At 49.5% G+C, this 105,739-nt stretch overlaps 24 protein-coding genes across 24 annotated transcripts; 13 read left to right on the top strand and 11 right to left on the bottom strand.

Annotated features, from left to right (window-relative positions):
• Window positions 1–1,942: 1,942 nt before the first annotated feature.
• CLAFUR5_07258 (uncharacterized protein) lies at window positions 1,943–3,493 on the top strand (the record flags this gene model as incomplete). The annotated part of the gene is made up of 2 exons (XM_047906406.1): window positions 1,943–1,990; window positions 2,045–3,493. The coding sequence occupies 2 exons, from the start codon at window positions 1,943–1,945 to the stop codon at window positions 3,491–3,493; spliced, it is 1,497 nt and encodes a 498-aa protein (XP_047762986.1).
• Window positions 3,494–4,136: 643 nt separating this feature from the next.
• On the bottom strand, window positions 4,137–4,833 carry CLAFUR5_07257 (uncharacterized protein; the record flags this gene model as incomplete). Its single annotated transcript, XM_047906405.1, has 3 exons — window positions 4,137–4,258; window positions 4,312–4,711; window positions 4,774–4,833. 3 exons carry the CDS (start codon window positions 4,831–4,833, stop codon window positions 4,137–4,139), a joined length of 582 nt encoding a protein of 193 aa, XP_047762979.1.
• Window positions 4,834–5,291: 458 nt separating this feature from the next.
• On the top strand, window positions 5,292–5,627 carry CLAFUR5_20059 (uncharacterized protein; the record flags this gene model as incomplete). Its single annotated transcript, XM_059462909.1, has 2 exons — window positions 5,292–5,322; window positions 5,392–5,627. The coding sequence occupies 2 exons, from the start codon at window positions 5,292–5,294 to the stop codon at window positions 5,625–5,627; spliced, it is 267 nt and encodes an 88-aa protein (XP_059319041.1).
• A 365-nt stretch (window positions 5,628–5,992) lies between these two features.
• Window positions 5,993–7,645, bottom strand: CLAFUR5_07256 (Carboxypeptidase 2; the record flags this gene model as incomplete). The annotated part of the gene is made up of 1 exon (XM_047906404.1): window positions 5,993–7,645. The coding sequence occupies one exon, from the start codon at window positions 7,643–7,645 to the stop codon at window positions 5,993–5,995; it is 1,653 nt and encodes a 550-aa protein (XP_047762978.1).
• Window positions 7,646–8,330: 685 nt separating this feature from the next.
• On the top strand, window positions 8,331–9,501 carry CLAFUR5_07255 (uncharacterized protein; the record flags this gene model as incomplete). The annotated part of the gene is made up of 2 exons (XM_047906403.1): window positions 8,331–8,904; window positions 8,957–9,501. The coding sequence occupies 2 exons, from the start codon at window positions 8,331–8,333 to the stop codon at window positions 9,499–9,501; spliced, it is 1,119 nt and encodes a 372-aa protein (XP_047762981.1).
• Window positions 9,502–10,749: 1,248 nt separating this feature from the next.
• CLAFUR5_07254 (Putative ankyrin repeat protein) lies at window positions 10,750–11,229 on the top strand (the record flags this gene model as incomplete). Its single annotated transcript, XM_047906402.1, has 1 exon — window positions 10,750–11,229. One exon carries the CDS (start codon window positions 10,750–10,752, stop codon window positions 11,227–11,229), a length of 480 nt encoding a protein of 159 aa, XP_047762980.1.
• An 889-nt stretch (window positions 11,230–12,118) lies between these two features.
• CLAFUR5_07253 (uncharacterized protein) lies at window positions 12,119–13,594 on the bottom strand (the record flags this gene model as incomplete). Its single annotated transcript, XM_047906401.1, has 1 exon — window positions 12,119–13,594. One exon carries the CDS (start codon window positions 13,592–13,594, stop codon window positions 12,119–12,121), a length of 1,476 nt encoding a protein of 491 aa, XP_047762983.1.
• Window positions 13,595–13,932: 338 nt separating this feature from the next.
• On the bottom strand, window positions 13,933–15,699 carry CLAFUR5_07252 (Pre-mRNA-processing protein 45; the record flags this gene model as incomplete). Its single annotated transcript, XM_047906400.1, has 1 exon — window positions 13,933–15,699. The coding sequence occupies one exon, from the start codon at window positions 15,697–15,699 to the stop codon at window positions 13,933–13,935; it is 1,767 nt and encodes a 588-aa protein (XP_047762982.1).
• Window positions 15,700–15,991: 292 nt separating this feature from the next.
• On the top strand, window positions 15,992–16,864 carry CLAFUR5_07251 (uncharacterized protein; the record flags this gene model as incomplete). The annotated part of the gene is made up of 1 exon (XM_047906399.1): window positions 15,992–16,864. One exon carries the CDS (start codon window positions 15,992–15,994, stop codon window positions 16,862–16,864), a length of 873 nt encoding a protein of 290 aa, XP_047762985.1.
• Window positions 16,865–19,260: 2,396 nt separating this feature from the next.
• CLAFUR5_07250 (uncharacterized protein) lies at window positions 19,261–20,457 on the bottom strand (the record flags this gene model as incomplete). The annotated part of the gene is made up of 1 exon (XM_047906398.1): window positions 19,261–20,457. The coding sequence occupies one exon, from the start codon at window positions 20,455–20,457 to the stop codon at window positions 19,261–19,263; it is 1,197 nt and encodes a 398-aa protein (XP_047762984.1).
• Window positions 20,458–26,009: 5,552 nt separating this feature from the next.
• On the bottom strand, window positions 26,010–30,363 carry CLAFUR5_07249 (5'-3' exoribonuclease 1; the record flags this gene model as incomplete). Its single annotated transcript, XM_047906397.1, has 2 exons — window positions 26,010–30,304; window positions 30,360–30,363. 2 exons carry the CDS (start codon window positions 30,361–30,363, stop codon window positions 26,010–26,012), a joined length of 4,299 nt encoding a protein of 1,432 aa, XP_047763483.1.
• A 548-nt stretch (window positions 30,364–30,911) lies between these two features.
• On the top strand, window positions 30,912–32,491 carry CLAFUR5_07248 (Histone acetyltransferase type B subunit 2; the record flags this gene model as incomplete). Its single annotated transcript, XM_047906396.1, has 2 exons — window positions 30,912–30,924; window positions 31,200–32,491. 2 exons carry the CDS (start codon window positions 30,912–30,914, stop codon window positions 32,489–32,491), a joined length of 1,305 nt encoding a protein of 434 aa, XP_047763484.1.
• Window positions 32,492–33,158: 667 nt separating this feature from the next.
• CLAFUR5_07247 (NADH kinase POS5, mitochondrial) lies at window positions 33,159–37,286 on the bottom strand (the record flags this gene model as incomplete). The annotated part of the gene is made up of 3 exons (XM_047906395.1): window positions 33,159–34,742; window positions 35,581–36,698; window positions 37,250–37,286. The coding sequence occupies 3 exons, from the start codon at window positions 37,284–37,286 to the stop codon at window positions 33,159–33,161; spliced, it is 2,739 nt and encodes a 912-aa protein (XP_047763477.1).
• A 54-nt stretch (window positions 37,287–37,340) lies between these two features.
• Window positions 37,341–38,636, top strand: CLAFUR5_07246 (uncharacterized protein; the record flags this gene model as incomplete). The annotated part of the gene is made up of 1 exon (XM_047906394.1): window positions 37,341–38,636. The coding sequence occupies one exon, from the start codon at window positions 37,341–37,343 to the stop codon at window positions 38,634–38,636; it is 1,296 nt and encodes a 431-aa protein (XP_047763478.1).
• A 432-nt stretch (window positions 38,637–39,068) lies between these two features.
• Window positions 39,069–39,291, top strand: CLAFUR5_07245 (uncharacterized protein; the record flags this gene model as incomplete). Its single annotated transcript, XM_047906393.1, has 2 exons — window positions 39,069–39,187; window positions 39,243–39,291. The coding sequence occupies 2 exons, from the start codon at window positions 39,069–39,071 to the stop codon at window positions 39,289–39,291; spliced, it is 168 nt and encodes a 55-aa protein (XP_047763475.1).
• Window positions 39,292–41,039: 1,748 nt separating this feature from the next.
• Window positions 41,040–41,809, top strand: CLAFUR5_07244 (Apolipoprotein D; the record flags this gene model as incomplete). The annotated part of the gene is made up of 3 exons (XM_047906392.1): window positions 41,040–41,297; window positions 41,353–41,673; window positions 41,726–41,809. The coding sequence occupies 3 exons, from the start codon at window positions 41,040–41,042 to the stop codon at window positions 41,807–41,809; spliced, it is 663 nt and encodes a 220-aa protein (XP_047763476.1).
• Window positions 41,810–43,011: 1,202 nt separating this feature from the next.
• CLAFUR5_07243 (uncharacterized protein) lies at window positions 43,012–43,493 on the bottom strand (the record flags this gene model as incomplete). The annotated part of the gene is made up of 2 exons (XM_047906391.1): window positions 43,012–43,312; window positions 43,357–43,493. The coding sequence occupies 2 exons, from the start codon at window positions 43,491–43,493 to the stop codon at window positions 43,012–43,014; spliced, it is 438 nt and encodes a 145-aa protein (XP_047763481.1).
• A 6,160-nt stretch (window positions 43,494–49,653) lies between these two features.
• Window positions 49,654–52,179, bottom strand: CLAFUR5_07242 (Exocyst complex component sec15; the record flags this gene model as incomplete). Its single annotated transcript, XM_047906390.1, has 3 exons — window positions 49,654–50,787; window positions 50,838–52,064; window positions 52,123–52,179. The coding sequence occupies 3 exons, from the start codon at window positions 52,177–52,179 to the stop codon at window positions 49,654–49,656; spliced, it is 2,418 nt and encodes an 805-aa protein (XP_047763482.1).
• A 1,610-nt stretch (window positions 52,180–53,789) lies between these two features.
• On the top strand, window positions 53,790–56,382 carry CLAFUR5_07241 (Meiosis protein mei2; the record flags this gene model as incomplete). The annotated part of the gene is made up of 4 exons (XM_047906389.1): window positions 53,790–53,932; window positions 53,988–54,426; window positions 54,478–54,927; window positions 54,979–56,382. 4 exons carry the CDS (start codon window positions 53,790–53,792, stop codon window positions 56,380–56,382), a joined length of 2,436 nt encoding a protein of 811 aa, XP_047763479.1.
• Window positions 56,383–56,946: 564 nt separating this feature from the next.
• CLAFUR5_07240 (GPI ethanolamine phosphate transferase 2) lies at window positions 56,947–59,912 on the top strand (the record flags this gene model as incomplete). The annotated part of the gene is made up of 3 exons (XM_047906388.1): window positions 56,947–57,194; window positions 57,262–57,577; window positions 57,621–59,912. The coding sequence occupies 3 exons, from the start codon at window positions 56,947–56,949 to the stop codon at window positions 59,910–59,912; spliced, it is 2,856 nt and encodes a 951-aa protein (XP_047763480.1).
• Window positions 59,913–60,071: 159 nt separating this feature from the next.
• On the bottom strand, window positions 60,072–60,647 carry CLAFUR5_07239 (uncharacterized protein; the record flags this gene model as incomplete). Its single annotated transcript, XM_047906387.1, has 3 exons — window positions 60,072–60,164; window positions 60,218–60,397; window positions 60,447–60,647. The coding sequence occupies 3 exons, from the start codon at window positions 60,645–60,647 to the stop codon at window positions 60,072–60,074; spliced, it is 474 nt and encodes a 157-aa protein (XP_047763109.1).
• Window positions 60,648–61,084: 437 nt separating this feature from the next.
• On the top strand, window positions 61,085–63,201 carry CLAFUR5_07238 (Alkaline phosphatase D; the record flags this gene model as incomplete). The annotated part of the gene is made up of 3 exons (XM_047906386.1): window positions 61,085–61,177; window positions 61,234–61,245; window positions 61,300–63,201. The coding sequence occupies 3 exons, from the start codon at window positions 61,085–61,087 to the stop codon at window positions 63,199–63,201; spliced, it is 2,007 nt and encodes a 668-aa protein (XP_047763108.1).
• Window positions 63,202–63,308: 107 nt separating this feature from the next.
• Window positions 63,309–64,915, bottom strand: CLAFUR5_07237 (MFS transporter cpaT; the record flags this gene model as incomplete). The annotated part of the gene is made up of 3 exons (XM_047906385.1): window positions 63,309–64,130; window positions 64,178–64,278; window positions 64,339–64,915. The coding sequence occupies 3 exons, from the start codon at window positions 64,913–64,915 to the stop codon at window positions 63,309–63,311; spliced, it is 1,500 nt and encodes a 499-aa protein (XP_047763710.1).
• Window positions 64,916–65,343: 428 nt separating this feature from the next.
• Window positions 65,344–66,480, top strand: CLAFUR5_07236 (uncharacterized protein; the record flags this gene model as incomplete). Its single annotated transcript, XM_047906384.1, has 1 exon — window positions 65,344–66,480. One exon carries the CDS (start codon window positions 65,344–65,346, stop codon window positions 66,478–66,480), a length of 1,137 nt encoding a protein of 378 aa, XP_047763709.1.
• Between the last annotated feature and the right edge of the window lie 39,259 nt (window positions 66,481–105,739).

Here is a 105,739-nt window from a genome sequence, read left to right as displayed (position 1 = left end):
AAGCGTAATAATCTAAATCCGGTCCGAATATATCGGGCTTAGGGCTTACTTATATAGGAGGAACGTCCTAGACATAGATAACCTAGCGTACGAGTATAGCTACCCGACGTAGAACCCGGAATATATAGTCGTACGGTGCCTATAGTAGGTAGAAGGGCGGAGTATATAGAGAGCGAGAGTAGCTAGACGCGACTACTACTCGATCGTTACGAACAAGAGCGACGTATAGAGAATAGTACGTTAGGTCCTAAGATAAGGATACCTTACCTAGTTTAAACTAGCTAACGAGACGGAGGAGTAGATAGAGAAGAGGAGGGAGACTAAGGGGATGTAGACAAGGTAGTTATTAAGGCAGGCCTATAACACTAGTATACCCTCTATAAGGAAAGCGGGAAGGCAAACAACGGACAATAGTAGTATAGGAGAGGAGAGGGGTTTTTACCGCGAGCGGTTTCCCCTTCGTAAGACAGAAGTACGTAGAATAGCTATATAGGCTAGGAGGCACTATAACAGCTTAATAAACAATATATATATAGAGTAATATATTAGGAACTAATATGTTGATTATTTTATTCGTCTCTATCTAAGCTAAAGGGGAGAGAAGGTATCTCCCTATAAGCTAAGTTGTCGTAGATGTCTTAGGCTACTAGATCACTTCCTAATTATTAACTCCTTTTAAGATACTATATCTTAATATAACTCTTTATATTAGTACGAGACCGTAGAGCAATATATAGAGGTAGAGCCCGCTAAGATTAAAGAAACTAAAGAGGTAGAATAACGTGTTCTTAACGATAAGGTACTACTAACTTATAAGTTTAGATATAAGAGTAAGGCAATATGCGGACACAAGTATTATAGGGGCGGTAACCCTAAGAAGAAAGGTAGTAACTTAACTTAAGAGTAGTACCTTAAATTTATCTTTAAGCCTTATATTAAGCTAGTCTAGCTTAATTATAAGATAAATAGTAAGCTATTTATTCTCTTAGAGGATAACGATAGCTTATATAGTACGAGAACACTATTTAATAAAGTAAGACTATATAAAGACAGCCTTAAAGACTTCCGCTAGTATACTAATCTACTCTAATCTCCGGACCGTAATATAATTAAGAACGTTTAGCGTATTCTTAAATAGAGGGTGAAGAAATATAAGTATTAGACTGTCAAACACCTTAAGGTAACAATACTGCTTGAATAGGATTAGATCATACTAGATAAGATAAATAAGCTAGTAGATATAATACTAGCTAGGATTAGGTAATATTAGAACAAAGAGGGCCTATATACGGAGTGGTGAGCTAAAAAAAACACCTAGGATTGTGCTATACTATCAAATCTATAGCCTCATTTTGTAGCAGCTGTATACGGCGTCTGCAGCGTGCTGTATTGCTGTATAAAGTGTCTCCAATCCTCATATTAATTTGGCTGGCAACCGGAGATCGGCGATGCCGGAAGCCGGCCATCTTTCTTTCGATCGGCCCTCGGGCCATGGATCGGGATAGACCGTGGTCGAGTACACTGCAATGATAACCCGTCACCAAAATGTGGCGAATCAACATGGCAGATCTTGCATGCTTATTATGCGCACCAGATCTACTTTGCATACATGCACAATGCTCTTGCCGGACGCGATTCGCTGTAGAACGAGAAGCAGTCCTGAACACACCAGCACCGGACTTACTACCGCTACCCCGATCACATACTTGCCGCATTTGGGGTGTGCACTTCTGCGCCTCTTGAAGCCAGCACATCTAGTCCAAAGCTTCGAGCCAATGATCTCATCTATCTCAACGGGAAGTAACCCTTCTTGGGCCATTCCTATTTTTCAGATATCATCACTGCTTTCTTGTCTGCAACACCATATGACTTCGCGAGGATTCAGGCACTTCTTACTGGCACCTTCCTCGGGGTGAACATTTTTGGCGGTCGAACGAACACCATGGCTACAGACTCCGATCCAGCAACGAAGTTCGATGAGAAGCACAATGTGAGGCTCATGGATAGGCATTTGGTATCGGGCAGTGCTAACATCTGGTATTAGAACGATTTCGAGCACAGCTCGCGCATGACACCGGAAGAGCACCATCTTGAAGCAACGCCTTCGCTCCTCGAAGATGAAAAGGAGACGAAACGCATCATTCGGCGAGCCGACCTCCGCCTGTTGCCCATTCTCGCCGCTCTGTACTCTTTCGCTTTGATCGACCGCACGAATCTTGCAAACGCCAGAGTAGCGGGAGCTGATGAAGATCTTGGGTTGTCGGTAGGCGAAAGATACTCGCTGGTCACGATGATGTTCTTCATCCCGTACGTGCTCCTCGAGCTCCCTTCCAATATCGTACTGAGGAAAGTCGGGCCCGGAATCTGGCTACCCTTGCTGGTGGGTGCCTTCGGAGTTGTCAGCATGTGCTGTGGCTTTACGCACACCTGGACTGAACTACTCGGATGTCGTGTCGTCCTAGGTGCCCTGGAGGCTGGATTCTACCCTGGTTGTGTTTACCTCTTATCTTGCTGGTACGTTCGATTCGAGATTCAGAAGCGATTCTCTATATTCTTTCTGCTCGCGACCCTGGCTTCTGGTCTTGCCAATGTTCTCGGCTATGGGCTGTCGCAGATGGACGGCATTGGCGGACTACGAGGTTGGAGATGGATCTTCATTATCGAAGGCCTCGCGACTGTCTTCTTTGCTGCTTTGGGGTTCCTCATCATAGTGCCTTTCCCAGACCAAGCTACAAAGCCGAGTCTCATCACCCGCAAGCCCTTTTTGACGAAGGAAGAGGCAGCCATTGTTGTTGCACGTATTGAGAGAGACAGGGGCGATGTTGCTGAAGACAAGATGAGCCTCAAGACAGTGCTGCGATGCTGTGCTGATTGGAAGGTCCTGGAGTGGGCCTGGCTATACCTCATCGCAGCAACCGTCTCTTACTCCTTCAGCCTGTTCTTGCCAATCATCCTGGAAGACGACCTTGGATATTCTACAGCTTTGGCTCAGATTTTGAGCTTCCCGCCATACGCTGTGGCAGCTCCATGGATGTTCATCACTGCGTGGATTGGCGATCGCTACCGCAAGCGTGGAGCGCTCATCATCTTCAACTGTACTGCGGCTCTCGTTGGACTCTGCTTGATTGGCTTCGCCACAACCAGCCCGAAGGCTCGCTATGCCGGGTGCTTCTTAGGTGTCGCCGGAGGCAATAGCAATGTCCCAACCATTCTCACCTACATGCATAACAATATTGTCGGACAATCTAAACGATCTGTGGCAAGCGCTGTTCTGGTTGGAGCCAGTGGAATATCGGGAATCATCGCAGCCAACATATTTCGACAACAAGACGCGCCTGGATACAAGCCTGCGATCATCACCGTAATCGTGCTTAATGGCTTGAGCGTCCTGCACGTCGTCAAGAACTTCTACGTGTATTCACGTATGAACCGGAAAGCCGATCGCGGAGAGCTCCTTATTGAAGGGCAGCCAGGCTTCCGACTGACGTTGTAGGGGCCATACGGGCTACTTTATGACACTCGACCTGGCCTTGAGATTCGCCTTCGCATCCTTGAAGCTCAGAAGGATCGTCGTCTGCTTTGACAGAAGTCTTGGCACACTTTACCTCATCGACCGGATCGGAATCCTTCTGCCGCGGAAGAAGTGCCTAGCGGATGCGCTGCCATGCTGCACGGCGTACTGTTATATAACTGCAGGGCCAGTCCTCAGCGCTCTCCGCAACCTAGCCTAGGTGGTCTGCCGTGCTGCGCTTTGCTACGGTGACTGCTAGCATAGCCGCAGCGATCATGTTCGACATCACAACATACTTGCAGGTTGGTAGTCCAGTGGTTCGACAGAATCATGGCTAAGGTGCCCTGGTGGGCAGGGATCGTTGGTTGTGTCCTCAATCTGACTGGCACGGCTCTGTTTTACTAGGCAAGGCGTCGACAGGAACGTGGCAGATGAGAGGCTATGTATTGTGATGATACTCTCCATGAGACATAAAGACAATCCATCCACCGGTTTACGGTAACTGGCTCTTTATTATCATCACATTCTGTCATGTAGCATGATATTCGTGCTCATCAGACTGTCCCAATAAGGCATTTCAGTATCCCAAAGTCTATGTCTATACACCATCCTTCTTCTGTCATATTTACACGTATTGCCAAGCAGATACAGTGGTGTTGTCGGCCGCAATGGCACGGAACGCAAAGCCCTCACCGGTCAAGTTGGTACGGCTGGCAGCGTAGATCTGGTAAGCAGTGCCCTTGTTGTCTATCATTTGGTCAGCGCATATCCTCTTCTGCAAGCGGCCCAGCAAGACTTACCTGGAATGTTCGAAGTCTCATTGGTCGCGACAGCGAGGAAGCCAGTGTTCTCGAACAGAAGGTGTCCCTGAGCAATCCCGAAACCCTGTGTGACAGATCCGTTGCCAGTGTAGCCGCTGTGTGCGATGGTGAACTTAAGCTTTCCGTCAGCAGCAACGTAAGCTTGCTGACCGCCTGGCACGGTTGTGTAGAGCGACAGAGTATCGCCTGGGAGGTAGAAGCTGAAGACTGTGCTGGTGGTCCTGTTGTTGTTGATCGGGATTTGCGGGATGTCTGGGGTGTAGGTCGCGGTGTCCTTGTTGAGCCAGAAGGACGAGCCGTTGGCGGCGATAGGGGCGTACTGAATGTCGCCACCGGAGCGGATGGCAACACCGCTGAAGTGGATGGTCTCCTCGCCGCCCTAGCGGGTCTATCGAAATGTTAAACTGTGGTTGAACAGAGACTTGTACTTGGCTTTGTAACCTTGAGAGATGGCAGAGCTGCTGCCGATGCGGCGAGGGCGAGTGCGATGAAGGACTTCATTTTGGATGTGTGGGGGATTATTTGGAGGACTGCGATGAAGTTCGATGCAAAGTGTGCTTGGTCTGAACGAAAATGGAGACCTGCGGTACTGCGTGAGTGCTCATAAACAGTCAGTGATCACCAAAGTCACATTGATGCCATGTCCTGATCTCATGTCGTTAGCCATGTCGTCAAGTTTTGCGGGCCTATACGAGGCCCCAACAATCCAGAACGGGAAGTAAAGCCTGAGGAGAAACACCGATATGCAGAGCTAGTGATGTGGTTTGTGACACCAAATCTGTGCGAGATAGTTCCGAGGAACAAATAGGTGACACCCGCCGGCCGCGTCGATCTGCTGCATAAATTGATTCTCATCGGGTCAAAGAATTCGTATCTTGAGACATGTCCGTTGTTTTCGATTAGCTAGATACTGTTCTATCGGTGTGGAAGAGCGTGGAAGAGTGATCATTGAGAGCGTTATGAGCTCCAAGTCGAGAGTCGTGAATAGCCCTTCTCGTGGTATCAGCTTCTTCCTGGGTAGGTCGCAAAATGCTTCAAGCATCGCGCCAGCAGACCAACCTGTCACGTCAAAACTCATCCCCGCTTCGCAGCTCGCTGTGTTATTGCTGCAATGGGGCACCGGCTGGTGCAAAGGGCAGTGGCCGGAGGTTGTTCCTGAACCAACGCACAGTATCCAGAAGGTACTGGGCCATGCAGGCACCTACTACAATGCCCAAAGTTGGAGCCCAAAGGCACGCATACAAAACTTTTGCGTCTCTGTTGGTGTTCGACAAAAGAAATCGTCCGGGCCTTGAGTACCATCTGAAATTATGCGTCCTATTGCTACCAAGGTGCGCAGTGGGAGCCATGCGATCATTTGACCTCTTAAACGGCTCGACAGTAGAGAGAGCATGAGGCCACCAATGAATGCAATGGGTACGCCGATGAGCATCTGGTTTCCCAACGCCAATTGCATGATGTGTTGCGTCTTGGTTCGATGCTTGCAATTTGCGTTCAATGCAGAGCTCATATTGTACCTTCATGAGAGCGTGCTTGACAAACAGGGCTAATTGCTTGCTCGAGAGAACGTACGACGCGTGGTTGCCGACAACGGAAGCCGCAAGAAGACGAAAGGTGGTTGAGAAAGGCCCACAGGGCTAAGCCGTGAGATGCATCCCTCTCACGGCATGACTCTGTAGATTGGGTACTCATCTCCAACCTCCATTGGAATGATGTTGAAGCTGACATAAGAGTCGATGTTCTCCGGTTCCAGCGCCACAAATGCAAGTGCTGCGTTTTTCTGCCGGGTTGTCACCCAAAAGCTCCCAGCTGGCAGCTCAACGTAGATGCTATCAGACCTTGTCGTAACGCTAGAGAGTACTGTACCCTCGTAGTACTGGCTGGAAAGAGTTGCGTTCGTGATCGTCAGTGCTTCGACGACATCTCTGTAAGAGTACGGCAACTTTTGAACTTCCAGGCCTGAAGATTTGAGCCGATCGACAAGGTCTGTCCAGGCTCTAGGAATGAGATATGCTTCAGGTCGTTGTCTGGTGAGGTTGGCAGTGGTCGGGGTGGATGAGTAAAACTCAACCGGGGCTTGGACGAGGTTTCCGCTCTCATACTCCACGAATGTCCACTGCCTCGTAGTTCTGCTCGTACCATCAGTGACGATGATGCTGTCTGTGCTGTTGACAAAGGTCTCTATCCCACTTTCCACAACGCGAATAACGTCATAAGCATGATCGGAAGCGGTTTGCACAATCCCTTCGATCATGGCCAAGCCAGTGGTGACCCTCCTGGGAAACTCCTGGTCTGCGAGGCCGATACCACGAGTCTCGCACAAGAACACGATAGCCTGGCTGAGACCCATGGCATTGCGACCAATTTTGGCGTCACTTCCAGCCTCGTAGTATGTGATCGTTGAATTGGTCACATTGCTGCTCGCGCCAGTAACGTATGGCTCCCACCTGAGACCGTACGACTCCACGCTGGCGCCAATAGCAGGAGCAAAGAGCTCTTCGGACATTCGGCGTATGCCCTCATCGATGTTGAGGTTCTTCGCCGCACTAAATAGAGCGTCAGCACCTGGAAGATAGCTGCCTCCATAGAGAGCCGAAGCCGTGTATTCATGCATATCAGCGGCAACGTGAGGCGCGAATCGGGAGAACGTCTTTTTGATATCGCGAGTCTGTTGGCGAGCCAGCTTGGTGTGATCACGATTCGGGTCGTAATTGGTGGCCAATGTCCGTTGAAAGTAGGAGACACCATCGGGATTGTATCGAGTGAGAATCATAATATCGACATTATGCAACAAAGACGCCGCCCACGTCTGGTTGGCATCGAGCTTTCCCAGGAATGCCATGATTGCTTGGTCGCCAGCAGGCTCCTTTCCGTGTACGCCTCCTTGTAGCCACACGCGGACTTTGCTACGTGTGTCATTACTTCGCTGGCTCCAGGGCTGCGAGGTGTACCAAGGCTCGGATGAAGTCCAAGGCTGAGATGATGTCGAGAGGTAGACATAAGGGAAACTTCGACCCTCTTGTGATAGATACTCTGCTGAAAAATAATTCATCCAGTAATTCCGGAGGTCGAGCGTTCTCAGATAGTAATCCATAGATGCATGGCTGGTGGGCGAGTCAGTGCCATTGTGGAAGCCTCGTAAGATAGGCCAGCTCTGATTGTCCAGTACCCATGGCGACAGTAGCTGCACACCTGGATCTGCGAAGTTGGACTCGACCTGGGGTGAATCACGACGGACCGTGACATGGTTGTCGCCGTATTGCACAGCGTGTGCTGCCGGTACCAACGCCGAAAGCAAGGCTCCCGTACGCATCTTGAGCGGCTGAAGGACTCGTCGAGCTGCTGTGCTCTTTCATGGTGGCTTGCGGTGCTGTCTTAAGCAGCCGGCATGCGGCCACCTGCCATCCCATCGCAAGGCGGTCACGCTGGAGCCCCATACCTGCTGGCCTACACTTGCCATACAAAGGTAAAGTGCGGCGCAGCAAATGATAGCAAGTGCTGTTTCCGCGGCGGAAGGTGGATATGATGTCGACGGCGCTGTCGCCAAGAGCGGAGATTGGGCTCGGCATCGTGCTGCACCCATGCCATCAATCAAACTTCAGTGGAGCTCCCTCCAGACTTTCAAAAACATCTTTCGATTGCCAATGTGGCTGCCAAAGCATACAAGAAGTGCTCAACCCATCTTCCTCTTCGCATTGTCAGGCAGACTCCCCCGAGCTTTCGAGCAGCGCAGACCACCGCGAGCAACTCGAGGCTGGGCAGCTTGAGGCTCTTCATTGATCGTTCATCTTGGCTTTGCTTGACGGCTGCCAGCTTCAGGCAAGCTCCTCAGTGCTATCACTTGGCAGCCATGTGTTCACCACGCGAGATTCTCATCCATGCATAACATATGTGGAGATGGGTTGGCCGATGCTGATCGCTGCCGCAAGGGCGGTATTAGAAACGTTCAAGACTGAGCTGAACCCTTCCTTTCCAACCAGATAGGCATCCAAAACAGCATGAAGCCCCTTGTCCAATCCACCATTGCGCTGGCAGCGTGCACGGCATTCAGTTCGGCAGAGACGGTGTACACAGGAGATACGCTCTCTGGATATCCGGTGATCTCGGCGCTCGACATCACCGATGTACCTTCAAACACGATATCACGGTTCTGGCTGTCACCAGGAGCTGGACAAGGCGGACTGGCATACTTCCTACCGATTTTCGTGGCGAGGGGCAACGAGGAGTCGCTTGAGATCGGCCGCAAGCTCTCCTTGTCGGCGTCCATCCATGGAGATGAACTGAATCCTGTCGCTGTGGTACAGAAGGTCTTTGCACAGCTTAACGAAAGTGTGACATCTGGCGACTTCAATGGAACGATCATCGGACTACCCACGCAGAATCCACAAGGCAACTTTCTGAACCAGCGAAACTTCTTCACAAGTTCCTCCAACGGGTTCTTTACAGATCTGAATCGTAATTTTCCAGGCAGGAATATCTCCAGCGGGGGCAGTCTTGTGCAATCGTACACTGATGCTATCTGGAACAACGTTTGGGGCAACTCTTCCAACGTTGATGTGGCCGTTGACTTTCGTAAGTACCTCGCTTGACAGGCTTACTCGATCGATGCTGACCTTGAGACTAGATCCTCTGTCCACAGGCTCGAACGGACCACTCTGGGCATATGCAGACTACGGCTTTGAAGGCGTGCAGCGTATTGCAGAGCTAGCACAGCCAGACATGATTAAGATCGATCCCGGTGAGCCAGGAAGCATCGAGACAACGTGGGTACAGAATGGCATTCCTGCCATTACGCTGGAGATTGGACCAGCCAACATCTGGAATCAAACACTGATCCAGCGTGCTGTGGACTTTACCTTCCGTCTACTGAATGATTTGCAAATTACGAGTGGCGAGGAGTATCAGCCAGACCTGTCTAACATATATGTTGCAACGAACTTCTCGAATCCTCGTGTATTGTACAGTGGCTGGGTTGAGCTCGATATTGATGTACTGGAGGATGTCGAGGAAGGTCAAGTCATTGGTCGGGTGTACAACTCCTGGGGAGATAAGGTGGAAGACCTGATGTCGCAGGTGACGGGGAGAGTGTTGACGGTGCTGGTCGACCCAGCTGTCGAGATAGGTGCCAGCGTTGCGAGCATCGGCTACAATGCCACGAGTGGTGCATGAAGTAAAAGCCATAGACTCAATTCACAACGCATCCACGATATGCGTCGCCATTTGCCTCAACGACGGACGAATTGTAGCCATAACAAAAGAGTCGATGCTCCCACAGCCCCGCCGATTGCTCGTTTCAGTGTCAAAGACTAGAGAGTCATTCCTAGAGTGCTACCCAAACCTGTCGCCATGACAACTAGAGGGTAGCTGTAGAAAGCTCATAATCTATGCCTCTAGCTCGTGGGCTGAAGCCACATCGAGCGCGGTGCCTTCCCGAGAGCAGGCTGGGCGCTTACAGTCCAGGGCATAGTTTTTACAACCCCTGTTCTTCCACCTTTCCTCATTAGGAAGGATGTATCCACTGCTTGGCGTAGCTCATCACCTGGTGTGTCCTCCATTGTTGGCTATTACTGCCTCGCAGCGTTCTCGCATACTCTTGCATATACGTTGTATGTCCTCAGGTGTGAGCTTGGCCCATTCTTGATAGTGAGATTGAAGGTAGCAACACCTTCTGAGATGGACATGGATAGCCGGAAGGGGTTAGCGTAAATACAGGGGTTGTAAAAACTATGCCCAGGACTGTAGTAATAAAAAGAGTTGTCTTTTGGCACGCCCTGGGACAGAAGAGCAAAAAGAGTATTGACCTACGCAGGGATCGAACTGATAAGTTATTAGCGGAGAAACCTCATGGATAACGACTGTATGCTTACCCTGCAATCTCTTGATACCGACTGGATCGTAGTCAAGCGCCTTGCCATTGGGCCAGCAGGCCACAGCAGTACACTGCTTAAGGCGCACTCTTTTTTAATTATTTATATAGCATTAAAAACGCCGGCTGCGAAGATGCCAGCTTTGAAGAAGTCCGGAGCAGTGGGCTGTCAGGAATGCTTACGCACGGAGCTTGTCTATTTTGGCTTAGCTTGAGCTAGTGCATCACATGATCCAAGCAGATGAATACCCCAACTCGTTGGCCAGACGTGCCTGCCTACCAAGGCAGTTGCGAATCTCAACACAGTACATCAGGGTCTGCCTATTGCATTGTGCACGTTGGGACTAAGCCGCTGAAGCTGCAGAGCTCCTGCGACCACATCTCGAGATGGTCGCAAGACCCTTCGATGACTTCATCATCAGACTCGCTGGAGTCCATGTCCATGTACTCATCCATCGGTGGTTGAATCTCATACTTTCACAGAAGCTGCGTAGATCTGACATCTAGAGATAACTTACTACCAAGCAACAGTTAAGCTCGCCCTCGCCAACATGGGCCTCCCACAACAACCCACCGAGCATGCCCAGTCTCATCCAGACTCGACCACTTCACCACAACCACAACCCGGCAAACCTCAACTCCCACCGGAAGCCCTCGACCTCGCCAGCAAGATCTTCGACTTCGCCCGCGAAGGCAAGGTCGCCGAGCTCCGGCAGTATCTCACTGCTGGAATACCCCCGAACCTCACCAACCACAAAGGCGACACCTTGATAATGCTCGCCGCATACCACGGACATCTCGAAGCGGTGGAGATGTTGCTCGAAAAAGGTGCAGACATGGACGTACTGAACGGTCGAGGGCAGAGTCCGATAGCTGGCGCGGTATTCAAAGGTTACGATGAAATTGTGAAAGCGATGGCGGAAAGAGGTGCAGATCTGGCTGCAGGACAGCCAAATGCGATTGAGGCGGCGAGGATGTTTCATAGGACGGAGATGTTGAGGTTGTTCAGGGTGGATGAAGAGGCGAGTTGAAGGTTAGACTGCACAAGGAAGCATGTATAGATGAAGCAAAGGGAGCATATGTCGGAAATAAGCGAGCCGACAAACGGCGGTATTTTGTCACATCGCACCTGCCTCACTTCACCTCAGCCTACATAGATACCTGCGCGTTTTATCGCACACTTTCTTTCTTGTTAAAGCACGCCACGGTCACACATCCGATCGCGGCACATCACCAGACCAGTACGCAGGTGAGTGTATAGCATACATGTACCATCAAAGACAAGCCTCGCTAACAACCTGCCTACAGAGACCGCCAACAAGCACAATATCACTCTCAAAAATGCCGCCAGAGATGCTGGCTCACATCGGCAGCTTCGTGACCGACGAGACGCTTGTCACACTGCGGCTTGTCAACAAGGCGATCGAGAGCGCCGTCTTCGATCGCTTTTGCCAGGTGTACTACTCCGAGCTGTCTTGCTGCATCCTCGATCCCAGCCGCTTGCAGAGGCTGAAGCGCATCACCTCAACACCACATTTGCTGGCCAAGATACGCAGCATTCAGCTCACCTTGGATGCATTAGAAGGCCACGTGTATAGAGATACTTTATCGGTGGCGCTACAACTCGAGTCAGTGCAACAAGGATACGGCTTCTGTGACGAGCAGACTCGCTGGCGGTGGGCTCTAGTCTCGGGGCTGAAGCACAAAATACCCGACCACAACAGCATAGCCTCAATCATGGCCGACCTCGAGGGAAGTTCACGGCTTTCCATCGACATGGCACTAAGGCCGTTTGATGAACTACACAGTGACGTGGTGCAGCGCACACTGGAGGTTATCATGCGCACCACGTGTCCCATCAACAGGCTCGTCCTCGATGAACTATGCAACATCTCGCTACCGAGACTGCATCTCATTACATCAATACCGCTTCTTCAAGCCGTCTCCCCGCCTCTCCCTCTCACAATCCCTCACCGGAAGCACCAGATCCTCCTCAGGATCCTCCTTCATCTGATCATGCATCATCTTCACCGCCTTGTCCGCCAGATACTCAATCCCATCCCCGACCCTCTTCAGTACTCGATGTGGCGACGCAGAACGACTCGAGCTCCCTGATCCCGGCGGCGAGTCGTCTGACGAAGCGTACGGACTCGAGCGATACGGTGAAAGGTAGGTGCTATTGTAATCATGCTTGGTGACCGTCAGGCCATTCTCGATGTCCGGAATATGGTTGGGCACAATTATTGGCGTGTGCCTACAGTGGCTCCGCGGTGGAAGTGGCGCGGTTCGTGATGAAGAAGCGCTCCTTGGTGGACCTGGTAGTGAGTTATTGGTCATGTTGATGAATGACCTCTGCCGTCTTGGTGCCAGGTCCGCCAGCTCAATGCCGAGTCCAATGGCTTCGATGTCGGTGTGCTGTTGAGACTTCTGCCGTCTGGTGCGCAGACATGGCGTCTCAAGGCTGGGTGTGTCGGATGATGTAGTGAAAGCAGCGCTGCCGATTTCTTGGTTCACGTGCCCAGTTTCGCTCGTGTCTTCTGGAACCTTGGCGTATTGCTTCTTGCCATGCTTAAGAGTAGCTTTCTGCCGCAGCAAGAACTTCGGTGGGAAGTTGACAGCATAGAGTAGAGCTGCCACGGACCACAGCACCAAGAGAAGGACTAGAAGCCCGTACGCCGATAGAACGTAGGAAGTCGGCAAGTGAGTCTCGATGCGTCGTTCCCCTTGGCTCACAGACGAAGTAGCTGCAAGGGCTGGAGGTCCTCTGATGGTCGTTTGGTGGTTCTCGACTGTTGTAGCGGGCGCATACGTGAATCGCGCGTGAGAAGCCTGTGCAGTAGTGGCGACTGTGCTGAAGCCAACCGCGGTGGGCACCTCCGTACTCGAGAACATCGAGACTATGCCCCTCTCTACTGTTGTCCCATCGAGTGTCTCCACAGGTGCGAGTCCGATGAGTCTGTATGTCCCAATCGTGCTGATGGATGGTGGCTCCTCGCGCCTCAGCTTCTGCGCTTGGTACTTCGCTTCGCGCTCCAGAGTCCAGTGTCGTATCGCAAGATTCGAGTTGGTGGCCGTGCTCCCTTCATCGCTGGCGCTTTTGGTGAGTGCCTCGATATTGTCGATCTTCGAGTTGCGCTCCATTCCCCAATTCCTGGCATGGTGTCGCGGGATCACGGTCTTTCCGTTCTGATCGGTGCTGGCAACGTCGTTCGCTTGAATCTTACTATCCCCTCTAGGGCGTCCAGAGACGGCTGATGTAGCGCTAGTGGCGGTCTCTTCAACATCCTGTCCACCTCTTCCTCGACCATCATCGTCAACCTCCTGTCCGCCCTCGAAATCTCCGGACTCGGCATCGGCTCGCTCAAGGTAAATGGTCCTTTGCGCTGTTGGCGGCATTCCTCTACTTTCCGATGGGCGCAAGCTCTCGCACTTTTCTCTAGCAACTGTGGTAAGAAGAATTGTGTGGCGAAGAGAAAAAGAGCGACAAGGAGAATCGGAAGTTGTGTTTTCCAAGTTGACTGCGGCTCCCTTTCTTGTAAGTCGTGCGAGACTTGCATTGGTGTATGAGTCTTGGAAATATGCGGGTGGCAATGCGGGATGTATGCAGTGTCTGAGGTGGGTGTTATGGTAAAAATTGAAAGCGTTTGCTAGCGCCATTCTTCCCAACTTCACCACAACACCGCGCACTTCAATTCTGTCCACTTACACTATTCACCACGATACCTGCTGAGTACCTATTCATCGTCGACTCGCGCTCTCTTGCCCTTACCGCCACCCGAATCGTCCTCTGCTGCTCGCTTGCTCGCGCCTTTGCTGGCAGCATCAATCATGGCTTCCACGCCGAACGGATCATCCTTCCTCTCCCTCTCGAACATGACTGGGCCACTTCTTGCTTCAGCGGTCTCCGTGCCCTTGAAGCCTTCCTTCGGCGCCCTTCCTAGCGTATCGAACCTCTTCGCGCCTTGAATCTTCTCGAGTGTCTCACCGCCATCCTCATCCTCATCTTCTCCCACGGAAGGTCTGTAAATACTGTTCAGCGCATCACGTTCGGCGAAAAGCGGCTTGTCGTAAGGCTGATCCTCGTTGAAGCCAGCTGCCATACCAGACGACTGGTTGAACAACCGCGAGTCGTACATAGCCTCCTTGTTCTGTGTAGGCTTGGCGAGACCCAGCGCGACCTTCTCACTGACATCACGATTCTGCTCTCGTGCCATCATCTGCATCCGACGTTCGTGACCCATGTTCTTCTGGCGAAGTGCACGTCGCTCTTCGTTGCGCTGGTCTGCACGTTTCTGCTCACGTTCGCGACGGTCCTTTTCGCCACCATCAGCACTTCGGCTACGTGACCGAGACCGAGACGAGTAGGATGACCTCGAGTCGTAAGAAGAGCGACTGTCCACAGATCTGCTTCGCGATCTTCCTCGATCGGAGTCCCTCCGAGGTGCCATGGCAGCCTCTCTGTCCGCGCGTGCCTTTTGCGCCAGCTGTCGCAGGTGGTCCTCCTTGGCTTCCTTCTCTTTCTCCGCCAGACGCTGTTGCATCTTCTGTCTTTGTTGCACCTCCTCTCTTGCATGTCTATCCGCAGTGTGTAGTGCTTCCGCGAATTGTGCAAACTTGTCGTTGATTGTGACATCCTGCAAGCCTCGTCCATCCGCTGCCAATCGCTTGTCTAGAGGTACAGTATAACCCTTGGGGTTCTTCCAGTTCGATACGGGCGGAGGAATCTTCCATGCTTCCTGATCCTCTGCAGTCAACTTGCGAGGCGGGGAGTGCATGACTGGCGGTGGAGGAGATGGCGGACCACGGGGAACCTTCTTGATCTTGTGCTTCGGTGGCTCCATAGGGTCTTGTTGTCTTTGCACAATCTTCATGATACGGTCCTGCTTCTTGCCATTGTCGCCCATCTGATTCGCCGGTGTGTACCGCACGAATGTAGGCTCTGGTCTCGAGGTGCCTTTGACGTTCTTTGGCTTCTGTGCTGCCAACGTACCATCCACCAAACTCTGCAGCGCCTTCTGCGTGCGCTCTTTACTGGCCTGCACCTCTTCCTCGCTCGGCCTCTCCAAGCTGATGTCGCCCACATCTGCACGTTGTCGCAGCGGGATGAGGTCCTTGAAGCTGGCGTGCACGATGCGCTTCTCGTTGTGCCCTCTCCTCGCAATCGCATCATACTTGACTTTGCCTTCGTTGTCCACCTGAATCGCTAGAGCATTCGAAGAGGAAGGCTGACCTTTCCTGCCCATGTCTAGCGGATACTGTGCCATGGGCACTTCCGGGAAAGCGCCTCCATCGCCATAGTCCTCCGCATTTCGCGGTCGCCATCCTGATCGCTGTCCGTATGCTGGTGGTCCTGACCGTTTCACGACTAATTGCTGTGCCTCGATATCGGCGGCGTTGACAACTCGTGGTCCTTTTTGTTGCGTGTGTGTCGGCAACTCCTCGTCTTGGCCGGTGTACTTTGGCTTCGGCAGAGCGTTCGAAAGTGCTAATCGAGTCGCCATGTTGTGGTATGAATGTAGGAACAAGATGTCGTCTCTGTTGCTCGCTCACTTCCCATGTTCAATCATGAAATCTGCGGCAAAGCTTGCGGGCAGAGTTTCTTAGTCATGAAATCTTGGCGAGAAAGGCATTCACTTGGGCCTTCACCTTCATGACTACAACATCGTGTAGCGATATCACGAAGTCACGGCGGCTCATGTCCATTGCTATTGCTTGTAACGATGATTTCAAGCACATGAATCTAGCTTCCGCAACATACAGCACATCACGTTTGAGGCACTTCTTTTCACAGCAATGTCAGAAGACCTTCGAGATGAGGTAACATCCATCAATTCCATATACGGCGATCATACACTCTCTTTGATCGAGTCGGACATATACGCATTGTCATTACCTTCTCAGCCCGAGGTCTCTCTACGCCTCGAATTCCCTTCAGACTACCCTGATACACCTCCATCCGTCCTTGGCACTCAACACATTGGAGATGCAATTGCCAAGGGCGAGGGCACTGCCATCTTGGAGCTCGTCCGCGATGTACTCGCTGAGATCTACGCACCTGGTACTCCAAGCATATTCGAGCTCATCGAAACCGCTGGCGAGAGACTTCAGCAGCTCGGCCTGGACCGAAGCTCAAAGGACGAGGAAGAACAAAATGCTCAAACGAACGGTCAGGATCTCCATTCAGACTTTGACGACTTGAACATCTCTGATGCAAAGCAGCCTTTGGACGAGCTTGGCTATCCGCCACCATGGACTACTTCGGAGCCAGTCTCAGAGAAGAAGTCTGTCTTCATTGCGCGAGCTGCGCCAGTATTGTCTGTCGATGAGGCGAAGTCTTATCTGGCTCACCTTCTTGCTACGGACAAGAAAGTCGCCAAAGCAACTCATAATATCACGGCCTGGCGGATTCGTGGAGAGAATGGTGTTCAATTTCAGGATTGCGATGACGACGGCGAAGACGCTGCCGGCGGCCGTGTGTTGCATGTTTTAGAGCTCATGGGTGTCTGGGATGTCATGGTCGTGGTGTCAAGATGGTATGGCGGCGTGAAGCTCGGTCCAGACCGCTTCAGACTTATCAACCAGTGCGCGAGGGATGCTGTCGTGAAAGGTGGCTTCGCGGCTGTCGAAGAGGAGAAGGCCACTGGCAAAAAGAAGGGGAAGAAGTGATGAGGCGAATGGACACGATCGGGACTCGGCGGTCCAGGTCACCTCCAAGAGCATTGAGCCCAGCCGAAAGACCGCAGGTCACGATTAGAACGAACCAACGCACACCTGGCTAAGGTCAGCGCAGAGACATCTCTGATTTGACGAGAGAACGATGGCCTGATCATGCAAGTCATGCGCCATCAACATCGCGCCAACACCACATTCCAGATTGGCGCCAGTTAGCTGATAACTGGCAAGACCATCTGAGATCCCCAACCTGAGACCCGGAAACTGAATACATCAAGCACATGATCACGATACTCAACACCGGCACTCGCCTCATCACCGCCATCCCGAAAATCAGCCACAATAACAACAACCACAATCCCCGCGCGGCACTCGAGCCCGCTTCCGTGCCCACCACGTTGAGGAAACCATGATTCCAATCTTGATGAACAGCGAAGCACCCGAACTATGTTACGACCGAAACAACCAAAACTTGGAAGTTCACAAATCTTGTATACTTCACACATAACTACGTGTCAGCACAATCCATAAAGCCATCAGACAAGAACCCATCAGAAACCCAGCCAGTGACGTCGCTACGATATGGCAGGGCTGGGATCCCTAGAGTTTGCTGTATAGACCCACTACGGTATCGCAAGCGGCGGTGCATTGCGCCAGTGGCAGCGCTGGCGTAAGTATCGTGGCTGTATACCGGCAGTGGTGTGTGCGCGGCCACTCAATCTGTGGAGATTAGCCGTGTCGGTCCCCATGCACCCGCGAAGCGGGTGTTGGACAACCCAGTGATATTGGACACCTCAATAAAACCACGCTTTCCAACACGCGTTATCTCATCAATATGGTTGCTTCCATCTATCGTGAAGAAGAGAGCTCATCAGTGAGGGCGTGCAGTGGTACTGCGACGCGTCAAATCCAGGTCCTGTCAAGCAGGTAGCCGCCAACTGGGGTGTCGATTACCAACGCTTCAGAAGACGACTTCTCGGTCACAACTCACGCAGCACACGGCCGCGTACGCACACGGTGTTGACAGACGATCAAGAAGCTGTTCTTGCAACCTACTTGAGGAGGTGTGACAAGATAGGCGTATCCGCGCGACTCCGGATGGTCCAGATCAGCGCAAATTCGATCCTCAAGCGATACCATACTGGACCTAGTTCTTGCATGACTTCGAGGCCTTCAGAAGGCAAGCAATGAAGCCAACAACCATCATAAGCGGCTTCGAGAAGTGTGGTATCTACCCCTTCAATCCGGAGCCAATATTGGCTCGTGCAAGGCAAGACCTAGCTGCTCTTCGATCGAATAAACGAGTCTCAACACCGGAGCCGATTGTCAACGATAAGCAGCTTCCAACAACAGTGAGGACCTTCGGTCGATACACTGCTGCGCTTATAGCTGATCCATTGATAGATGAGTCTATTAAGCAGCGACTGGAGCCACTCTTCCGTGGAGCCCAGATTGCTATTGTTGAGGGCGCCGAAGCAGTAGCTGAATTGAACAACACCACGGTCCGCCAGAACGCTCGCAATGCTCGCAACACTCAGAAGAGACAACACCTTCAGCGTGGATGTGTCATGAAGGCTATCAACGCAAGAGCTGCTATACAAGAACGTGAAGAGAACACAGTAAAGCAGCTTGAAGCCCAGCTAGCACGTGCAAGAACAGGTGAATTGAGACACCGGATAAGCAAGATTATGAGCTATATCAAGGGGACATACAACAGACCTGCTTATCCAGTGGAGAGACGGAAGATTATGCCAATATGGCTTGCCTGTATGGACGATATAGCCAATAGATAGTTGAATACACCTCATTGATATCGTTGAGGTGTCCAATATCACTGGGTTGTCCAACACCCGCTTCGCGGGTGCATGGGGACCGACACGGCTAGGGCTGGTGGCGAGTGCGGCCGGGAGTGCGCAGTCATGTGAAGAGACGTCTGGAGTAGATTGCGTCTGGCCCGAGCATGCGGTGCGAGATTGCGCCTTGAGATTGAGGGTGTACGCACCCGTAGCTGGGACACGTGCGCGTGCGGTTGCGTACCGATGTTGAGGATAGAGTGGTTAGAAGGTGATGGAAGTGGCGATCGAATCAATGGTTGATGAATGCAGTAAGATGGCCATCAAGCAGTAAGTCGTTCTCTTCGCCGAGACGCTGATATCGTTCTTTTACTCGTACAGAATATGTGCCATATCAAATGGTCCGCTCCAAGCTGTCTTCAGCGAGCGTGTAGTGCTGTCATCAAGATTCGTCTCAACACCTCAGTGCAGCTGTAACAAAAGATCTCCACCCTCTCATTCTCATCAAAGCCATCCTCCATCATCATGAAATTAGACGCCTGTACCTTGCGCCTACGCTAAACATTACAGTAATCGAAAACACAAATCATGATCCATCTAGGCATCAGAAGCGACTCTGTTAGATACACTCCTCATCTTTGGAAACGACGACGTCGCACCAAGCTTCAGCGGCCAGTCACTCGAGAAATCGTCTTGGTCACCCGGAAACGGCGGCAGCTCAATCGTCGGTGCTCGCTCGTTCGCTGCGCGAGCGACCATCTTCGGCTTACTGATGCTCGAATTGCGCGGCGATTGCGGCGCCTGTTGTGTGACCATGACGGGTTCCGGTTCTTTGACATCCTCCAGGTAGCTTCTGCGTGCTGCATCCTTCGGTACGAAAGTGTCCCGAAATTCCTTGCCGATCCGGTTTAGACTGAAGTTGGACGATAACTTGTTCATGCGCTTTATCGGGAGCTTCAAGGATGATGTGGTGGAATTTGATCGCTGGCTCGATACAGTGTTCTCGCGCTTAATGAGACCAACAGATCGTGGCTCCAGTGGTGTGCTTGGCGTTGAAGTTGGATATGGCGTTGTTGGTGAGATGGCACGAGCGGCTTCCAAAAGTGGTACATGTCGGGAAGCAACGCTTGATCGTCGTTTGACTTCAAGCGAGCGGTCGATGATTAATGAACTCGGGGCGGTAGATGCGGGTGAGTCCATTACTGACGAGTTGACAGATCCATGGTGGCTGTCTTCGCTGCTTCGAACACTTTGCTGCATTGCTGAGTTGCGCCTGGAGCTTGAATTGGGGTTTAGACTGATGCTTGCTGGTCGGACTACTCCACGCCTTGAGGGAATGTCGACGAGCTTTGGCAGTGAAACCACTTTGGCCTTGCCGGCTGACTGGATCTTTACCGCTTGTGCCTCACTGCATTGCTGTTCGACTTGGTTGCAGCTTTCAGCAAGAGCTTCCGGTAAGGTAAAGTCGCTGATGCCGCTGTAGTCTGAGTATACACTGGAGTTGTCGTCGTCGATAGGAGAAGCTGTCTCCTCGTCGGAGGTGTACCCGCGTAATTGCGACGAGTTGTTGACCAGATGAGTGACTGCTGTAGGTGCCTTGCCATCCGAGTTCAAGGCCTTGGTAGAGGTGAACCAGCAGTCATTGTACTGATTGGTAGCACCAGTGTAAAGATTGTTGTTGTCGACCATCTTGGACTGTTGATGTCGAGTGTCGCAGTTGAAGTTGAAGTCGAAGTTGAAGGCCGGGTTGACAAAGAAGTCCTCGATGGGGCGAGAAGCACGGGAATCAGCCATAATTACTGCGGAGAGTGCTGGTCCACTAAGATGTCCGTCGGTTGACGGTCTCTAGTAAAGGTCGAAACCGCCGAGTCCAAGGTCCACCAGGGTGACACGCGAGAATGACGCTGCAAGCCTCGATATCAGGGACTGTGCTATGCTGTGGAGGAGCTGCAGGCTGTAGCAGGGGGTACGCTGGTATGTACCTGAGTCGGACCCTGGTCGGGGACCGAATGCCAGCGATGATCGAACGTCGACACGTTTGATGTTGGAGTGGGCAGATCGAGGTAGATGATAAACAGGCAGGCGATTCTCCGATGCAGAAGGTGTGTTTGTAGAGTCTTGTCCGTGATTCCAGCTGAAATGTCAGGCCGTGGCAGACAGTACGCCACTGGGTGTTAGGCTCCCGACTGACAGGCGTGCATGCAACACTGAATGGACGCCGGCAAGCCGAAGGTCGCACAAAAACGTCTCGAGAGCTCGTGGGTGCAAGCAGCGGCGCGGAATGGATTGTGGTATCAGCTGTTAGTCCGCTGCGTCCGGATCGCTTGTGTGACGGTCAGGCACACCATGCGAAGGCGCCGAACTCTCGAGAGGCAGGCGACCGCTGACAGGGTGTGGGCGTCGCTACGTTTTTGTCTGAGCTGGTACCTCTCTAGTCTCGACGAGTCTATGGGCAGACCCCATTTTCGACTACGGGCAGACCCAAGCTGATGTAATTAATCAAAGTCCATCAAACCACATCCCCACCCCCCAGCCCTCCGCTGCACCCGGAGCCTCCCAAGAGATCCTCCCTCCCTTCGGGGGGGGCCCTCCTACCTTGGGTCCCTCCCAGGTTTGCTTCGGCTACGAGAAACAGAGGGCTATTAGCCCTCGCCGGGCGGGCAGGTACAAAGTTGAGTCCTCAGAATTTGATTGATTACATAAGATTGGGTCTGCCCATAGAATTTATGTCTAGTCTTGGCTATTCCTCGTCAATGCTCTTCCTCCGCGAGCCGGCATGATTGAGGGCGAGCTACGATGAACGGCTCGAAGCGGATTGCGCATAGCTGGAGTGTGCTATGCTTGCCATGCGGTCCGCCATTCGGCACGGACAGGCCCAATCAAAGTTTTGAATTTTACCATCAATAAATAGATAAGCTGCGGTAGTGGAAAACTTAGCGCCTCCTTACCGGCAACTGTAGGCAGATACTAGTCGGCAAGTACGTCGCTGCTATTCGGCAAGTAGCAGGGTCGACATATCGTATCTCGCGTATAAGCAGGGTATTCGTTACCCCCTAGGATATAGCCTCACACCTCCGAGTATCTTTCTTCTCCGCGCACTCGAGCTGGCAACGAGTGGGAGGGGGGCCCTCACGAGGCAGGGGTAGGGGCCCCGCCGATGTGCCCTCCCCGAGGCCCAACAGCGACGTGCAAGACAGTCGTCGTTGCTTTGCTTAGTTACTTGCACAGCAGTAAACAGGCGTTTTGTTCAACCAAGATTACAGTGTACTTGCCGAATAGCAGCAGGGCACTTGCCGACTAGTATCTGCCCAACTGTAGTGCGCGGGAAGCTTCGCGCCAAAATGGCCCTGATCTTCGCACCTTCACCTTCTCTCTACAGAAGACACGCCGGTGCGACACCTGGCTTGAAGTCTTGTTGATTGATGGACGAGTCGAGCCTCGCAGCGATGCCCCATCTATCATACATGTAGCAGCGATATGGTGTGTGCTATAGTGGCAAGCACAGTCGCGACTCGCCTGTCCCTCACTGTGAAACAGTGATACAGTCCTGGGCATAGTTTTTACAACCCCTGTTCTTCCACCTTTCCTCATTAGGAAGGATGTACCCACTGCTTGGCGTAGCTCACCACCTGGTGTGTCCTCCATTGTTAGCTATTACTGCCTCGCAGCGTTCTCGCATACTCTTGTATATACGTTGTTTGTCCTAGGTGTGAGCTTGGCCCATTCAATCTTGATAGCAGCTATTACCTCATCTCGTGTTGTAGGAAAATGAGCACCTACCCTATGCTTAAGAAGAGCCCATAGATTCTCAATAGGGTTGAGATCTGGTGAATTGGCTGGCCATTCCATAAGGTGTAGGCCCTTCTCCTTAAATAGACTCACCGTTGCCTTCGCCTTGTGGATTGAGGCGTTGTCTTGCATAACAATGCAGTCCTGCGAGCCTGTTGACACTCGCTACTTCTCAATTGCCGTGTGGATAAGAGAGACAATCTGGCTGCGATACACCCCACCGTCGACAGAGCCCTTCTCGAATATATGGACTTCTATAGGTCCATCTGCAGAGATACAGCCCTATATCATACAGGCTGAGAACTTGCGGAAGCGTGCTGTAAGACAGTGTTCGTAATAAGCCTCATCTACCCTGCGTGTCACATAGACCTGTCCGAATATTCCACACCTAAATGAAGCTTCATCTGTCCAAAGGACCTGAGCCCACTGTTCCACTGTCCATTTAATATGAGCCCTTGCCCATCGAAGCCGTGCCTCCTTGTGTTTCTCAGTTAACAACGGCTTACGTGTTGCGACATATCGTGAGAAGCCCTCCTTCTCAAATACAGCTCTTACTGTCCGGACGTCGCTGAAGATGCCCTCTATCGCGGCAATCTGTTCGTATCGCAGGCGGCGGCTATTAGCATCAGTGGTGGCTCGATGGACAAGTCGCTAACGCTTGGAGGTGTTGATTACAGGTGGTGGGCCTCTCTTCTTCGGTGTGGAAGGTGGCACTCTTTCAAGCCGTGAGATTACTGAAGAGACAGAGCCTTTGTTAGTATGAAGGGCGTCTGCAATCTACTGTAGCGGCCAGTGGGCGTGTTTGTGAAGAGACCACATCTCGCCCTTCTCGAATTCGGTAAAGACGCGTCCCTTCGGCATAGTGGCGATAGATAGCGCGTGTGTGAGTGTGTGGATAATGAGATTGAAGGTAGCAACACCTTCTGAGATGGACATGGATAGCCGGAAGGCGTTAGCGTAAATACAGGGGTTGTAAAAACTATGCCCAGGACTGTATTCTATCGTGATGGGTACTTCCAAAACACTTTCACACCTTCCGCAACTCGACGCACCCTGATCGGCTCGCATTGCTCCTGCCTCCTTAACACCCACCCTTTTGACGCGGAATACGTTGCAAGATTGCTTCCGGCCACTTCAACAAGCTAGGTATCTGTTGATAACTCATGGCACATGTGCAGACTGCAGTCGACGATGGCTGCCAAGTTCCAACACTCCAACCAGACGCTGCACTGCCATCGATGATCGCGGCTCAAGGATTAAAAACTCTGTTCGCGGTTCTTCCTTCCAGAAGCTCAGCCGTCACAAACCCAGCTGACAACATTGAACGGATGAACCTGGCCTCACAGCGCCGCACGGTCCCGGATATCTTGCTTGTCCAGATACACTTTTCGACTTGATCGTTGGGCAAGCTGACCTGGTCTTTTCCTCGGAGCCTCGCGGTTTGAACGTCATGTCAACAAGATCCTCCGCGTACTCCGGCTGAGCAGAGTGACATCGGAGGAATACCGCATCAAAGTACACCTGCAATAGTACATGATCGGCCGCCTTAAGATGCGACACAACGGCAGCACGTGTGCTGCTAGCGCAGCGGCGGCAGAAGGTGCGATCGGGCAGATGAGACCCAAGATGGGGCTTCGGATCTCTCTCGCGAGCGCACTTCTCATAGAGACATCACCGCATCGCTCCAAGTTACAATCATCAGATGGCCTCATCAGCCTCGGCGACCGTGAAGGCCACTGCACAAGTGTCAACCTACCGCGATACCTGGCGTGTTTCTGCTTTTCTCCATGAGAACTCTCCTCCAGCTACATCGTCACGCAGACGTCTTAGCGATGCAGCCGTCCGCCGAGCTCTCCAGCTCACAGCTTACATCGCACGCATCGCAAGAAGCCGCCCAGTGCCGAAACTGGCTGCACCAGCTCGGAAGTGGCTTCCGTGAACAGTAGCACGATGAGCGCCAAACGGTGAGAGGCGGCGACGTGCAGACATCCTGCCGACGTACACTGATGTCCTGCTGGCGTTTCCGTATCAGGGCTGCCGGGCACATTTCGTGTTGTGGGATCGTCACGGCACACAAGGTTTCACACATGTCAGCCGCGTGAGATGTGCAAAGCTAGACTACTGGAGTCTGACTCGCGATCTTAATACGAGCCACTGCCAGCCATATGAGGATAATGCTGTTGTGTTATGACTATGAAACCGACTGAAGCAGAACGAGAAGATGAAACGAATACCGCGGCGAACACTCCAATGATGCATAGCACATGCTCCACCTGCAGGTACGATCTCACTCCTGCATCGTGAAACTGCAGAGCTGCTCAGCAAGCACTGCGGAGAACCGCATTCATGGCGCTCTCTGTCAGCTCACGCGTATGTACTACCAACATTACGACGACATCGCCTATGGAGGATGTTGACTGGTTGAAGCGGGAAGGCGCATTGCAGGGCACAGCTGAAGTGTGTCAGACATGGATCGATTCTCGGTTGCACGACATCATTGTCTCAGCCTCAAGGTCGTCGACAAAAGGGATGGTCGACTATAGTCGCCTGTATTGTCTGGTGAGTAGTGGATCATCTTCTTATGATCAGCACTATCAACGCAGATGTGATCGTCGTCGTCTAAAAACACAAACCTGACACCGACCGGAAGTGTGTCTGCATGTTTCGCACCGACCTGGCTTCCTACGGATCGACGTGATGATAAGGGCATCGCCATGTCAAAGGATCGCGAGTCTGCTGGTGAACAGGCCAGTCGTTCATGCAGTTTGATTGTAGGTATGTGTTTCATGTGCGTTGTGAGCTATTCAAGGCTATCTCGAAACTATCGGTATCAGCAACAGCTTCTCACGTAACGCACGAAGTCGTGCATGTCATCTCGCTCATCAGCCTGTATCACATTTGCGACCCAAATACCGACACATCACTGCCGAGGTCGACTCGCGTACTTGAAGCAGCGCTTGCTCCAGGCAACAACATCGGTATGCCGGACACAGATCGCGCGACAACTCTGCATACATGTAGGTGAATGTGTAAATGATCGCGGGAACATCTTCGTCATTGTCTTCGCCTCGATATCATGATCATTTGCAGAAAACAAGTACTTAGCCAACTGACACGGCCTACTCCCCAATGCAAGACTCAAACGCACAGATTAGCCTATCGCACACATCAACGAAGATCAACCGCCTCAAACAACCAATCCTAACAACCCTATCTCATAATAAGCTTGAACATGTCGTGCATAAAAAGCGCATCACCATCCTCAAGGTCCTACCTGCACAAAAGAGATCGACAACGTACTTACCTCTGGACTTGGAGCGCGCATATCAGAGGTCCCATTCGGCGTCCGAATTGCGCAAGCACGAGCATCGTCCCCCCAGCCCAAACTACGGCGAGAAACGACGAACCACACCTGTGAGAAAGACATCATCTGCCATGAACATCACTTCGTAGTCTACATCATCTACGTAAGCTCATCTCTCTCATGACTTCATCTGCTCCTTCGCTTCGCTTCGGCCGGCGCCCGGCTGCGAAGTGCCTGAACAGTCAGCCTTCACCTAGCTTGCAGGTACCTCACCTCTTCCGCGACCAGCAGCAGCACCACCGCCACGACCACGACCAGCTCCTCCTCCACGACCTCGTACCCGACCTCGCTCATTGAGACCCGCAGGCGGTGGGACATTGCTGTAGTTCTGCGGTCTGAACTTAGGGTTGTTGTTAATAACACCTTCAGACGGATCGCTGTTGTCGACAATCGTGTAGCCACCACGGTTCGCAGCTCCACCACGACCGCCTCGCTGACCGCGAGGGCTGAAGTTGGGTGTCGCGCCATTTATGCCTCCACGGCCGCGCGGTGGTCCATTGTGGATGGGGAGGGTCTGCTGTTGCTGTGTGCTGCCGAGACCTCCGCCTCTTCCACGAGGACCACGGCCGCGAGGAGTGTCGTTCTGATGGCCGTTGACTGCGCCTCGCCACCCGCCGCGGAGAGCCGGAGGAGCGTTGGCTTGCACGAGCTGTGGTCCGCCAGGCATACCGTATGCACTGGCTAGAGCAGCGTGACCGCCTCTGATTGGGGCGAAGTTGGATACTGGAGCGCGATCCTTCGCGGCTTGAGACATTGCAATGACTTGCTTGTCTGTCAGATTCAGTACCGCATTGTGCGGGACAGTGCTGCCCCGGAAAGGAGAGCAGCGGTCGTTGAGGGTGGTACCGCTCATGAAAGGTGAGTCGAAAAGGATGTCAAGCAGAGTGCTCCTAGTAGTCCGAGTCATCCCAACGACTGTGCCTCTCATGGCAATAGGTACACGACCGGAGTCGAGCACGTAGACCACACGATGGCCAAGGCGATATCGCTGATGCTGTGTCCGCTGCTCGGCATCAGACGGCTTGAGCAGTGCGACACGGGGCACGTTCTTCAACTGCTTGCCAGAAGTGTTTTGAGCGCTGGTAGCGTTGAAAGCGTCAGCAGCTTGCTCGATAGCAAGCACTGTGTCTCCGTCAAGTTGTTCTGCCTCGAGTGGCACCTTCTCGAAACCCTTCGTCTGAACGTTCTTGAGCCACTGACCAATCTCCTTCATTTTGAGCTTGGCTTCCTGTGGGTCCGGGTAGAAGTGAGTGTCTTGCCAGCCGTCACCAGATGGGTTGGCGGCGATGCGGGCGATGAACTCTGGAAAGTTGATCATGTACTGCTTAAGTAGCTCGACCGCTCTTGGAGAGTACTCCCAGCCACTTTCGCTCTTGCGGCTGTAACCCAGCACCTTCAGCTTCTTTGCCTCAAACTTGAGGTTGAGGCCCAGGTTCAGCTTCAAGCCAGACGACTGCACCATGAATGCAGATGTCAGCTTCGAGAGCACAAGAGGATGAAGGTTGAGCTGTCTCGCCACCAGGAATGCAGGCGTGTAGGGATTTCTCCGCTCTGCCTGCATCGCGATGTCGAGACCAAACTCTGGCTCGCGGTTAACGAGCTGCGATACCCAAACTTCTGCTTTGGGTACGCCATCGGCACCAGTCTGATGACCGGTGACTTGAAGTGGCCGACCATAGGCAAAGTCGCCAAGGTAGAACGCACGGGTCGAAGGTGGAAACTCCTCCTCGATTCGCAGAGCGGCCTGCTCAATGAAGCGCTGATCCTCGCTGATGACCTGGTCAACGACAGTCTGTGTAGCGTAGTCAGGCTCGATGCCCTGTATGGGCGCGTATTCCTTGACGGTGGCCCCAAGCTCAGTCTTGCGTAGGCCGACAAGTGGCTCGATCTGCACGAGGCTCTCCACCGTGCCAATAATTGTGCCAAGTCTCTTGCTGTAGTGACTCTCAATGCGATTGGCCTTCTTCTTCCAGTCCTCAATACCTCTACCCTCGTGAGGCTGCTGAACAATGTTTTGCTCTGTAGCTGGCTGATCAGGATCCTGCAGGCGGTAGGTGAACATCTCGTCCGTGACGCTGGTGACCTTTCCTTCTTGCAAGAAGGGATATCCAATGTGGACGGCTCGACCCAGTCGCTGCTTGGCATGGGCGATTGTGCCCTTCTCTTCTCCTTCGCTCAATGTAACGACCATGCTCTCGTTTCTCGACTCCTGCTGGAACACACTGACACCGTGGAAGCCGAGCTGCCCTGTATGCGGCAGGGTGCGCATGCTTGGGAAGCCCGCCAAAGCAGAGGCGCCCAGCTTGACACCATCCACGAGACCAGTGTGCACGTCCAAGCCGTCCATGACTGGCAGCTCGAAAATGTTCTCGACAACACGGCAGTGCTCGAGGTCTGGAAACACGCCTGGCAAACTGCTGGGGAAGGTGTAGTCAACCGTGGGTGAGTAGGCGAACTTCAGACTGACTCCAAACTCGTTGCGACGTGCCTCGTCTGCGCTGAGCATAGCGTTCTTAGGCGCCATTGCAGACAGCAAGCGCTTCTCATCGATGAATGGAATCTTGACAACAGCTTCCCATTCCATCTTTTTGCCGTTCATGTCGAGTTCAAAGTCGCGTGGGTAGAAGTCGATGATCGGGCTGTTTGGGTTGGTCATTAGGTCGTGATAGACCTCGGGGACGATCTTCTTGCTGCGGTCTGGAAGTACACCCATAAGCTGCTCGTATGGATGGAAAGGCTGACCGAGCTGAAACTCCATGTTCGCACCAAGCCCCTTGCGCACATCGCTGATCATTGGCGAGTAATGGTACTGGAAGTACCACGGCCACGATGCAACACCGCGGTAGTAGTAAAAGAGCACCCATTGGAGACCCTGAACATAGTTCTCCGTCAGCTCCCTGAGCTGTGCTTCATCATCAAGTCCCCACTCGAATTTCGTCGTGTAAAATTTGTCCTTCCAGTCATGGAACTTCTTGTCGTACTTCTCCTGCGCCTTCTGTTGCGCCTCCGATGCCGAGACATCCTCGATCTTGGCTCGGTCGTACTGTTTGAATACTCTCAACAGAGCATTCTGCGCTTCTTCATCTTCGTCGTCGTCCTCATCCTCGTCCATGTCCGGGCGAGATGGGAACGATAGCTGTAGATGGCGATTGCCTTCGTCGTCAAGCACGCTCTGACTCTGCAAGTTCAGGCTTCGTGCCAGGTCCTCGACAAATGCGCGATCAGCGGCCTTGAGGCTCGCAGGCATATCAAGAGCCTGGTCATCACCTCCACTGGCACGGCTGTTCACGTACTTCTTCACCTTCTGGTACAACTCCTTCTGTCCCGTGGTGATTGTCTGTATGCCCTTCTTCTTCACCTTATCCATGACATCCTCTTTCTGAAAGCTCTTGTCCTTGAGCCAATTGGCGTCCGAGTTCTCGGCCTCGAAGAAACGATACTCGACGTGGCTCAGTTCTTCCAAAAGTACATCTAGACGTTTGAGGTTGATAACACCAGCTTCGTTGATGTAGCCTCCCATCTTTGGGAGAACCTTCTTGTACACTCCGAACATGAGCGCCAACGCACCCTCGTTGATATGCAGATGCGGCAGATTTGGCAAAAAGTCGTTTCCGACGAAGAATGCCATGAGGATGAAATCGTCAATCACCCGCTCCATATCGAATGTGACGCCCGGCATGTTCTCCGGGTTCTTGAGCTCCTGGAACTCAAGTTCGAGGTACTCACGCACAATGCAGAGATGCATTAAAAAGAAGTTCTGATGTTCGAGCTCCTGGCTCTTGGTCTTGCTCTGCCGACCGAATGTCACCTCTTCACGAAGCAGACAGAAATGTGGGTCGTGAGACAACAAGCCCAGCATGATAAGGTCGGCATCAAGACCGTACAAGCAGTGGCGCACGTTCGGATCGTAGTTCGGCTGGCTCTTCGCCTGGCGAATGTACTCCATGATCTTGTGCTCACCTTCTCCAGGGACTTCATGACCCGACAGAACAACCTCGCATCCCTGCCAATCTAGGTCCTCGGTGACCTTCTTCGCAATGAAGTATTTCAGCTGCCTCGTCAAGCGAGCCATGAACTCTGTGCCCGGAGTGATACAATTCGAGTCGAAGGGATCCTCCTTGGGCAGCTCTAGACCATCCGCAATGGCCTTGTCCCGAGCACGCTCGGCATCGAGCGCTGTACGGAAACGACGAGAACGCTGCTGGTTCATCTTGGCTCGTGGCGCAACACCATCGATGGCCATGAAGAACATCTTCTGCGGCTTGATCTTGCCGAACAGAAACTCGATATAGTTGAAGATCTTGATGAACATTTCATCTTCGGAAAGACGCGCCTTGGTGGCGGAATCGGCATTGTTGTGGGTGCAATTGTGGATGATACCGTTCATGTCAAGGTAGAGGTTGTCGAACTCGGGGATGCGGTTTTCGGCGATGAGCTGGGAGATGGCTGGATATCGCTCGGACATCCAGCGAAAGAACTTGGGGACACCTTGCTGTCGTCAGTATGGTGGTGGTTTATACAGCCATCTGCGGCGGTCTCTTACCCATGATGGCGGCGACTGCTGTGGCTCAAGGCGGGGAGGTAGGTACGGCCAAACTCCTCGCACAGCGAATGGATGCTATTAGAGAGCGAATGAGGTGAAGAAATGGGTGACGGCGGCTTTCGCGACACGGAGTCTTCGAAGCAAGAAAGCAAGAGAGCGCGAGAGCAAGCGGCGACGAAGGTGTCACGATTCCAGCACGGTCCTCGAGCGGCTGCAGCCTGCATGCGGTAGCACTTAGAAGCCTTCCCCGCCTGGCGCACAGTGCCATCTGGGCACACAGCTTAACCAAAGCCAACTGTTGTCCAGGTAGCGCCAGTCAAATTTTGACGCGGATCAGCTAGGATCGTGCAGCACATGGGGAAGACTTCTATCGCGCGTGCAAAGCTGTCGACGCGCTTTCCTTCGAGCACTTTACGCGCGCCTGCCTCTTTCTGGACCTGTGCAGCTTCCTCGCGATTACAGTATTAGAACGGAGCTCCAACGTGCTTGCCCTGCCAATCCGAAGTAACACCGCCTGCGACTGCCGCAACGCACACTGACACCTTCGCCGACATGGCGGACACTGGTAAGCTGCTGTTTCCCTTGCATCGCGCGCACCATCACCACCTGCACGTGCTTTGCCGTCTCGCGTTTGCTGCTGTAGCATGACGGGCTCTGGCCACCAACGCGCAAAGTCACGAAGCCACCCCCGCTGGCTCACCGAGCTCAAGAGCGTCAATCCAGAAAACAACATCTTCAGCAACCCCGATGTGCCCGCCAGCGAGACGGCCTCCACCCACGACCCCGAGTCTGTCGCAGATACTTCTGTCCCAGAAACATACTTACCACCTCCGCCCGCAGACATGTCGGACCAGCACGAAGCCAAGGAGGTCATCGACAACAAGATTATCAATGAAGAGTACAAGATATGGAAGAAGAACTCCGTCTTCCTCTACGACATCATGTACAGCCGCGCCCTCGACTGGCCCACCCTCACCACCCAGTGGCTGCCCGACGTCAAGGAGCTGCCAGGCAAGCAGTTCCGCCAGCACCGCATGATCATCGGCACCCACACCTCTGGCATGCAGGCCGACTTCCTTCAGATCGCCCACATGAACCTGCCACAGCCGCCAGCCGCGACATTGGCCGATTACAACCCGTCGAGCGAAGAGCTGGGCGGGTACGGCGCGAGCAAGCAGCCCATCACCTACAGCGTCGTGCAGAAGATCACACATCCGGGCGAGGTCAACAAGGCGCGGTACCAACCACAGAACCCCAACGTCATTGCGACCTGGTCGCCCGACGGCAACCTCTACGTCTGGGATCGCTCGAAGCACCCCTCTGTCCCTCCGCCAAACGGAGAAGTCAAGCCTCAGGTCACACTCAAGGGACACTCAGGAGAGGGTTTCGCCGTGGAGTGGAATCCGTACGCAGAGGGCCAGCTCCTGTCGGGTGCGGAAGACAGCAAGGTGAATCTGTGGGAGATCGCGCGCGATTTCACCAAGGACAATACCACCCTCGCACCGGCCCGCACATTTACACAACACTCGGCTGTCGTCAACGACGTGCAGTACCACCCTCTGCATGGCAAGAATCTCTTCGGCTCCGTGTCAGACGACCTTACCTTCTGCTTCATGGACATCCGCTCTAAGAGCAACGATCGTGCTGCGATTAAATTCGTGGATGCGCACAAAGATGCCATTCAAACGCTGGCTTTCCACCCGAAGCACGACAAGCTCTTCGCGACTGGATCCAAGGACAAGACGGTCGGCATCTTCGATCTCCGCTTCCCGAACCACGGCAAGATCCACAGTCTCGAAGGACACAAGGATGCCGTCAACAAGGTGGACTGGCATCCATCAGAGTCTGCCATCATCGCCTCTAGTTCCGACGATCGCCGTATCATCTTCTGGGACCTATCAAAGGTCGGCGCAGAGCAGACTCCAGAGGACGCCGAGGATGGACCTCCGGAGATGCTATTCATGCACGGCGGTCACACTAACAGGGTCTCCGACTTTTCGTGGAACAGGAACGATCCATGGGTCATGTGCTCGGCAGGAGAAGACAACCTCATCCAGATTTGGCGAGCGAGCAGACACCTAGTCGAGACTCCGCCGACTGCTGTGCCTCGAAGGGAAGTGAGCGATGCCTAGAAGGCAGCTTTGAAAAGAGGCTTCTTGCTGAAGGGTGTGATTGGTATGGATGATTCACAGCGCGGCGTTGGGGTACAGATCAAGGTGGAGCCGATTGACTGAGCGTTTCAGCTCACAACGGCGTGTAAAAGCAGGACGAATGGTCTGCAGAAACAAGAGGGAAGTACAGAAACGTCCCGGAATGGAGACATCGAGGCAGCGTTCGGGTACTTTCGTATTCATACGTAGTCGGATATACCCACTGCTTCTTGGAAAATGAATTCGCTGCACTTTCGCGGCAGTAACTCATCACATATCCTTCCGATCATAGGCACGACTGGTGAGATGTTGAACATTCGTTAGATACTTCTACTCGGCTTTAGTAGCACATGCCTGCGCCCTGTGTCGGAGTTCGCATCGATGAAGCCTGGTCTGTGCCCCTTTGAGACGCCTCAACAGTATGCTCGCCATGTTTCCTCGCGGCTACTGACACAGACATCTCACCGCGCTCGTAGTACTTTGTATCTACTACTCTTCATAGAAGAGCGACGTGCGCTTCAGCCCTCTTTCTCAAAGACATTTAGTGCTCTATCACGTCGCCGTCGTATCTTCAAGAGACGTCCCTATTATTATGCAAGCTGCCATATCGTCTGTTATGAGCCCTTCCACGCCCTTTGCCGGATCTCATCTATCGATACGTCGTCATATACTCCCACTGCTTTTTAAACAAACTCGAATAATGCTCCAGCTTCAAAGTTATCGCCCACTCCGAATCTCCATCCGGATTCAACCTCCTCTCGACAGTAGCTACAAGTTCCGACAGTCCTTTCTTCAGCTCGATTTTCGCGCTCTGCTCTGTACGCGTCGCGTTCAGTGAAGCTAATATCGTGGTGGTGTCGGGGACTGTGCTGTACTTCGCAAGACTGACTCGAGGCTCTGCTCGTCCAGATTGCATTTCTTGGCCAAAGGCTAGAACGACTTTCTTCTTCCCGTCGCGTTCGCTAAAGACCATGTAGCCTCTATCGTGCTCCGAGCTTCCTGTCATGACGAAGGTCATGGTGCCTTCTTTTGCATTCCAAGCTTGTTCTGGGTAGACACGCTGCAGTACGAGGTTATGGATCGGGTTGCGGATCGTGATCTTTTGTGTCCAGATTGCGCCAGGCGCTTCGCTCTCTATTCTGACAGGTTCGCGGAGGACGATGGGGTCCATCCACTTGGCCTGGGGTAGCAGTTTCCTGTCGAGGTTGCGGATACTGGTTAGGACGCCGTCCGGTTTCTTGTATGAGGCGACTTCGCAGACGGTCGATGTGAGGTTGCGGGTGGGTACGATCATGCCATGGGCTTGCTTCTTGAGGAATAGGGCGAGTTGCGTTATGCCGTTGTCTGCGTAACGACAATTCAGGATGACAGTAATGTAGCGAGGGCTGTCCTGTGTTTCGAGGACTGGAAGGGAGATGCGGAGACCTTTGTTGGAGAGGGAGAAGCTCTCATCGATGCCAGGGTGACTCCACGAAACAATCTTGTGCGCGCGTCGAAAGCCATACGGCGATGGGGAGAACAGGAGCGTATCGTGGCCATCCTCGTAAGCTTGCCAGGCTAGGATGGAGTGGTCCGTGGAAGTTCTGATGATTCCCTCCTGTAGCCTCGCGAATGCCTTGGAGCCTTCTCCATAGAGCATGGGCATATTGACGTCGAAAATGCCCATGAGTGAGTATGCCTTATCTTCTTCTCGCGAAGAATGACGGTTCGCAGCCCATGCCATGCGACCTGCCACGCTGACTGATGTGATCGCAGTCCGATCACGCAGCACTTTCGAATCAATCTTCGTGATCCCAGCAAGCTCGTTTACCATACTGATATTACTTCCAATCATCTGCCAGGTCGCATCGTAAAAGATGATATCGCCCGGTGCGATAAGTTCCTGCAAAGTCCACCCACGTGTGAACCATTTACTGTCTTTCAGGGCTTGGCCGGGGACATCTGCGAGGTAGGCGTAGCAGACTTTGGCGTGGAAATACCATCGGTACATGGAGTTGATAGCCTCGGAGAGTTCAGCACTGCTGGTCTTATCAATGCAGCACGTATCAGCCCAGCAGTAGTCCAGATTGTGGTCTTCTTTGGCACGAAGACGGGCCTGTTTGATCTTGTACCACCCAGTCTTTGCAGTGGCAGTGCCATCCCGAATGTCCTGGAAAGTTACCTCACCAGGTTCCTCCCAGACGTGGGAAAGAATGGCGTAGCGACCGTACTTTTCAGCCTCCGTCACGAAGCGCTCCAGTTGGTGAGTGTGTAAGCCATATTCCGGCGCCACATCGTTGCACCACACCTGTACAGAACTCAAGACCGATACATGTATCTTTATTAAGCGTAACGACCGACGAGCGCTAGCCATCCACCTACGCTCGAGTGTTCGCAAGCTCACACGTCGCTACGGTGGTGGCGTCAGCGAGGAGGGAGTGGAGCTCTATCACCAGCCCTCAAATAGCCTTGGCGCCCGCTCTGATTGGTCAACTTTCAAGTTTTAGGGTCACGTGACCTGCCGCACTGTGCCTGTTGGCGAACTCGCAAACATATACTCGTCGCTAACGCCTATGTCGTCGTATAATAAGCACTGTACGTCGGGTAGCGGTAGCGTGGATCGCACGCTACTTTGCAGTCTAGAAGGGTTGGTAGAGAGCTCCACTCCGCTACGCTTACCTTTGGAGGTTCACAACCGCCAACAGCACATTTTAGTGAAAGGACAAATCGTCGACAGCCAAGAGAGGAGGTGCGCAGATAGGCGCATGCATGAGGAAAGAGGCGCAATCCTTGCGCCCGCATCGATCTTTCGGCCTGAGGCAACGATATTTTGCAGCATGTTCATGTTATTTCGACTGCTCCGAAGAAACGTCAGCTTCGGTTTGGTACATCAGCCTCATCCAAGGGACCACGTGCTTCCATGTATCCGCAGTACGAGGAGTTGCTACGCTGCAATGTTTCTGTCATGGCGGATAGAAACTTTCCCTGCTGTGATGTTGGTGACCACCTTTTCTGTCGATGGACGGCAGAGATTGTCCTCAATCCTCGCCAAAGGGATGATTGAACTTCAGTAGCGAGTTAAGACCACCAACCCAATGGTCCTCGCCGTCACCTGTGTTGCCAGATCTGACAATGCAAGGCACCCCTCCCATCCAGTCTCGAGCACCTGGTGCACCTGGCGTGCGGACCTCTTCGCCCACAACTCTGACTTCCATGCCGGTCCTCAGGCCATGCTGTCTTCTGATACCATCAACAGTGAACTCGATCTCCTTGCCACGGTTTGCAGCTTCGATTCGCAGTGTGATGGGTCTATTTGCGGCCAGCACCAAAGGTCGGAAGGAGAGCGATCTTGGACATATTGGGGTGAGTAGAATCGATGGGACCAAGGGATCCACGATGGATCCACCACTTGATAAGCTGTAGGCTGTTGAACCGGTTGGCGTAGATACAAGGAAGCCATCTGCGATGCCCTTGGTCAGCACTCTCTGGTGAGGTGGTGAGCCGATCAAAATCGAGATGTGGATCAAGTGCGGCAGTGCGCCTCGATGTAAAAGCACTTCGTTCAAGGCAAAAATGTCCTCGCAATGGTCATCTTTGTGTGCGAACGGAGCTTCGTGTGCCAGTCGTTTGCCATCTGCATCGAAAATGCCGACTCGTAGTCTGTTGCGAAGCAGGATCCTGGAAGTACGAGATGCGCCCATCGACTTGCCGCGCATCTGCTCCCAGCCTGTAGGTCGCACTTTGGTCTCCGGCTCGTCTATGCTTCGAGGTGGCAGTGACGAAGGTGCTCCAGAAACGTAGACTTCGCGTAATGCACGTTTGTACTCTTGAAACTTCCATTCTCCAAGGAAGCCCAACGTGCCCATGCTGAAGGATAGAATGGGTGGTACGCGTTTTGCAGTGGCGAACAATGATGCTGCGTGGAGAATGGTGCCATCACCACCGAGAGTCGTGGTCAGATCGATCTTCTCTTGGTACGCAGTGTTACCTGCTCCATCCGCGGCGTAGATGGGAAATGGTAGCTGCTCGTGGAGCTGATCTGCAACATACTTCTCGAAGACCAGGGATGTTCCGGGATAGACCTCAATTATGTGGTTGGCGTACTCTATCACGGCATCATGAACATCGCTGTCACCATCTTTGCGAACCACCAAGATGTTCCGCAGCGGTTGCTGCCATTGTAAGCCTAGCAGATCTTGGTTGCCAGTCTCTACGACATGTTAGTCTCTGCATGTATGAGGCTATGATTCGGGAGCGCGCAGTCGCAAGCATCCATCAAAGCGAATGCCTCGTCCTGGCGATGGATATTGAAAGTCTCACCTTGGAAGTGAGGATGCGTCCGAGAGGGGAGCTCGGCAATGCTCCTGATCTCGCGTGTTCGCGTGGTTGCAGAAAAGCATCGCGTACAGTCGGCTGTGGCTGGTGTGTGTATGTGTATACGTACGTGTACGTGTACGTGTACGTGTACGTGTATGCTCCTCAAGCATCGCCAGGCTAGTCTCATCGTCCCATGATCATCGTCACGTTGTTATCGTTGTGAAGGTACCTAGAGCTAAGAAAATGGACCGCGGGCATGGGACAAACATTGAACACGGCAGGATTCACAAGAGCATGACATGTGCATCGGATGACGCTTTCGCGGAATGTCCGCTCGTGCTCGTTTGAGTCAGCACAATCAGAGCTCCCCACCAACGCGACATCCACCGTCCACTCCTCGAGTCACATTCTCCTACTACAAATTATGCCTTGGCCATACCTTACCTACAGCGCCGCCGGCGACGCTGAATTTGTATAACATCGACCCGAACAGGACACCTCACAAACACGTTCCTCCTTCCACCCACGACTCGACATGGACGGACTCAAGCAGCGAAAGCCTGCACCGCAGTCGACGACGATACCTGCGAACGTGCAGAACGGCAGTATCCAACACCGCGACTCGCACCCCCTCGGCGCCCCTAAGCATGGCGGTGGTATGCAAGCCCTGCGCATCGTCGCATTCGGCATCTATTTCACCATCTCCTGCCTCGTTATGCACGGCGCTCAACTCCTCGGCATACCGCTGTACTGGATCAACAGGGACTGGTTCTACGCCTGGATGGCCATGACCAAGCAGTTCTTTGGCATCTTCATCACCACCATGACCAACTGGTGGAGTCCAACAGTCGTTCGGGTCAGCGGAGATCAGAGCGTAGCAGGACTGTTGAAGCAAGATGCGAGTGGGATCGTCTCGCTGGACTTTGGCGATCGCGCTGTCTTGATGGCGAATCATCAGCTATACACAGACTGGCTGTACCTGTGGTGGAGCGCATATACGAATACTCTGCCTATGCATGGACATCTATACATTATCCTGAAGGACTCACTCAAGTGGGTACCTCTGATCGGGCCAGCCATGCAGCTCTTCGGCTTCATATTCATGTCGCGAAAATGGGCAAATGATCAAGAACGAATGCGGTATCGATTACAGAAGCTCAACTCGAGGCACTCGGGACCCATGTCCGGCCAAAGCGGGAAAGCGCAGCTGGATCCGATGTGGCTCATGATCTTCCCTGAGGGTACCAACCTCTCGCGAAATACTCGTGAGCAGTCTTCCAAGTATGCTGAGAAGGCAGGACTCCAGGATATGAAGCACCAGATCTTGCCGCGAAGCACCGGTCTGCAATTCTGCCTATCAGAGCTCCGCGGTACCGTCGAGTACCTCTACGACTGCACCATAGGATACGAAGGCATTCCCCCGGGTTTCTACGGCTCCGAGCTGTTCACGTTACGATCCGTCTACTTCCAAGGTCGGTCGCCGAAGAGTGTCAACATGCACTGGCGACGATACAGGATCAAGGACCTGCCACTTGATGATCACGACAAGATGTATGAGTGGATAATGGCACGATGGCGAGAGAAGGACGAGCTCATGGATACATTTATCAGGACTGGAAAATTCCCGGCGGATAAGTCAGCTGTCGAAATTGAAGGTGGTCCCACGGACAGCTTCAAGACACCCTACATCAACACGGAAGTGCAGCCCAGCAGTCCAACGGAGTTCCTACAGATGTTCATGCCGGTTGCTGCAGCAGCAGTCGTTGGGAGGGTCTTGGTGCAGATCATGGATAGGATATTTCCATCACCTGCGCTGATGAAGGTGGCGTAGGTGGTGTGTGTCAAGGTAAGGCGTTCTGGATGTAGATGGAAGACGGAGATACCCAGCAATTGGACATAGAGATGAGGCATGGAGTAACGACATTCGACCCTTAGAATATCACGATCAACGACTGGTGTCACTACCACTTTTGAGTGTACTCAAGCGACATCATGCTATGTTCTACTTCCTGTACGTTCGAACAGCATCGCCGCGTTTATTTACTGTTCACGCTCGCCTGAGAAGTTCGAGCCGAAGTCGGCCATGTGGCGTACAGACGTGCCTTCCACGAACAGGACGAATCGTTCAATAATCGTACCACAGCAAAACCTAGCCCGCGAACACATTGATCACGCCGATTTGAGTCATCCTAAAGCATGCTTTGTTTTCCACTACAAAGGATTCCGACGAAGTTTGGTCAAACACATCCCTCTTTAGCACGACATGAACGAAATCGCTACACTCTCGAAGCACGGTGCCGAGAATGCTTCAGTACCAGGCCATTGGGATCCATTGGTGGCGGCGCTATCCAACGTATACTCACCACAGAATCCGGATGGCTTGTACGTTTCACCGTGGCGAGATCTGCAGTGAGTGAATGCTAACCGGTGCGACTAGGGTTATGCTGGGTCTTGCCGAGAGCTCGCTGATGCATGATGAGCTTTAAGAGCACATTGAGAAGAATGTTGGTCGTATTCTTCCCAATATCGTCGTTTGCTTGCTCATTAGATCAACAGTTCGAGATCGATCAAGGTCAACACTTCACATATGGCGTCGGTCCTCAAGGCTCCATGCGCCTGCGCAACGCAGTCAGCCAATACTTCAACTATTACTTCCATCCACTGGTTCCAACCCAGCCAGACGAGTTTCTGGCCGTATCTGGCGTTTCTGCGATGGTCGATCACCTTACTCGATGTCTTTGCGACGAAGGCGACGGTATCTTGTTCCCACAGCCGCTGTACACAGGCTTCAGCAATGATGTTCCGACAAGGGCTAGAGGAAAGCTGCTACCCGCATCATTCGCAAGGGATGATGGCAGCATCCATCTCGACGATGTCTTCGATGCCGAAGCAAATACCCGCTGCCTGGAGCGAGCATATCAAAGAGCGATATGCAGCGGCATGAAAGTCCGGGCAGTCATGATCACCAACCCGCACAATCCGCTTGGCAAGTGCTATCCAGTCGAGACGATCAAAGCTATCGCTTCTTTCTGCGCAAAACATGACCTGCACTATCTATCGGATGAAATATATGCGATGACAGTGTTCGGGATGTCGAGAGTCCGCAGGCCACACCGTTTACGTCAGTATTGGCGCTGGACCTTAGCAACATTATCCGACCTGAGCTGGTCCATGTGCTGTACTCTGCGGCGAAGGACTTCTGTGCCAATGGCCTCAGGCTGGGAATGTTCTGGAGTAAAAATGCTGCACTGCGAAAGGCGTTGATCAGTATCTCGTAAGTGTTCCTGCCTTGAAGTCGGGAATGAACTGATTTGAGTACAGCACATTCGCCTGGAATTCCTACATCGTCCAGGATATGTGGTCGCGCATCCTTGAGGACAAGTCTTTCCTGGAACATTCCCTCGCTGAGAACCAGAGGCATTTGGCGAAGCATTACCAGATCATTACAGATTTTCTCAAGCAGCATGACATCCCATACTACCGCGGTGGCAATGCTGCCATGTTCGTTTGGGTTGACCTTCGCGACTGGCTTCTACCAGAGTCGGATCGTGGCAACCACAAAGCTCTTCTGTCCTCCTCGCCAGATGCAGGGCAATATAGAGCCAAGATCGATAAACTGGGCAAGGTCTGGATCAAGAAAGGCGTGACCATCACGAACGGCGTGAACTATTGTACAGAGGAGCTTGGATGGGTACGAATCGTCTTCACAGCGAAGGAAAAAGTATTGCACCTTTGGGTAGCAAGGATTCATCGATGGCTCGCAAGAGTGGAAGAAGTTTGAAGAGCAATGAAGCAAGATCCTGGGCGCCGTCATGGTTTACGACACCATCCATGCTCGCCAAGCAGAACGGCACGAGCCGGAAACAAGATCGAGATTTCCCACGTGTTCAGCAACTCTGCTTCCACCTGTGTTCCGCGGATCTTGTGTAAAGTGCATACTCTGCGGGCCGGGGCTGTTGAGATCCTGTGCCGTGCCCGGTCGTATTGTTCAGATACAACGATCTTGGCGAGGCTCTCGCACGTAGCGATCCAATGTCCCAATGGCATCGTCTAGCCATGTCTTGGATGCCCAGCAAGTACACGCCGATGACATACCGTGCAAGGCACGGAGAGCATTCTCGAATCTCGATCCGTTCAACGAGTGCTATAAGATGATGCTTGTCCGGTAACAATTTTGCGAGACTTCACTCCTTGCCACCGATATCTTTGTCCGTCTTGTAACTACACATCGAAGATGCTCACCACCGCAATACTGTTCCTCGCCTCCTCGGCAGGCCTGGCATCAGCCGACTTCCTGAACAAGCGACAATCTACGAATGGAACGACTCAAGCAGCAGTGGTTGATGCTACATACGACGGGCAGTGCTTCTACCCCAAACCCACCGACAACTTCGACCTCACTAGCTACCTGGGACGCTGGTACCAAGTCGCCGGCACAATTGCTCCCTTTACCGCCAACTGCAAATGCATTCGCGCCGACTACGCCCTAAACGTACGTATTCCACGATTTCGCGAATCTCGTCCCTCCACCAACTGACATGATCTAGGACAACGGCACTGTGAATGTCCAAAACGCCTGCGAAGCCCAAGGCCAAGTCGTCAACATCGAAGGCACAGCAACCCCCGTCTCGCAATATGCCGGTTACGGCCACGTAGGTGTGCTACGAGTGCAGTTCCCAGGCCAGCCAGCGCCGGACTGTCCAGGACCGAATTACATCGTTCAGGACATTGGAAGTGGAAGTGCGAACGACGATTGCCATGACATTGATGCTGCGAGGGATGATTCTTTTGCGATTGTGCAGGCTAGCAATTTTTCGACGTTGTTTGTGCTGAGCAGGATGCAAGCGCCAGGCAATGCAAGCATTGAGGTGAGTTCGAAGTTGAGATGGGGTGACTGGGTGGATGCTAACGGTGCTCTAGGCGTGGTTGAAGAGAGCGGAGAGGTTGGGGAGTGATTTGAGTAATGTTGTGGTTACGGATCAGAGTGGGTGTCAGTCCTCGTAAAGACAAGATATGCCGGGATCAAGACAGAACCAAGACTTTGTTCGGGTCACTACGCTCATGGACAGTCAGGCGAGTAGCGACACTGTTTGACATTGCTTCGATACAATAAACTGTGATTTGACTGTATCGTGGTACACGTGCCGGAATTCCTCCTCTCTGCGCAACAGAACGTCGCTTGCGTTGTGCCACGATGCCCTAGTAGCACATCTCCAATCGTTGCTATTCGAGATAGGTCTCTGCTCGCAGGTCTCAGCTTGGCCAGAGGCACTCTTAGCTGTGTTCAAAGCGCATGAAGGCCAGTCGCTTGTTGCACCTTCGGACGGACATTTTATACCCCAGCAGCGAATTGATATAATGGCAGATCACCAGATCCTTCGAACCAGCTTCGTCCTCCTTGCCAACGAGGGCGATTCAGTCTGAGGCTTAGCTACCCGAGGGCAATGATACGTCGTGCTTTCTGCCGTTTCGCTAGACTGTGTATACTTGGTTGAATCAATCAGCAGCGATGCGGGATGCCATGACTACTAGCATTAGCAAACGCACACGAGGAACGAGCGACGACTTGCCTTGTTTGATCCACTCGCGGAGACCCATAGAAACGTCGAGCTCTGGTGCCAGACCCAGGACAGAGTGGTCGAAATCCTCCCAAGCGTTGGCCGGCAATGGCTGTTTGGACCCACTGCACCTCCACGACAACCATTGGCCTCCTCAATCTCCACATCAAGTGCCTCCATCATCTGCTCTGCCTGCTCGCTGCTGCCGTCTGATGTGACTTTGACTGCCGAACAGCTTGGTCGCAAGTAGTTAGTGAGCAATCATATGCCAGGTTCCGTGCCTACTCACCTCGCTCTTCTGGATAGAATTTCAAAGCATCATGCCTGCAGTCAAGTTGCCTTCTATTGCTGACCAGATCTAGCCATGATATGCGCACAGAGAAGCTGACGAGCAGAGCAGTGGTGTAGAGCCCGAAAATCATAGCTCAGCGCCTCGGGAATTGTTGCGGCACGGGTCAGAAACCACGGTCAACGAACGTAGGCAGTCCACAGCCGTAGCCTGGAGACAACGATGCGTCTGAAGGGGTATGTCAGGATATGCTTTCCACGATATTGCGGCTCCACTTCTCACAGTCCTGTCTTGATCCTTCTCCTATACCATACGGCCCCGACGGACTATCACGCGCGGATCCATGTTCCACCTTCTCTTCACTCATTGTCTTCCAACCGACCGTCGAAATCCCATCCTTGCGGCAGTCGTGTGGCGCCGATGAAAACCGTCTTGCCATGAGACGCAGGTCCTTGCGATAGCTTCGCCCGGTAGAAGCCCATAATGTAGAGGACTGTCGCAAAGTCGCCTATCCCGGGTCCGACCGGGACTGGAACGCTGTCTTTGCCCGTGGGCCTGATGTAGTGGAGGTTCTGTATGCCCTGTCGAGCGACTGCGCGCAGAGACCGTAGCCATCGATCGCATAGGCCAATATTGTCGATCTCGAAGGTGGTGTTGCGGCTGTAAAGGGATTGCAAGGATCTGATCCTCGAGGCTCGGTCCACCTGTAGCTGCGGAAGAGGCGGTATGCGCGGTCGATCGTGATGAACTCGGGGGTGGTGAGGGTGTAGGCGAGGATGCGGTCGTATAGCTCTTGTGGCAAGGCCTGTACGTGGCGAGCGAGCGCGTCTGTTGCGGCCATTGCGAAGGATCGTGCTATTGATCTTAGTGGTATGGTGATAGCAGTAAGAAGAGAAGGCGATTGAGTGTTCTTGGCTGTTCTGATGTTGGAAAGAAGATGCGCGAAGATGGACAGGAATGTGGATCGACTTACTTTTGGTGTGGCACTTGCTTCACGCCCGGCTTCATGGTCATCGAAAGTGCAAAAAAACCACAGCGACACAACGCAGGCTCTTTCCATGAACATAATACAAGGAGTAGATACTCCTCGTCCACGTGCACGACGGCAGACGATCAAAACCGTTGCACGTCATCTTGGTGTGGTGTGGTGAAGCTGGAGCAAACGATGTAGCAAAATTGAGAGCCACTTCAGGGTTTGAACAGGCCCAGCCCATACCAGACAGCTCAAGGCCACACAGTCAGCGCAAGACAGAGGCAAAAAGTATCGACCCTGAGTGTTCCTAGACCTGTGATCATAGCCGGAGATGTTGGCAAAAAAAGATGGGACCTTATAGGTCGTAGTACCTTGGTACTGTAGAGGACTGGCGAGTTATGTTAGCGAATGTTGCCTGTCTGGAGGACAAGCGACAGCAGGCGGGCGGACAGCAGAGCAGAGCACTAGTCTATACTAGATGATTAGCCTAGATTAGTACGTTGATATGTCAGTGGGTTAGCTCTTCTGATATGTTGGCAGTGTTGTCGAATTGGCTCAATATTGTTGATTGAGCTAGATCAGCTGAAGAGATCTTGTAATTGTTAGAAGCGAACTTCGAATATGTGTATGTATACCTAAAAAATTGCCAGCAGAGGTCTTGGTATGAGGAACTTCGTTTCCCTCGCAAGGCTACATCTTTTGATATAGGCCATGGGCAGCCACCCACCCACTTGGAGAATCAAGAGGATGGTCTATGCAACCTCCGCATCCACTTCTCGTAGCCATTGACCGTGTTGTTGTTGTGCAATCGGTGGTAAGCCATGCTGGTGAGCTGTACAGCAAGCTGGATGTACGCTGCGGAGTGGCTCGGGGGTGAAAGGCAGTGGCAGGGTTGTTGCGAGAGGTAGGCCGATGAGATCGCCACCCATACAGCAAACAACAGCAGCAACGGAAGCAAATAAGCCTCTATCACACCACAGAGGCCATCAGCATCACCGCAATGAGTTACTGGGACACCATCAAGGCGCGCTCGAAGTCGTGCTTCTTCGCAGTGTACGACGAGCACTACAAGATCACGCTGTTCGCCAGTGGCCTTCTCTTGTTGGTTCTGGTGTTCGCGCTCCTGAGTATGCACTCCTCTCGCAGAGAGACTCATGTTAGGGCTCGCATGAATTGACACTGATGGTATAGCCTACATCGACCAGCAGAAAGGCTCCTCGCCACCACCGACCTCGACCTCGACCACGACCACCACCATGGCATGAGATGAGATGGTCGGGATAGCAGCAGAGAGCGCGAGTAAGCGGAGCGCGGAGAAGGAACGTGGTAGATAGAGCAGGATATCGCGCCATGAACACCATCACACCCCTTAGGCTCAGGCCACGGTCCATACTCCATCACGTTCAGGAGATGATGACAGTTATGCAGTGCAACGAGCGATCTCGAGCAGACACCAAGGTCAGCGCAGCGACAGCAAGACCGACAGAGGATCCTTCGAGAACGAGCATCGACGCGGACGAACGAACGATAGTTCTGGGAGCGGGCGCGGAGGAGTAAGAGCTGGGCATATCACATCGAGGCGTTTGAAACCCACATGGACTGCGTTGACGTCCAACAGGTACTGCTCGTGGAGGACATGGCAAGGTATAGCCTGGTTCCTAGACGTCCGCTGTGACTGGCGTGACAAATGCCACCCCAGAGCACGGCAGAGATGGGCCGCTGCCAGCAAAGCCAACAGCAAGCAACAAGCCCGCCAGCGCGCTGACGCTCTACCGCGGGCGAGGCTATCGAGCTGTGGTCAGATCAAGCAGACAGCTCAGCGGCTCTTCGTAGCGCAAGGCAGGCTCTGTAGCAAGCTACCATGTCGGGCAAGTGCAGCTGGCGCCGGACTCCGCTACCGTGATCTGCTTCGAGAACAGCAGCGGAGCTTTGGACAATGGCGAAGGTAACGGCGATCGTCGCCAACGGCAAAGCCTCGATGCCGTAGGACGAACACTGGCACAGCTACCACAGCGCATACCGCAGGAACATGGAACGCCAGGCCAGGGCTGCAGAAGCATCGCCAGAGTCTTAACAGCGACAAGTCTGAGGGCCAAGCTAGACCATTGCCGGGTTGTGTTGCATACCAGCATACACCTAAGCAGAGTACAAAGACCTGCAGCAAACACGCAAGCGATTGTCAGCTTGCAGCGGGTACTTCTGAACGGCGGCATAAACGGGAGATGCGAGTGCTGGATCAAATCGTCTTGAGGCCAAAATTAGGTGGTGCAGTATGACATGCGGGCTGTGGGCTGCAGTGTCCCTCCATGACTTCGTGAAGATGGCCGAAGGATTTGAGCAGCGCGGGTGGACAACGTTCATCAAGTAATAAGGAGCTTGACCGTGCCTGATGGGTTTGATGCGTCGCGACGAGAAGAGTTTGGGCAGGCGTGACAATGCCTAAGCAACAGCATGGCACGCCGATCGATTGCTTGCGATGATGGTGCGTTGGACGTCTCTCGACCGACGCCTAGACCATCTGGCCAGAGACGATGGGGGTGGACAAAGATTGCAGGGGTACTCTTGATCATGTGCTGTCCGGATCATCGACCATGGAACCGAAGAAACAAGGGGTCTTGTTGGAGCCGACAGTCCTCAGAGCAGATGCTGTGTCTGACCAGCGTGGAAGCTCGTTACCTGCGACCAAAGATGTGACAGACTTCGACCAGATTCCGGCTGTCAGAAGAGGCTGAAGGCGAAATGGGCCGTTCGAAAGAGGAGAATCTGTTGTGACCACATTGACAAGAATGCGCAGCCTTGACACCACGTTGAAGGCAATACCGATGGCTTCCAACATGAGATCCGACTAGAGCTTCTCAGGCTGAGCTCAGACAGTGGCAAGTGTTGCAGCTGTAGAAAGGGACATCCCAGCTGTCTCTGGTCTATCTTCGATCGCTGGATATGGCAACTCCGACGGAGGGCCTTGATCTGTTTGGAAATCACCGTCTCGTACGCACCACTTCCAGCCAAGGGAGATGTTCGCGATGCAAATCAAAGCGGAGCCGTGATCAACAAGCGATGAGGTCGAAGCAACGATCACGAAGCTTTGGGACAATGCATGAGATTTGTGGATTTGGAGCGCAGCGCTAAGCAGCACCTAAGAGGCCAGATATGGGCAACGAATCGGGCCGCCATCGTTTCAGAAGGTGTCATGTCAAGACAACACAACAAGGTATCGCTCGATCTAGTCACCAGCTCCTGCTTTAGCTCCAGTTCCTGCGCACGACACACTGGCATCTAGGGTCCCAGGCATTCGCTCTGTTGGAGTGTTGCCAGCGCTCCCGAAACCGCTCTGCATAAGCTTTATGGACAAGGTGGCTCTCTCTGCCTTGACGCTTCAAGTGTAGAGAGCATCGACAGAGCACCAGGAAAAGGCTCTCGATGTGGCACAATATAGGTCTTCTTACACGTTAGAAGTCACAAATCCCCGCGACTTATCTGGACCTCAAGGCTGCCAGATGTCCTTTGGCAGATTTCCTTTGTGGCTGACAGAAGTCATCTTCCTGCTTCCGCGAGAGGGTCTCCAGCCTTCGGTCTGCATGCGACATCAACCATAATTGACTGTAGATCAAAAATATGCTCTACGAGACTGAGGATGTTGCGAGGGAAGATAGACTTGCGAGCAAGATTGCGGATCATGGCCAGCTTGGCGTGAAAGCGGAGCTGGACCTCGGCTGTTGATGACACGGCATCCCCATCGAAGCCATGTTGTACCACAACATGCAGCCTGTGTCGTCTGCGTTTGGCCAGCGTGCTGAAGCTGCCGTATCCACGTTGGGTGTCTCATGGCAGTACACCAGTCGCCGCTGTTCTGGCAAAAACGGTCGTCAGACTTCCTCAGACTCTCTATGCAAGTGCCAGCGTATCCAGGGCGAAATGAGTCGACACTTTGAAGCCTACCACGGATGCAAAAGTGTGCATTCAGTGGCCATGGACCACGCGTACGATGGTTCGACACCCATCTTGTGTAGCGTGCGATGGCTCGAACAGCATATCTTGTGCATGGTCCATCACCCAGCCTATGCCACCGACGAGCAGTCCGACAATATCCACTGTCCATACTGACCCAGCAGAGGGTATCTGGGCATACTGGCCGGCGTCCTCATTGGCTTGCGTTCATTTTGGATTGTTTCCTTGCTGCTTCCTCTCATTGCTTGCTCCTGCTAGACTGAGCTCGCGACTATGTCTCATGGCAAGTGGCTGTTCACTTGATAGATGCGGTTTCATCGGAGGTTCGCTGATATCGGTCGCTCATTAGCGCGCTCGCAGTTGTCCGATGTACTGGCCCTTGTGCGCAGGTGGGTGTATGCTTCCAGCCTCCATGGCACACCGAGGGCACTGCCATTGGCTTTTGCATCAATCCGAGGAGTATCATCATCGTCGTCCTTTATCGGCGGAGACCTCGAGGGAGCGCGGGTGTCGATTCATCGGGAGGTGTTTTGTGCGACCGTGTGCAGTCGACGTTGGCACCACAGGGACGTCGGTTCTGCGAGAGTGGCACTGTCATAGCTACGACCGTGATTATCACGAGCTCATGTTGGCGGCGTCGCTGGTGGGTAATTTCGTTGTTGTTATGAGGGCTCGTGGAGGCTCGATGGGCGCTCGGAGATCGCTGCGGTGGATCTGCTACGTGCTGTCGAAATGGCAAGGCATTCGAGAGCAGAATGCGGCAGCCGGTATCGACATGATGATGGCAAGATCGTGTTGAACGTGACTGCCGGTTCATGGTCTTGCTGTCGTCGTGCTTGCCGTGTCGAGATCTCGGAAGACACAGTCGCGGTCGCAGCTTGCGCTTTCCCACAGGAGCACCGGACGCCCCTGACTTGACCACAACATGTCTAACAGCACATCGAGCTCCCCGACAACATGCTCGTGACACTCCTCAGGGTATCTTCGTCGTCGTGAGCTGTCCGTGATGGCCATGGCCGATGGCCAGACCAAGCGCTCTCAGCCCGGCGAAGCAGTCACGACGACCCGACGTCCAACCGACCACCACCAACACATCGAGACGCCTACCAATAGGCCCGACATCCTCCTCGCAGGCTCAAATACCGCGCAGAAGTCCATATGACCTCACTGTCGACCCTCAGCCCAAATCTGGGTCCCAGGTGTCTGGGTCTGGGAAGAAATAGCCTACCTCGGTCACTTACCCTCTGGGCAGGACATGAGGTCTGTTTAAGCTGTCCATAGCGCCGGGAGTCTACGAGCTAATCATGCAAGATCATGGACGCTTATCGAGATCTTCCCGCGCTGCATAATTGGCAGTCCCCTCTCCTGGGAGAGCTGGAGACTGGCTCGGGACAGGACGAACAGCGGAGGATGCCAGAGCATCTTACAGCATTTTGGGACAGCGCTTGAGGAGCTGGGACATCCTGCGAGATGGTACACACATGATGAGGGCAAATTTGGTGATTATACATGCACAACACAGCACACGCACAACGTGCACAGCAAGAGAATACTGCAGACACTGCAGAACACGAGGAGATGGACATGATGTCGTGCGTGCCCATGCAAGATCCACTGTAGGAGAGGAGATGGTTGCTGCGCAAGATACGGATCTGCAGAGTTGCGCTCACGACGCCAGTAAGAGCCTGCGGCACACAGGCAGGACAACACTTCTTACACACAAGTCCTGCGGACTGCAGCATGCTGCTCGTGTCAAGCCATGCAACAGCGTGTTGTCGGGATACAAGCACGGCAGCTTGCAGCGCTGCGCTATGTGACTGCACTTCTGCATCTGGAGCTGTGATATGTGCGCGGGAAGCAATATTGTTAGGCCACAACGTAATGATCGAGAGAGCATGCACAGAATGTGCCGTACAGGCCATTGACAGGTGTTTTTCACTATGCCTCGCACGAAAATCAAAATCATCTTGAACGAAATCCACTCTACTGCTCATAGATATGCCATTTCAACATTTCTCAATGCACTCCATACAGCAGCCACGATGCACATGGATCACGCTGCAAAGCTAGACCGACCCTGCTAAGACCGATCCCGCTTCGCAAACTGACCCAACCTGTCCCTAAAGTCCCCAAAATGCGGCATACTTGGCTTCTTCGAAATCTCTCCACTGCCTCCACTAAAGTCAGGAAGCAGACTGTGACGCTCCCTACGCGCACTGGTCGGTTCCGGCGCTTGTTGCATGACTTTCTCCAACAATTCTGCTCCCTTGAGCTTATCTACCTTACCAAAGCGGACATTCGACTTGGATGAATCGAAGAACTCTTCCCCTTTGCCTTCTGCGGCCAGTGCCATAAGGTCTGTAGTTTGGCGGAGCGGACCCAGACTCTCGAGGAGTTGAGTGCCGTCAGGAAGGGACTCTACGTAACCGGCGAGGTCTTCCACGTCGAGTTTGTACGCAGCAACGGCTTGTGGTGAGATGCGGCGGACCATAGGGTCGAGAGGCAGTGAGAGAAGAGCTTCACAGACGTGGCTGAGGGCCTCGAAGTATATGACGCTTTTGATGTGCTCTGGCAGGCCGAGAAGGACATTGTTGATGGTAGTGGTTAGGTACCGCGTTAGCTCCTGAATGTATGGGCTTGCGTCGTCAGGTACGTAGGTGCTCAACCAATCGTATTCAGCGGTCTCGATCAAATCGTCAATCTTGCTGTTGACGAGTTCGAAGATGCGCTTCTCGGATTTCTTCTTTGCCTCACCAAATTGGCTGGTCGCATTAAGCTTGATGGGGCCGGCAGCGCTGCTGCTTGATCTTGCCTCAACGAGAAGAGCTTCCAGGTCTTTGCACGCTGACTCAAAGTGCTCCAGGTTGGTCAAGATCTGAACGATTTGACCAGGATACTGTGACGACAGCCTGTCAACCAAACTGCGGCAGACTTTGTCAACCAACAGCTCGTCCAAGCTGTCCTTCAGAGTCTTGTCGATGACTGTCGTGTGGCGGAAGTGATCATCGGAGAAGAGGTAGATTTGGTTGAGAAAGTTGCGTATGTCGATGCAGACCAGAGGGTACATCTGGCTGAAGGGGAGCACGCGAGGGTACTCCAGATCTTCCGAGGCTTCCTGATCCGGTGGTGGAGTGTACCATGATACAGAAATGACCTTGTCGTATTCTTCCGCATTGTTGATGGGCATCGGCATGTAGTCGTCCGTGCTCACAATCTATGTCCATGTCAGCTTTAGCAGAATGAACGTCCCAGTGCTCAACTCACCTCCTGGAAGTCATCGCTGAACCGCTTCTTCAGCAACGAGCTGTATTTGTCGAAGAGCGTGAGTAGCAGACTGTCGAGACTCGACACTGGGTAGCCCCAGCTGTCCATCGTCTGGATGAACAATGCGATGATGCCTTTGATCCGAAGCAGATTCTCATCGTTGTCCACATTGTGTAGCGCACTACTGATGAGGGACACAACGGACTGAGACATGCTGTCCCAGAGCTCATCCACGTCGCTCTGAGCTCGGAAATTTTCCGTCCTCTGCATGGTCGCCTTCTCAACGATGGCAAAGCCAGCGACACCTTCCATCAAGCTGCTCAAGCTATTGCTCTCTTCATCTGTCAGGTTGACAGTCTGTGGAATGAGGAGATCTTTCTGTCTTCGTCTTGTTGCTGCATAGTCGGCTCGAAACTTCTCCGTCTCGCCTAGAGCGTCATGTATGTGCAAACATTCGAATAGGGGCGTGAAGTCGACTGAGACTTCGTCGTTGTTCAGCACATCGAATTCTTCAGGCTCGTCTGCGACGAGCTCAACAGCAGAGTTCAGCTTGAAGTTACCGGCGTAGTTACCCGCCTCAAGTCGCAGCCTCTGTCGATCCCTTCGGTTGTCAATGTGGTAGAAAGCCACCTCGCCGAGGAACTGAGACGTCTCTCTGATGCGGTACAGCCAAGTATTGAGGTCCAACATGACGGCATCCGCTATCATACGCTGCGTAGCTGGCACCGAGCGCTCGATCATCTCCGCGATCTTGTACCTGGTGACCTCTCGAAGATGCACATTTTGCAGCTCATCGAGTGCGCGCAGTGCGGCATAGTGATTCTTCTTGCCGAGAAGATCGTGAACCTGGTTAGCGAGACGTAGAACTTCCAGGCAGTCCTTCAGTGCTTGCGTGGCGTCGTCAATGTTCTGACGCACGCCACGGGACTCGACGAGTGCTTTCTTGTGCTCTGCAAGCTTCTCGGTACTCGCTTGAATGCTGCGACTGAGCTCCATGATCTCAGATGTCAGGTTGACAGTTCCTTCCCTCACTGATTGGAGTTGGTTCACACTGCCAATAAACTCCTGATGGTTCGAGTTGCAGATGTTCTCGATCTGAGCTTCGCGATCCGCCGAGACATGATTGAGAGCGTGAATGAGAGGCGTGACCTGAGTCTGTGTCTCGGCATTCTTCAGCAGTGGTATTAGCTGGTCCAGATAGTCAGACTCTGACGACGATAGTATGATCTGCGTGTTACAATTAGCCAAGGATCAATTATGAGACTCTGGAAAGTCGGTGGTGTACCTGCTGCACGGCGCCGGTGAGATCATCGTACTGGTCTCCAGTGATGAGGCCAGGCATTATTGACTATGTTGATGTGAACTGGTCCAGGAGTGATTCTGATTGACCACTTTGGCCCTTGTGTGAGCGCCGATGCGCGCCTCGCCGAAAGCTCACTGTCCTCACTTGATGGTGGGGTCTCGCTAGCGTAATCAAGGGCTCTTTCCAGACAGTTACAAAAGGTCGTGACTGCTGTGAGTGTGATCAAACAGACAACGATACCATCGACCGCTTGCAACCTCTCTGCCAGAGCCTCGGAAGTAGGAACCAGCAACCGCGCGAACACGCCGTGAATGGACAGCAGCCGGCTATAGAAAGATGGCTTGGAACGGACACCACTGTGCACACTTTCGAAGTGTGATTCCTGATCTAAGCGATGTCAGCAGGAAGGTCTCATGGCCGATGTCTGTCGATGTCGCGAGCGCGCATGCACACGGGGCACCAGGCATCAACATACCGCGACCGTTCTAAGAACTCATCGAATCGGACCAACTTCCATACAACACATCAAGAGACTCGTGGTCGCGGAAACACTATGCACGCGCAGGAATATGCAAGGTCTCAATACAGTCTTACGAAGTTACGATGAAATGTACGAAGCCATGTTCACGAATCTCGACGAGGTTCGCGCTTTCCCGGCCTGGCTTGCTCGACTCCCGGGCCTGCTTTCGGAGGTGTCCCGCTAGCGCGATCGAAAGCGGATGATCAGCAGCTAAGCAAGGTGCCCCCGTCTAGCGCAATATCAAAATGAATGAGCAGGCACGATACAGGCAGGATTCACTCCCGATGTCTGTCGGTGGATGCTGGCCGCAACACAGACTTGCACATTGCGAGCTGCATAGAAACACTATGTGGCCCAATATGGGATCCTAAGTTATTGCACGGACCGTCGCAATCCGGTCGTGCCTGCATGGGAAGGCACTACTGGGCCATGTGCACGACCAGCAAGCTCCAGAGTTGCGAAGATGCATCACGGCACGGACATGCCAGCTCGCGTGGTCAGCACGAGGTGTAGGAAGCCGCTCTGCAATGAGCAAAAGCAGCACGAGGACCAGGGAAATTGCAGCACCATCAGGGGAGGGACCACTATCCAGCCTGACGATGACCACTATCGTTGCATTTCTCACCCGACATGTCGGAGCCTTCGAAGGTCATGGAAAGGTTGCTGCTGAGTATGGCCCCACAGTGCGCAGCTCGTTGCTGTGAAAGCTGATTCTTGCGCCTGCCATTGGCCTGGGGAGCAGTGGGGGCAGTTGCTCTGCCAGGCTGACCCACTATCGCCCAGCACGTGGAGCGACTGCTTGTTTCTTTCCTTCCCATCAGCTTCCTTTCTATTTCTCTTCCTTCCACCACCGACCTTTTTCTCAGCACGCACGACAATTTGGTCTTGCATTGGCACACCAACGCTGTACACCCTCATTCATTCTTCTACCACATCACAGCGTTCTTTGAGCATCACTCCCTCTGCTTTCCCAGGTCTCTTTGGACCAGCAGCGCCTTGGGTTGCTGAATTGATACCCGCCAGCAAGCAGGTCACAGCTGGCACCGACAATTATTGACAGCTTGGTCGTCTTACCCATCACCAGCCTCAGTACAGTCAACCGCTCATTCACCAGCTCACCGCAGCAATCATGTCGCGTGTTGCTACTCCCGCCGGCCAGAAGATGAAGGCCAACAACAGCGTCACCTACCCAGCCGTCTCCAGCAAGGGCAGCGACGGCGGTGTATTGCTTACTGACAACATTCGCCAGCTGTCTCTCAGCAACGGCAACGCGTAAGTTGCACGCCTTTAAATTCTTTTGGTGTCGCAGCTCACTGACGCTCTCCAGATCCATTTCGGCAGGCTCACCAGCCGTCACCCAAGAGGGCAGCTCTAAGGGCTTCACCCGCACATCCACCCACTCGCAAGCAGTTGGCATGCACTCAGCCGCAACTCCATTCATGCCAGGTGGCCAGTCTTCTTACTCCAGTGGTCCTCTTGCCCAAGTCTCCAAGTCCAAGCCGTCTCCAGTCTCCATGCTGGCACGTGACAGCCAGCCAGACGGTCCCACCATCGTGGAGAGCACCCCTAAGCGGGACAGCTACGTCGATGGCTTCAACCAAAAGGCCGTTGGCGACGAATCGCCCCGCGAGACCACTCCCGAGCAAGTTGAGCCTGTCGTCCGTTTCACGAGCGACACCGTGGCCGTCTACGGCAGTCACTTCGTCAAGGTCGTCAAGGTTGAGCAGGCCACCTTCGCCAAGCTCATGGACACCTTGGACAGCGATGTAAGTCCTCCTACACTCTCGGGTATCTTGATCTCGCTGACATCGTCGCAGTATCACTGGCAGACCAAGTTGCTTGGCCAGAGATCTGACCACGCCGACCCAAGCAAGAAGTACGTGACGCTCTACTTCTGCTTCGATGACCTGAGCGACGCGAATGCGGCGTTCGACGACATGTCTGTCGTCGCCAACGATCGTTGGGCTCCATCTCACGTCCTCCACGACGAGTATGCTGCTGCTCCCGATGGCGATCAGGCCGAGATTGGCAGATACGACGGCCAGGTGTGCTTCGAGGCCACCTTCGACGACGTTCTGAGCAACGTCAACATGCCTAACATCAAGGATGTGGTGTACAAGCTCGCCTGTGACTTTGGTCACGTCATCGCCATGTCCGATGTCTCTTCCCACGGAGCCAACAGCGTCAAGTTCCGCGTCGAGTACTCGAAGATCACTGCCGCTCGCGAAGCTCTCCGAGCAGTGACCAACAGCCCGGTCAACCACGAGGTAAGACAATGCCCATGTCACCTGACAGAATATGCACTGACATCTTTGCAGGAGTGGACCATTCGTGCCAAGCCATGGGGCTCGTTGACCAAGTATGCCAACGGAGACTTTGTCCCATACACCCCACACAAGCAGGTTGGAACGGCCTCCAACGCCGGCACCTACACCTCTCCATCCGGCCGCACGACTTGGAAGGTCATGCCCGATGGCAACAAGGTCATCTGCGCGCCAGCCAACACCGTCGCAAAGGTCCTGAACGCGCCAAGCGACCAGATCACTCTAGTCTCACGTGACCGCTGGATGTCTGAGCCCATGCCATTCACTCCATACCACTACGACCCGACCTACCAGCCACGTGCACAGTCATGGTCGGCCAACACTGCCACCGGTCCACGCTACGCCAACACCGAGACAGAGCCTCAGTGTGTCCGCGTCGACCGCATCAACAACGGCATGGACGTCCGCACCACCGTCATGCTTCGCAACCTCCCCAACAAGTGGGGCGTCACCGAGTGGAAGCAGATGCTTGACAAGTACACCTTCGGAATGTACGACTTCTCATACCTCCGCATCGACTTCGGAAATTCGTACAACGTCGGCTATGGCTTTGTCAATTTCACCGAGTCACGCTACATTGGCAATTTCCTCGACGCCTGGATGGGCCAAGAGTGGGAGCCGGGCCACCATCCGGAGAAGCGCGTGCAGTTGTCATACGCCACCGTCCAGGGCTATGACTGCCTTGTCGAGAAGTTCCGCAACTCATCCATCATGGAGGAGTTTGAGGGCTACCGTCCCAAGCTTTGGTACACCCCCGACACCGCACCAGCTCCAGAGTACATCGGCACTGAGAAGAAGTTCGATCCACCGAACAACCGCACCAAGCAACAGCGCTCGCGTGATAACGCCGGCCACATCGGCCTGTACGCCCCACGCAGCGGTCAGCGTGGCCAGGACCGAGCTCGTCGCTCGAACTTCGATCGCGGCACACCTCGCCAGCTGCAGGAGGATGCTGCCTGGCACGCTCATCAGGGACTCTTCAACCCTGCCTTCGGCTTCCAGCAGGGCGGCCAGTACATCACCGGCGGCCCAGGTCCCGTCGGCGCCCCTCCAGCAATGTACCCACCGGCCATGTACGCACAGAATGCTGCCTTCGCCCCGTACGGCATGAGCTACCCGTACGCGCCCCAGCAGTACGGCGGCCCAACCTTCATGCCAGCTCCAGGTGCCTACGGTCCAGGCTACGGCAACGGCGGCTTCGCTGGCTACGGTCCACGCAACCCAGCCAACATGTCGCGCACCATCTCCCGCGGTCGCCTCGCTGGCGGTCGCCCCCAGAACGTCACTCTCTCACGTGACTACGAGGTGCCTCGCGCCTTCAACGGTGGCGACCAGTACGCTGGCCCAGCTCAGTCCGCCAATGGCGGCAACGGCTACCAGTATGCCGGCCAGTACTGAAGTTGGATGACAGAGCTTTGAAGAGCACAACGCGACAGAGTGTCGTGCTTGAATGGCCTTGACATCAAGACAGGATGGTTCTCACTTGCCATAGAATTGGCATGAAAGCAGAAGTAGAAAGCGCGTAATAAACAAAATTGAATTTGTGCTGCTTACCATCGCTCTCATTATCACCGTACCACTGATTCATCCTCCATGTCGTTGTTGCCAGCTTCATATCGCCGTATGTCTTGCTTTGCACGGCGCGGCGCGTCATCGTCGTCGTCTTCCGCCACGCTCTGTGCCATCAGTACGGCCTTGGAGGCCTGGCAACGTCGATCGGCACGTGTGAATCTTGCAAAGGGCGCATACTGAGCGAAAGGTAATACCGAGAGAATAGAAGGGCAGTGCGCTCGCTGAAGAAGGTAGACGATTGAGAGCAGCGGAAAAGGTGGCGGAAGTCGATCAGTCAGCGGGAGCGTGTCGCGGAACTTCTCTCCCAGCGTTGGACAGCTCTCCTCTCTCCACAATATGCCAGCACTCCTTTCTCCGTGATCTTTTGGACAGTCCTTTCTATCGTCGGCGATGGCGCGCTCTGCTGGTTTCAGAACGGCGTGCTTGACATTAGCCAATGTGCTGCTCCCGATCGCGGTACTGGTCTTCGCGACGGGCTTCTTTCCTTATAAACCTGTCCTGCCAGGTCTAGCGACATTCGACGACATTGAGGTTGCCTCTACTCCACCAGTCTTCGATCGCGTGGTATTCATGGTCGTGGATGCGCTCAGAAGTGACTTCGTCTACGGCCACAACTCTGGCTTCGACTTCACACAGAGGTAATATCACGATAGCCAGACGCCGGGAAACATGTCTGTCTTGCTCTACTAACACCTCAAACCACAGCCTCATCCGCGATGGTGCCGCGATCCCCTTCACAGCACACGCAACACCACCCACGGTCACAATGCCTCGCGTCAAAGCACTAACCACAGGCTCCGTCCCCTCTTTCCTCGACCTGATCCTCAACTTCGCCGAATCAGACACCTCCTCCTCCCTCGCCAACCAAGACACCTGGCTCGCCCAGATCCGCGCAAAGGGCGGCAACCTCATCTTCTACGGCGACGACACGTGGCTGAAACTCTTCGAGTCCGGCCAGACAGGCGCTGGCAAGGGACAGTTCTTCAGCAGGTTCGATGGGACGAGTAGCTTCTTTGTTTCGGTCAGTAGAACTGGCCCTGGTAACGTGCTAGCGGTCCAGATAGCTGAGTATAAACGTTTTTTCGTTCTTGCAGGATTTCACAGAAGTTGACAATAACGTTACGCGTCATGTCCCCGAGCAGCTGGCGGAGAGTGATTGGAATGCGATGATTATGCATTATCTGGGTCTGGATCACATTGGGCACAAGACGGGACCGCAGGGACCGAATATGCTGCCGAAACAGAGGGAGATGGATGGGATCGTGAAGACGATCTATGAGACGATGGAGAAAAAGCCGCGTTTGGAAGATACACTGCTGGTATTGGCCGGCGACCATGGCATGAACAATGGTGGGAATCATGGGGGCAGCGGACCTGGTGAGACGGAGCCTGCGCTGCTGTTCGCCAGCCCCAAGCTCAGAAAGATGAAAAAGAGCAGGGAGTATGAGTGTCCTACACTGCCGAAGGAGGGCACGGAATTTCACTACTATACGAAGATCCAGCAAAGCGATCTGGTACCGACGCTGGCTGGATTGATGAGTCTGCCAATTCCGAGGAATAGTTTGGGAGTCTCTATACCCGAATTGACAGGTCTGCTGACGCAGGATGAGACCTCTACCACTGGGCTCTTGAAGGAGGAAGGTACGACGGAGCTCTTCAAGAGGAATACGAAGCAGACTCTGGAAATCATCGAGGCTACATACGGAGCCGAGTCTTTCAGGTCGAAGGTCGCCAGCTTCGAGCCGAAGAACATGCCCTCGAGCGACATCTGCACGGATCAAGACGAAGGTGAACCTCGCCTTGCCTGTCTGTGGGCGTACGTCGAGAACCGACTGGCGACAGGAGAGAGCTGGCGCAATACTGCGAGACGGCATGCTGCAATGTTGGCTTTCCTTCTCGAAGCGCAAGAAACGCTCAGCGGCACTGCAAGCTCCTACAACATCCCACGCATGGTTGTTGGAATGTGCCTCAGTGCTACCATCGTTGCTCTAGCCCTATCCTCCTTCCCGTCGATCTGGCCTCCTACTACAGCAGGAATGTTCTTCGCCACGACAAGCGTTCTTTACGGCATCATGATGTTCGCCAGCAGCTATGTTGAAGAAGAGCAACAATTCTGGTACTGGCTCACACCCTCCTGGTTCATCATCCTCGGAGCCAAGAACACAAGCAAGTTCATCGACCACAGAGCACGTCTCAGGCTCGCCCTCGCCGTCTTCGCCCTTCTCGCCGTTCACCGCTTCTGTATCCGCTGGAACCAAACTGGCCAGAAACATGCCGGCGCCGAAGACATTGTGCATACTTTCTTCCCGCGGGAACACGTCGCCATGTGGGTGCTTATTCTGGCTGCTTACGTCTACAATGGATTTCAAATGGTTCCGAAGACGTTTGGCGGAATTTTGGCGCCGGAGGTGGCGGTCGTGCTCGTTGTGGCCATGACTCTACCGGCGATTGTGTTTAAGCTGAATTTCACGCAGGCTGATGCGCCGGAGCTGGTACATGGACTCGCCTACAGGATCAGAAACTGGACCAGTCAATTCGACTTGGTGCTGCAGGCGAGGGTGGTTTTCTTCGTGCTGGCGTTGTGTACGGTCATTGTGGTGGTACTTTCGGTCTTGAGCTATCGGGAGGCTGGGGCGAGGGAGAAAGGGTTGCTGCCGAGTTTGGCGGAGAGGTTGCATTACCTCCTCACGCTGTTCCTGATGACGCAGACAAGGGCGCCAAATATTCCGCTGTTCCTGGGGCTGGAAGTACAGAGAGAGGCGTTGGGGTATATTCTCTTAGGCGGCCAAACCCCGGGGAAACGGCCTGTCACGGAAGTTGCGATGACAACACTACTCCTCAGCCACTCCTATTACTTCTGCATGGGCGGCTCGAACTCGATCTCCAGCATCGACCTGAGCAATGCATACAACGGCGTCGCAGACTACAACATCGTCGCCGTGGGCGTACTCCTCTTCGCGAGCAACTGGACGGGTCCGATCTGGCTCTGCAGCGCTGCGAACCTCTTACTTTCAACCAAACCAGCATCGGCGAAGCAGGCCAAGGACAGTAAGAGCTGGATCGACGAGGAGCGCAAGAAGCTACACCAAGATACGTTGCGGAGCACGATGGGACCTCAAAAGGTTGAGAAAGAAGATGGAGGGGTGTGGATGCAGTATATCTCGCACATGACGGTGTTCATTGGGGCGAGTTTACTGGCTGTTATGGCGGCTTGTACGGCGCTCCGCACGCATCTGTTCATCTGGACGGTCTTCAGCCCGAAGTATCTTTATGCTATGGCGTGGGCTGTTGGGTGGCATTTGTTGATCAATGTTGGGGTGGGAAGTGCGTTGAGGGGGATGGGAGGGGTGAAGTAGGAGATGTATAGAGCGGAAGATGACGCTGACAGTTTCAGTATCGTGTACACTATGTGTGCTCAAGAACGCACTTGTTGCTAAGATATGGCGAGAGACTTCGTCAACAATCTCACAGGCGCACAGGTCTACACCTGTGCGAACATCCCAACGTGATCATCCTCAATCAATGCTATACTTTGGCGGCATGTCCTTCATGAACTCGACTTTCTTGATCGTAAGCTTGCTGACATCGTAGTCTTTCAGCATACGGACCTGCTATATCATCAGCGAACGATCCCAATAGACGCACGTGAGGAAGATCTTACGTTGACAGTATATCGCAGCTCGCCTGGAAAGATCTTGCCCAAAGCCGTCAAGTCCGTCATCATCACGCTTCCACAATGCTTGCAGAACAAGTGAGGGTTCATCTTGTTGCCGCAGTAGTACTTTGTCAATTCGTCTTCGCCTTGAGTGAGGTTCACGTTCTTCTGGAGAGGATGGACAACCTGGTGAGTGATGAGCGAAGCTTTCGAGAAAGTGGTTGTTGTTGCATGCCTGAAGACCCTGCCTCTCACAATGTGAGCAGTTACACTCTGTCACTGGATATATTCCCTTTCCCTCTGCTTCATCTTCAAAGAGTGGAGGGGAGACTTTCATGTTGAAGCGAACGGCGCCGCAGTGGCAGTGAAGGTCGTAGGTGGCCCATACGCCAGTTTGTTCTGGCCATGGGGTGGAAGGTTTCTGGGATGAAGACATGATGCAGGAGATACTGGAGAGGTATCACACCTTGATGTCCCCGTAGGAGTATATATAAGGTACGCTTCGCTTTCGCTAGAGACTTGCTAGAGCATCCTTCTCTTCTTCCAGCCCTGAGTTCCCAAGAGCTGAATCGTTCCTGCGTAGCTCGGAGAGTTTCATGCCGTACCACCACCCCACATCTCGCCGTGCTGTGACGATAACGAGCGCGATGTTCTACGTCTCTGGGGGTTCATCGCGAGTCGATGTGAGGTGAATGGTCGATGGAGGTCGTGAAGGCATGTGTAATGCTCGGAATGTGATTTGCTCGAAGCATGTCGTTGTCATGACGTCCGTCTCTCATCCACTTCCATGTTTCCTGTTTACCGCAGCATCTCTCCCCTACCATTGTCCGCCATGGACTCTTGGAAGCTCGGTCTTCGATAGCCAGTACTACGATGGCTGTCGGCCCGTTTGGTGAGGCCTGCAAGGTCGCCGCTGCTGGGTCTTCCCTAGTACTGAGGGCGTGTGCATGGGTCTTCCTCAGATGGGTCCGTTTGCGCCGGCGACACGGACATGAAAGTAATGCTGACGAGGTGATACGCAGATACCAGGTCATGTCAGTATCGCCTAGAAGGATTGCTTGGTCGACATCCGAGCTCACGACGAATAGCACTTCCCCCCCCTCATCCTCGCCGCCTTCGCCGTCTTCGTGCCAGCCTTTTACTTCACATCACAGTACATCTCACCTTGGAAAGTGATCGCAGACGAGGTCAAGATCCAGACGCGACCTACACTGCCAGACGATGTTGTGGACGTTGATGCGCGCTATGCCGATGGCCATGTCATCACGCCTGGTGAAGAGTTGGTGGTAGAAGAGGACATCGAGCTCGAAGAGGAGGACCCGCAGATCTTCAAGACTCTGGCGACTGGCCTGCCGAGCTCTGCGAGCACATTCTGGAGCGCCATCACGTTCTTAATCAATGCTGCTCTCGTGGCTATGACCATTGACTTGGTCTATCGTGCCAAGACATTTTATCCTCAGCACGATCTGTCCATGGCAAGAGTTGGCTTCGTGTCTGACTCTTCAGTGAAGCTGCTGGTCAGAGAGCCCGATGCAACCAAGTTTCCAGTCTTTGCGTCGTACAGATATGCAGACCCGCCTCTGAAAAGTAGCCTTGGGGGCATGCTACCAGACACTGCCTGGAGATCGGCAGGTCAGCTGGACTGGCTGGATAACAAGACAGACTTCACCGGGGCGTTCGAGCTGAAATCATTGAAGCCGGATACACGATACCAGTGGGTCGTGAGCAACAACCACAGCGGTCACTTCACCACAGCACCAAAGACGGGACAGATTTCAGCTCGTGCCGAGAACAACGACCAGTTCACTTTCGTGCACTCTTCGTGTATCAAGCTGAACTTTCCGTACAGTGCGTTCGAACATCCTCTCTCAGCCCCAGGGTTGCGGCATCTTGCCAGAGCTTTGAAGGAGGTGAAAGCTCAGTTCATGCTCTTCCTCGGCGACTTCATCTACATTGACGTCCCACATCGGCACGGCATAACCCTCGAAGACTACCGGCGGGAGTATCGCCAAGTTTACTCAAGCCCCGACTGGCCCGCTGTGTCAGAGGACCTACCATGGATCCACGTCTACGACGATCACGAGATTCAGAACGACTGGTCCGGGAACACAACTGATGTCTTCCTCGCCGCAAACGACCCGTACGAGCACTACCATACCTCGGTCAATCCTCCAGCGCACCGCAAAGGCGAGACCTACTTCTCATTCACTCAAGGTCCAGCAACGTTCTTCATGCTCGACACGCGCCGCTATCGATCTCCCAATGATGCTACCAACGGCTCAGACCCTATCACAGGCGAAGCAACCAAGACCATGCTTGGCGCTCAGCAACTCGCTGATCTTCTCCATTGGCTCGCACGCCCTGAACCAGCGGGCGTCAAATGGAAGATTGTCGTCTCGAGCGTTCCATTCACCAAGAATTGGTGGTTTGGCGCTCAGGATACCTGGAGGGGCTACCTCGGCGAGAGGCAGGTGATTCTTGAAGCAATGTGGGATGTCGGCCTTCGCGGCGGCGTAGGAGTCATTGTTCTCTCCGGCGACAGACATGAATTCGCAGCAACATCATTCCCGCCACCACCAGAAGGAAAAGAAGAGATCGTCGGTCTAGGCCTGACCGGCGTCGGTGCGAAGCATGGCACAGTTCTCAAGCCGCGAGATGATCCAGCTATCAAGACACGGCGCAAGAAATGGCCACTCAGCGCGACTGTTCATGAGTTCTCGGTCTCTCCGCTGAACATGTTCTACCTTCCCATTAGGACGTACTCGGAGCAGACGACGAGTGAGGATTACGTGAGCGACGTATGTATCAAGTATCTTCCAGATGGGAACAGTAAATTTGGCGCTGTCAGTATCTCGAATCCATGGAGTAGTGATCAGTCGGTGCTCCACTATAAAATGTTCGTGGATGGGAAGGAGACGTGGAGTTATACGTTGACTACGCCACCGAACGTTAGAGCCGGAGGACATGCGAAAGATGCGACCTGGGGATGATGATGCTGGATTGATCAGGACAGATATACAAGCAAGAGCTAGATTTCCCTGCATTCTCCCCCAGCATACTAGTAGACACAGCACAGTACCGCTTTATCCTGCTGCACTCACTTTACCCTCCCCGGCCACATCTCCCTAATCCTCCCTCCAAACCTAAAACAAATCCAACTCAACGGCGTAAACGCCAACGCCATGAAAGCCAACAAACTATTCCCCCATCCCTGACCCAGCGCCCTATACAACGCCGGTCCTGCCAACGGTACAAAAGCCCCCGCCAAGCTCCTCAAAATCGTATTCGCCGCGGCGGCACTCGCGGCCCAGAGCGGAAACGCATCAATGAGATAACTCTGCACCGGCATGAAGACTGCCAAGGTTCCCAATCCAACCCAGCCCGTACCTATAATAGGCATGGTCCAGTGTACATGAGCTTGAGCGCTCCATCCATACCACAGCAGTCCAACAGGAACGAGGAGAGATCCCGGCAGGAGGGGAAGAAGACGGTATTCTGCTTTCCATTCACCCGCAGGAGAGAAATGGGAGACGATACGGTCTGAGGTCTTGCCTAAGATCAGGAGACCGATTGCGAACCCGATGCCCAGGCCGAGGTATGTAAGTCCCGTTGTTGTCTCGGTGAAGTTGTAGGTTGTGGTGAAGAGCGGGGTGAAGGACGTGAAGAGGAGGTAGATGTAGCCGTAGACTAGGCCGACGTAGATGGAGGTAAGGAGGACGACGGGGGAGGTGAAGAGGAGAGCTAGAGGCCGCCTGATGGCGCGGGTCAGGACTTGGGATTTGGTGAGGGTGTTGGAGTGGCGGTGATGGAGGTTTGGGTTGGAGATTTGGGTTCTGAGGTGGGCGACGCGGCGCTCGAGGAGGACGGGTTCGTAGGTTTCTTCGAGGAAGGTGAAGGAGGCTGTGGTGCTGATGGCTGACTGGAAGGTGTTAGTTGTGCTAACAAATTGGACGAGATCAGTCTTACCACTATAGTGATGACCCAGAAGATCCAGCGCCAGCCGACATACTGGCCCAGTGCTCCGCCAGCGATAGGTCCGATGACAGGGCCAAGCAGTGGTCCAGCAGCTGTGACACAAGACCATCAGAATGAAGCCATGAGCGATTGATCCACTTGGCGTAACCTACTGAAAATCGCCGTCACCTTCCCCCGTTTCTCCTTCTTCACACAATCCGCAATCGAGCCATTTCCAATCGTCACCGGACAGCTCCCCGCCAACCCAGCCAGCAATCGGAAAGCCAGCAGGGCGCCTACATTCGGAGCGAAGCCACTGACCAGACTCCATAAGACAAAGAGCACATTGTTGACATGGTACACAGGTCTTCTGCCATAGATCTCAGACAGCGGAGCTATCACCAGGGGTCCTAACGCGTAGCCAAGGATGTAGATCGAGACAATGAAGCTGCCGACGGTGCTATCGGTGCTTTTGAAATCGTTGAGGATGAGGTTCGTGACCGGTGCTATCATGGATGAGGCAAGTGGTGTCAAGAGCCGTAGGAAGGAAATAATGCCGAGATTCGACCAGATCCGCGTTGTTGACCAGTTCTTAGGGTTATCGGGGTCATCTTCGTCCCAGTCGATTAAGTCTAGATCAGGTGTGTGTCCATCTTTCGGATCTTTTTCGATGTCCATGTCGATACTTCTTGCTGCGAAGTCGATGTTTCCTTGTAGCTTGTCGAAGGCGAGAGACTGTGAAAAGATCATGCCGATCGCGACGATTCAAGGGCCCTACAGTATTCTCGTCAACGACGCAATAGTGCGCTATCTGTTCTGAGTTTCTGCTCATGCTTCTGATCTGTTCATCGCTGGCGTTGTCCTGCCCCACATCGGTGAAGCCGCTGATGCCTTTCATTGGCCTTTGGCGCACAGTTCCGGCGATCTTGATCGACAACTCCCAATGATGTTGTTGCGCTACTCCTCAGACCTTCAGTGCGCTGTCGCATGAGCCATTACTCGGAACGGCAAGACTCTGTGCTTTCCGTTCTGGGCAATAATCATCACAAACTAATAACATAGACCTGAGAGCCGTTTAAGCTCGAAGTCTTGATGATAGTTCCAAAGTGGTCGGTCGGTATGGTAAGTCCCAGGATGCAGTCCTTACGCCCTGACGCTTTCCTCCTGCTCAAGTCACTATGGCGACAGTCCTCACCGAATGTCCCGAAGTTCCTCGCACCTGGGACGAGCCTATCGAAACATACCTGTCCGATCACAACATAGCATGTGAAAAAGCAACTCCTCTGACAGGTGGAAACTCGGCTTACATTTGGCGTCTCGATGGCTTCAAGAAGGATGGGCAGACGCATGGTCGTTCTGTGTTCAAGTATGCCGACACAGAGATCAAGGGCATGGTGGACATGGAGGTTCCGGCTGGACGAATGCTCACTGAGATCCGCGCCTTGAACACGACCGTCGTCCAGAAGGCCTGTGAACAAGTACCATATGTCCAGATACCCACAGTGCTTCAGACCACTGAGGAAGGATTTGTGATGAGCTGGGCAGGGGAGGTCGACCTTCGCACTGCATTTATCCAGAACAAAGATCTGGATGCAGAGGCACTCGGGTTGCGCCTGGGGAAATGGCTGGCCAGTCTCCATGTTGCTGCAGTTGGCGATCCAGGTATCAAGACCTGGACCAATGCTCTTATTGAGGGCGTTGTGGAGCGCGAAGCAGCACACCTGCGGACAGGCTTCAGAGAAAGAGGTATCCACGATGATGTGACGGAAAGAGCCGTAGCACTGCTGCAACAGCCAGGTCCTGTACAGACCTTGACTGTCTGTGACTTCCGACCGATGAACACGCTCTTGAGCTCGAAGGACAGCGTTGACGCGACTGCAACGGTTGTGGACTGGGAGTGCGCGCGGTATGGCGACCCGGCTTTCGATATTAGACTATGGGCAGCCGAGGCGATGGTCATGGAGTCGAAGTACGGTGATGGTCGAGGGCTTCTGAGATCGTTTCTGCAAGGCTACGTTCAATACGCAGGCCCGGAAGTCATCACTAGCGAGTTCGTTTGCCGGGTGGCTGTTGTGATGGGATCCATCCTCTTCTGGCTCATGCCGTTGGGCATCTGGGATGTCACCGATGAGGCGGAAGGGGAGCAGTGGAGGCTGCTGGCAGTCGAGTACATTCGAGCAGGAGCGAATCGCGATATGGCATGGCTGTCGAAGAGCGTGCTAAGCCCATTGCTAGCGAATGTCGCGCAGGATAGCACGAGGGCCGATCGAAAGGAAGATGGCCGGCTTCCGGCATCGCCGATCTCCGGTTGCTAGCCAAATAAATATGAGGATTGGAGACACTTTATACAGCAATACAGCACGCTACAGACGCCGTATACAGCTGCTACAAAATGAGGCTATAGATTTGATAGTATAGCACAATCCTAGGTGTTTGTTTAGCTCATCACTCTGTATATAGGCCCTCTCTGTTCTAATATTATCTAATTAGCTAGCATTATATCTACTAGCTTATTTATCTTATCCAGTATGATCTAATCCTATTCAAGCAGTATCGTTACCTCAAGGTGTTCGACAGTCTAACACTTATATTTCTTCACCCTTTATTTAAAAATGCGCTAAACGTTCTTAATTATATCAAGGTCCGGAGATTAGGGTAGATTAGTATACTAGCGGAAATCTTTAAGGCTATCTTTATATAGTCTTACTTTATTAAACAGTGTTCTCGTACTATATAAGCTATCGTTATCCTCTAAGTGAATGAATAGCTTACTATTTATCTTATAATTAAGCTAGACTAGCTTAATATAAGGCTTGAAGATAAATTTAAGATACTACTCTTAAGTTAAGTTACTACCTTTCTTCTTAGGGTTACCGCCCTTATAATACTTATGTCTATATGTTACCTTCCTCTTTTATCTATACTTATAAGTTAGTAGTGCCTTATTATAAAGAACACGTCGTTCTACCTCTTTAGTTTCTTCGACCTTAGCGGGATCTACCTCTATATATTATTCTAGATAAACCGCTATACTAAGCTAGGTCTCTATATCCGTAGAAGGGACAGAACTAAAGACTATAAACTAATATTAGCTATCGCTAAACACGACATATTCGAAAGCCCTTATTAAGGCTATTCTAACGATCGATAAAGTAGGCTACTACCCCTAGAATTAAGGGAGTTCTACCTCATTTAATTTGGATAGCTTAAAGTTCTCGTTACCCTATTTCTTTAGCTCTAAACGCCGCGGAGGTGCCTAGCTACATTAGGCAACTCCTAGGTAATAGTAGCCTAGGCTATAGTACTACCGGCGACTACGGCTCTATAGGTAAAGCTCCCCTAAGATAACTAGTAGTAACTTATAGAGGACGTAAAAAGTATAGAAACTAACGATCAGCTCCTATACCGGTCTCTATAGGTAATAATTACTTAGCTACGTACGGCGCTAGTACTATCGTATTACTAAGAGTAATACGAAATAAGGACGACGTCTTAGGCGATTAATAAGGCCACCCGGAATCAATACCCCTATAGCTAGGTATCGGTCGCGGTATCGATACTAGGCCCCCGCCTAACGTATAATATAGTTACGATCCGTATTATAGTAAAGGAAGACTAGGCTAAAGTTACGAAGCTATTAAATAAGGAGCTCGCCTAACGAATTAATTAATTAGGGGTAGTCGTAGTGAACTAATAGTCTAATAGTACTCTATAGATTTATACTAGCTCTACTACTACTAGAAGGCACCTAGAGGTATAGCTATAGTAGGTATCTAAGGTTACGGTATTAGCGAAGGTCTTAACGAAGTAATTTACGATCCTAGTCTACGATATACCTAAAGAGTTCGACCTAACTAACTAAGGTTACCTACGTACTCTCTAAGAGGATAATCCGGTTACTCTTTATAAGGGCGCGCGTACTATAGAGTCCGAATAAGAGAGTTGTTGTTCTACAAAGCTACGAAAGAGGAGCGCGAGGCGCGGCGAAGTTATAAAGTAAAGCTAAGCCGCGCTACCCCGATACGGAAGGTCTACGGTTCACCCGGGCCGACGTAGCTATAGTAAGGGGTCGCGGGCTATCCGTAATAGTACCCCCCCTCTTAAAACGCGTCTTAGTCCTCTAAGCGTTATCTATCTTATACGGCTACTTAGCCGTACTACTCTATAACCGTACGAAAGTCTAATTATCCTCTAATACCTTATTATCGTCTAGTAACACATCTATATCCTATATATCTATAACTAGCCTATCCGCGACCGGCTCTCTTCGAGAAATATACTACCTAGTTAGCTAGCTTACCCTAGACCTAAGTCTGTCTTCGGCTAATACTCGCGTATAATCCTTATAGCTAAGGTTAGGTATTATTATAGGCTCTATAGGTTTTACTCGAGCATCGGTATAACTACTAGTACTATCGTAGAGCTAAGGGTAGTAGGTAATACCGGAGTCCTTAGTTAAGATAGTAGGCTTTCCCGTAACCTAGCTAGTATAGCGGTACGTAGTAAATATATACTAAGTAGATTCTATTAGAGGTATAGCTCGAGACAACTTATTCGTAACGGTGTTACTATTAACTCTAATCGTATTAAGCCCGAGTACCTTATTACTTAGGAGGACCTAATTAGATAGAGCTACGAAGCCTATAGGCGTAGACAACTCCGGCCGGTTATAGTAAAAGTCTATAATAGCGGCGGCCGTATGTTTAAACATATTCTTAGCCGGTTACTAGGTCTTACTATCCTCCTTATTCTAATATCTAAGCTATTTCACCTTATACTAAGTATCTACTTTACGCTTCTACCCCTTCTTTACTTTGCCTACTCGCTTACGGGTATATATATCTAAGATCTTCTCTACCTTATATATATATATATATATAGATATTACGACTATATTAGCGACTATATCGGCTTCGGTAGTATCGGGCTCGATAGTTATCGGCGGTAGTAGTACTAGATACTAGCCTTCGAGTAGTAGGAAGTCGGGATGATCGGCTCGCTAAAGTAACGAGGTATAAAAGTAGTTATTAAGTCCTACTATAGCGTCCGATAATCTTAGTTTATATAAGAGCTTAGCTAGTATAACTTCTATAATTTAGTACGGGCTAGCGTATCTTCTATCGAGCTTCTTAAATAGTCGAGTCGTACGGATGTTTTTAGTACTTAGGTATACCTAGTCGCCTACTTTATAGTCTAGTAGGATACTTCGGTAGCGGTTTACTACTTTATCTTAGAGAGCTTATAATATCCGTATGTTTTCTTAAAGGTGCTTATAAAGGTCGTAAATCCGGCGTACGAAGGCTTTAGCCGATCGCGTATCTAGTCGCTAGAGAGTAGTTAGTCCTCCCTCTTTTCTAGCTCTTAGGTCTACGCGCTCTATAAACTTAGGGTTATAGCCTAAAGTAGCGTAGAATAGCGATATACTAGTAGTTTTAGAAAGATAGTTGTTAATTACGAACTGAGCTAGATAAAGCTATTCTACCTAGTCATCTTATACCTCGTTAGTAGATATACGGAGATACTATTCTATTACTTAGTTAGTACGTTCTAACTATCTATTAGTTTCTAGGTAGTATAAAGAACTTAGCTTACGACTTATACGAAGTATCTTATAAAGTTTCTTCTAGAAGGTAGTAACTTATTACTTACCGCGGTCTAAAGTAATAGTATTAGGAAACCCGCGTCGGGAGAAAATATACTTAAGGAAAAGTCTTACCGTATTCTATATAGTTATCGCTCCGATCGGAATTAGCTCGACTTCCTTTATTAGCCTATCTATTACAGTCATAACATTATTATAGGTTATACTATCGAGGGTACTATTAGGAATTCTAACTACGAAGTCTACCGCGATATACCTCTAAGGTCGGTCCGGTACTAAAAGTAGGTATAATAATCTAGGTAGCTAGGAGTATAGAGATTTCGTCGTACGGTATATACGGTAATTCGCGGTATATCTACGTACTAATCTTACTAAGCTAGGCCAATAGAATTCTCGTACTACGAGTTTATAGGGTCGAGCTCGTCCTAGATATCCTACTACTAGAGCGTTATAATTTATTCTAACAAGCCGAGTCCGTAGGGCCTAGTTATTAGGTACCTATAGGCTCTAACTAGTCGACGACGAGAATCACCTATACGTAGTATCGGCTACGAACCTCTCGTCTTACTACGAGAGAGCTAAGTATTCTTATACTAGAGCGTCGTAGGCGCGACGGGCGCGTAACGTAGGCGAAGCCGCGGCGAATAGAGGACTACTAGTAAAACGGGTATAAAAACTATCCGACGAGCGTATACTCGTGTCGGGAGCGAGTCCCTCTTCTTTCTACGTATAAGAAGGGCGCGGAACCGTAGCCTATACGCTCGATAGGACACCTCTAGTATAAGTATAGAATTTTTACCTCCGGAGACCGTAAACCGAGCGGGCTAAGCGACGAATATTAGACGAGCGGACTATAGAACAATAACTTAGCGGACTATACGACGGCGTCGAGCGGACTACGAAACAATCTAGTATTTACTAGCGGGCAATATAATAGGTAGGTAGACACGCGACGAAGCCTATAAGGGCCTATTAAATACCCGGTATAGGAACGAGGGTTTTACCTAAGGCACTACCTATCCCGCTATATTACGTACCTAGTCTAATATAGTAGATTACGACGAGGAAAAGACGATAGCCTAAGTAAGGAAAAGACGGCTATTAGGACGGGGAAAAGACGGCTATTAGGACGGGGAAAAGACGTATAATATAAGTAGATTAGTTCTATAATCGGGGAGGATCGAGGGTAGGGTAATAAGGAACTTTATATTAGTTAGTAGGTAGAAACGTAAGGAGTACGCTACCCGGCGTAGTGTGTGCCCCGAGCAAACCTACGAGGTATAGACGGCCGCTTTCTAGAGATAGGCTACGGTAACGCGAAGGGCGTCAAAACCTAGGGCGTAGTATATACTAGTAGCGACGGCTAATACTATCTATATAGCCCGAGAGGACGGATACGTATGTCGGTTAATAGAGAGCACTAAAGGGCTTAGGCCTATAGAGGTAGATATTGGCTTAAGGAGTAAATAGGGAGGGAGGGCGTAGAGAGAAGCTTTTACTCCGGGTTAACCTCTCGAAACGAGGCTATACGGTAGTACTAGATAAGTAGGAAAGCGTAGTTAAGACTTATTACCTTATCTCGTAGCTAGCTTACTAAATACGATTCCTTCCTTACCTCTAGTAATATAGACGGAATAGAATAGTATCGCTACTATCCCTAGACATCTCCGGAGTATTCGATAACGTCTCCTACGAAAGACTACTCTATATACTCCGATAGAAGGGAGTCTCCGTATAGAATACGAAATTTATATACTCCTTCCTTAAAGAGAGGACTACGAGAATAGTCCTCGGGAGGTATAAATCCGATAGGGTATATATAGAGACCGGAATCCCCTAAGGATCTATACTATCCCGATCCTGTTCCTAATCTTTATAGCCGACCTTATCCCCTTACTTACGTCCCCTTAGACTTCGGCGTTAGGCTTCGTAGACGATATAAATATCCTAGCCTAGTCCGTAATAACGGAGGAAAACTATAGACTACTTACGGAGAGATATAGAGTATACGAGGACTAGGCTAGACGCTACGGCGTCCTTTTTGCCCTAGATAAATAGTAGCTAATCCACTTTAGTAAAGCGAGGACCTACTATAATATATAGGCAACTATAATAATCTAGGGATACGAGACGAAGCCCTCCCCCGAACTCCGAGTACTAGGAATCTAGCTAGACCCGAAGCTAAGCTAGAACCTATAGATTAAGAAGGCCTAGAATAGAGTATAAGTAAACGAGGCATCAATAACACGTCTTACTAAGTTAACGTAGGGGGCGATCTTCGATAAAGTAAGAATAATATATAAAGTAATCGTTCGACTAGCGATACTTTACGGGGTATAAATCTAGGGTACGGGGGGAGTCGATAAGCTAGTACCGCGACGGATCGAATAGCCTCTTAATCGAACCTAAGTAGGCAACTCAAGAAGAATTCTCGGAGCGTATAAGACTATACCGACGAGAGTAGCCGAGATAGAGACCGGGATACTACCTATCCGTTACTATATCTAAGGGATAAGGATCTAATATACGGTAAAGACGATAGAGTATCTAGTATAGTAAACTATCTACGATAAGATAGCACGAATCGTATAGAGATATAGCCGGCTATATATAGGACCGTACGTAAGGAGGAGTTAGAAGCGGGACGACTTACGGGTTTTTAGGGAAATATAAGGAACGCCGGAGTAGCTAGCGAGGGAGGAGGAGGGACGAAGAACCCGGGAAAGGAAGGGGAATAAGGGAAAGTCCTAGAGCCTCGTAGAGTAGGTAGCCGGCTACCTATAGGAATAGGAATGGAATAGTAACCCGCTAGCGAGAATAGGCCCCCTAGCCCTACGAACCTTCTAGAGACATAACTACCTCCTATACCGCGACCTTATAAGGGTAGAAGCAAGCGTAATAATCTAAATCCGGTCCGAATATATCGGGCTTCGGGCTTACTTATATAGGAGGAACGTTCTAGATATAGATAACCTAGCGTACGAGTATAGCTACCTATCGTAGAACCCGGAATATATAGTCGTACGGTACCTATAGTAGGTAGAAGGACGGAGTATATAGAGAGCGAGAGCAGCTAGACGCGACTACTAGTCGATCGTTACGAACAAGTACGACGTATAGAGGATAGTACGTTAGGTCCTAAGATAAGGATACCTTACCTAGTTTAAACTAGCTAACGAGACGGAGGAGTAGATAGAGAAGAGGAGAGAGACTAAGGGGATGTAGACAAGGTAGTTATTAGGGCAGGCCTATAATACTAGTACACCCTCTATAAGGAAAGCGGGAAGGCAAATAACGGACAATAGTAGTATAGGAGAGGAGAGGGGTTTGTACCGCGAGCGGTTTCCCCTTTAAAAGATAGAAGTACGTAGAATAGCTATATAGGCTAGGAGGTACTATAACAGCTTAATAAATAATATATATAGGCTCTAACTATCGTACTAGTTTCGTATATATAATATATTACTATCTACCTTATAGTACGTAGGGTGTATCTTCGCCTACTATAAGAGTAGAGGGATAGTACTATCTTTCCGTAGTATCTTAATTACCGCCTTAAGTTCTTAGTCTAGGGCGTAAGTAGTCGTTATACGGTACTCGAGTTTAGCTTCGACTTCGGCTTTATTCGTAGTCTATACTTCCTAAGCTAGTGCTAGCTATATTTATAGTACCTGTTCTAGTTCTAGAATAAACTCTATTACTTTAGGATTTAGGGGAGTCGTCTCTTCTTCTTCGGGCGTATCTTCGATAGTAGCTCGTATAGAGTCGATCTTAAGGAATCGCTCTAGCGGAAGTTATTACGGGCCTAGGCGGACGTCTAGTAAATAGCAGTCGGTCACGTGACTCGGCACGGGCCGGCCCGTATGCCTCGGCTTATATATTAACTTTCCGTACCTCGTACTCCTCTTAGATAGCCTGTCTAACAACTTCGTTATTTGCCCTATATTAAGAACGGCTCCCTTATACTTTATTAGACCCCCTTTACTAACCGTAGAATACGTACTACGAAGGACCTATAAAGTAATAGGTTAAAGATATAGAAACTACGCTTATCGCGAGTTTTCTATACTAATCACGCGATAAACGCGATAGGTCTAAGTTAATAAGGAACACCTTTATTAATAAGATGCTAGCTAAGAGTATAGGCGGTAGGCACTTCCTACTTACTAGTCGCCCTAAGATCCGCCGCGAGTCGCTTATATTTAATAGTAGCTAGACTTAAGGTTACTAAACCTAACCCTAATAGCTAACTAACGAGCAAATATAGATAGATAGATATTTCATTAAGCTGTTGTAGTGCCCTTTGGCCTATATAGCTATACTATCTTGTTTTCGTATATATAGAGGGGAAACCGTATTAGTAAAAACCCCTCCTCCTTCCCGCCTGTCTTTTCCTCCTAGTTGTCGTCTTAAATTTCCCTTATTAGGGGTATGCTAGTATTATAGGCCTGCCCTAATGACTACCCTATCTATAACCCCCCTCGCTTCCGCCTCTTATCTATCTACTCCTCCGTCTTGCTAGCGAGGCTAAACTACTAGAGGTATCCCTACTATAGTATCTACCGAGAGATTCGGCGAATGTTACCTTTGTCCCTAATAATTGACTTATAGTCTCTCCTTCCCGCTTAGTGCCTCTAATTTCCCCTGCCTCTCGCCTACTATTAGTATCGTAGTAGTATATATTCTCGGTTTTACGATAGGTAGCTATACTAGTAGGCTAGGCTATAGATGTCTAGTACGCGTCTCCTAAATAGGTAGGCCCTTAATCTAATATATTCGGACCTAATTTGGATCGCTATACTTGCTTCGGCCCTTATTAGGTCCCTATATAGCTAGTAATTATGTCTCTAGAAGGCTCGGAGTACTATCGGGCCTATTGTCTTAGGGGGCTTCCTTTTCTAGTCCTGCTCCTATAGGTAGCTCGCTATCTATTCCGCTAGGCTTTAGGTCTTAGCCTTGCTCCCGCCGGCCTAGCGAGTCCTACGCTCCTCCTCCTTTCGTACTAGCTATTCGGTACTTGTCTATACGGCCGTAAAGGTAGTAAGGTCATCCTCTTTTTGGCTAGTCCTATGTCCTACCCCTCTCCGGTAGCGGCTTTCTATCTTATTCTTTGCCTCCTAGATCGTAGTTTATGCTAGGTAACCTATCGTCTTTACCGCGTATTGAATTCTCATTCCCCGGATATACTAGCCGATTAGTAGTATTCCTGTCTCTATTTCTACCGTACTTATTAACGTTGTCTTATATACGCCTAGTACCCTACGTAGGTTGCCTACCTATATCCTATTTAGGGGTTACTCTATCCTTTTCGGGATCGGCTTAGCTACGCCTCCTGTTCCCTAAATCTATACCCCGTATAATATAGCTAGTCTAACGATCGCCTTATATATTACTCTTACCTTATCGAATATTACTCTCTATATAGATACCGTAAGCCTCTTTATCGAGGCTTTATTGACTTACGCTCGACTCTAGGCTTTCTTAATCTATATATTCTGTTGAGAACATACAGGCCGCAGGACAAGCATGTAGGTGTGGGTGTGTCATGTGATAGATCACGTGACTAGGGTTTGCCAGCCCCTATAGGCTGGCAAACATCCGGACACCTAGCATCTACCTACACCAACACCGGCGATACTGTATGTAGATACACGCTATCCCATTTGGGTCCTTCTTCGTCTTTTGTGTGATCCGCCGTCTTCCACTGCTGCGCAACTCGTACCTGTTTAACAGGTTATGAGCCCGGGTTAGCAACTCGGTGTTTCACCCTCGACAAAGTCGTATTGGAGTTATTCCTCTTCAGAACAAAAGGAAGGCAGACTGGAGGCCGCACCCGCATTGCACAGGAAGCTACAGCCGCGCTGTAGGTGCATATAAGACGTGAAAGAGCCTAGTGAGGCACTGTCAGACTCCGAGTCAGGGAGCCTGTGCCAATACCTCAGACAAGTGGGCGAGCTTACTGAGAAGAGTCGCTCTCCGGACATCGCGTTCGCATCGACTAACTGTTCATTCTGAGAGAGCCGCAGTGTCTCAGAAACCCCCTCTGCTGAGAGAGTTACGCTACAGTGTCTCAGCACCAACACGATCCTTACCGACCGACTTTCCTCCTCTTCCCGGCGGATAGCCATCCTCTCCGCTATCAACCTCGCGTTCGGTTTATCCCATTTCGATCCGATCGCGTACGACCGAATACATCCTTTTACCTGAGGGCAGCCAACCTGTCCCTCAACTTACAAAAAATGGAGAACGAGACTGGGTTCATAAGAAAGAGAGCAGCACCTCTTCTGACAAGAGAGAACCACGAAACATGGTTCAAGCTGATGAGAATACACCTGGTATCAAAGCAGGTTGACTGGGTCCTCGAAGACATCATCACGGACATTCCCGCTGCAACCCCATCTATAGCGACACCCTCTGCATCATCGGAGTCATCCCTTCCTTTGGATCAAGCGATAAGGAAGGCATCGTACAGACGGCACAATGCAACGGCCCTGTATGAGATGTACATCTGTCTGTCGACAGATGACCAAGAGATGACATACGAGATCCGGCATGCGAAGGAGTTGTGGGAATGGGCTGAAGCTAAATATAAGAGAAGACTTCTCGCTACTGGAAGAAGTTTGCTTCAGCAATACACCAATTTCGTGATGACAGAAGACCAGTCTATAGATGACGCCTGGCAGGAGCTTAGCTCAATTGCAAGGAGGGCTGTTTCAATCTCGCCTCAGTTCCAAGACATCAAGACTGAGGACAGAAAGATCCAGCAACTCTTAGCAGCTCTGCCAGACTCATTTGGCTCAATTCGCGATGCAATTGATGCCCAGGTGAATCTCTCACCACAAGACATTCTTGCAATTCTTAGGGAGAAGCAAGAATCAATGATTCATCAAGGGACAGCCATGTTTGCTAAGAAGGGTTTCCAGGGCAAGCTCACGTGCCATCTCTGCGGTGGTGACCATTTTATGAGCAAGTGCCCACACCTTTCTGCAGCTCAGCAGGCTGTTAGGAACAAGGACAAACTAGCTAGGGTTACCTACCCTGCTAAGAGACAACCGTCACCACCTCGTAGGAGGTCATCATCACCAAACCTTCGTGATGTCCTCAAGGTGATGACGGACCTTGCAAAGCAGATGAAGGAGAGCCGCAAGCCAAAGGCCTCCTCTAGTAAGCCTGCAAGGGCCCATGCGACCCAGGAAGACGCATCAGACCCTGAGATACCATCAGAAGATGATGATGTTGATGAGGTTGCCCATTCCACTGTGGAAGCCAAAGGCAAGTACCCCTCGTCCGAGTGGTTGCTTGACTCTTGTGCATCATCACATATGACTGACCAAGATTCACTATTCAGGACACTGAAGCCTCTTCAAAAGAGGAAGTGGATCAAGGTTGGGGGTGGCTATCTACAAGCTACACATATGGGAAGTGCAGTAATGGGTGGTCCTTCTGGAAAGCAAATTGTCTTAGAAAATGTCCTGTTTGTTCCTGGCCTTGGAGTTAGTCTTGTTTCGTGGAATCAGTTCAGCCAACAGTTTGCTGTCCAACCACCCAGTTTCACCCTAAAATCCTTGTCTGGTAAACCCGTTGTCCAGACCAAACTTCGAGGAGGAGTACCGTTTATCCACTCGATCTCGGAAATTCTTGAGCCACAGCATGCTGGCATACTCTCTCAAGAACGTGACGGTACCGCTATGGCTAACACTGAGTCCGAAGATCAGTGGGAGCTATGGCATAGAAGATGTGCACACCTTGGCAAGGGACTGCTAAGAAACCTGCATAGAGTCACTGACAAGAAAGATCCCATTCCTGTTCCTTCTGAACACCAGAATTGCAAGGTCTGCTCCCTTGCAAACATGAGGAAGTTCAAAGGACCTGCCACAGAGAGGAAAGGGGAGAGGCTGGCCCTCATCTCCATTGACATCTGTGGGCCTTTTCAGGGCGCAGTCTCTAGGCTAGGATACAAATATTGGCTTGAGATTGTAGACAACTTCTCTAGGAAGAAGTGGGTAATCCCTTTGAAGGCCAGGAGCGACGCTCCTGCAGCCCTACGGGATTGGAAGGTCCAGGCAGAACGGCAGTCAAGGTGCTTTCTGTCTGCGATCCGCAGTGATGGTGCAAAGGAAATTCTCGCCTTGCTAAAAGAGTGGGAGAAGGAGTTTGGCACTCAGATGGACACAACTGATGCCTACAACTCTCTTCAAAATGGACCTGTGGAAAGGTCAATTCAAGCCTCTGAGAACACAGTCCGGGCTATGCTTGAAGACTCTGGCATGCCAGTTGAGTTCTGGCCAGAAGCTTTGCAAGCACAGACTGTGATCAGAAACAGACTGCCTAATGGTCCGATCATTGATGGTATTGCTCTTTCACCAGAAGAAGCCTTTACTGGCCAAGTACCGTCAGTCGACCATTTCCGCGTCTGGGGATGCAAAGCTGTGGTCTATGTAGACCCAAGAGCCCAACCTCAAGGCTTGAGGAGAGACAAGTTGATGAACCGAGGAAAAGAAGCCGTGTTTGTGGGCTACTCAGAAAACACCACAAAACAATGGCTGTTCTGGGATCCCGACATGAAAGCAATAAAAGCGCATAGTCACGTCGACTGGTTTGAGAATGAGAAGGGGGGAGATATGGATCTTGGTATCACCTTCACTAACCAGCCGAGTCGAGCGCCACAGCGCAATCCTGTTGGGAGGAAGCCCTTTGGGGCGAAATTTTCCGATAGGGGATTATCAGAGACACCGTTACGAAGGCCAGGAGAAAATATTGAGGCGGTTTCAACACTGTCGAAGGCCGATAACGGTGGATCTATACAGAACCTACCCAAGTCATCAACACCACAGCAACCGCTGTTTGTGCAACTTCCCCCTCCCCCAAAGGACATTGGGGAATACCAGAAGTTTGGAGATCAGGGTACTCCAATGAAAGAAAAAGAAGATGTCGTTCAGTTCGACCCATCCGAACACCCAGCGCCACCTCAGGTTGCAGGCAACAAGAGGTCAAGGGGGGACGGAGATGATAACTCTGAAGAGCATGAGGCTAAACACCATAAGGCTCTTATCGCCCAGATGTTCCATCTAGACCCTACAATGAGCTGGGTAGAGGAGATTCTGAACGACGTGGAAGAACATGCATTTGCTGCTGTTGGGCAGGCCATAGCCTATCAGCAGGAAGTGCCAATCCCAAAGTCCTATAAGGCAGCCGTAGGAGACCCCGAATGGGGACATATGTGGAGAGAGGCAATCGAGAACGAACTTATTGCCTTAGCAAGCAACAACACCTGGGAAGCAGTTGTACCGCCAAAGGGTGCGAATCTAATTACTTCTAGGTGGGTCTTTGATGTGAAAAGAATGATTAGTGGAGCCATTGAGAAGTTCAAGGCAAGACTAGTTGCAAGAGGGTTTTCACAGAAATATGGGGTTGACTTCGAAGAGACCTTTGCACCTACTGTTAGACATGATACTCTCCGAGTATTCATGGCAGTAGTATGTGAGAGAGATCTCGAGATGCACCTAGTGGATGTGAATAATGCTTTTACCCAAAGCAGCCTTCTTGAAGACATCTATATGATCCCACCCCCAGGAGTTGAAGCACCTCCAAACATGGTGTTCAAGGTCCTACGAAGCCTTTATGGGCTTAAGCAAGCAGCTAGAGACTGGAACAAGCTCTGTGTTGCGAAGCTAGAGAAGATTGGATTTACCCAGTCCCAGGTAGATCCATGCCTACTTATCCATACGGATAGAGACCTTATGGTCCTTACCCATGTGGATGACATACCCATTGCAGCTCCGAAGCTGTCAGATGTTCAGTGGTTTAAGGCTGAGCTTGGAAAAGTGTTTAAGATTAAAGATCTTGGTGAACCTACGAAGATCCTTGGAATGAGGATTACAAGAGACAGGTCCCAAGGCACTTTGAAGCTTGATCAAGGACACTATGTCCACGCTAACTTAGCCAAGATGAACATGGCTAGAGAGAAGGCTACGCCAACCCACTCACCTATGGAGAGCTACGAGCATTTAGTGCCTACGGCACCTATGGATGAGAGGTGCAACAAACAGGATTACCAGAGCCACAATGGTACCTGGATGTGGCCAATGACAATGACAAGGCCAGACTTAGCATTCCCCCTTGGAAGAATTAGCTCATTTGTTGCTGATCCCTCGCAGCAGCATATGAAGGCTTTGAAGAAGCTCTCCCGATACCTGCGGTCGTACCCAGACCTAGGTCTTATGTATAGAAAGGGAGGGGGCAATCTCCAGGGATACTCGGACTCTGACTACGCTATGGACAAAGTGGATAGAGTCTCAATTCTGGGATACGTGTGGTTCCTTTGTGGATCACCTGTGTCCTGGATGAGTAGGAAGCAGAAGTCTGTTGCAACATCAACAATGGAAGCTGAGTTCATGGCTATGAACGCAGCCGCAAAGCAGTCACAATTTCTTGCTGCTGTCCTCAGGGAAATGGGGTGCCCAGAACTGGTAGGAAAGAGCTCTTTCCAGCCGAGTGTAAGGGCAAGCAAGGGCACTGTTGACGAGCTAAGGCCAGTCAAGCTCATGGGTGACAACCAAGCCGCTTTGACACTTGTCAAAGATGCCCATGTGCATGAAAGGTCAAAGCATATTGATGTTGCATATAACTATGTCAGACATCTCTGGTGGCAGAAGAAGATTGCAGTGGACTACTGCCATACAAAGGACATGGCTGCTGATGGGTTAACAAAGCCCCTCAATGGCCAGCAGTTCCAAAACTTTGTAAGGCAGCTCCAGCTTGCGTAAAGGGATTGTAGGAGACCATGTGGCCTGAGTGGGAGTGTTGAGAACATACAGGCCGCAGGACAAGCATGTAGGTGTGGGTGTGTCATGTGATAGATCACGTGACTAGGGTTTGCCAGCCCCTATAGGCTGGCAAACATCCGGACACCTAGCATCTACCTACACCAACACCGGCGATACTGTATGTAGATACACGCTATCCCATTTGGGTCCTTCTTCGTCTTTTGTGTGATCCGCCGTCTTCCACTGCTGCGCAACTCGTACCTGTTTAACATATTCTAGCTTAGCTTCGGGTCGAGCTAGATCCCTAGTACTCGTAGCTCCGCTAATAGCTTAGTCTCGTAGCCTTAGATTCTTACCGCCGCCTTTATATTATAGTATATTCTCGCTTTACTAAAGTGTATAAGTTAGTACTTTTTAGGGGCGAACCGGGCACTATACTTCTTTGCCTACTCCTCGTATTTCTTGTACCTATCTTTAAGGAGGCGACAGTTCTCTTCTATCGAGTCTAACTAGGCTAGAATGTTTATGTCGTCTACGAATCCCGATACTAAGGTTTACGGAGAGGTGAGTAGGGGGATTAGATTAGACATAAATATTAGAAATAGGATAGGGGAGAGAGTAGATCCCTAAGGTATTCTAGTCTCTGCCTTTACCGGGTCGGACGTATACCTTCCTAGGACTAGGTATATCGTCCGTTCCTAGAGAAAGGAGTAGACGAACGTCGTTGCCTACTAGGGGATACCTTTCTGCTATAGGATATATATTAGCCTTTAGTATAAGACGTTGTCAAAGGCCCCTACGATATCGAGGGATAGTAAGGACGCCGCTCGGTTCCTACTATAGTACTAGAGGGTCTGAATTTGCTCCGTAATTAGCTCTATTACTATTAGTATCGATCGCTAGCTTCTTCCCCCTATCTATATTACTAGGACAAGGAAGTAATCGTATTTAGTAAGCTAGCTACGAGATAAGGTAACAAGTCTTAACCGCGCTTTCCTACTTATCTAGTACTACCGTATAGCCTCGTTTCGAGAGGTTAGCCCGGAGCAAAAGCTTCCCTCTACGCCCTCCCTCCCTATTTACTCCTTAAGCCAATATCTACCTCTATAGGCCTAAGCCCTTTAGTGCTCTCTATTAACCGATATACGTATCCGTCCTCTCGGGCTATATAGATAGTATTAGCCGTCGCTACTAGTATATACTACGCCCTAGGTTTTAACGCCCTTCGCGTTACCGTAGCCTATCTCTAGAAAGCGGCCGTCTAGGCTACGGTAACTATAGTAGCGTATTAAGTAACTAATATAACTAGTTACCGAACCGCCTAAGACGATTAACCTCTCCGACTATATCCGGGACGACGAAGTGAAAGAATATACGACTAGATAGGATGTCGAGTTTAATTATTACGATAATATAGTAATAGATAAAGGAGAATGAGAACAATAGGTAGCTAAGACTTTCCGCTATAATCTAGAGGAGCTAAAGAACCTAGATATATCCGAGTTCTAAGCCCTTATAGCTAGTATACCTAAAGTACTATCTATAATCTATTACCTACTTCGACGCGCCTAAGCCGACGACTATAACATAACCGAGTTATTAAAGATATTCGGTAAGGCGTAAAATAAGCTTTAGGATAAGAGAGCGGTAGTTAGGATAGCCTAGGATAAGCTAAAGTAGGATAAGGCCGAGTTTAAGTAGAAGAAGTTAGATATATAGATATTATAGTAGAAGGTAGATAAGTAGATTAAGTATCTTACGAATAAGGTCGATAAGTATAAGAGGAACGAGCCGGATATCGCTAAAGTAAAGGACGATCTAAAGGTAATTATAGCCGATCGTAATAATATCTAGAAGAGCTTAGACAACACGACTAAGGAACGCGACACCGCTATAAAGGATCGCGACTAGCTAATAGTAGCCCGTAATCTACTCTAATAGTAGGTCGACGATTTTAAGAAACTGCTACCTACGCCGGATATAGCTAAGAACCGTAAATATATACTTAACCCTATGTCGTAAATTCAAGACAAGAACGTAGAGCTCTCTAAACTTAACGCCTAGATCGTAGAGCACGTTAATCGTATCTAGGACCTCGAGAACTAATAGAGCAACGTCAATAATAAGCTCTCTAACTATAAGTCTACCGCTAAGGACTATAACCGCGAGATCGAGTATATTAAGAAGACTAAGGACGACGAAATTATAGACCTAAAGAAGCGACTTACCGAAAAGCTTAAGTAAGGACGTCGCGGCCGCGGATCGCGTAAGGACAGTACCTAAGACAATAACCTATCTAATAGCTCTAATAGCTCGAGCTCGTCCGACTCCGATTCTAACTCCGAGCCTAGCGACGACGAAGATCGCCGTAAGTACTATAAGAAGAAGTCTAAGAAGAGCAAGCGTAAGAGTAAGGACGAGGAGCTCGACGCGGACTAGGATACGATACTTAATATCGACCTAGACCTTAACGTTATGTTTAAGATAGATAAGACGGAGGTAAAGAAGTTTAGTAGTAATAGGAATAAGGACAATACGCCTATTAGGCTAACGTTCGAGGTGTAGTAGAACACCTTAGAAACTAAGCTATAGAATACTACGTTCCGTACCTCGAAGGCTACGTTAAAGTTTATATATAACTATACTAAGGGTAGCGCGTTCTAATTAATCGGACCTTAAATCCCGTCCCTTACTAGCGTAAAGGGCGACCGTATATATAAGACACTTAATAAGCTTATAAAAGACTTACGTAAGCGCTATAGTAAGCGTAACGTAAAGGCTCGCGTATACGACGACATAGCCGCCTTAAAGTAAGTAGATAGACGTAACGACTCCTTTACCGAGTTTTACGTCTTATTTAGAAAGAGTACGAATATTATATAGCTTTATCGCGATTAAGAGGACTATATCGATATACTTTAGCGTAAGCTAAATTACCGGTACCTCTAGAAGTTTATCTCTAAGGACCTATAGACGATTAAAGCTATAGAAGATTACTTATATCGAGCTAAGGAGGATTTCCGCCTAGTCGATATACTATACCCGAGAAAGTAGCCTACTAAGAAGGATAATAAGAAGGATAGTAAGTAGGACGAGAAGACCGACCTACCTACCGCCGGTTCTAGTATTAATAATAGAGATAGTAGCGGTAGCGGAGGACGCTCTCGACGTACCCGTAAGGCGTAGGCGGATCGTAGCGAAGTTAGTATATAGGCCGCTAATATCGGTCCTCTCGACAACGCTAAGAACACTCGATATATAAACGAAGGCCGCTATAAGAAGTGTCGTAAGACTAGACACCGCCTTACTAATCGAGTATATAAGCTCTTCGACTACGAGATACTACCCCGTCTACCTACTCTATAATAGCGGGGAAATAGTTAGGCTAGTACTTAAGCGTAGTAGGTATTAGGCCTTTTAGAAGTCTAAAAGAACTAGAGCTACTACCGCTACTAGGTAAAGGGCTAAGGATATCTTCGCGTTCCTTAAGAACGATTCGAAAGGAATAAGAATAGTAACCTAAGGTAGTAATATACTTAGTAATGCCTAGTATAGCGAATAGTATTAAATCTTAGTCGTTCTTTAATATCGGTACTAACTCTAAGTTTATAGACCGAATATATACGTATAATAACAATTTCAAGGTTTATTTATTACTAGAGCCTCTACTCCTTACGCTAGCGGATAGCTCTACCTTAGGAGTAGAGATTACGGAATAGATAACGATAGAACTAGACGTAAATAGTTATAAGGAAGTTATAAGTACGTAGCTCGCCGACCTCGAATATAATATAGTCCTCGGTAGGCCTTAGAGTATAGTATATTAGCTAGGTGTCTATTACAAATCTAGGACGCTTACCCTCGACTCGGAGCGCTATAAGGAGCTATACCTATAGGACGGCAAGCCGGTATAGGTACAGTCAGTTTATAATAAAGGAAAGTAGCCTATATAGACGTATTAAACCTTCCGTCCGGTAGTAACTATAGAGGATAAACCGGAGCCCCGTCTCTATACTAGACTACCCTTACTAGTAGACGGAAGAGACACTATTAAGAAGCTATATAGGCGCTCCTTAGGAAAGGACCGGAGAACGCCGGTAGAAGTAACCGTAACTATAATACCGGATAATTAGTTACTAGACATCCTAGAAGTAGGAGTAGGAGCTTTTATAATATATATAAGACGAAAGGGTACTTAAGTCTACCTTATATATATCCGAGAAAAGGATGAACTACTAGGATCGAAGCAAAGCACCGATCCTCTATACTTATATACGATACTAACCGCTTAGCTAAGCTTATACTCTATACGGCGTATAATAGGTAATTATAGTATAGTAGTAGATAATAAGACTACGTAACGACTAGACGCTCGAGCCGTAGCCTTTATACTAGTAATAGAAAGATCCGGGCCCTCGTTACGGGCGTATAAAATGTACGCGTAAGTAGATATTGACCGGTTCTACAAATCGCTTAATAAAGACAACATTATAGACCCGGTAGATCACCTACTACCCGAGTACCGTTAGTATGCCCGAACCTTCTCGGCTTAGGCGGTATATAAGCTACTACTATACCGACTAGGTATCGATTATAAGATTAACCTTAAGGAAGGAAGTAAGCTACCTTTTAAGCATCTATTCCGTATATCGCCTTAGGAGGATAAAGTAATTAAGCGTTAGACGGATAGCTACCTAGCCGACTAGAAGATTCGAAGGTACGTAGGACGAGCGGATATAGCTTCGCCCGTACTTATAGTATATAAGCCTAGTAGTAGACGTCGGGTATACGTAGACTATCGCGGCCTAAACGCTATTACGTTAAAGTCTAGATACCCTATCCCCTTAATATAAGACACGCTTAATAGGATAGCGGGTAAGAAGTAGTTTACTAAGCTCGATATAATCGCCGCCTTTAATCGTATCCGTGTTACGGAGGGTCACGAATAGAAGACCGTATTTACTACTAGATATAGAGAGTTCGAGTACTTAGTAATACCGTTTAGATTATATAATACGCTAGGTACATTTCAGTCTTATATTAACGATACTCTTCGCGAGTTCCTAGATAATTTCTGCTCTATATACTTAGACGACATTCTTATCTTTAGCGACACCCGGGAAGAGTATATAAAATATATAAAGAAGGTCCTTTAGAACATTTAAGGCGCGGGATTATAACTAGACTTCTCTAAGTACGAGTTCTATACGTAATCTACGAAGTACCTAGGCCTTATTATTAGTAAGGACGGCGTATCTATAGACCTAGCTAAAGTGTAGGCTATACGAGACTAGGCTACGCCGTAGTCGGCTAAGGATATCCTCGCGTTTAACGGATTCGTAGGCTTTTACCGAAGATTTATTAAGAACTATAGCAAGATTGTCCTACCGCTAGTTAGGCTTACTAAGAAGGACGTAGTACTTATATAGTCCCTAGAATGTCAATCCGTACTCGAGGGACTTAAATAGGTATTTACGGACGCCGAAGGTATCGTATTAGCTATATTTAAACCCGGAAGAGAGATAGTACTCGAAACTAATATATCTGACTTTATAACGGCTACTATACTTAGCTAGCGAGATAAAGACGGCGTACTACGGCCTATCGCTTACCTTTCTAAGAAGATGTCTCTCTAGGAATATAATTACGACATCTACGATAAGGAACTACTTACGATTATTAAGGCCTTTAAAGAATAGCGACCTAAGCTTATAGCCGGAGATATAGATAGCGAGGAAGGCTACTTTAAGAACTTATAAGATAGCGGTAAGCCGGTACTCGTCTACTCCGACTATAAAAACCTAGAGTAGTTTATAACTACGAAAGAGCTAAACCGACGCTAAGTATACTAGGCCGAATTCCTCTCCTAGTTCTTCTTTAAGATCGTATATCGACCGGGTAAATAAGGTAGAAAGCCCGATAGTCTAATATAACGGACGTAGGACCTACCGGAGCGGTATAATACTAACGACCTACACCGATAATACTAAAACCGCGTACTACTCGGCCCTAAACGATTCCTTAGTATAGCGGGAATAAACGTCTCCGCCTCTAAGGCTCTAAGTCTCTTAGCTAGTAGGATTATATCTATAGCTACGACTATAAACACTAGTATAGTTATCGACTAGGGCCTCGAGACCGACATCCGGAATCTATATAACTAAGACAACGCCTAAGAAGCTCTATAGTAACTCCGCGATAAATAGAGGGTAACTTTACTCCGTAGTAGTAAGCTTAACGACCGCGACGCTATTATTATTAACGACATAATCTATATAAAGAACCGGTTTAGCGGGCTTAGACTATTCGTACTACCGTCCGAAGATAAGCATTATACGGTCTATAGCCGAATTATTAAGTCCTTCTACGATATACCTACTACCGGACATCTAGGAAGAGCTAAGATATATAAGAAGGTCACCTAGTACTACGTATAGCCGAGGATAGCGCGTACCGTTCGTACTTTCTACCGTAGTTATCGAGTATATATAAATACTACGACTTTAACTAAAAAGCTATATAGCCTACTATACCCGATACCGATTCTATTCGATACCTAGGAAGACGTAGCTATAGACTTCGTAGTCAAGCTACCCGAAGGACGCTATAATACCGATAGCTAGACCTATTAGAACGTCCTAATAGTAACTAATAGACTAAGTAAGGAGAGGCACCTAATCCTAGTACTAAGTATAAAGGCCGAGTATATCGCGTATATCTATATTAAGTACGTATTTAGTAGGTACGGGCTCCTAAAGTCGATTACGTCCGATCGCGGTCCGTAATAGTTATTAGTATTCTAGTAATGCCTCTACGAGTTACTATAGATTAAGGGAAAGTTGTCTACTAGATACTACCCCGAGACCGATAGATAGAGCGAGAACACGAATAAGGAAATAGAAAAGTACCTCCGAGCTTTTATTAACTATATCTAGGACGACTAGCCGGATTAGCTACCGCTAGTAGAATTTATAGCTAATAACAGAGTATCTAAAAGTACGGGAGTGTTACTATTTATAGCTAACTACGGTAAACTACCGCGATACGTAGACGGCGAGCTAGACCTTCCGATCCGAGCGATACCCGCTAAGTAGAAGCTTAACGTATAATCGGCCGACGCTTTCGTAAAGAGAATAAGCGATATACGGGAGTATCTATACGAAGTAATATATATAGTATAAGACTTATAAGCCGACTTCGCTAATTAATATCGTACGCTAGTACCTACGTACGAGGTAGGCGATAAAGTCTACTTAAGTACCCGTAACTAGCGTATAGCTCGGCTATCTAAGAAGCTTAACTATCGCTACGTAGGCCCCTACGTAATAACAGAAGTACTGCCGAACGATACGTATCGCCTAAGCCTACCGCGGTCGCTAGGGAGCCTATATAACGGATTCTATACGAACCTCTTGCTCCCTATATATAAAGCGTTACCTAGCTAAGTAGAACTAACCCTACTACCGATCGAGGTAGAGAACGAAGAGGGAATTAATCAGTTCTAGTATATAGATAAGATCCTAAATATACGGAGGAAGTACGGCTAGTATAAGTATCTAGTTAGTTAGATAGAAGACGACGAGGATCTATTATAGGAGCTAGCGGAGGATATAATAGAGATAGCCGCCGCCTCTATTATAGACTTCTACTATAACAGCCTAAGGAAACTAATACCTACCGGCTTTATAGTACTAGAAGGATAGGTAGCAAATAAAGCGAACCCCTCCGCGTCGGTATTAGTTATAGCTAAAGTAGTAACTATAGGTAGGCACTACCTTTAGGTAGAAATAGCGCCTATAGCTCTCCTATATAAGGTAGATAACTATATTAGTCTAATAGCGATAGTAGCTTTAGATAAAGACCGGTATAGTACGGACCCGAGAAAAGCGACTAATAGTAGGAATACTATTACGGTTTACCTCGTAAGGCTATACTTAGTGTCACGTGACCTAGTGCGCTAGCGCGCCCGGACCCTAACCTCGGCGTTTACTTTATTACGGCTTCGCGACTTTCTTATCTTCTCTTCTTCGTAGAACTTATTCGATTCTAAGGTATTAATACGTTTGCGCCCTATCTTACGCCTTGTCCGTATTATTAAGTTCTACCGCCCTTAGATCGCCGAGCCGTACGATTATAGACTACGTATCGCTACTACGACCGCGTACGACCGAGACTCGAATAGCCGTAGGTACTAATACGACTATTAGACTAGATAAATCATCCTTTATCCTAAGACTTAACCTAAACCCTCTTACGAAGGCGTTCCTCCAAGAAGCCCGATAAAAGCGGAACGGCGTACTTAGCGTAGCGTAGTAAGAGGTAGAAGACGAGTCGTAGTAGGATCCGGATTTCGACGATACCGTAGGTATAGAACGACTACGTAATATAGCGTAAGAGATATAGAACGAGACTTAGGGTCGCGGAGATACTAAGTAGGCTCGTTAGTAAGAGGAAGAACGTCGGCGCTAGAAGTACTAAGAGCTACTACGTAATAAGTATAACCGACGCTAGTCTAAGAAGGAAACTCGACTCCGTATAGGTAGAGAGGATAAGACCTTATAATAGGGCACACGTACGCGGACGGAGGAACATCTTAGCTACCGCTATACGATGCCGATTAACTTTACCTAGAAGAGCGAAGAGGTAGAATATAGGCTACGGTATAACCCTACCGAGTTCTAGATCGCTATAGCCGAGGAGCTTTCTCGCTCGGTTACTAAGAACCTAGAAGCCTAGCTAGATATCCTAGACGAACACCGTCTCGCCTACCTCGGTCTTAAGGAGGTGCGGGAGGTATTAACTACTTAGAAGAGTCGGCTATAGGCTAAGGCTAATCGGTATAAAGATAAGTTAGTATCGCTCTAAGTAATACTCGACGAGCTTAGGGACGATAAGGACTTAGTAGCTAAGATCGCTCACCTAAAGAAGTTAGGTAAGAAGGCGGCCGCTAAGATTAAGAACTTACGTAGTCGTAATATAGATCTAGCTAGCGAACTCGAAGCGACCTAGACTAAGTTAGCTACTAAGTAGAGCTTAGGTAAGCGTACTACCGCGTTTATTACGGATCTATAAGCCTAGCTAAAGGAGCGCGATAACTATATCGCTTAGCTAAAGCCTAAGGAACTGACACCTCTACTACCTCCTACGAGGTAGAAGTCCGCCCTCGAGAAGCTACTCGACGGCGAGGACCCTAGTATTAAGATAGGTATAACAAAGACTAAGAAGGCTACCTCTACCGTAGCTAGTAACAATAACAATACTACGGTAGTCTTAGTTAACGCCGCTATCTAGCGTAGTAACGGCGGTACCCGTAACCCGATTAACTCGAGGAAGATTCCTATATTCTTAGCTAATATACCTAATTATAAGGATGAACTAGGATTTGTAGAGTAGAAGGAGAAAGTAGAGGACTATATAACTATAGAAGAGTTATATAGCCGATTATCTATAGTATACTTAGTAGTGTTTAATAACTTCGTCGTCGGTAATACTAACGCCCGCCTACGGCTATATAAGAAGAAGGTGACCGGTTAGCGTAAGTTAATAACAGTGCTAAACGACTCTTACGGCGAGCACTATAAGCTTAAGAAGTACAAGAAGGCTTATAACAACTATACTTAAGGTAATCGTATATTTGACGCATTTTATACTAAGTTCCTAGAGTACGGGTACTACCTAGAGAAGATAGATAAGGAACTTATTAACGATATCTAGGACAAGCTAAACGATAAGTTAAAGTAGGTACTAGTATATCGCGACGACTTTAATAACCTCCTAGCCCTTTAGCGATACCTTCGCGATGTCGAACTAAAATTAGACGATATTAAGGGTTCCGGCGGAGGCGGTAGCGGCCGTAATAGTAGTAGCCGTCGCGGTAGCGACAAAGGTAAGCCTAAGTATATCTACTATAACGAGAAGATTCGTAAGGAATATGATCTTAAAGCCGCTAAGTACGATAGTTATACCTTCCGTAATCTTACTAAGGAAGAAGTAGCTAAGCCTAAGGAGGATATATTTTACTATATATATAAGGCTATAGACTATAAGGGTGCCTAGTCGCCTAAGTGTCCCTTTAAGAAGTATAAGAAGACTAGTGGCGACGCTAATAACGCTACGAAGAACGTATCGATCTAGGTCGGCGACGTACTAGTAGAGCTTAGGGCTACCGAGTCGGGGGAAGCCTAGGCTCTAGTCGTATACGTACCGACTAGTAGCCTATACTCGCGCCTAGTACTAATCCTCCGAAGATAGTACTACTAGAACCTCCTAAGGTTACGCCCTTATTATATTACCGTTATAGAGGAAAGAGGAACCCTATATAGTAGGAAATAGTAATTAGTAACATCCCTATAATCTTTAGTCTAGAGGTTATACTATATACTATAAAGACGATAGACCTTCCGCTAAGAAGCTTATATATTATAGTAGTAGGCGTAGCGGGTAGTAAGTTAGTACGTATTCTAATAGATCCCGGTACCGAGTCGCTATTTTATAATACGAAGTTTACGAAGAAATATCTGTTACGAACACGACTACCTTAGGCTTAGAAGATAGGCCTAGGAGCTAATCCTAAAGTATCTAGTTAAGCTACGGAATGTATTAAGACTAAGGTCGACCTAAACGGTTATATCGAGGAAGTTAGTTACTTCGTTACTAACCTCGACTACGACTTCGTATTTAGTATACCCTAGTTCTAGAAGTACTACCCTATACTAGACTAGAGAGCTAACACATTTATACTTACTAAAAAGTACTATACGGATTATTACGATCCTTACCCTACGACTATTAGCAGTACGAAGGTTCGTATATAGTACGCTATCCCTTATTTATAGACTCTAGAACCTAATATCTAGGTGTCTAGCATAACGATTAGCGAAGCCTACGAAGAAAACCTAGACGAAGGTTACCTTATTTAGGAAATAGGGACTCTTAACCCTAATAAGCTAGAGCCTACGAGTAAGGAACTTATTTACGACATTAGTATACGGCTAAGTACTATATTAGCTAAAGACAAGGCTATCTACATAAACAAGAAGCAAGCGACTATACGAGAAGTCGAATCCTTACTATCCTAATAGCTAAAGGACCTAAAGTACGGATTTGACCTATCTGTCGCTAAAGGCCTACCTCCCTATCGCCCCGAATGAGATTTGGCGATTGAATTCGTTAAAGGCGCTAAGCTACCTTTTAAGCGTCCTTATTCTATGTCGAAACTAGAGCTCGACGTAACTAAAGCCTACGTCGATAAGGAAGAAGCCGCTAGTAAAATCCGACGCTCTACGTCCTAGATCGCTAGTCCTATCATCATTATTCAGAAGCTAGGTAGAGGACTCCGTGTCTACGTAGACTATAGAGCTATTAACGCTATTACCGTTAAGAATAGGTACCCGATACCTTAAGTCCGTAAGACCCTAGCTCGTATAAGCGGCGTATAGTAGTTCACTACCTTAGACATTATTATAGCATTTAACGAGCTACGCATCCGTAAAGGCGACGAATAGAAGACAGCCTTTACTACCCGATATAGTACCTACGAATAGCTTGTAGTGCTATTTGGTCTCTATAACGTACTAAGCGCGTTCTAGGTATATATTAATAAAGTATTATATAGACACCTAGACGACTTCGTGTCTATATACCTAGACAACTACATCGTGTTTACGTATAGTTTATTTAAGGAATACGTAAAACACGTACGTACTGTCATTAGGTGTCTAATTAACGCTCGACTTCCTATAGACGTCTATAAGTACCGCTTCTTCTAGAAGAGCGTCAAGTTCTTAGGACTAATTATTACTAATAAGGGCATTTAGATAGATAAACCTAAGGTCTGGACTATTATAGATTAGGCTACTCTATAGAGCTTAAAGGATGTGCTGTCCTTCCTTAGGCTAGCTAACTTCTATAGGAGGTTCGTTAATAACTTTTCCGGTATCGTTATACCTTTGACCGACCTTATACGCGGTAACGTACTTAAGAATCGTATACCCTTCGTATAGAGCCTAGACTACTAAAGTGCGTTCGAGACCCTAAAGGTAGCATTCTATAAACGCCTAGTATTAGTACATTTTGATATTACTAAGCCCTACGTTATAGACACTAATTCCTTAGATAGGTATATAGCTAGCGTATTATCTTAGGTTAGAGAGGACGGTGAATTGTATCCTATCGTATTGTACTCGACAAAGATAAACCTAGTAGAATACAATTACGAGATTTACGACAAGAAGCTAATAGCTATTATTAGAGCGTTCGAGGAATAGAGACCGGAGCTAATAGGCGCTCTCTCTAAGGTTCTTACCGACTATAAGGGCTTAGAGTAGTTCATAACGACTAAGTAGCTAACCCGCCGATAAGCGCGCTAGAGCGAGTTCCTATCCGGGTTCGACTTCTAGATAGAATATCGCCCTAGTAAGCTTAGGACAAAGCCCGACAGCCTTACGCGCCGTAGACAAGACATAGACGATAAGGATAATATAAAATATAGGTAGTAAGCTATATTAAAGCTACGCAATCTCCCTTCTAATATACGTAAGCGCTTAAAGGTATTAGCTATAACTACTCCGCGTACTACGGCCGACTAGTATTAATTAGTACTTTACGTACTCGAAGCAAACGAGGCCTCTATCGAAGAACTTATCGAGGAAGCCTATACTAAAGACGAGCTAGCGTACGGTATTAAGAAGGCCCTAGACGATAATGCTCGTACTTTGCTACAAAACCTAGAAGGCTCTAGCTATATCTTACTTAGCGACTATAAGTTAGACGGTGACCTAATTAAGATCTAAGGACGTATATACGTACCGTATAAGCTTCGTCCGGAGCTAATAGCGAGGCACTACGATGCTCTATTAGCTATATATCCTAGGCGTAAGAAGACAGTCGACCTACTTACGCGTACGTACTACTAGCCTAGTCTAGTAGTAGATGTTACTAAGTACGTTAAGAATTATTACCTATATATACGATCTAAGGCTTTTTATAATACGTACTAAGGTATACTCCGATAGTTACCTATACCCTCGGGTGCCTATAAGGAGGTAGTACTCGATTACGTAGTAGAGCTACCGGATAGTTATAGTACTAAGGGCGTAAAGTATAACGCTATCCTTACCCTGACCTATAGACTTACTAAGAGGAAGTATCTTATACCCGTAGTAGATTTGACCCCTAAGGTAGCGGCCGACGCCGTATTAAAGTACGTAATTAAGGATTAGGGCCCTTTCGATACGGTAGTATTAGACCGTAGTAGCTAGTAGGTAAGCTAATTCTAGAAGGCTCTAATAGCGCGTCTAGCTATACGTATAAAGATCTCGACTACCTTTTACCCTTAGACTAATAGGTAGTTAGAACGTACGAACTAAGCTATAGAATAGTACCTACGCGCGTACGTTAACTATACGTAGGACGAGTAGGTCTAGTAGTTACCTATCGTAGAGTTTGCCTTAAACAATTAATAGAGCGCTACTATAGGTTTATTACCGTTCTTCGTAACGCTAGGCCGTAATCCTCGAATAGAGGTATTACCTTAGGCTACGAGCGGTAACGGTACTAAGCTTCCGAAAGTATAGGCCTTATCGAAGTAGTACGTAGAAGATTTCGCGACTTTTATAGAGAACGTTAACGTATACTATATTATATAGCTTAGATATACCTAAGAGCGGTACGTAGACACCGTAGCGAATAAGCGTAAGCCTATACTAAGATACGCGATCGGCGATAAGGTTTAGCTAGATACTAGAAACATCCGTACTCGAAGGCCCTATAAGAAACTTGACTATAAGAATATAGGTCCCTTTACGATTACCCGTAAGATCAACGTAGACGTATACGAGCTCGACCTTTAGGAAAGTATACGTATATACCCGAGGTTCTATACTAGTATACTACGCCTAGTAAACGACGACCCGTTCCCTAATTAAAGCTAAGGTTAACTACTTATCGAGGCCTCCGAAGGCTATAGTAAGGAGCTAGATAAATACGTAGTTAAGGCGATTATAGACAGTAGATAGACTAGTAGAGCTAAGAAGTATATAAAGTATACCGTCCGTTAGGAAGATAGTACTATTATAGAAGTGCCTTATAGTAAATTGAAAGGTAGTACCGAGGAAGTAATAGTAGATTATTATTATAAGAACCCGTTAGCGGCCGGTCTACTACCTAGATAGCGTAAGCCTAAAGGTTAGATATTAGACGATCTAGACATCGTTACTAATAGTCGACCCTACGACGCCCGCGTAATATAGATATAACTTAAGGTAAGCTAAGGCTTAATATATAGTTAGCTTATCTAAGGTACACTACGGTATACTATAGACTCGACTTACGGCTTACTACGGTAAGATATATAGTCTCCCTACGGTTGACCCGACGTAAGCTAGCGCTTCCTAATAGTACGGTCCTTCCTTACGGATATATCCTACGGCGATATGTTTCCGCGTACGAGGGCGTACGGCGGTTTAAGAAGGGGGGTATTATTACGGTTTACCTCGTAAGGCTATACTTAGTATTACGTAACCTAGTATACTAGTACGCCCGGACCCTAACCTCGGCGTTTACTTTATCGCGGCTTCGTAACTTTCTTATCTTCTCTTCTTCGTAGAACTTATTCGATTCTAAGGTATTAATACGTTTACGTCCTATCTTACGCCTTGTCCGTATTAAATACGAGCAATATACGTTAATACGAATAGGAAGCTTCCTATAACTCTATAATCTTAATAGTACCGCTATCTTCGAATAGTATTAGGTCCTATAGCTCTTTAGATACTTATATAATAGCGCCTATATATATCTACGGATTACGGAAGAATCGCTAAAAAGGATCTACGAGGACTATTTATTCGACAGCCCTTATTAAGACGAGTAATCTACTTAAGTAGTAGCGACCCGCCTACGCTAGCGGCGGCGTAATCGTAGTATAAAGAACCCTAAAACTAAGGTTCCGTTCCCCTAAAGGTAGACCCTAGAGTTACGGAGTTACGGAGGACAACTACCTAATTAGGAAGCGCGACCCCGAACAGTAGCGAAGGATAGTAACTAATAAGAGCTATAGCCTTACGAACATTCTATACTAAGAGCTAAACCGGGGAACAAACTAAGAAAAAACCTAGGACATAAGCTAAGGCCTACTATATAGAAAGTAGAGGCTAACGACTAATAATATAGCGTAGACGACCCTATATACGGAGGCGGAAAACTTACTAGGGGATAATAAACACCTAGCCCGGATATATAAGAACACTATAGTATAGCTACTAGGAGCGCTAAAAGCGCTATTATACTAAATCCCGAAGACAATCTAATAAGTAATATAGAAGGCAGCCTAGAGACTAACTATATAGGCAATAGTAGTAGTAGGTAAGAATTAACCCCCTCCGAAGGCAAGTAAGGCGGTACGCCTATACATTACTAATCCGGCGGAGAAACAAGAAATCGTAGCCCTAATAAGCAAAGAGATTGTCGACAGAATCGGCTAGAAGGAGGTAGTTAGAGCGAGGGTAGAGGTAATAGGCGTAGTAAGACTCTTTATCGTATAAGAGTCTAATAGACGAAAGCTAGAGACCTATAAGGAGTAGACTACTAAAGTCGCGAAGTAGGTACGAGTCTCCTACTAATAGTTTACCGTTATCGCCTACGGGGTCTCTAGGACATTTAAGGTCGAAGACCTTCCCTACCTCTAAGTATAGAACTAGAACACCTCTATAGGAGTACGACTAATAAAGGCGGTATAGCTATATAAGATAGTAGACCGAGAGAAGACGTATTTATCGCTTATTATCTAGGTAGAGATAGCGGAACAAGCTAACTAGATACTAGATAATAGGCTATTCTAGAACTACGAGCGAAAAGACACGGAGATCTATTAGAGTAGCTATAGGGTACTATAATGCTTCTAAAACTAATAGTACGGTTATATCGCCCTAAAATACGGGAAGAAGACCCTAAGGTGTCCCTACTACGTAGGCCTATACTAGGGAAGGGAATGCCTAAAAAAGGAGAGTAGGTATATATACTACGGCAGAAGGTACCTAGCGTATTCAAACTAATACCTAGCTAGAATAGTAGTATAAGAACGAGCGAGACAAGTAAGGATCTCTATACTAGCTAGGTACCCCTAACGATAGTAGGAGGGACCTACCGTATATAAGGGCTTCGAGCCGAGCAAAAGGAAGAGGGTAGAAGAGACGAATAAGGGAACCTAACCGTAAACGTATCTACCTCCCGGTAGGCCTCGACACCTTAACCGGGCCGCTAATAAACTAGGCTAAATACGAATCTTTAGGGCGCCCTAGCGGCCCTAGGGCTAGCCGGATAGCCGGATATAGGCTTAGGAGACATAGTAGCCTAGTACGGAAATAGACCTTACGGATAACGAATAATACTATACGACGAAATTACTATCGTATAGTATAACGTAAACAAAAGTAGGAACAAGGTCTAGCGCCACTTTCTATAAGAGCTAGACCCGCTACGGTACTACGTTATTACGGTATAGGAACTATAGATCAACCCCTATATAGGACTCCTAGCTACTTATAATAACCGGAGATACTATACCGTAATCGCGGGCTAACGAGGCGTTATCCCGAGGACATATATATACGTAAGTAAGACTATAGACCTTAAGTCGTAGAAGGTTATACTACCGTAGTAGGGTAACCTAGGAGACATAATATCAATCTAGATCGATACGATACAAGGCTCTATCTAGATCTATAACGTTTATAACCCGCTACCGCGGGGTCGGACGAGTAGGGAACTAGGAACCCTCGCCTACCTAGAGCGGACCCTTAGCTAAGACACAAAGTAAGTACTCCTCGGCGACTTTAACCTCTACTACCTATAATAGGGACTCGAATTCACTCCCCCGTACGCGTTTCTAGGGGGAAAGCTACTAGATATAACCGTACGCTACGGAATAGCCTTAGTAATACTAAAGGGAATAGAGACGTAGAAGGCCCGTATAAGCGTAAGTATAATCGACCTATACTTTCTATTACGAGAACTTAAAGAGAGACTAGTCTAATACCGACCGAACTACGCGCTAGAAGCCTCCTTAGACTATATCTCTATTTAAACGACGCTAGGGGTAAAGGCGATAGAGGAGCTAGTAAGCGAACTATACCGTAACTAGAAGAAGGTACGCTAGGACGATATAAGAGGCTTCTTAATAGCGAACCTACTATAGTATAGAGAACTCGAGACGACAGCTTAGCTAGATCAAGTAGCGGAACAGATTACCTCGGTTATATAGTAAGTAGCGGAATAATATACGCCGTTACTCCGGCCCTTAACGTAGTAGAAGGCCTTCTAGACCCCTAAATGCTCTACGAAGGTAAAGGAGGCTAGAAGGGCAAGGCGATAGTAGACGAAGGAGCACACCTAAGAGACGTAGGAGCAATACTATCGCGCGATATAAGAGAAGAAGGTATAGATAAGACGCGATAAGCTATAGGACTAGAGAGCGACGATCGGCCTCGTTATAGAAAACCCGGAATAGATATAGACACTTACTAAATAGACACGACTACCCGAAGTATAACAAACCCCTTAATTCTCTCTAATCGTAGACCGCGAAGGGATTGCCTAGGCTACGCCCCGGGGCAAGGCAAAAGTATTAGCCGACTATTTCTTTTCGACGTAAGTAGAGGTAGACCTTACGGATATCGACCCGAGTATATACCCGGAACCCCTAGACATAGATTAGGCGGTTAGCTCTAATATAGTAATAGGAGTTATAAGTAAGCTAAAAGGACGAAAAGCCCTAGGCCTAGATAGGATACTAAATATACTACTAAAAGAGTATAGAGAAGAGATCGCGCCGAGCCTTATAAACCTATTTACCGCGTACCTACGGCTAGGGTACTACCCGAAGCCGTATAGAGAGTCTATAATAGTAGTACTACGTAAACTATAGAAAGAGGACTATACTTAGCCTAAATCGTATAGACTAATCGTACTTCTAAATACGATAGGGAAGGTCCTAGAAAAGATAGTAGCCTAGAGACTTACGTAGCTAGCCGAGGACAACTACGTACTCCTAGTAATATAGATAGGGGGAAGAAGCTAGCGATCGATACTAATAGTAATAGAGCTAATTACGGAGCAAATTCAGACCCTCTAGTACTACGGTAGGAACTAAGCGGCGTCCTTACTATCCCTCGACGTCGTAGGAGCCTTCGATAACGTCTTATACTAAAGGCTAATATATATCCTATAGTAGAAAGGTATTCCCTAGTAGGTAACGAAGTTCGTCTACTCCTTTCTCTAGGAACGGACGATATACCTAGTCCTAGGAAGGTATACGTCCGACCCGGTAAAGGCAGAGACTAGAATACCTTAGGGATCTACTCTCTCCCCTATCCTATTTCTAATATTTATGTCTAATCTAATCCCTCTACTCACTTCTCCGTAAACCTTAGTATCGGGATTCGTAGACGACACTAACATTCTAGCCTAGTTAGACTCGATAGAAGAGAACTGTCGCCTCCTTAAAGATAGGTACAAGAAATACGAGGAGTAGGCAAAGAAGTATAGTGCCCGGTTCGCCCCTAAAAAGTACTAACTTATACACTTTAGTAAAGCGAGAATATACTATAATATAAAGGCGGCGGTAAGAATCTAAGGCTACGAGACTAAGCTATTAGCGGAGCTACGAGTACTAGAGATCTAGCTCGACCCGAAGCTAAGCTAGAATATATAGATTAAGAAAGCCTAGAGTCGAGCGTAAGTTAACGAAGCCTCGATAAAGAGGCTTACGGCGTCTATATAGGGAGTAATATTCGACAAGGTAAGAGTCATATATAAGGCGATCGTTAGACTAGCTATATTATACGGGGTATAGATTTAGGGAACAGGAGGCGTAGCTAAGCCGATCCCGAAAAGGATAGAGTAAGCCCTAAATAGGATATAGGTAGGCAACCTACGTAGGGTACTAGGCGTATATAAGACAACGTTAATAAGTACGGTAGAAATAGAGACAGGAATACTACTAATCGGCTAATATATCCGGGGAATAAGAATTCAACACGCGGTAAAGACGATAGATTACCTAGTATAAACTACTATCTAGGAGGTAAAGAATAAGATAGAAAGCCGCTACCGGAGAGGGGCCGGACATAGGATAAGCTAAAAAGAGGATAACCTTACTACCTTTACGGCCGTATAGATAAGCACCGAATAGCTAGTATGAAAAGAGGAGGAGCGTAGGACTCGCTAGACCGGCGGGAGTAAGGCTAAGACCTAAAGCCTAGCGGAATAGATAGCGAGCTACCTATAGGAGTAGGACTAGAAAAGAAAGCCCCCTAAGACAATAGGCCCGATAGTACTCCGAGCATTCTAGAGACACAATCACTAGCTATATAGGGACCTAATAAGGGCCGAAGTAAGTATAGCGATCCAAATTAGGTCCGAATATATTAGATTAAGGGCCTACCTATTTAGGAGATGCGTACTAGACATCTATAGCCTAGCCTACTAGTATAGCTACCTATCGTAAAACCTAGAATATATACTACTACGGTACCCGTAGTAGGCGAGAGGTAGGGGAAATTGGAGGCACTAAGCGGGAAGGAGAGACTATAAGTCAATTATTAGGGACAAAGGTAACATTCGCCGAATCTCTCGGTAGATACTATAGTAGGGATACCTCTAGTAGTTTAGCCTCGCTAGCGAGACGGAGGAGTAGATAGATAAGAGGCGGAAGCGAGGGGGGTTGTAGATAGGGTAGTCATTAGGGCAGGCCTATAATACTAGCGTACCCCTAATAAGGGAAATTTAAGACGACAACTAGGAGGAAAAGACAGGCGGGAAGGAGGAGGGGTTTTTACTAATACGGTTTCCCCTCTATATATACGAAAACAAGATAGTATAGCTATATAGGCTAAAGGGTACTATAATAGCTTAATGAAATATCTATCTATCTATATAATAGCGCCTATAACGGAGGCCTTCGTAGACTTCGTAAATCGCTACGACTCTCTCGGTATATAATATAGCGAGGATATCAATAGTATAGTAAAGTATAAGAGCGTAGCGATAGACAACTTAATAACTAACGACGAAGACAACGTTATAGAGGACGAAGTAATAGATAATAACGCGATAGATAATAAAGCGGATAATCTAGAGGACGATACGACCTTCGTATAGGCCTACGTCGTAAGGAAGAATAGTACTAATAATAGGCCCATTTTTTGGAGGGGGGTAGTATTACGGGCCTAGGCGGACGTCTAGTAAATAGCAGTCGGTCACGTGACTCGGTACGGGTCGGCCCGTATACCTCGGCTTATATATCAACTTTCCGTACCTCGTACTCCTCTTAGATAGCCTATCTAACAACTTCGTTATTTACCCTATATTAAGAACGGCTCCCTTATAGAAGTAATGTCTAATACTAGTACTAATTTCTCGGATTATCTACTCCCTACGGAAGGTCCTAGCTACGTCTCGTTAGGCTATCTAGCTTTGTTCCTTATATACCTAGGCGGTATATAATCTAGAAGTTAAATTGTAATAGAAATTCTACCTATCGCGCTTATTAGCGATTTAGCTATATCACGGCCGCTCCGTAAGTAAAGGATTAGTAAAGGGGCACGTGACCTTAGATTACGTAACGCTCGGCCCGAAGCCGACCCGTAACACCTCGGCCCTTAAGTATAGGCCTCGACCTTAGAACCTACTTCTCTCTTTAGCTATCGACTTTATTAATATTACACCCCTATACTCTCGTACTATAGCCTCGTAACACTTCGATAGCTTATTAATAAGGACGCTACTATATTTAGCGCCGCTTAGCTTAAAAAATCGCGATAGCGCGACTCCTTAAAATCCCCGACTCGTACTAGCGTAGAAGCGTAGTACTCTCTCTCTCTCCCTCCTAGTAAAGACGCTAGGAGGGCGTACTATACTTATAGTATAGCGAGACCGTAGGGTATCGGCCCTAGCGGCGGCGCTAATACTTAACGTATCGTACGCTATACGCGACTAACTCGAAACTTAGAACTCTTTACGCGAGCCGATCAGTATACCTAGTCCGATAACTCCGTCCTACTAGATCCCTATACTAAGTACGCTAATACGGAGCGCGAGATTCTCGACTAGCTTCTAGAAGAGGAGGAAGGTAACGAGATATAGCTCGAAATCCCCGATACTCTTAATCTTACTACGTTATTATACGAGGGCGACATTATTAAGTATAAGAACGACGATAGGTCCTACGATAATACTCGAAAAGACTTCGCCGTTAACTTTATAGACGCCTAGGGTCGCGGTAGTACCTAGCGTATCCTACTCGAGTAGCTACGTATACTCGACTCGACCTAGCTTTACGATTACGTTAAGAATTAACTAGAAGCTATCTTATACGTACTTCGTAAGCTCGAAGCCGATTATCGCGAAGCTATCCTAGATAGGGCGGCGTTATATAAGGCTAACGAGCTAAATAAGAAGAAGTTTAAGGATATATATACCGAGTTATAATATACTACGACGTATAAGTAGGAATATAAGTAAGACCTCGAATAAGTAAACGAGGACTTAAGTAAGGCAAAGTAGGACGTAACTAAGTATAGGAAGTAGGCTAACAAATAGTATAATTATACTAAGTCTACTAAGAAGGAAGTTAGTATACTTAAGGCTAAGGTAGCCGAACTCGATAGCCTCGTACCTAATAAGACCGTACCTACTACTATAGACGTAGTAGGGCTATAATAGAAGATTTAGACGCTCTAGTAGGAACTCGAGGAGGCTAAGCGTAGCCGTACTACCGAGAAACTAAAGGAACGTAGTGCTCGTTCCCTCTCCGAGTTACGACGCCGCCGCGGTAATAAGCCCGCCGATAAGCCTACTAATACGCCCGCCGGTAAGCCTATCGATAAGGGGACTAAGAAGTAGCCTACCGCCCGTAAGTACCGTAAGTAGCGCGTCTACGACTTATCTAATCCAGATTTATCCGACTTATCCTCCGACTCCGATTCCGACGTCGATCTACCTCCGCGTAAGAGTAAGGGTAAGAAGAAGGATAAGAAGAAGAGTAAGGAACTAGTTATTATTAAGGAGGACTACGAGATAGTAGATACTAGCGTCGACGTAGTCCGCTATAATCCTACTATATCTAAGGACTTTAAGACTAGTAGCCGCGTCGATATACCGAAGCCTAAGTTCTTTAGTAAGAACTATAGTAAGGACTCCCTAAGCCTCGACGAGTAGACTATATAACTTAGTAACAAGTTCGCCGTCTCGACTTTTAAGGACGTACTATCCGCCCTCCGCTTCCTTTAAGAATATACTACCGGATTAGTATAGTAGATACTTCGAAACTACATTCTATAGAAGATCCTTATCGGAAAGTATATAGTTAGTAAGCCCTTTAAAGCCGTATAGAAAGCCCTTAAGTTCCTTAACCGTAACTTCGGCGACTATAACCCCGAAGGCACGGCACGTAATAATATAGACGCTCTAAAGATAGGAGAATTAGACAAGTTCTCTCTATTCTACGCTAAGTACTAGAAGGAACGCGCTCGCCTACCGCTAGCTTTAAGCCGTAGGTAGGAAACTCTTAAGCTAAAGAAGAAGCTTAGCTTTAAGTACCGTACCCGTCTTATAGGACTTACGGAATCTAAGACAGTCGAGGGCCTAGCTTCGTAATACTATCGCCTAGAGAGCGAGATAGCTTAGCTCGACATCGACCTACCTCGAAAGGTTAACGATAATAAGGATAATAAGAAGCTATCTAGCGGTAAGCCTCCGGGCGCGACGCTAGGTATAACTACGCCTACTATCGGCTAGGTGACACCGCTAGCGATTCCCGCTAATACTAGTATACCGCTTAGTCGCTTACCGTATACTAACTAGGCCTTACTTCTATAGAAGGACCGACCTAAGTAATTGTTATAGTCTCCCTATAGAGTATATAGAAGGTAGGGACAGAAGAGCCTTAGAGTACTTAGAAGTCGTTAAGAAGTAAAAGTCTAGCTTAGTATATAAGCGCTAAGAATTATATACCCCGTAACATTTACTACGGGACCTAGCCCTCTAAATTTACTACTCTACTAAACCTTAATAGATTTACTTCGGCTCGTAGCTATATAACTTACGGCATACCCGCGAGTACCCGCGACTACGCTAGACCCTAGAAGAAGTACGTAGAAGACTCGGAACGTAGGGCAGGTTAGAATAAGGTTTTGAGTAAGCTACTAAGCGCGGCTTCGTATAGGTTAGCCCTATTAATACGGGGATACGTACTCGCGAGGGTCGCGTATAAGTATCCGGCCTTCCCTAGGCCTCTCTTACTTTCTTCGTCTTTCGTTTTATATAGCAATTATACTATACCCTTTATATCTACACTTCGTACCTATATTCTCGCTTTTACTCTTATATCTTATAGGCTAGGCTCTCGCCCTAATATTACGAAAGACTAACAAACTATTAACTACTCGAGGTCGACGACGAGAATCACCTATACGTAGTGTCGGCTACGAACCTCTCGTCTAGCTACGAGAGAGCCAAGTATTCTTACGCTAGAGCGTCGTAGGCGCGACGGGCGCGTAACGTAGGCGAAGCCGCGGCGAATAGAGGACTACTAGCAAAACGGGTATAAAAACTATCCGACGAGCGTGTACTCGTGTCGGGAGCGAGTCCCTCTTCTTTCTACGTATAAGAAGGGCGCGGAACCGTGGCCTATACGCTCGATAGGACACCTCTAGTATAAGTACAGAATTTTCACCTCCGGAGACCGTAAACCGAGCGGGCTAAGCGACGAACATTAGACGAGCGGACTATAGAACAACAACTAAGCGGACTATATAACGGCATCGAGCGGACTACGAAACAATCTAGTGTTTGCTAGCGGGCAATGCGGTGGGTAGGTGGACACGCGACGAAGCCTATAAGGGCCTATTAAACACCCGGTATAGGAACGAGGGTTTTGCCTAAGGCACTACCTATCCCGCTATATAACGCACCTAGTCTAATATAGTAGATTGCGACGAGGAAAAGACGATAGCCTAAGCAAGGAAAAGACGGCTATTAGGACGGGGAAAAGACGTATAATATAAGTAGATTAGTTCTATAATCGGGGAGGATCGAGGGTAGGGTAATAAGGAACTTTATATTAGTTAGTAGGTAGAAACGTAAGGAGTACGCTACCCGGCGTAGTGTATGCCCCGAGTAAACCTACGAGGTATAGACGGCCGCTTTCTAGAGATAGGCTACGGTAACGCGAAGGGCGTCAAAACCTAGGGCGTAGTATATACTAGTAGCGACGGCTAACACTATCTATATAGCCCGAGAGGACGGATACGTATATCGGTCAATAGAGAGTACTAAAGGGCTTAGGCCTATAGAGGTAGATATTGGCTTAAGGAGCAAATAGGGAGGGAGGGCGTAGAGGGAAGCTTTTACTCCGGGCTAACCTCTCGAAACGAGGCTATACGGTAGTACTAGATAAGTAGGAAAGCGCGGTTAAGACTTGTCACCTTATCTCGTAGCTAGCTTACTAAATACGATTCCTTCCTTGTCCTAGGCAATAGTAGCCTAGGCTACGGTACTAACGGCGCCTACGGCCCTATAGGCGAAGCGGCCCTAAGACAACTAGTAGCAACTTATAGAGGACGTAAAAAGTATAGAAACTAACGATTAGCTCCCTTACCGGTCTCTATAGGGAATAATTACTTAGCTACGTACGGCGCTTATACTATCGTATTACCGAGGGCAATAAGAAATAAGGACGACGTCCTAGGCGATTAGTAAGGCCACCCGGAATTAACACCCCTATAGCTAGGTATCGGTCGCGGTATCGATACTAGGCCCCCGCCTAACGTACGATATAGTTACGATCCGTATTGTAGTAAAGGAAGACTAGGCCGAAGTTACGAAGCTATCGAACAAGGAGCTCGCTGTTAGGAACCGCTGTACGTTATCCCAACCGGGCTTGGATCTTTGCAATGATGTCTCTGACTCGTTGAGAAGGTAGTGGTCCCAAACAGTATATGGTGTATACTTAAAATGAGTTGAGCACGAGGCTCCTATCTACTTGCAAAGGAGCGTCGTCTATATAGTACTATGTCTTGGCGCGGTCACCTCGCTCACGAGTGACCTAAGTGACCCTGAGTCACCTCGTTCACGAGTGACCCTGAGTCACCTCGTTCACGAGTGACCCAAGTGACTCCAATACACTGGCTGCCTAGTGATCTCCCCTCG

The sequence above is a fragment of the Fulvia fulva genome, chromosome 6 (assembly GCF_020509005.1).
Source record: "Fulvia fulva chromosome 6, complete sequence".
Taxonomy (NCBI): domain Eukaryota; kingdom Fungi; phylum Ascomycota; class Dothideomycetes; order Mycosphaerellales; family Mycosphaerellaceae; genus Fulvia; species Fulvia fulva.
The sequence above is the reverse complement of the archived record's forward strand: the minus strand, read 5'-3'. Positions and strand labels throughout refer to the sequence as shown.